Below are 144,179 nucleotides of genomic sequence, written 5' to 3' on the forward strand. Positions count from 1 at the left end.
TGGTCTGGTACTGTTGCCCAAATTTCATTCAGTAGCTCCTTGATGGTCAGGTCTAGGCCTGGAGCTCAGACAGCCTGGGGATGTTTCTTCCTTCTGTCACTTACTTGAGCCCAAAGCCATCTTGGTCTCAGAGTTGTCCTATTCTGGCCCTTCCAAGTATAGGAGCGGTTGTGGTCACCTGAAGTAGATTCCCTTCTCCTATCCCTAAGTTAGAGTTTGTGTGCATTAGGGCAGTTGATGGAGGCCAGGCAGAGGGAGGAAAGTAAGTTAGGGTAGACAAATGTGCATATCAAGCCCAAGACCTGTAATGGGGCCCTTGCCACTCCCTGGGTATCCCAGAATCACATGGCTGGATCTGGTGCTCAGTCCTTGACTTAGGCATTGGGGAAAGCAAAGATTGGGCAGTTAGGTCCTTGCCTGTTTCTGAAAGCAGCACTCTCAGCTCAGTGTGGGCACTTTCATCATAGTTGTTGCAGAAAACAGGACCTGGCCATGAATTTGTTGATGCAGAAAGAGAGTGGACAAGTACATCTTGTGGCCTATTTCTCCTGGGGATTGACCAGCCACTACTGAGGTTTGGACTAGCACATTCGAGCACTGCAGGAAGGTCTCAGGGATGTTTTCTAGGTAGGAAAAGAAACTGAAATGAGGGCCCAGTCTTGCTCTCTGTCCACCTCACTGCCATGCACATCCTCAATTAATTGGCTAAATTAGGGGGCATCTGGGTGGCACAGCTGGTTAAGTGTCTGACTCTTGGTTTCAGCTCAGGTCATAATCTCAGGGTCATGACATGGAGCCCTACATTGGGCTCCACGCTCAACATGGAGTCTGCTTGAGATTCTCTCTCTCTCTCTCTGCCCCTCCCATTCACGTGCACACTCTCTTTCTCTCTAAAATAAATCTTTAAAAATTTTTAAAAGAAGTGGCTAAATTAGGTAAAAATTTAATTGCTTTGCAGAATAGTGTCTATTTTTATTATATTTCCAGATAGTGTATTTTAACTTTCAAAGTTTGGCTATAATTAAGTTGATTTATCAGGAAACAACTATTTGGTTATTAATTTTTCTGGATATGCTTTTTTTTTTTTTTTAATAGGAAGAAGAGGGAGGGCAAACAGTTTTAATATTGTTTTCCTCCCTCCAAACTTAGGTCAGCTCTTGGTACTATTTCTTAATTTTGCACTATTGAGATGAACATTTATATATGCTCTTACCAGATCTGGTGATATACAGAAATCTTTTAAAAATCGAGATAACTGACCTAAACATTGTATTAGTTGCAGGTATACAACACTGTTTCAGTATATATAATATTGAAAAATAATTACTACGGTAAGTCTAGTTGACATCAATCACTACACATAGTTACAATTTTTTTTTCTTGTGATTGAGAACTTTTAAGATTTATTGTCTTAGCAACTTTCAAAAATACAAGACAGTATTATTAATTACAGCCTCCATTCTGCACATTACATCCCCAGGGTTTATTTTATAATGGATGTTTGTACCTTCTGACCACATTTTGCCCCCCCCCTCCCCCCCCAGCTCCTTGCCTCTGGGAACCACCAATCTGTTCTCTGTATTTATGAGTTTGGTTTTGTTTTCACATATAACAAAGATCTTATAGTATTTATCTTTGTCTGTCTGATTTATTTCACTTAGCATAATGCCCTTAAGGTCCATCCCTGTTGTCACAAATAGCAAGATTCCATTCTTTTTTTTAATGGCTGTTTGTTTTTGTTGTCAAGTTGTTTCCACATCTAGGCTACTGTAAATAATGCTGCAATTAACAGGAGGGCGCATAAATCTTTTCGAATTGCTGTTTTTGTTTTCTTTGAAAATATCCAGACGTGAAATTACTGGATCATACGGTGGTTGTATTTTTAATTTTTTGAGGAATCTCCATACTATTTTTCACAGTGGTAGAACCAAATTACATTTCCGCCAACAGTGCGCAAGGTTTCCCTTTTCTCCACATCCTTGTCAATACTTCTTTCTTTCTTTCTTTTTTTAATTTTATTTATTTGACAGAGACACAGCAAGAGAGGGAACACAAGCAGGGCGAGTGGGGGAGGCAGAAGCAGGCTTCCCACTGAGCTGGGAGCCCAGTGCGGGGCTCGATCCCAGGACCCTGGGATCATGGCCTGAGCCGAAGGCAGATGCTTAACGACTGAGCCACCCAGGTGCCCCAATATTTATTTCTTGTCTTTTTTATTTTATTTATTCTGAGGTGTGAGGTGATATCTCATTGTGGTTTTGATATGGATTTCCCTGATGATGATTGATGTCGAGCATCTTTTCATGTACCTGTTGGTCACCTGTATGTCTTTTTGGAAAAAATATTCAGATTTTCTGCCCATTTTAAGTCAGATTGTTCTTTACCATTAAGTTGTATGAGTTCCTTTTTTTTTTTTTTTTAAGATTTTATTTATTTGAGAGAGAGCACACAAGCTGGGGGAGGGAGGAGCAGAGGGAGAGGCAGAAGCAGGCTCCCTGCTGAGCAGGGAGCCCAACTTGGAGCTTGATCCCAGGACCCCAGAATCATGACCTGAGCTGAAGGCAGATGCTTAACTGAATGAGTCACCTGGGCCCCCCGAGTTGTATGAGTTCTTAATGTTTTGGATCTTAGCCCCTTATCAGGGGCTATATATCGCAGATATATAATTTGAGAACATTTCCTCCCATTCAGTACGTTGCCTTTTCATTTAGTTGGTGGTTTCCTTTGCTGTGCAGAAGATTTTTATTTTGATGTAGTCACACTTAGGTGCTTTTGCTTTTGTTATTTTTGCTCTTGGTGTCAAATTCAAAAAATCATTGCCAAGATTAATGACAAGGAGCTTACTGCCTATGTTTTCCTCTAGGAGTTTTATGGTCTCAGGTCTTACATTCAAGTCTTTAGTCCATTTTGAGTTAATTTTTGTATGGTGTAAGGTAGTGGTCCAGTTTCATTCTTTTGCATGTGACTGTCCAGTTTTAGCAACATCATTTATTGAAGAGACTGTCCTTTCCCTATTCTATATTCTTAGCTCCTGTCATAAATTAATTGACTGTATATGTATTGGTTTATTTTTGGGCTCTCTGTTAGATTGTGATCTGTGTGCCTGTTTTTTATGCCAACGCCATACTGTTTTACTTACTGTAGTTTTATAGTTAGAAATTGGGGCTCATGATGACTCTCTGTTCTTTTTTTTCCCAAGAAATCTTGGGGTTTTTGTGGTTCCACATAAACTTTAGAATTCTTTGTTCTATTTCTGTGAAAAATACCATTGAGTTTTTGATATGGATTAACTTGAATCTGTGATTGGTTTGGGTAACTTGGACACTTGAACAATTCTAATTTTTCTAATCCATGAGCATGGAATATCTTTCCATTTATTTGTGCCTTCTTCAATTTTTTTCATCAATGTCTTAATATTTTTCAGTGTATAAGTCTTTCACATCTGGGTAAATTTGTTCCTAGGTATTTTATTCTTTTGTATGCAGTTGTAAATGGGATTGTCTTCTTAATGTCTTAATTGAATTTGTTAATTCTAACAGTTTTTGGGTGGAGTCTTTAGGGTTTTCTGCATATGTAGTAGTATGTCATCTGCAAATAGACAGTTTTATTCCTTTTTCCTGATTTGGATGGCTTTTGTTTCTTTTTGTTGTGTAATTGCTCTAGCTGGGATTTCTAGTACTATGTTGAATAAAAGTGGTGAGAGTGGATATCCCAGTCTTGTTACTTATCCTAGAAGAAAAGCTTTCAGCTTTTCACCATTGAGTATGATGTTAGCTGTGGTATGTCGCATGGATTATTATCATGTAGATGTATGTTTCTTCTATACTCGATTTGTCGAAAGTTATTATCAGAAATGGATGTTAAACTTTGTCAGATGCTTTTTCTACATCTGAGATGATCATATGATTTTTATCTTTTATTTTGTTCTTGCGATGTATCACCTAGATGAGAATGTTGAACTATCATCTTTGCTTCCCTGGAATAAACCCCACTTGATCATGGTGTATGACCTTTCTATAATATTGTTGAATTTGGCTTGCTAATATTTTGTTGAGGATTTTTGCATCTATGTTCATCAGGAATATTAGCCTGTAATTTATTTTCTTGTAGTGAACTTGCCTGGTCTTAGTATCAGGGTAATGGAGGTCTTGTAAAATGAATTTGGAAGAATTTGAGAAGGATTGCTATTAATTCTTCTTTAAATATTTAGTAGAATTCACTAGTGAAGCCATCAGATCCTGAGTTTTGTTAGGATGTTTTTGATTACTGATTTAATCCCCTTACTAGTAATTGATCTGTTCAGATTTTCTATTTCTTCATGATTCAGTCTTAATAGGTTGTATATTTCTAGCCATTTATCCATTTCTTCCAGGTTGTTCAGTTTGCTGGTGTATAATTGTTCATAGCAGTCCCTGACCCTTTAAATTGCTGTGGTGTCAATTGTAACATCTGCTTTCACAGTAATCTTTTTCATTAGTTTCAAGTGCTTAGGTAGAATTTTTTTTTTATCTTAGAAATGAACATGAAAATATTAACAGGATATCAAGGCAAGAACCATCTGAAACTTTCACTTACTCGCCACCACTCTGGAGATCCCTCCTAATTTTGTTCGACAGATGTGACAGAAAAAGCAAGGGCATGAGGGCCAGAAATCTTAGGAGAGGATATGGGCAGCCACTTGAAAGGGGCATATCTGAGCTAGGTAAGATGCATGTAATCCAGAGGTCCCCAAAATTGTCAGCTGGCAGTGGTCACCTTCCATTTTTACCCCCCAAAAACTCAGTTCTCCCCTGTATATGGGAGATACAGTCTTTCACTGGGTTTTCCTCTGCAAATATTTCAGAGACTACCCAGATGAGGGAAACCTGTCTCCCTATCTATCCAGAGGTTGTGCTTGCTTCACCTATGCTTCTTGCTCCAGACAATTCCTGGAAGGATGCTTTAGCTGTCACTTAATAGCTTTTGTGTTTAGTTGCCATCCCTGCCTCAAACAAGGAGATGAGTTCTTTCCCCAATAATAAAAACCCTGGGGATGACAGGAAGGGTCACTTGAGGGCACATATTCTCTCCTGATTCCTACTGGGACCAAATTGCTTTCTTTGATCTTTGTCTTCATCTCATTTTTGCCCACTAATGTTTCTGACACCAATGTCCAACGTGTGGATTTTTCCCCTATACCATCAAGCAATTCTTAGACACTAAATGGGTGTCCTACAATTGAACTCAATTTTGACACTACCTGGAGATGGTGTCAGATACCACAGATTAAGGGCTCGGTCCTACAAGACTGTCCCCCACTTACTTCAGAAGCCAATTGCAAGTCCACATTTGTCACCCATGCTTCTGATCTACCAGCTATAGATCGGAGGTTCCAACGATCCCCTCCTTGGGTTCAATTAATTTGTTAGAGCAGCTCACAGAAGTCAGAGAAACATTTTATTTATTTATTAGATTCTCAGTTTGTTATAAAAGGCTATATAACCCAGGAACAGCCAGATGGAAGAGATGCATGGGGCAATGTATGGAGAAAGGACACACAGCTTCTATGCCCTTTCCAGGTGTGCCATTTCCCCCAAATCTCCATGTTCACTAACCTGCAAGCTCTCTGAACCTATCCTCTTAAGGTTGTTTTTGTTTTTGTTTTTGTTTTTTAAAGAGAAAGAGAGAGTGCACGCATGTGCATGGCCCTCTGCTGTCCTGGAGTTAAGCTCCACTGATTTTAAATGTCAGGCACAGAGTGTGTATGGGGTGCCCAGGGTGGAGCTCGATCTTCTTGCTCCTCTTTGGTTGTGATATCCCTCTTACTTGTTAGTAGCCATGCGTGTGGTTTGGTTCCCCTCCTACCTTTTCTGACATGGCCTTTTCCTTATGACTTTAGCTGTGGAAGCCTTGTTCTGCCTGCCTTCAGGTCGTTTTCAGAGTGAGTTGTAACACATGTAGGTGTTGCCTCAAATTAATGGAAATAAAGATACTCACTGTGCGAGAAGTGGTGCAGTCAGCATCCTCCTACTCTGCCATTTTTCTCTGTCTTCGAGGTCTTATTTTCCTCCTTTCTTACAAAGAAGAGGTACTATGTTTTTTTCACTTGACTCTATATCCTGGAATTCCTTCCGTCTCAGTTCAGGGAGGCCTTCCTCCTTCCTTACGAAGGCTACAGAGTATCTATTTGGTTGCTATACCATAGTACAAACCTCTCCTGTTTGGCCACTTTTTAGAAGTACGTTGCTTTATAAATGATACTGCACTGAATAAACTTACACACTTTTTGGAATCGTTGAGTATATAATTTCAGTGCAAATTCCTACTAGAATTGCTGGGCCAAAGGATAAATGTATATGTAGTTTTATTAGATATCACCAAATTTCTCTCCATAGGGGTTATGCCATTTTCCAGTCCGACTGGAAGTGTTTGAGAGGGCCCATCTCCCCATGCCTCACTGATAAACGTATTAAGGTTTGGAATTGTTAATTAGCATTGTTCTTATCAGTGAAGTCAAATATATTTTCACATATTTAAGGACCATTTTTATATCTTTTTATGATTTTTTATTTATTTTTAAAGATTTTATTTATTCAGAGAGAGAAAGAGAACATGTGTGAGTGGGAGGAGGGGAAGAGGGAGAGGGAGAGAACATCGCAATCAGACTCTGTGCTGAGAATGACGGGGGGCTTGATCTCATGACCCTGAGATCATGACCTAAGCTGAAATCAAGAGTCAGATGCTTAACCGACTGAGCTACCCAGGCACCCCTATCTTTTTATGAATTTTCTATTCATGTCTTTTTTATATTTCCTATAGGATCTTGGTCCTTCTTTCCTCTCTTTAAAGAGCAATTTGTATATTATTCATATTAATCCTTTTGTTGTGATATGTGTTGCAAATATTTCAAAGTCATTTATGTTTTTGCTTTGCTTTTGGTCTAATTTTCCCATGCAATGCTTTTTCTCTTTTCTATGCAATGCTTTTTATACATATGTAGTTAAATGCATCCATCTTTTATGGCATCTGGAATTTGGGTCTTTATTAGAAAGTTTTTTCTATGCCCAGAATGTATAGGAATTCATCCATGTTGTCTTCTACCATTGTATAGTTTTGCTACAAGTAGATCTTATATTTTAAAAATATTTTTGCTGAGGTATAATTTATATACAGCAAACTGCTCAGTTCCTAAGTTATCATTCTATCAGCTTTGATGAATGTATATCAATGCACAGAACACTTCCATCACCTTCTCTCTTCAAAAATGTTAGACTTGCTTTGTGATCTGAAGTCTCTTCCTGCCTCCTTCTGCCCTCTCCCCTTTCCAGGCGTTTTCCCCAGTAAAGCTCTTGTATGTCTAATTTTGTTTCTGTTTTTTGTTTGTTTGTTTGTTTTTTGGAGGACTCAAACTGACACAGGTGGTAACAAGTGGAGGTGGAAACAGAGGTGGCCAGTGACCCATGGTGGGACTTCATACTTCTATCCCCTCACCTCTGGGTTCTGCAGGGCTGGAGGTCCTGTTCCCAGTGGGGCTGTACTCCTGCCAGGGCGGAAAGCCTGTAATCTGTAGCTGTCACCAGGACACTTTGAACTGCTTACATCCAAGAACAGCAGGTGAGAAGAGGAGTCCTCGTCTTGGCAGGAGTATTGACCCTAAGTATCAGAAGGTCTCAGAGCTGCATTCATAAAATAGGGGCAGGGGGGGAATATGTGTGGATACCCTTGGTACACTTTTGCCTCATTGTAACTGAACCAACACGTGCAGCAATCAGAAGGGTCTGATTACCAAGGGCATAGGCCCTCAGAAGTGAAGGTTTAGATCAAACCACCAATAAGTTGACCCAAGCCTATGAGGTGAGAGATGAGGGTGAAGGAAATGTAGAGTGGACTGTAGATGAGGGACAAGGTGAGTACCAGGTCTATCCTGCATCCAACGGTAATTCATCCCACCAAACTTCCTCTTCTGTTTCCCCTCAGGAAGAGAGGCCCACGGGAAACTTGCGAGCCTGTTCCCTGAACAAGTTTAAGAAGTGGTTATGTATTGACTGTGGAGTGCCCCACTCATGTCACATTTTAAGAGAAGCTTCAGGGAGCATGTGTGACTGACAACCTTGTGAATGGTGAGGCTACACTTGCCCATGGCTGCTCCCAGCCAACATGAGCAGAGAATGAGGCCTGCCCTTTCCCGCCTGGCGCAGGACTCCTCTAATAGGCAACTTAGACTTGGGGACTTGGTACCATACCATGGCCAGAAGTTTTCTGGGAACCGCGCTGTGGACCAGTGCTCTTCCTACATAACGCTTCCTTCCCTCTCCCCATTGACAAGTGATGGACCTAAATTGCCATCTGAAAGCACCCATCTACTTCTGGTCACTCGGCCTTTATCCTTCACAGGCACTTTCCCCAGTAATTGCCTTGCATGCTCAATCCCAATTTTAGTGCCTGAAGCTCAGAGGCCCTGAACTGGCATTTTGAGGTTGCTGGAATTGAACACCTGCTTCTCTTCTGTATTTAAAATTGCCCCTCCCATAGGGCCTGGAGGCAATGTCCTCTTTCACTCTGACTTTCTTTCCTAAGCATAATGCCCCTCTCTCCAACTTCCATGAGGATAATTATCCTCCTTCCACAGGCTCTTCAGTGATTCAGACTCCTGACCAATCCTTAACACCGGTCCTCCAGACAAGCCAGGATGGGTCAGCATCCCAGATTAAACACAGGCCCCAAATAAAGAAGCCATGTTGCACCATTCGTGGAAACCTTTGCTCAGAGGGCTCAGTTGCTGAGCAGAAAGCTCCCACTCTTACAGAATTTGCAGAAAAGCTCAGAAAAGCTGCTGTTTCCTAGAAATTAGGGCTCCTACATTAGTCTTTCAGGAATCAGTGCAATTATGCCAAGTTAGGGATCTACCCCAGGCTGGTATACTTTGAATTACAAAGGGCTTATATTCTTGAACAGCTATATAATACCATACACGTATATACTTATACACATACACACACATACTTATATGTATACATAAATATACATGTAACTGTGATGCACATAATTCATGTGTGTATAATTTACATAATTGTATAGAAAGTACCCCATACACAATACAGAATGACATCTTTATAGCTATTTTACAAACACCCCCTCTCTCTCCATATTCTGACAGAACAGTAGCAGAAACTTTTAAAAGGGCAATAATACGGTCTAACTACCCCGTCTGTACCTAGAGTGATAAAATTATCTTCTTTCCACACTCCTCCCAAACACACCCTCAGAAAATACAGAGAAGATATTGGGCTAAAAATGTAGTCACATTTTTGCGTTGCAAATTTGAAAACTTTGACTTTCAAATTTGCAAGACTTAGGGCATTATCTAATCAAAGTATGCCTTTTTTGGAAAGCAGGGAACAAAGAGACAGAACTAGAGCTGCCTTGTGTAGAATAGCTATTGGCTATATTGTGAGAGGGAGGTACCTTGGAAAAGCTTGAGACGGTTGGGAGACACATTCTCTCCCTCCTTTGAGATTTATACTATATTGTCTCAGAACTATCCTTTCTCTGTGCGTTCTGTGCTCGACTGTTAAGGGAAGAGCGTGCAGTGTCTGCAAATTACAACTGCAGGGTCTACTCTGAAGGGTGGGGGGTGAGAGATGGGTATCACCGAATATCCTGCTGAACCACAAACCCCAGCAGTCCTACCTCACACACTCCGAGGTATGGTTCTAGATGCAGACTGTGGAAAATGCACAGCAAGCAGGGGACAGGGGACACTGGAGTAAGATCAATCCCTACAAGTAGAAGGCTTTGGTGTTTTGGATGGAAGGCGGAGGGGGTATGAGGTGAGCAGGAAATCTAAATTAGGAGTTGGGGGGTGGCCTCTGTGAGGAATTTAATTTTCTGGACATAGTTTTAATTACACCCCTTCTACATTGAATTCCCTTGAGTTTCTTCCGAATATTTCAGTATAGTCTGACCTACCTGGACAATGTTGTGGGGTGGTTTCCTGGTGGAAGACAAGGTGAAACTTCCCTTGGTGCCTGAGGAGAAGGCAATGCATCTTCTCATAGAAGTGGGGTCCCAGGTGGTGGCCGGTGGGTCAGGGATGCCGTACCCCCCCGGCACCTGCCCCCTCCTGCTCCAGCACAGTTAAGAGCAGGGCTGAAGAACTATTCATAGGGGGACCGGTCATGAGAGAGACCAGATAGAAGCTCTGACTTTCTGATATTTACCAGGAAACAAGAGAACCCAGTCTGGAGGCCATTACTGATGGTTTCTCACAGGGTGAGAAACCTTCCCCGCCCCCCGCCCCCTCCCCCCCCCCCCTCCGCACACGAGCCTATGTGAGGAAAAGAATGGAGATATTGACTAGAGTCCTCTGCACAATTTTCATACGACAAATGTAGGTCTGCCTGTGCTGTGTTTTGCTGTGGGACAAAAAGACCACAGACTCAGAATGTTACAGTATTCTGAGATGACTTATGAGAACTGCCTTGCGGGAAGTTTGGAGAGGAGTGACCGGGTAGTGGGGCAGCCCCCACAGACCAGTCTCTCACCACATCAGAATGATAGAACTTACTTTCATGATGATTATGACCTCAGATCCCTTCGGAGTGTCACCTTGTACCCACAGAGGAGAAATAGCAAACAGACTTTGTGCTACACCATAAGAAAATGTGGCCCCTGTAATTCTAAGTTAGCAAACGTTAAGGGGCCCTTTGAAAAATCAATTAACATGCATTTGAAAAAGATTCCACTGTTAGTAAGTCACTAAGGATCTGTTATGTTTCTAAAAGTTTATCTCACTTTCTCCAGCCACTCATGACTCTTAACCTGCTCAGACTTCTGTGTTATTTTAGAGGGGTCGATTTTTTCCTCTCAGGGAGCGAACTCTTTCTATAGTTCCTAGACAAGCATAAGTACGAGTGGCAGGGAATCAATGAGGAATTGTCTCTATTAATTTGAGGATATTTATGAAAAATAATAGAATGTACAATATCTAGTATTAAGCAGCAGATCAAAGGCAGAAACATGTTGCCTCCTTTGCACATCTGGAAGCTGTCAAGAACTATCTGTGGTACTGAATTGGGAAACTGATCAAAATTTTAAGTAGAAAGAAACTGGTGGCGTAAGATTTTCTTCTGGCAGTGTTAACAAAGTTTTGTTTTTTATTTGACCAATATGACTTAAATGCACACTGGATGCAAGGGGCTGGGCTGGGGTCTGGCAGGAATATTTTGAAACAGATGGGGGTCAACTGTTCTTTCACACAAGATGTATTAACCGTTGTACTTTTAAACATCCTAGCTCGTCAATTCTAAGATACACATGTGTTCCCAGTTCAAGATCTCTTACCTCAACAGCATCTGTTGATTGCTGTTGGCCCGGGGCAATCCTGCTGTTGTCATCATGTCAATTATGTGCAGGTGAACATGGCCATGGCTCTTAAAATCTTCAATAGAGTTAGGTGCATTGTTGGAATGATACCTGTTGAGTTTCATAAATTTACCATTTTAACCACTTTTTTTTTCTGTTTTAACCACTTTTAAGTGTATAGGTCAGTGCATTAGGTACATTCGCACTGTTTTAGAACCCTCACCACCATCCACCTCCAGAACTTTATCATCCCAAACTGAAACTCTATCCATTTGACACTAACTCCCCGTTCGCCCCTCCCTCCGGCCCTGGTAACCACTGTCTACTTCCTCACCGAATTTTGACCAATCTAGGTAACTCATATAAGTGCATTCATATACTATTTGTCCTTTCATGACTGGCTTCTTTTCACTTAGCGTAGTATCCTCAAGGTTCATCCATGTTGTAACACGTATCAAATCCCCCCCTTTTACAGGCTGAATAAAATGTCATTGTATGTATATACCATGTTTTGTTTATCCATTCATCCATCAGTGATTTAAAATGCTTTTTGAAAAGCAGCTTGACTGAGATCTAATAGACATATAGTAAACAAAACATATTTCAAGTATACTTTCTCCTCTTCTACACACACACACACACACACACACACACACACACACACACACATCCATAAAGCCATCACCACTATATGGCATTACAAAAAAGTACAAGGGCATAGATTACATATTAGAGAAACAAATGTTTATTGTTGGAGGAATACCAAAATCTTACATTTTCTTGCAAGGCACCAACAAAGTATTTTATGAGAGATCAGAAAGAGGGTTAACTCTGAGGCCATAAAAACTTCACTGCTACTTTCCCAGGCCACGCACTGCACCTGAAAGCGGAAAGAATTGCCAGATTCTTCAGAACAGATTTCAAAGCAGTGACCTAGGTGACTTGATGAACTATCATTAAAGAGTTGGTCAATCATCTGTTAGGACCTTTCTACTGAGTTTGAATAGAAGCTGCTTAATTTCCAGAGACAAGTGATTCAGTTGAGCCTGAAACAAAACTACAAATGTAGCCCACTATGAAATACCCACTAAACCCCAGGGTTCTTCAGCCTCAAACTTACACTGTCAGTGTTAACAGTTCCAGAGAGAGCAAGATTCTGAGCACAGGTTGTAGGTTATTTGAGCCTAAATAAGTCTCTTTAAGCATAAAGTAAACATTCTAAATGACCAGAAAGCTCTGTGTCTGGCTTTAGTGGCAGGCTTTGTTCTTCATTGGTGGCTCATCAAATAATGATATATCCTATGATCAACAGCATTTTCGATTCGAAGAAATGTGGTATTAGGAAAAGACATGAAAAGCAGTCTCAAGCTTCTAAGTGAGACATTTCTGGTTCTCTCCTTCTTGAGATGCATTTGTCTCCTTCACTCTGGGTCTCAGGAGACTACAGCCAGAGCCAACACGGGATGATGGGATTGCACCTGGTCGGAAGGTCCACCTGGTCAACCACACCTAGACGGTCCTATTTACATATTACTACTAGTCCAAGCTGATCCATTTAAATACATTTAAAAGATGATTTCAGACTTTACTTAAATTTCCCTTTGTCTTAATCCCTTCCCTTTCACAGGACTTTCTTGCCTGCTTTATCTAGGCAGAGGAAAACCATGATTCACCAGAAATGATCTGGGTGCTTATGGCAGATACTTCTGTGTTTATTTGCACCAGTACATATCAGCATTGTCTGAGAAATGGCTTTGGAATGTTTTGTGGTTTTTCCTTTGACATGAGAGGAGCAAAGTTAAATACACACCCTTTCGTGCCTTTCAACTACTGTGTTAGAGAGCTCAGTCTGTCTCCCACCCTAATAAATATTTATTGCCTCCCAGCTCATTGCTGGATTTTACACAGCTTGAGAAAGAAGGTAGATGTGTAGCTTCATTTAACTCCTCTCCATTCTGCAGCAGCTGTGCTGTAGAGAGTGTTAAGTAGCAAATTGCCTGTAGAAAGTTTGTCTAGATAAGATCGATTCAGTGAAGGAAAATGTAATAATTAATTGAACTGATCAGATCCTAAGTTTTGAAAATAATCATTGCATTTTATCGATTGAGCTTCTATGACCATGAAGATATTGGGCCTTGTTAGTATTCAAAACACTATGAAGTGGTTCTGTTTCACCCTGCCCACCGTCTCCTCCCCGACAACACCACTCTGTAGACTGGAAACTGGTCCTTGGAGGAGTTAAGCAACTTGCTCAGGATCTCAAAGCTGTAAAGTCAGGGTGGCGTGATGGTAGTGGTTTTATTGTGATACAATTGACATATAACATTATATTAGTTTCAGGTGTACAACATGATTGAAATTTGTATATATTATGAATTATCACCACGATAAGCCTCATAAACTTCTGTCCCCTCACATAGTTACAAATTTTTTCCTCCTGTGGTAAGAACTTTTAAGAACTCCTCTCTTGGCAACTTTCAAATACACAATACAATGTTATTAACTACAGTCCCCATGCTCTCCGTTATATCCCCAGGACTTGTAACTGGAAGTTTGTACTTGTTGACCACCTTCACGTTTCTCCCACCCAACACATCTTACCCCTGGCAACCACCAATCTATTCTTTGTATCATGAGTTCAGTTGTTTTGTTTTGTTTTGTTTAAATTCCATATATAAGGGAGATCATACAGTATTTGTCTTTCTCTGGCTGATTTCACTTAACATAAAGTCCTCATGTTCCAACCATATTTTTACAAATGGCAAGATTTTCTTCTTTTTTATGGCCGAATGATCTTACATTGTAGATATATACCACATTTGTTTTCTTTTTAAAATTGAAGTATAGGTGACATCCAATGTTAATTTCAGGTGTATGACATGGTGATTTGACAATTCTACATATTACACTGTGTTCACCATGATAAGTGTAGTTACCACCTGTCCATATACAAAGTTATTATAGTATCATTAATTGTATTCCCCATGCTGTATTTTATATCCCTGTGACTGATTTTATAACTGGAACTTTGTGCCTCTTAATTCCCTTCCCTTATTTTGCCCATCCCCACATCTCTCTCTCTTCTGGAAACTACCAGTTTGTTCTCTGTATTTATGACTGTTTGTGTGTGTGTGTGTGTGTGTGTGTGTATTAGGTTCCACAGATAAGTGAAATCATATGGTATTTGTCTTTTTCTGTCTAATTTCACTTAATGTAATACCCTCTAGTCCATTCATGTTGTCACAAATGGCAAGAGCTCATTCTTTTTATGGCTGAGTAACATTCCATTGTGTGTGTATATACCACATCTTCCTCATTCATTCATCTACTGATGGACATTTAAGTTTGCTTCCATATCTTGGCTATTATAATTAATGCTGCAATAAACATAGGGATACATACATATTTTTCAATTAGTGTTTGTGTTTTCTTTGGGTAAATACCCAGCAGTCAAATTACTGGATCATATGACAGTTCTATTTTGATTTTTTGAGGAATCTCCATACTGTTTTCCAGAGTGGCTACACCGATTTACATTACCATCAACAGTGCATGAAAGTTTCCTTTTCACCACATCCTTGTCAGCACTTGTTATTTCTTAACTCTTTGATATTAGCCATTCTAACCAGGTAGTTGTAAGCTGATACCTCATTGTGGTTTTGATTAGCATTTCCCTGATGATTAGTGATGTTGAGCATCTTTTCATGTGTCTGTTGGCCATCTATAAGTCTTTTATAGAAAAATGTCTATTCAGGGGCACTTGGGTGGATTAGTCTGTTAAGTATCTGACTCTTGGTTTTGGCTTAGGTCATGATCTCATGGGTCATGAGATCAAGCCCTGTGTCAGACTCTGCTCAATGGGGAGTCTGCTTGAAGATTCTCTCCCTCTGCCCCTCCCCCCACTAGCTCTCTCTAGCGCTCTCTTTCTAAAATAAATCTTAAAAAAAATGTCTATTCAGGTCCTCTGTCCATTTTTTAAAAAAGATTTTATTTATTTTAGTGCAAGTAGGGGGAGGGGGAGAGGGAGAGAGAATCTCAAGCAGACTCTGTGCTGAGTATGGAGCCCATTGGCTGGGCTTGATCCCACAACCCTGAGATCATGACCTGAGCTGAAATCAAGAGTTGGACACCCAATTGACTGAACCACCCAGGCGCCCCTGTCCATTTTTAAAATCAGACTGTTTTTTGGTGTAGAGTTGTATGATTTCCTTATATATTTTGGATATGAACCCCTTATCAGATATATTATTGGCAAATATCTTCTCCCATTCAGTAGGTTGCCTTTTCATTTTGTTGATGGTTTCTTTCACTGTGCAAAAGCTTTTTAATTTGGTGTAGTCCCAATTAGTTTCTTTTGCTTTTGTTTCCCTTGCCTGACAAGACATATCTAGAAAGATGTTGCTAGGCTGATGTCCAAGAGATTACCGCCTATGTTTTCTTTCTAAGAGTTACATGATTTCAGGTCTCACATTTAAGTCTTTAATCCATTTTCTGTTTATTTTTGTGTATAGCATGAGAAAATGGTCCAGTTCCATTCTTTTGCATGTTAACTGTCTAGTTTTCCCAGTGTCATTTTTTTGAAGAGACTGTATATTCCTGCCTCCTCACTTAATTGACCATATAAGTGTGAGTTTATTTCTGGGCACTCTCTTCTGTTCCATTGATCTCTGTGTCTATTTTTGTGCTGGTACTCTACTGTTTTGATTACTACTGCTTTGTGGCATAGCTCGAAATCTGGGATTATGATACCTCCAGCTTTGTTCTTCTTTCTCAAGATTACTTTGGCTATATGGGTTCCATCAAACTATCATGGATCCATACAAATTTCAGGATTATTTGTTCTAGTTCTGTTAAAAATGCTATTGGTATTTTGATAGGGATTGCATTAAATATGTAGATTGCCTTGGGTAGTATATACATTTTAGCAATCTCAATTATTTCGATCCATGAGCATAGTGTATTTTCCATTTACTTGTGTTGTTTTCACTTTCTTTCATCAAAGTCTTATAATTTTTAGAGTACAGTTCTTTTACCTCCTTTGTTAAATTTATTCCTTTTTGGTGCAATTATAAATGGGATTAATTTTTTAAATTTCTCTTTCTGCTACTTTGTTATTAATGTGTGGAAGTGCAACAGATTTCTATATATAAATCCTGAAACTTTACTGAATTCATTTATTAGTTTTAATAGTTTTTTTGGTGGAATCTTTAGGATTTTCTGTATATAGTATCATGTCATCTGCAAATAGAGAGTTTTGCTTCCCCACCAATTTGGATGCCTTTTTTGTTTTCTTGCCTAATTGCCCTGGCCAGGACTTTCTATACTATGTTGAATAAAAGTGGCAAGAGTATAAATCCTTGTCTTATTCCTGATCTCAGAGAGGAAAAGCTTTCAGCTTTTCACTATTGAGTAAAATGTTAACTGTGCGTTTGTCATATATGGCCTTTATTATGTTGCAGTATGTTCCCTTTAAATCCACTTTGTTGAGAGTTTTTATCCGAAAAGGTTGTTGAATTTTATCAAATATTTTTTCTGTATCTGTTGAGATGATATGATATTATCCTTCATTTTGTTAATTTGGTGTATCACAGTGATTTGCAGATATTGAACCATTTTTGCCTCTCTGAAATAAATCCCACTTGATCATGGTATACGATCCTCTTAAAGTATTGTTGAATTTGGTTTGCTAATATTTTGTTGAGGGTTTTTGCATTTATGTTCATCAGGGATATTGGCCTGTAATTTTCTATTCTTGTAGTGTCCTTGTCTGGTTGTGATTTCAGGGTAATGCTGGACTCATAAGTGAGTTTGAAAGTGTTCCCTCCTCTTCTAACTTTGGAATAGTGTGAGGAGAGTAAGTATTCTTCTTTAAATGTTTGGTAGAATTCATCAGGGAAGCCCTCTGGTCCTGGACTCTTGTTTGTTGGGAAGCTTTGGATTACTGATTCAATCTCCTTACTAGTAATTGGTCTGTTCAGATTTTCTATTTCTTCATAATTCAGTCTTAGTAGGTTTTATGTTTCTTGGAATTTATTCATTCCTTCTAGGTTGTCTAAATTATACATAATTGTTCAGAGGAGTTATCAGATACTAATTGAATTTGTTTACCAATATAACCAAATAATTTGCCTCACAACTGCATGAGGATATTCAGTAATTTAAAGTATATATTGTTTTCCATTTTGTTCCATTTTATCCATTCTATTCCAGCCACATTATCGGGTTCAAATACAAGTCACAATCATAGATACTAGGTTATGTATTTTCCCCCCAAAGAACTTACTACTTTAAATTTCGGTTTTTAAAACTATACCTTTAAATGTTTAGAAGTAGCAAAATTTATTTTTAAAATGAAAAACCTACTAAAAATGTTTTACGAAGAAGACATGCTGTAGATGATCATAATTTGTTTTCTTACACTAGGAATATTTATTTTTGGAGCCAGTAAACATTTATCTAGCATGACAGAGATGTTGGTTGGTGCCTTATGATATCTGCAGATGAGGGAATTGCCCAAAATGAGCTGCCATCTGTCCTGGGAGCAGTGAATGGTGCTTTACAAGGCAGTATCTTTGAGCAAGGAAGCCTGGGAGTTAAGTGTGAAGGAGCTTGATCGCTGAGTGTGGGTGACTGGATCTTATTCTCTGAGCCCCCATGCCAAGGGAAATTCCTGGGGATTTGGTTTTAGCAAGGAGTTGCGTGGGCAGAGCTACGCTTCAGGGTGATGAGCTGAAGGCAGGAGAAGCTACGCTGGGGGCAGAGGAATAAGAGTCTGTGGCGGCAGAGCCTGAACCAAGGAGAGAGAACAGAGAGGGGTGAGGGTGGAGGATGGAGAGCTAATCAAGGAGGAATCTGAGGGTCTTGGCAACCTGCTGAAAGATGGTTTTGCTTACTGCTCTTTCTCTGCTCAGTGCCTACCAGTAATTGCTCCATACGTGCTTTACTGAGTGAGTGAATTCCTGCAGAAGGGAAGGAACGAAGAAGAGTCTAAGATGTAATTGAAAGGCCTGGGCTTGGTGCTTGAGGGGACAGTGGTGTTGGCAGAAGTTTGGAACTCTACGGCTGGAGCAGGAACGGGAGGGAAGATGACGTGTTCAGACTGGGTCTGCTGACATGGTCGTTGGCACACCTGTCTTCTCCCACTTCTGTCCTTCCCGGGACCCGTACCTTTGCCACTTCTGTCAGCTTCCTCTATAATTGGAGCATCTTTTTGTTTTTTTGGGTTTTTTTGCTTTCTTTTCAGTTAACTTTTCTTGTTTTTAAGAAATCTACAAGGACTTTCATGCTCCCTAGGAAAGTCCCATCGTCTTTGGAAGGCAACTGCTCTAAGGCTTAATAAGACCAAATGCCCAGTAAATGGGGAGGGGCATTCTGTTTAAGTGAATTTTTCTCTTGTCCTTCAGGTTAAGTAGAAAACCTTAAAAAAATACTTGGGTGAAATGTTTGTAAAAAGAGTGTACTTTCAGGGCACCTGGGTGGCTTAGTTGGTTGAGCCTCTGGCTCTTGGTTTCGACTGGGGTCACGATCTCAGGGTTGTGGGATGGAGGCCCACCTGGGCCCCACACCCAGTGGGGAGTCTGCTTGGGGATTCTCTCCCTCTGCCCCTCCCCCGGCTCACAGGTGCTCTCTTTCTCTCTCTACAAAAACTAATCTAAAAAACTCCAGCAAAACAAAACCCTACTTTCCTTTGAAGGCAGATGGCTGATGGTTACTGTTAATAAAAATTATTTAAAATTTATAAATAAGAAAAAAAGATGGGCAGCATATTCTCACAATGATGATGCTGTCCTCTGGGGCATTCTTTAACAAGCCCTTCCAGGGGTAATTATCTAGGGCACGGTTTCTCACCCTTGACACTGTTGACATTGGGGGCAGGATAATTCCTTGTTGTGGGGTCTGTCCTTTGCACTGTAGGGTGTTTACCAGCACCCCGGCCCCACTCACGAGATGCCAATCCCTCCCTCACTCCTGGCTACCGGAGTGCTGAGTTGTGACCAAACATGTCTCCACATAATACCAAGTGTCCCCTGGAAGGCAAACTCTCTCCTGGTTGAGAAGCACTAATTTGGAAGAACAAGCACTGGTTTGGCTCTTCTATTTCCTATTAGTTAAGGTCTCAGACTCCATGAACTTACCTGGTAATTTGCAGGTTTTGTTCTGTAGAGATGCAAATCATTTCCGCTCAGTAGAAGAGAGATCGCCAATGTTATGATTCTGCATCATCTCGGAGGGTACTGACCAGTTTTGTGTCTAAGTTGGGAATTTTGTTCTAACATTTCTTTATAAATGTCTACAAATAGCCAGTTTCTCAGGATGCTCTTTGAGCCACACGGACCTCCTTCCTTCTCTCTCTTTAATGAGTGAATTGAATAAGCTTTTGGTGCATGTTCATTGTATATGTGTGGAGAGTCATAGTTTTAACTTTTGTGAAAATTATACTTTAGCATGACTGACTTTTCCTTTCCAGGCTGGGGTGGGTGACCTGGGGTCACCACAGTGAACTTTGGATCAGAAGGCTCCAAGCTTTCAGATTTGGTTTTCAAATCTCCTCAGATCTATCACTGGGGTGCTTTTTAATTCTTCCTGTCTCTCTCTATTTGCTCTTCTTTTTTTTTTTTTTTAAGATTTTATGTATGTATTTGAGAGAGAGAATGAGAGAGAGAGAGCACGAGAGGGAGGAGGGTCAGAGGGAGAAGCAGACTCCCCGCCGAGCAGGGAGCCCGATGTGGGACTCGATCCCGGGACTCCAGGATCATGACCTGAGCCGAAGGCACTCGCCCAACCAACTGAGCCACCCAGGCGCCCTCTCTATTTGCTCTTCTTAACCCCATTATCCCTGACCTGGCTGGGCCCTTCTCATTTCCGCAAGGACTTCCATTTCCAGAACCTCCCCAGCTGGCCCCTCACTTCTACTTTTCCCTCCCTCCCGCCCTTGGTGAGCTCCGCTGCCAAATAAGGATTCTTGAACCATGGCTGAGACATGCTGCTCCCAGGACAAAGATGCCAGGCAGCAGGATCAGAGATTTTCTGAATTGAAAGAACTGGTCTCTCAGATTCAGGGTTTAGGGGTTTAGGGCTAAGGCTTAGGGTTACAGTTTCAACACAGGGAGGAAACTGAGACCTGGGGAAGACAAGTAGCTCATTAAAGTCACATGGTGAGGGAGAGGAATATCTTTAGGTTGGCGATCAGTTTGTGCCCTGGACAGTCCCTGGAAATTGACTTTGTGCGTAAATCCTGGTTATCATCCTGTTCCCCATTCGCTTCCATTGCAAAGAACAGAGCAGAAAATATTTCCGTTTGTGGGTATGGAGAATGCGGTGCCAGTTAATCGGAGCTTTTCGGGCCTCACTCAACACCTTCCAGAGGGTTGTTGTGTTTGTACATATGTCTTTCCTTTGGCATTAGGATTCCACCTGCTTTAACCCCACAAAGGCCTGGCTTCCTTATTCTGCTACTCATCTGACTGTGTAGCAGGTTTTTCCTGATTCTCCCACAATTAATTCTATTTGCTTGTCGCTGTGTGTTTCTGCTTTCTGCCTGCCCTCGAGCCTCCCAGTGGCACTTCTGTTTCCCTTCACGGGTACCGCCTTCTAACCTCTCCTGGCTTTTGGCTCTTTCACAGAACCAACAAGTGAATTAGTCCCTTAATTAAAAAAAATTTTCCCACAAGTATAATTGGATCAGCTTGGTGTTAGATGCCCTTTATCTTTGCAAGATTGCACAGACAACTGTCTGTATGACGTTGTGAACGGAAAGTCGACTAGAGCCCACGAGAGTACAGGTTTCCCCCCACTATGCGAAAGTAGTGTGTGCCCAGGAAAACTTTCATAAGCCGCATGGTGTAAAGGGAAGAGTATACCCGCTTTCTGAACGTTTCTGTTAAGCCACTTTGCTTTTTTGAAAGGCCTACTTTAGTACAGTAACAGTCTTTTTTGTAAAAGTGAAAATCCTCTTTGGATTTAACACACACTAACATAGGTCTTTTTAAAAGATTTTATTTATTTGACAGAGAGAGATAGCCAGAGAGGGAATACAAGCAGGGGGTGTGGGAGAGGGAGAAGCAGGCTTCCCTCTGAGCAGAGAGCCCGATGTGGGGCTCGATCCCAGGACCCTGGGATCATGACCTGAGCCAAAGGCAGACGCTTAACGACTGAGCCACCCAGGTGCCCCTAACATAGGTCTTTTGTAAAGTGACGTCAGTGTGGTATGAGGAAAGCAGGGGATATGCATATCTCAATTTTTTTTTTTTAAGATTTTATTTGAGAGAGTGTGTGTGTGTGTGTGTGTGTATGGGCACACAAGTTGGGGCAGAGGCAGAGGGAGAAGCAGACTCCCCGCTGAGCAGGGAGCCCAACACAGGGCTTGATCCTATGATCCATGAGATCATGACTGAGCCAAAATCAAGAGTCAGACACTTAACTGATTGAGCCACCCAGGAACCCGCTGAACTGTGTTTTTCATAGGAAACAAGATGATGGTGGTGGTAGAGAGAATGGGAATTAGAGCTCCTGTTCTGTACTCTGCAGGCTTGAGACCATCTTTTTCTTACTTCCCTGAAACATGAACCTTTTTCATACCTATGATTATAAATGTCCCTGAATTAAGAAACAGCTTCTGTATGAGTTAGGAATTTGTGGATGACTGCTCATATCAGAGACCTGAAAAAGTAGTGGCTACATAAGTTATCTCTCCTTTCTATAAATGACACCTAGAAGTAGGTAGTCCAAAACTGGTGAAATGGCTCCATGGCATTACTTTCAACTCACGGCTTCCACTTTCAATGTTGCCTCAAGGTCCTACATAGTTGCTGAAGCTCCAGCCATTACATCTGCATTCATGAGTTCCTAAAGAAGGAAAAGAAGGGCTTAATCTCTTTTTTTTTAATTTATTTAAATTCAATTAGCCAACATATAGTACATCGTTAGTTTTTGATGTAGTGTTCAATGATTCATTAGTTGTATATGACTCCCAGTGCTCATCACATCACATGCCCTCCTTAATACCCATCACCTGGTTACCCCCATCCCTCCACTCACCTCCCCTTCTGCAATCCTCAGTTTGTTTCCCAGAGTCAAGAGTCTGTCATTGTTTGTCTTTCTCTCTGATTTCATCCCATTTAGTTTTCCTTTCCTTTCCCTATGATCCTCTGTGCTATTTCTTATGTTCCACAAATGAGTGAAACCATATGATAATTATCTTTCTCTGATTGACTTATTTCACTTAGCATAATACCCTCCAGTCCTATCCATGTCGATGCAAATGGTAGGTATTCATCCTTTCTGATGTTTGCCTCTCCTTTTTGAAGAACTTTCCTAGAAGTCCCATTTCTTACTTCTGGTGATATTTTTGTTTATGATTTCCATATAGTCAAATCTGTCTTTTGTTTATAATTTTCTGGTCTTGGTGTAATACTGAAAAGCACTTCCTAACTCAGGTATCATAAAAATACTCTATATACTATCTGGAAATTTTAGAACTGCTTTTTCTTTTTTTAAATTTTTTAGAAAGATTTATTTGAGAGAGAGAGAGAGAGAATAAGAAAGAGCACAAGCTGGGGCAGGGGAGGGGAGAGGTAGAGGGAGAAGCAGACTCCTTGCTGAGCCGGGAGCCCAATGTGGGGCCCCAACCCAGGACTGTGGGATCATGACCTGAGCCGAAGGCAGACGTTTACCTGACTGAGCCACCCAGGCGCCCTGTTTTTTCTTTTTAAATCTGAAATTTATGTTTATAGTGTGGGGTAGGGATCTAACGTTCTTTTCCCAAATGACTGCTCAAAGGGAACATTTTCTTTAACCCATATATTTGTTCAATCTATAGCCAGTAGCCAAGACCCTTCCCTAGACAATGCAGGAGGCAACCAAACACATTCTTTTTTTTTTTTTTTCTTAGATTTCATTAAGACCCATACTCAGGGGTGCCCGGGTGGCTCAGTCAGTTAAGCATCTGCCTTTGGCTCATGTCATGATCCCAGCGTCCTGGGATCGAGCCCCGTATTGGGCTTCCTGCTCAGCAAGGAGTCTGCTTCTCTCTCTGCCCCTCCCCCCCAACTCTCGTGCTCTCACTATCTCAAATAAATAAATAAAATCTTTAAAAAAAAAACCCCATGCTCATTTGTTTGTGCTTGTATTTCTAATCATTCCCTTTTTAGTTTTAACCTCTGGGCATCTAGTGTATCCAGTATCTATCTCTGTTTGCATTCACACATGGCATTATGATCTACTTTCACATATTTCTCCAACATAAGACTATGAGCACCTTGAAAGTAGAGACTGTCTTTTTTGTTTTTTAAAGATTTTATTTATTTATTTGAGAGAGAGAGACAGCAAGAGAGCACAAGTGGGGAGGAGAGGGAGAAGCAAGCTCCTCACCGAGCAGGGAGCCCGATGTGGGACTCGATCCCAGGACCCCGAGATCATGACCTGAGCTGAAGGCAGATGCTTAGCCGACTGAGCCACCCAGGCGCCCCCAAAGTAGAGACTGTCTTAATCAACTCTGTATCTCCAGCATTAGAACTTAGCAACTTCCTCAATCAACAATTGTTAAGTGGGGTGAATGCAGGAAACACTGCCATGTCATTTACCATTCATTATTGGTTCCATTTAGGTTCCTTCTTAATGACACAATGGGAGGCACCTTAATCTCATTAACATGGTTCCAAATCTCTTTTGGCAGGCTATTTTTAAGAAAGTTTCCTAAGCAAAATTAATCCCTTGAATGCTGTTCACTTCAGCATGCTGGATTACATTTTTGTGCATAGCTTACTTCCAGGAGTCTCTACGCATTAATTCCAGTAACTACAGGTGACCCTCAAACAACCCGGAGGTTAGAGGGGCTGCCCCTTCCCCTACCACACAATCAAAACTCCGTGTCTAACTTCTGCCTCCCCAAAAATTTAACTAATAGCCTACTGTTGACCAGAAGCCTTACTGATAAGCTAAAATATGTGATTAACACATATTTTGTATGTCATATGCATTATATGCTGTATTCTTTTTTAAATTTTTTTAATTAACATATAATGTATTATTTGTTTCAGGGGTACAGGTCTGTGATTCATCAGTCTTACACAATTCACAGCGCTCACCATAGCACATACCCTCCCCAGTGTCCATCTTCCAGCCACCCCATCCCTCCCACCCCCCTCCACTCCAGCAACCCTCAGTTTGTTTCCTGAGATTAAGAGTCTCTTATGGTTTGTCTCCCTCTCTGGTTTCGTCTTGCTCCATTTTTCCTTCCCTTCCCCTATGATCCTCTGCCTTGTTTCTCAAATTCCACATATCAGTGAGATCGTATGATAATTGCCTTTCTCTGATTGACTTATTTCGCTTAGCATAATACCCTCTAGTTCCATCCACGTCGTTGCAAATGGCAAGATTTCATTTTTTTAAAAGATTTTATGTATGTATTCGACAGAGAGAGAGAGAGAGCACAAGTAGGCAGAGCAGCACGCAGAGGGAGAGGGAGAAGCAGGCTCTCCACTGAACAGGGAGCCCAACGTGGGGCTCAATCCCATGACCCTGGGATCATGATCTGAGCTGAAGGTGCCCCATGGCAAGATTTCATTTTTTCGATGGCTGCATAATATTCCATTGTGTATATATACCATGCCGTCTTTATCCATTCATCTGTTGGTGCACATCTTGGCACTTTCCATAGTTTGGCTATTGTGGACATTGCTGCTGTAAACATTGGGGTGCAGGTGCCCCTTCGGATCACTACATTTGTATCTTTGGGGTAAATACCCACTAGTGCAATTGCTGGGTCATAGGGTAGCTCTATTTTCAACTTTTTGAGGAACCTCCATACTGTTTTCCAGAGTGGCTGCACCAGCGTGCATTCCCACCAACAGTGTTAGGAGGGTTCCCCTTTCTCCGCATCCTTGCCAACATCTGTCGTTCCCTGACTTGTTAATTTTAGCCATTCTGACTGGTGTGAGGTGGTATCTCATTGAGGTTTTGATTTGGATTTCCCTGATGATCGGTGATGTTGATGTATGCTCTATTCTTACACTAAAGTAAGCTAGAGAAAAGAAAATGTTATGAAGAAAATCATAAGGAAGAGAAAACACATATATGGTACCGAACTGTAAGAAATTCATACATAAGTGGACCCACAGAGTTCAAAACTCTCTTGGTCAAGGGTCAGCCGCACCTGTAAGCCGAGTTTCCAAGACTCTAGTACTTAGAGGACCCTCCCAGGGACACTGAGGCAGCTGTCCATTCAGGAAACATTTTGGGGGAATCTACCATCTGCAGGATGTCATGCTAGCCTGGGTGGGGAGGCAGAACGGAGTCAGAAGCTCAGGGCGCCATAGTGAGGGTCCAGTGCATTTTGACAGGTTTACGAGGTGAGCGATAGAAAACATGGCTTGTGGCTGCCCTCTGGGTCTGTGGTGCTGAGGAGTGGGCAGCCTGGCTTTGCTAGAAAAGGGGCACCACCCAAACAGAGAGGGAGCACAGAAGTCCTCCTTCACAATTTAGCAGATGATCTGCCCTGGGGCTGTGCGTAGGAAGGAGCAAGTGGGATTGTGTCCACCTGAGGAAATGACTTTCTTTCCTACTTTGGGAAGTCTCCTCTGCATTTAGCGAATAGGTACAGACTGAATTCCGCGGCGGGGCGGGGGGCGGGGGGGAAGCGTTCCTTTTTCTTTCTTGAATCTCTTTTCCCTTTTACTCCAGGTTGTGGGGTGTGTCCAGGGCACACTGCCAGCCCTGAATCGAGATAAAGCTGATCCTATTGGGTCTTTTAACCGCTTCTGTGTGGCCAGATATCATAGCCCCATTTTCCCGAGGATCCCACGGACCTAGAACCTATAAGAGAAGCTCAAAGCACCTGAACCCCATCTTCCTCAGAACCTTGGCTCCTTTCAAACCCCAGCTCCAGCCCATCTAGTAACACAATAACCTGACTTAGTGCCTGCTTATCTGTTCTTCCTTTCTGCCTCCCTGAGTCATGTTCTCCTGTCAGTCAGTGGGGTGGCCCTTGCTGTCTGCTGGGACATTTCTCTTCTGGGAAGGCTTAGAGTCCCATGCTGGGTGCTGAGCGAGCAAGGACATGATTTCCAGGAGCTACAGCATAATGAGAAGACAAAGCTGATACTTCGCAGAGGTAAACACCACCATTTAAAATAAGTGAAAGGGGGCATCTGCCAATTTGTTAATTCAGTTTAAAATGGTTGGATTCTGGCTACCCGGGCCCTCCTCTGACCCTACTGTTAGGACTGTAGGGGGTCCCCGAACCTCCATCCAAGTTAATGCTAAACTCCCCTGGATTCTTCCAGATTCTCCCTGATAAGCCTGGCTTAGTTTCTCTGTTCCCTATTGATAGAACTCCTAGCCCTTCCCACAAACATCTAAGGATTTTTAATTCAAAACTCAGGGGATGCAAGCAAAGCTATTTGCCCAGCAGGGAGGCTCAACTCCTGAGTCTTACTGTTTCTGAAGTAGCAAAGATAGCTGTGGTCATCATGGGAACTCAGGCCTGTGTTGGACGTTCTTATGATCTGGTTTCATGTTGCTTTTATTTTTGATGGTCGAGAAAGGTGAGTGCCCTCATCATTTTCAGAAAGTGCTTGGGACTTCTAACTGTCCTCCCGTCATCCTGAACTCTCAGATATATTTGCCTCCAGGATCCTCTGGCTCTGCCTTTTCGTCTCAGCAGGGGTAAAAGAAACCTTATAATGAAGGGGTTCTGGGCTCCGGGTCTGGGTTCCTGCCTTGAAAAGAGCCTGGTTCCCCGGCACTCTGGGGCTGGGCCCTCCCACTTGCCGGTGCTCTCTACTTTCTCTTCAAGGCCAACGTGGACTTAAAGGGTGGAAGGTGTGACCATACCAAATGTCCCTCCGAGTGGCTGCTGCAGGTTGCCTGGCTCATGATTTCCCTGTACCTCCAGCCATCCCGTCCCCTGGCCTCCACCTCCTGGTCTCAGCTGCAGCTCATCCCTCAGCCCTGCAGTGCTCCCGCTGACCACCTACAACGCAGTCTCTTCCAGGGCACAGAGAAGGGGACAATTTCAGGTCTTTTCTCTGGTCTACCCATCTGGCAACATTACCAGCATCAGTACTTTTGCTTGGTCCAGAGTTCAAGAATGTTACTTGTACCGTCCTTGAGCTATTCTGTGAGTAAAAGAGGCCTTTGTGGGCTGGCGGGAGCCTCTGTAACCCTCATCAAGGGCCTACATATGCCAGGTATTAAGCCAAGTCTTTCATACGTGTTACCATGTTTAATCCTCACAGCCATCCTATAAAATAGGTATCGGTATTAGTCCCAGTTACACAAAGGAAGTCAGTGCAGCATAGACAGATTACAGAATTTGCCCATGATCACGCAGCTAGAAAGTGACAGAGCCAGGATTCAGACCTCGCTCTGTCTTGCCAAAACCCGGGTAAGCCTGTAACTACTACTCCCTTGGTATTACTAATATGAAGGTTATCTCAGCCTATATCTACATCTTGTTAATGTATCTAGCCATGTATCAGCCATATATCTACAATTTGTTAATGTTTTTAAAATTTAAATTCAATTAACATAGAGTATATTATTAGTTTCAGGGGAAGACTTTAGTGATTCATCAGTTGCATATAACACCCAGTGCTCATTACTTCACGTGCCCTCCTTAGTGCCCGTCACCCAATTACCCCATCCCCCCCACCTACCTCCCCTCCAGCAGCCCTCAGTTTGTTTCCTAGAGTTAAGAGTCTCTTATGGTTTGTCTCCCTTTCTGATTTTGTCTTATTTTACAAGGTGTTAATGTTATATTAGCAAATATTTAGCAAATAAGCATGGATACCTATTTTGGTTACCTTAACAATCAAATATTCAAAATATTTTCTTTTTATTGAGAGATTCTGTGATATGATTTTTACGGGAAAGAAGGTGGGACTTTGAGGGGCCCGTCAAAGAAAAGTCATATATAAAGAAATTGGATAGATTTTTGTAGATTGAGATACCCAAACAAGCGTTTGCCCTTTAATCCTGTTTGCCTCAGAAATGTCACAGCTCAAAACCGAGAGCCACACAGACTCTGAATGATGGTAGCTGACAGAAGACAGAGCCAGTGGAGTAGGGCCAATAAAAGCGGGAGCACAGATGACCCGATATGGCTCCCTTGCTGTTGGCCCGTCTCCATCTATAGTCAGAAACAGACAGACGAGGTCCAAAAAAAGAAAAGACCTAAGTTCCCTAGGCTGTACTGGGGGCCGCATAAACAATTCTTGTAGTTAGAAGGTAACTGTGACCGATCTCCGTTATTATGCTATTGTCTTCAGATGAAGCCCGCATTTTGGAATCAGTTAAGATTTCTGCTTTGCCGGCTCTGCCCCCCCGGCCCCCCCCGCCCCCCCCTGCCCCCCCCCCGATAAGGCTCGGCCTACAGGGGGCGCTGGAGGGAGCCGGTGGGGCTGGACGCGGGATTTCCTGCTTGCTTGCTGTCCGTCACTTCCTGCTTCTGTGAGCATCACCATGTCAACGCCTGTTTATCTCCCAGGGGAAGTTTCTTTATGTAACTGCACTGAATCCAGGTACAGTAATGGTGGGCAGAGACGTCAGCCGCCTCGGGAGAGGTTGGGATCTCAGCCTGGGGCTCCTCCTCCAATGTCAGAGACCCCAGCACCAGTTGAGTAGCTGGTGGTGTACCCATCTGAGAGGTCTTGAGTTTCAGCTTGTTGGCAGCCTTCTTCCCAAATTTTAAATTAAAAAATTCCCCAATCTTGTCTTCCTTCCTCCAGCCTGAATCCTGGCTCTGTCACTTTCTAGCTGCGTGATCATGGGCAGCCTAGGAGTGGTAGCTACTTCCAGCAATTTCTACTTCCCTAATTTAGGGTGTTCTAACACCCCCTCCCTCTGCCCTACAGTTATCTATTAAACTTTATATCTAGTTAAGTTCTTTATATTAAATTTGCTCCCTCAAATATTTGGCCAGGAATGCTTTGTTAGAGCGGGGGTTGGGTTCAGGAGAGAAACAGTGGCAAACAGAGTGAGCAGCTTCGAAGAAGGCATTTTCCACCCTGTGTTTTCCAAACCACCCCATGGGGTTCTTACTGAAGTCCGGAGGTCCGTAGCACTAGTCCATTCCTTCCACTGCCAAGACCTTAGACTCACAGACATCAGTGAGAACTGGAACCCTGTGGGTATTTCTACAACTCACAGATTATTAACAATAATGAATGACAGGTAAATGGATTTTTTTTTAAGCAATTGTCATTTGGAGAACAAACTCTGGTTTTTAAGTAAAAACTTTTTCTAAGTAAAAAAAGGGTTTTTTTAAGCAATGTTTTTTCTAAGTAAAAAAGGGTTTTTTTTTTTGTAAAAACTTTTTTTTAAGTATAAAAAAGTTTTTGTTTTTATTGCTTCACTCTTGTAATGTTCAGGGAACAAAAGAGGAGTGATACTTGGATTCCAGGGGCGTGCCTGTGTTTCTATGGTTCTTTGCTAAGGGGTGTGGGGTGGGAAAGCTTTCAAGTTCTTGTGTGAGCTTTGACAGGTTTTGGGGTTTTTTTTTAGATTTTATTTATTTATTTGACAGAGAGAGACATAGTGAGAGAGGGAACACAAGCAGGGGGAGAGGGAGAGGGTGAAGCAGGCTTCCCGCGGAGCAGGGAGCCCGATGTGGGGCTCGATCCCAGGACCCTGGGATCATGACCTGAGCCGAAGGCAGCCGCTTAACGACTGAGCCACCCAGGTGCCCCGAGCATTGACAGGTTTTTATGAATGGTTTTGTGGCAGGAGAGCATGGTTACAAACTGGGCTGTTCTGGTTGAAATACCTGTTTGCTGGGCACCTGGATGGCTCAGTCGGTTAAGCGTCCGAATCTTGGTTTTGGCTCAGGTCACGATCTCAGGGTCCTGGGATCGAGCCCCATGTGGGGCTCCCTGCTCAGCGGGGTGCCTGCTTCTCCCTCTCCTTCTGCCATGCCCTCTGCTTGTTCTTGCTCTCTCTGTGTCAAATAAATAAATGAAATCTTAAATAAAAAAAAAAAAAACACGAAAGAAATACCTGCTTGAAGATACTGCCGGCATTTTCTTACTGCCTTATTCACCCCCCTGAATGATTAGTTCTTGAGAATATGTTCCTGAGTACTTGTGAGCTTGTGCTCTTATCTGAGAGCAGGAAGTTGGAAGGTGAGTGATAGAGCCACCTGCGGCTCTCTCCTTTGCAGAGACTGAGGAGGAGCCTGAGACTGTCTGTGGACCTCCTGTGAATATCAGAAACCATATTTTGGAGGGGTTAGAAGAAGGGGATATGGTGTTCACATTTGCTTCTATTGGATTCCAATCAATCTTCCCTTGGAGACACATACACCCTGGCAAGTGATCTTTCCTAAGCAAGAACAAAACTATTAAAAAGGTGAGAATTTTCTTAATCTTTCATTTTTTTTCTTCTTCTTAGAGTCCCATAAAAAGTTACGAACAAGAAGGACACCATATTATGCTTAGAAAGAGGACACAACAAAGGAAAACAGTCTTTGTCGGGAGGATTTGTCACATTTTGTTTCTCTCCTGTAAGGGATTTTTTTCTTTTTTTTTTTTTCTTTTTAAAAGATTTATTTATTTATTTTGAGAGAGTGAGAATGAGAGAGAGAGAGAGAGAGTACATGAGAGCAGGGAGGGTCAGAGGGAGAAGCAGGCCCCTCGCCGAGCAGGGAGCCCAATGCGGGACTCGATCCCGGGACTCCAGGATCATGACCTGAGCCGAAGGCAGTTGCTTAACCAACTGAGCCACCCAGGCGCCTGGGATTTTTTTCTTTATATCATCTGGTTTTCTTTAATGGTATCCAGAACCCTGTATTGTATTATTTAAAAGGTGGCTATGGTTTGAAGGAAGAAGTATTGGCCTTGCAGACAAAAAAAACTGGGGATGAGTCCCGTATTTGCTTCTTAAAACATACATGATACTTGGCAAGTTATTTAGCATTTGTTTTCCTATCTGTGAAAGAGGCCTAGTAATATTCCACTTCAGGTACGTTGTGAAGATTAAATTGGACAATGTAAAGAAATATTTCTGGCCCATAGAAAGCACTCATTAATTATTGTATATGCATAGCTCTGTGTGTCTCTGAGTGTAGATATATTTTAAAATTTGGATTGACTGAGTTATCTCTATGAATGATTCCAATGCATTTGTTGGATCATATCCAATTTTTTGTACTTCTTTAAGAACATTTTTTTAAAAGGGTGGCTAGATACCACATCTAACCAATGAATTTTTTAAAATTTTTTATTGTTATGTTAATCACCATACATTACATCATTAGTTTGTGATGTAGTGTTCCATGATTCATTGTTTGTGCATAACACCCAGTGCTCCACGCAGAGCGTGCCCTCTTTAATACCCATCACCAGGCTAACCCATCCCCCCACCCCCCTCCCCTCTAGAACCCTCAGTTTGTTTCTCAGAGTCCATCGTCTCTCATGGTTCGTCTCCCCCTCCGACTTACTCCCCTTCATTCTTCCCCTCCTGCTATCTTCTTCTTCTTCTTAACATATATTGCATTATTTGTTTCAGAGGTACAGATCTGTGATTCAACAGTCTTGCACAATTCACAGCACTCACCATAGCACATACCCTCCCCAATGTCTATCACCCAGCCACCCCATCCCTCCCACCCCCCACCACTCCAGCAACCCTCAGTTTGTTTCCTGAGATTAAGAATTCCTCATATCAGTGAGGTCATATGATACATGTCTTTCTCTGATTGACTTATTTCACTCAGCATAACACCCTCCAGTTCCATCCACATCGTTGCAAATTAACCAATGAATTCTATGTGGTGAAAGCAGCCTAATACACAAATTGCCAAACACAAGCAAGAAATGTACTTTTTATTTTATTTATTTTTAAAAGTTTAATTATTTTTAAATCATCTCCACACTCAACGTGGAGCTCAAACTCATGACCCTGAGATCAAGAGTTGCATGCTGTCCCAACTGAGCCAGCCAGATGCCCCTATACTTTTTCTTTTAAAAGGATTTAAATCTTTGGATTTCTAGAACAGATGGCTGAGAGTCTGAATTTCATGGAGTGTCTCTCTAAACTGATTAGGAGTTCTAGGCCCCAGATAAGAGCTATGTTAGAAACAGGGTGGTAAAGGTTTGGGTGGGGGAGGTGATGGAATGAAAGGCGGGCAGGGACTTCCTCTTACTCCTTACACCTCAACGTCAGCAGGTGCTCAGTTCTGCTTCCCTTTCCTTTTCTCTTGGGGCAGAGGTGGGGCCAGATCCTGATCCCAGCATGAATGGCTTGTTTGTAGGGTCAGATTATAGACCTCTGTCAACAAGCCAGGGATAAGAGGTTCCTAGGCAGGTCTTGACTGAGGGTGTTTGTCTAGAGAAGAAATATCCCTTTGGAGTTGAGCTTGATGTTCCTGTGAATACATTCAGGGTTAGTTTGTAATTGAAGGCATTTTGTTCTGTCCAAGGATTCCATCCATCTCCTCCTTCCCTGTGCCCCAACTCTGCTGGTTTCTCATTCCGTGAAGATGGTTTGGTGGAAGAAGAAGCCCTTTCAGCAGCATCACCTGTGGGCCCTGGGCTGCTATATGCTGCTGGCCGTGGTTGCTCTGAGGTTTTCTCTCAGGTTGAAATGTGACTTTGAGTCCCTGGATCTGGAGTCCAGGGACTTTCGGAGCCAGCACTGTAGGGACATCTTGTACAAGTCCCTGAAGCTGCCAGCAAAGAGATCCATCAACTGTTCTGGAATCATCCGAGGGGACCAGCAGGCAGTGACAGAGGCTCTCCTGGACAACCTGGAGGTCAAGAAGAAGCGGGAGCCCTTCACAGACACCGACTACCTTAACATGACCAGAGACTGTGAGCACTTTAAGGCCGAAAGGAAGTTCATACGGTTCCCTCTGAGCAAAGAAGAATTAGACTTCCCTATTGCATACTCTATGGTGGTCCACGAGAAGATTGAGAACTTTGAAAGACTGCTGCGAGCTTTGTATGCCCCTCAGAACATATACTGTGTCCACGTGGATGAGAAATCCCCAGAAACTTTCAAAGAGGCAGTCAAGGCGATTGTGTCGTGCTTCTCAAATGTCTTCATAGCCAGTAAGTTGGTTCGGGTGGTTTATGCCTCCTGGTCCAGGGTGCAGGCTGACCTAAACTGTATGGAGGACTTGCTCCAGAGCTCAGTGCCATGGAGATACTTACTGAATACATGTGGGACGGACTTTCCTATAAAGACCAATGCCGAGATGGTCCTGGCCCTCAAGATGTTGAATGGGAAGAACAGTATGGAGTCAGAAATACCTACTGAGTACAAAAGGTCTCGCTGGACATATCACTATGAGGTGACAGACACATTGTACATAACCAGCAAGATGAAGGATCCTCCCCCGGATAATATACCTATGTTCACAGGGAATGCCTATATTGTGGCTTCTCGAGAATTTGTCCAGCACGTCTTGGAGAACCCCAAGTCCCAACGACTGATCGAGTGGGTGAAAGACACCTATAGCCCTGATGAACATCTGTGGGCCACCCTTCAGCGTGCACCATGGATGCCGGGTTCTGTTCCCTACCACCCCAAGTTTCACATCTCCGACATGACAGCCATTGCCAGGCTGGTCAAGTGGCAAGGCCATGAGGGAGACATCAGTATGGGGGCACCTTATGCACCTTGCTCTGGAACCCACCAGCGGTCTGTCTGTGTTTATGGGACGGGGGACCTGCATTGGATTCTTCAAAACCATCACCTGTTGGCTAACAAGTTTGACCCAAAGGTGGATGACAATGTTCTTCAGTGCTTAGAAGAGTACTTACGTTATAAGGCCATCTATGGGACTAAACTCTGAGATACCCTATCAGAGAAGTGCTACCTGTGGGGCAGGAACATGTGCAAACATGCCCAGGGGGTGCTGGGACAGTGAGGTGGGGGACCGGGGCTCTGGAATTCTTGGCATCCCCAAGTCAGGGGGTTGCTATGGGAGTGTGGGTAAGTAGATCTCCTGCCTTACAACTTGCTGTCCCGGGTGAACACTGGGTGTGCACTCACCCCACTCCTAATAGCTTCCCCACTGACATTCTCACAGAGTCAGAGTAAGAGCCAGCTATTTGGGAGAGGAAGGGAGGGCAGTGTGGCAGGGGACCCGGATTTCAGTTGAATGCTTGGTGTCTGCTTTTCTACTCTGTGGAGACGCTGGTTCTAATAATTCTAGGCTTGGTAGTGGGGGTGGGGTGGGACTTTAATGGAAAGAGAGGGCCTTTTGTATTATTAACTTAAAAATAAATAGCTCTTGATTCAAAGCCCTTACCTCTGCTTTTTGTCTAGTAAGCCAGAAATAAGATAAAAGTGGAACACTTTTTCTCGTAACTAATCTCCATTATTCCAAAGCGCTCATGGCAGGGTGTCTAAATAGCAGATTCAAAAGAATATAGAGGAACAGAACTGATTCTTTCATTATTAAAAGCCCTCCTCATTTCGTTTACATTGACAGATTTATGACTTCTCTGTAAGGGAAAAAGCAGGGCAGTTTAACCAATGTGACCACCCATATCCTTATGAGACAGTTAACAGCACTAATTTGCCAGCTTCACAGCCAAAGCTTAATGTTCTATAACAAAGATAATAGCAATTTAGGTAAGGCCACCATATAATTTATTGTCCAAACGGGAACACATTTCAGTGGGGGCAGGGTGCTGCACTAGTAATAGTTATGTTGGGAAACAAGAATGAACTAGGACCATCTTGCTAAAGCAGGAAGTCTGGGCATCCCAAGTTAGGCCTTGTCAGTCAAACGTCTGTCTGAAGTATAGGAATGGGAGTGTCACTATTTGTAGTTCTGGGATTTATACATTTCCTTGTGGGGAGACCCGTTGTGTGTGCACCACCGTCCAACCTCTCCCCCACCCCCAACAAATGTTACCCAGTGAAAGGTTTCTTTCTGAAGCTCCAGAGACAAGTATCAGACAATTGGAAGGCAACTGGCTCTTTGTCTGTGAGGGGCGGGGGATGTTCTATAAAAAGACAGGCATATCTTATACAGAGCGCAGCTGATCTTCTGCTTGCACTGTGCTCTGGAAAAGGGATGGATGCACAAGTTGAATGATCCTGTGAGGTCATGATGTCACTAACGTGTTCATCTCTGATTGTGATTCACTTAATCAAGTTTTCTCTCAGTCGACTTTCCCTGCCATCCACGTATTCTGACACAGTTATCACTGTGTCTGACACAGTGACTCTTTTGTTTGTCAGTTGTTACTTGTAAGGTCGTACCCCCCGGTGATGGGCACCGCCACCCCACCTTACCTACGCCGCAGTACTTTTCCTCCTCGCCGGCTCCCAGCCCCGCCAGAGACGACCAGTGAATAGTCACGTGCTCAGCAGATGAGCCCTGTGAGGTCCATCCCCAGCTGTGGGGATCATGGGCCTCTCCAGCTACTAGCCTTTGTGACTGTCCTTGTTCCTCCTGGGGGGTGGGGGGGGGGTTGGAAGGTGGTGCCCTGCTGCTGTGGGAAGTGGGCACATGTTCCCCTGCGTGCGGGTGTTCTGAGAAAAGAACTCAGGTCTTTGGTCTCATGGTCAACTTCCTCTATAAGTTTTAGTGTGAAATAAATTGTAATTTTGAAATATAAATTAAAAAGATAAAAATGTGATCTTGTCATTTTGGGGGGGGGAATAAGTTGTTGGAATTTTCCACGCACTGAAAGTTTCTCTAGAAATATATTCGGGTGAATAGGAGGTGCTCTTTATTTAATAACATGAGGTCTTCATATCAGAAGGGTCAAATTTCTCCCTCATTTGTTTAGTGAAATCATACGATTAAAATCATACGATTTTACTATCGAAATCATACGATTTTTCGAAATCATACGATTAAACTATCATATCTATTGATTTTTCCTTTCTGAGTCATACGATTAAACTATCGTAATCATACGATTTTCAAAATCATACGATTAAACTATCATATCTATTGATTTTTCGAAATCATACGATTAAACTATCATATCTATTGATTTTTCCTTTCTGAGTCATACGATTAAACTATCGTAATCATATGATTTTCGAAATCATACGATTAAATTATCATATCTATTGATTTTTTGAAATCATACGATTAAACTATCATATCTATTGATTTTTCCTTTCTGAGTCATACCTGTTCCTTTAAACTTTGATCAAGAGCAATCATAAGTGAGTTGAGCAATGATGTTTGTATTACCTCTCAAAGTTTGAATATTTCCTCTCTTTGATTTGGTAAGCATTGCTTTAATAACTATATTTTGTTGCACACTCTGCCTATTGTAATCTTTGCTCTTGATTGAGTGAAAATTTAAGGAAGGAAGAAAAGGTAGTTGATAACAATCCCAACAGTTGTTTGGAAACAAATGGCCTGATTTATATGGGGAGATCAAGTATTTGCATTAAAAATGGAAAGAACGGGGCACCTGGGTGGCTCAGCTGATTAAGCCTCTGCCTTTGACTCAGGTCATGATCTCAGGGTCCTGGCATTGAGCCCCACATCGGGCTCCCTGTTCAGCGGGGAGTCTGCTTCTCCCTCTCCCTCTGCCTGCCACTCCCGCCGCTTGTGCTCTCTCTCTCGCTCGCTCTCTTAAATAAATAAAATCTTTAGAGAAAATTTAAAAATAAAAATGGAAAGAACAATTAAATACACTGCCTACCTTAAGTACCTTAATTGGACTGAAGGCCTGTTCTTCTTTCTTCCATTCAGTCAGTCATTTATTACAAAGATGCTTAAGATATAGTTCCCATCTCTGTGAAGCCTCTGACAAGGATTGACATAACTCCTGTGTTCATTCCACAAATATTAACTAAGCTCTTACTATTTACTGGGCATTGTTCATGACACTGGGGGATAGAGCAGTCAACAAAACAGAAATCCTCAAGCTCCTGTTGTTCACATACTGTCAGGAAACTGGCTGCCAACAGATAAGTCATACATACTTACGTTAGAAGGAGGCGGTGCTAGAGAGAAATTGAAGGAAGTGATGGAGACCTTAGGAGAGTGGGGTGGAAAAGGGAGAGTGCTTAAGATTGTAAAAGCTGTGGGCAGGGAGGCCCTCGATGAAAAAGTGGCTTTTGAGTCAAGATCTGAAGAGGATGAAGGTATGATCCATGATGATAAATGGGGGAAGAGCCTCTAGGCCAAGAGGAGACTTGCAAGGCCCTGAAGTAGGAGCTGGTCTGCCTCATTTGAGGAATGGCAAGGAGGCCATGGAGTAGGGTAACAGTACGGGGAGAAGGGGCTACTTCCCTATTACATGGAATTTGTCTTTGAGCAAAATGGGCCACCCGAAGGTTTTGAGCAGAGGACTGACATGATCTGGTTAACATTTTAATGCACCGAGAACAGACTGGCGGGGGGTTTGGTTGTGTGTGTGTGGGGGGGAAGGGAGGCCAGCTAGGAGGTTATGGCAATAATCCTGGCACCTAGTGATGTTGGCTTAGACCAGGGTTACAGAAGTGGAGATGGTGAGAGTGCTCAGATTCTGGAAATGCTCTGAAGGTGGTTTGTTTATGAGAGAAATGGCAAAGTTAAGAATGTCTCCAAGGGTTTTGTCCTGATGATCAGTTGGAAGGATAGTTTCCATTAACCAAGATGGGAAATCGGTCAGTGGGTTCTTAGGGGAAGACAGGAGTTTGATGTTGCACATACAAAATTGGAGATGCCTGTTAGACATCTGGGTAGAGATGCTGAGGAGACGAATGTGTGAGGAACCGGAGTGGCGGAAAGATCCAGACTGGAGACACTTTACTGGCATTCCTCCACTTACACAGGGTGCATATGACACTGGATAAGAAAACAGAGAAGAAGCCCCCAGATGAGTTCGGAGGGTCTCCAAAACGAGAGGTCAGGGGATAAGGTGGAACCCATAAAAGAAAGTTGGAACGAAGCAGCTAGTGTGGTAGAAGGCATATTGGGTATGCAGTGTTCTGGAAGCCTAGAGGAGAAAGTGATTTGAGAAAGAGGGAGTTTGATGGTTATGCCTCAAGCGGCTGAAAATCATGGAAGATGATGATGAAGTGACCGTTGGACTTAACAGTGGATGAGAAGATCAGCCTTTGTGGAGCATGGAGGGGAGAACATGATTGGAGTGGTTCAAAGAAGAGTATTAGAACTAATCTGGAATCAGCAAGTATAGATGATTGTTTTGAGTTTTGCTTTAGCCTAAGAGAAGGGGAAAAACTACAGTAACTGAGGGATGAGAAGGTGGTCTTAAAAATTAGAAAAGTGAGAGCGTGTTTGTAGGTTGATGGGAAAGATCTAGTCGAGAGAAAAGGTGTAGGAACGAGAAGGGAGACCAGAGTGGCATCCTTGTGAAGAGAGGGGGTAATTCTGTGGGGGCACAGGAGGAAAGGCTTGTCTTTGACAGAAGCATGAACAACAGTTCGCCCCAGTAACAGGCGTGAAGGCAGGGAGGATGGGCTCGGATGCCCATAGATGGGTCCCTGTGGTGGTGTCAGTTTGTGGAGTGTCATTCTCTCCTTTCATTAACATTTTATCTGAGGTATAATACACATACAGGAAAGTACAAAAATCCCAAATCAGTAGCTCGATAATTTTTACGAAATGAACACACCTGTGTAACTAGAACCCAGGTCGGGAGATGGAACGTTATCGGCAATCCAGAGTGCTCCTGTATCCCTTTCCAGCGACTCTGCATGCTGCTGCAAAAGTACCTGCAGTCCTGACACCATAGATGATCTGGCCTGCCTTTGAACTTCTTGTAAGTACTATATATTCTCTTTTGCTTACGGCTCCTTCACCTCGACATGAGTCCTAACCTGTGTTGCTGTGGGTAGTGGTAGTTCATTTATCCTCCCTGCTGTGCGATACTCCATTATACGAATATACCATAGTTTATTCATTCTAGTGTTCATGAACATTTGGGTTGTTTCTAGCTTTTGTCTGAGTTAGGCTCCTGCGAACCTTCTGGAACCTGTTTTATAGACAACATGTATACATTTCAGTTGGGTACACATCTAGGGGAGAAACTCATGGGCCCTATGTATACACATGCTCGACGTTAGTGAATAGTGTCATGCAGTTTTACAACATGACCGACCCATTCAGCTCCCACCAGAAAGGTGTTGAAAGTCCCATTTGCTTCCTCATTACTACAGGCATCCTTTGCTTTTTTGTGTTTCCCTGAGTTGTGCTTCTTTTTCACACAAATTGAAGGTTTGTGGCAATTCTACGTCAAGGGAGTCTTGTGCTGTTTTTCCAACAGCGTTTGCTGTTTGCTTTATGTCTGCGTCACATGTTGGTAATTCTTGGCACTACTTCAAACTTTTTCATTATTATTATATTTGTTATGGTGATCAGCGGTTTCTTGAGGTGGAGTCTACTGATGAGGATGCTGTTAAGATTGTTGGAATGACAACAAAGGGTTTAGAATATTATTACACTCATTTAGTTGATAAATCAGCGGCCAGAGGACTGACTCCAATTTTGAAGGAAGTACTGTGAGTAAAATGCCGTCAAACTGCTTTGCATGCTGCAGAGAAATTCTTTGTGAAAGGAGGAGTCAAAATAGATGGGGCAAACTTCGTCATTGTCTTATTTTAAGAAGCTGCCAGAGCCACCCCAACTTCAGCAACCCCCATCCTGATCAGTCAGCAGCCATCTTCGAGGCAAAGACCTTCCACCAGCAAAAATTTGCTGAAAGCTCAGAGGATGGTTAGCATTTTATTTTTTAGCAATAAAGTATTTTCATATTAAGGTGTGTACTTTTTTTTGACATAATTCTGTTGCACACCCAACAGACCACAATATAGCATAATTGTTACTTCTATTTGCACTGGGGAGCCAAAAAATTAACTTGACTTACTTTATTGCACTATCTGCTATATTGCAGTGGTCTGGCACCCAACTCGCAATATCTCTGAGGAATGCCTATATTACTATCTGGCTTTGTCATTTTAGCCATTCTGGTGAGTGGTGGTGGTATCAGATTGTGGCTTTAATTTGCATTTGATGACTAATGATGTTAAGTAGCTTTTCCTATGTTTATTAGCCATTTGGATGTCTTGGAAGTTCTCTTTTGATTATTACCTTTATTTTGTTCAGTGAAATAGCAAGATGATGTTTTTTCTTTAAAGTTTTTTTATTGTTATGTTAATCACCATACATTACATCATTAGTTTTTGATGTAGTGTGCCATGATTCATTGTTTGTGCATAACACCCAATGCTCCAGGCAGAACGTGCCCTCTTTAATACCCATCACCAGGCTAACCCATCCCCCCACCCCCTCCCCTCTAGAACCCTCAGTTTGTTTTTCAGAGTCCATCGTCTCTCATGGTTCGTCTCCCCCTCCAATTTACTCCCCTTCATTCTTCCCCTCCTGCTATCTTCTTCTTTTTTTTTCCTTAACATATATTGCATTATTTGTTTCAGAGGTACAGATCTGTGATTCAATAGTCTTGCACAATTCAGAGCGCTCACCGTAGCACATACCCTCCCCAATGTCTATCACCCAGCCACCCCATCCCTTCCACACCCCCACCACTCCAGCAACCCTCAGTTTGTTTCCTGAGATTAAGAATTCCTCATATCAGGGGCGCCTGGGTGGCTCAGTCGTTAAGCGTCTGCCTATGGCTCAGGTCATGATCCCAGGGTCCTGGGATCGAGCCCCGCATCGGGCTCCCTGCTCCGCGGGAAGCCTGCTTCTCCCTCTCCCACTCCCCCTGCTTGTGTTCCCTCTCTTGCTGTGTCTCTCTCTGTCAAATAAATAAATAAAATCTTTTTTTCTTTAAGATTTTATTAATTTGTGAGAGAGAATGAGAGAGAGCATGAAAGGGAGGAGGGTCAGAGGGAGAAGCAGACTCCCCGCTGAGCAGGGAGCCCGATGTGGGACTCGATCCCAGAACTCCAGGATCATGACCTGAGCCGAAGGCAGTCGCTTAACCAACTGAGCCACCCAGGCGCCCAATAAATAAAATCTTTAAAAAAAAAAAAAGAATTCCTCCTATCAGTGAGGTCATATGATACATGTCTTTCTCTGATTGACTTATTGCACTCAGCATAACACCCTCCAGTTCCATCCACGTCGTTGCACATGGCAAGATCTCATTCCTTTTGATGGCTGCATAATATTCCATTGTGTATATATACCACATCTTCTTTATCCATTCATCTGTCGATGGACATCTTGGAAGGGCAAGATGATTTTATCAGATGAGGATGGAGGAGATATTGGAAGTGTTTGGGAAGAGGAGAAGGTATGATTGAATCAAATTGGAAACTGGACAAGAAGCCAGACCAAGTGGGGGAAAATGATGCCAGGCAGCATTAAGGATCCAATGACATTAAGGAGAGTGAGTCTAAAAAGAAATCAGCCATTCATCCACATTCAGCAGCAAGAGTACAGGCACATAGAGCAGGATTTACCCAGGCTCATGATTTATCCAAGCAAGTATGAGAGAGAGGCAAAGGAGTTGATGTTATGTGCAAGGGAGTGATCATAATGATGGGCTGTGAAATTTAATTGGAGTAAGGTGGGAGGACAGAGGATGATGCTGGAATGATATCAGGGGTATAGTGGAGAGTCGTGTTCTTCATGTGTTGGGACTGCTTTGAAGTGAGGGATTAGTTCTATTTTAAGAAGTCTCTTAAAGGTTTACAGAAACAGTGACATTTGAACCCTCAAGTCTTTATAGATTTCTCCTTGTGCTTTTTTTTTTTTTTTTGTATTTTTGGCAACTTGTTGAACAAACGCTAGGTCTTTTCCCTCTATAGTTTCCTATATTTAGGATTCTGCTGATAGGATCCCATCAGTTATTATCACTGAACATATTCCTGTCCCAAATATTTCTTGTAAACTGGTACTTAGATCTAGGCTTCAGCAGACTCAGTTTTGAAATTTTGTCAAGAGAATGTCATAGATGGTATTTTGTATTTCTTGTTGCATCCCATCAGGAGGCACATGTCTTTTTTTTTTTTTTTTTAAATGATGGAATTGATTGAACTGTGGGGTTTGGATGTTGTCAGCCTGATTATGAATTCCCCATAACCTTCTCTCACCTAATTGTTTCAGCAGCCATTGATGATCATTGCTGTTATTTCATAATGGATTGCAAAATGGAGACATCTTAATTCTACAAATCTTTCTTTAAATTTTTCTATAAAGCAAAACTTTTCTAACTGTATTATTCCACTGAAGTAATTTCCCATTGTCAGCTTTTAGAACACTGAATAGTTTACCTACTGACAAATTGGTGTATGTAGGGCATTGGTATCATTTTAAAAAAATATTTACTTATTTTAGAGAAAGTGCAGTGGGGGAAGGGGCAGAGGGAGAGGGAGAGGGAGAATTCCAAGCTGAACATGGAGCCTGATGTGGAGCTCACTCTCACGGCCCTGAGATCATGACCTGAGCTGAAATCAAGAGTTGGACGCTTAACCGACTGAGCCACCCAGGCGCCCCAGTGAGTATTGGTATCATTTTGAACTTGTGGTTTAAAAATGTAATTTATATGCTGTGATTCACTGCAGTTATTTTGATGCTCAAAATGCTCCATCTTAGGCTAGTGTATTATTTTACTGTGGCTACTGTACCAAATTATCACAAATTTGGTGGCTTAAAACAACAAAATTTTATTGTTTCACAGTCCTGGAGGCCAGAAACCCAAAATCCGTTTCACTGGGCTAAAATCAAGGCGTCAGCAAGGCTATGCTCCCTCTGAAGGCTGTCGGGGAGAACCTGTTCCTTGCCTCTTCTAGCTCCTGGTAGCTGCTGGTAGTCCTTGGCTTGTAGCCACATCACACCAATCAACTTCCATGGTCACATGGCTTTCTCTTCTGTGTGGCAAATCTTCTTCTGCATCCCTCTCATCAAGATCTATAGGATTGCATTTAGGACAATACCCTGAGGTCCTATATTCTCCCCATCTCAAAGTCCTTAATCACATTTGTGAAATCTTTGCTGTATAAGGAAACACATTTTCCAAGGATTAGGACCTGATATAATTGGGGGCCATTATACAGCCTACTAAAGCTAGTGAGAGCCCTTTAAAGTTGGGCTTTAAAATCCCCAAAACTCTGTGTCTTTTTGACAGGACTCCAGTGATTTTTGATAACTGCCTTACTTCCTGATGCAAGAAGCCTTTCCAGGTTCTTTAAATATTTCTCATCCCTTACCTTTAATCAGCCATTCTTCAAGGAGGTGGTGGTGTTTTGTTTTTGTTTTTGTTTTTTTTAAGTATGAATGGCATTTATAAGCCACAATTTGGGCATTAGGAATGCTCTTTGCTGGTGAGTTGTCCACTGAATCAAAGGGTCCAGGAATCAGGGGATGGGGGACAGTGAGAATGACTCTTTTCAATATTACATCTAATAACCTGCTCACAGAATTTTGACTTCTGTACATACAACTTTGGAATCTGCTGGTTGGGTTCCCAAGGGAGGAAATATGTCCACTAGGAAATGAACAGTGCTCTCAATGAACTGGAAGTTGAGATTCCCATTTGGGCATTTAGGGTTCTTGTGCCACTGAACCAAAGGGAAAAGGGGCTCATTGTATTGACTGGGCTGCTTGATCTCAATTATCAAGGGAAATATGGCTGTTGCTGAACAATGGAGGGCACTCTCTGGAGTGCCTCCATAGTGCTTCTGTGTTCAGTTGTTAAAAGTTAGTGGAAGGCTATAGCAACTCACCAAAGGCAGAATCAATAAGGACTTAGATACTTCAGGAATGAGGTGTAGGGCCTCCCCACCAGGTAAAGAACTCCAGCCAGCTAAGATTCTGACTGAGGGCAATAGGAAAATGATATGGGCTGTGAATAAAAAGATCAGAGGTAACCATTTGATTTATAAAAATGAGGACTATACCAGCTGTTTGTTTCTTACCTATTTTTACGTGTTAATTACCTTCCCCCATCTCCTCTATTAAATGTAAAAGTTTTGGTGGTGACTGATCTACAATTGAGTCTTAAGAGTTCAACATATCGGGGGCGGGGGACGGTGGTTTGACTTAACTAGAATTGTCATCACCCAGATATTCATAGTGACTGGTGGGACTTTTTATCTTTCTTTTGGGGGACAGATTAAGTGTATTTTGTACAAGAAAGTTTTTGTGTGTGTAAATCTCAAAAGAGGCAAAAGGATGGGTGTGTATGCTGAGTAGTTAAAGGAGGGGGCTGGATACTGTCTGTTCCTTCAGCTCCATATCAGCTCTTCTGTATCTTCCTCTTCACTGTTGTGGCAGGAGATCCACAAGCCACAAGGCCCCAGACTCCCTGCCGCTGGATTTCTGTTTTGTCTGACCGTTGAGAGGAAGTACTGGGATGTTGGTGAGAAGAAACCATTTTTCTTCTGCCTTCTCGCAGTGTCACAAGCAGTGGTGTTGACAGCTAGGGGAGCCTGAGTGCAGCCCCAGCACGGTGGCCGCGGTGGCTGACGAGGGTAGGCCTACTGGCGGCTGGTCAGGCAGCTTCGTTCCCTACCAGGAGCCTCAGTGGTAGTGATTGTGGTCTGTTGGCCTTTTTGCTCCTTCCAGCAGTAGGAATGGTATGCTGCTTCCTTCGTATTCTTTAGATACGCTTACCTTTCCTCTTTTGCTCCTCCGGCTCTTTGAAGAACTTTGTTAACAAATTCCCTGTATTATGTTCCCTCTGTTTGAAATACTTAATGTGGTTTCTATTTCACCAGTTGGACACCGACTGATACACTTCTTCTAAGACTCTCAGGGCCCCCAAACAAGCTGAAGACAGTCCTTTTCTTCAGGGGTCCTACAGATTGCCAAGACAAGTAGATAATTCAATACTAAATAGGGTGGTACAGGAATCTAGGGAAAGTTGAGAAACATGGTAAATAGAAAGGTGAGGGAAAGCTGCTTAGAAGTGGTGGGGCTCAGAGCTGGGCGAGGCAGAGAGAAGACACATAGGTTTTCCCCTAAGCATTACTTTTTTAAAGGTTAAAAAAATTGTGCCAAAATATACATAACAAAATTTTTTAAAGACTTATTTGAGAGAGAGAGCACGAGAGAGCACAAATACAAGCAGGGAGTAGGGGCAGAAGGAGAGGGAGAAGCAGGCTCCCCGCTGAGCCTGACGCAGGGCTCGGTCCCAGGACCCCGGGATCATGACCTGAGCCGAAGGCAGACGCTTAACGACTGAGCCACCCAGGCGCCCCCTGTTTTTAACATTCTTGTCTGCTGGCTCTATCATCCCTGCTGTTTCTGGGTCTTTTCCTACAGACTACTTTTTCTTCTAGTTATCAGTCACATTTTTCTGCTTCTTGACATGTCCAATAATTCTTTAATTAGATGCAGGACATTATGGCTGTTACATTATTGAGGATCTGGATTTTGTTTACTTAAGTGTCAGGCTTTGTTTTAGCACTTATTTGTGGATCAGTTTGGTGCCTTTGAATCTTATATTTAAAGCATCTTTGCTAGAATGGGTCTAAGCTAAAGTAGCCTTCACTCCAGGGATATTTTATGGCCACTACGAAGGCATGACCCCTCTGGGGTCTCTATTTAATACCCTGGTGATTACTGAGGGTATTAAATAGGTAATAAAATAAATCTGCACTCTGGCTCCTGGTTCTATGTGAGCTCTGGGAATTGCTATTTACAACTACGGCCCCCCCCCCAACTCCCCCCGCACCAGTCACTTATTGTTTGATCTTGTAGAGTGTCATTCCACTTATGTAGAGTGCTCAGTGAAGACTCTAGGGGACCACTGTATTGATTCCTTTCTGGAACTCTGTTAATGTCCAATTACCTGAGTGTCCCTAAACCCCAATCTCTACTATCCATCACCACACAGTTACACATTTATATTCCTGTGATGAGAACTTTTATGATTTTTCTTTTAGCAACTCTCAAATATGCAATAAGTATTTTAACTATGGTCACCATCTTGTACATTACATCCCTAGGACTTACGTATGACTGGATGTTTGTACCTTTTGCCCATCTTTGAACATTTTGCCCACCCACCTCTACTTCCTGCCTCCGGCAACCACTGATCTAGTCTCTGTATCTATGAATTTGTGTGTTTTTTGGATTCCACATACAAGAGAAATCATGCATAATGTCTTTTTTTTTTTCACTTAGCATAACTCTCAAGATCCATCTATCTATCTTGCCACAAATGGCAGGATTTCCTTTTTTATGCCTTAATATCCCATTGCGTATATATTTATATACATATATCACATTTTCTTTATTCATCTGTTGACAGACACTTAGGTTATTTCCATGTCTCGAATACTTGAATAATGCTGCAATGAACATGGGGTAAACACCCAGATGTGGGGTAACTGGGTCATATTGGAGTTCTATTTTTAATGTTTTGAGGAATTTCCATGTGGTTTTCCATAATGGCTGTACCAATTTACATTATCACCAATGGTACACAAAGAGTTCTTCACAACCTAACACTTTTTTTTATAAAAGCCATTCTAACAGGTATGGGGTATGATACCTCATGGGATTTTGATTTGCATTTCCCTGGTATTAGTGATACTGAGCACCTTTTCTATGTACCTGTTAACCATTTGTATGTCTTCTTTCATGTCATTCTAAATCCCCGATTTTTAAATTGGACTGCTATTAAGTTGTATGAGTTCTTACATATTTTGAGTATTAACACCTTATCAGATACATGATTTGCAAATATTTTCCCCCATTCGGTAGGTTGCCTTGTCATTTAGTTGATGGTTTCCTTTACAGTTTTTTGGTTTGTACAAGGCTACCTGTTTGTTTTTGCTTTTTGTTGCCTTTGCTTTTGTTTTTTAATTTTTTTAAAAGATTTTATTTATTTACTTGAGAGAGCATGAGAGGGGGGAGGGTCAGAGGGAGAAGCAGACTCCCCGCTGAGCAGGGAGTCCGATGTGGGACTCGATCCCGGGACTCCAGGATCATGACCTGAGCCGAAGGCAGTCGCTTAACCAACTGAGCCACCCAGGTGCCCTGTTTTTTAATTTTTTAAAAAGATTTTATTTATGTATTTATTAGAGAAAAGGAGCAGGGGAGGAATAGAGGGAGAGACAGAATCTTAAGCAGACTCTGTGCTAAGCACAGAGTCTGACCTAGGGCTTGATCGCATGACTTTGAGATCATGACCTGAGCCAAAACCAAGAGATGGATGCTTAACCGAATGAGCCACCCAGGTGCTCCTGTTGCCTTTGCTTTTGGAGTTAGATCCAAGATAATCACTGCCAAGACTGATGTCAAGGAGTTTACCACCTGTTTTCTTCTATGAGTTTCATGGTTTCAATCTTACATTCAAGTCTTTAATTCATTTTGAGGTTTTTTTTTTTTTTAAGTTTTTTAAGTAATCCCTACACCCAATATGCTCACAGTTCTGAGATTGAGTTGCACACTCTACTGACTGAGCCAGCCAGGCACCCTTGAGCTCATTTTTGTGTATGGTAGAAGATAGTGGTGTGGTTGAGTTTCATTCTTTTGCTGTTCAGTTTTATCAACACCATGTATTAAAGAGACTCTCCTTTCTCCATGCATATATTCTTGGCTCTTTGGTCATAAATTAAACTATTTGTGTGGGTTTATTTCTGGGCTCTCTATTCTACTGATCCATGTGTGTGTGTTTTTATTTCAATCCCATACTGTTTTGATTACTATAGCTTTGGCAATATAGCTTGAAATTAGGGAACATAGTGCCTCTAGCTTTGTTCTGAAGATTGCTTTGTCTATTTGGGGTGTTTTGTGGTACTTCATCTTGGAAAACAGAATGAATAAAATCACAGGGAAGAAAGCATAGAGCGTGTGTGTCCAATCCCTTAACTTAGGCAAAGGTTTGGTACTTGCCCATGTATTTCCAGAAGTGGAAAAATAATCTCCAACCTCTGCCCAGTGGCAAAAGAATCAATTTTGAAGCCAATTTCTCCTGGAATAGAACTTTAAGAGGTTCACAGAATCAGCAAATAACAGTTGGGACACTCAATACTGTTGAGCCTTTCTGCATAGTGCTCTTGAGCTAATTGCATTAAATTCTTTGCTGCATGTTGCCACATTCCTGTACCTATTATGAAGTGAAATGCCTTGTCCCAAACCCCATGCAAATCCTATCTATCTATGTACTAGGAAATTAAGATCCTATTACTATCACAGCATGTAAAAATAATAATAAAAAAATAGCTGGGTGAATTTTCACCACATTAGAGGGCATTTTTAGAATGGATTGACAAAACAAAGGCTTTAAAATTTACTGGAGGGTCCTGGAAGGCTCCATATGCCATGATAGTAACAAAAAGTGGACACAGAAAATAAGGGTAAAAAACAAGCCCTAAATATAATATCTTAGGCCAAATGCTACACATTACAAGCATTGACTTTAGGGGAAAAAATCCTTTAAGAAATTTTCTAACATATATTCAAATAGATGAGTATAATGAATCCCATTTGTTTATTACTAAATTTTAACAACTATCATTTAACCACTATGCATGGTTAATTTTATTAACATCCCCCCCAGCCATCACTTCCCTCATTTGTTTTTGAAGTGCCAGGCATCATATAATTTGATTCTAAAAATATTTAGTAGCAAGCACAGATTTTGAGTTCTCACTTGGATAATTCCATGTAATATGCTCCTACGTGAGTAGCAGCAAGGACTTTTTAAAAACTTAAAATTTTTTAAATTTAAATTCAATTAACATAGTGTATTATTAGTTTCAGAGGCAGAGTTCAGTGACTCATCAGTCTTATACCCACCCAGGGCTCATTACATCCCATGCCCTCCTTAATGTCCAGCACCCAGTTATGTCATCCCCCCTCCAGCAACCCTCAGTTTGTTTCCTATGATTAAGAATCTCTTATGGTTTACCTCCCTCTCTGATTTCACTTTTTTTTTAGTATTTTATTTTTTAAAATTTATTTGAGAGAGAATGAGCACAAGAGGGGATAGGGTCAGAGGGAGAAGCAGACTCCCTGCTGAGCAGGGAGCCCAATGTGGGACTTGATTCCAGGACTCCAGGATCATGACCTGAGCCGAAGGCAGATGTTTAACTGACTGAGCCACCCAGGACCCCTGATTTCATCTTTTTATTTTTCCTTCCCTTCTCCTATGATCCTGTTTTGTTTCTGAAATTCCACAAGAGTGAGATTGTACGATAATTGTCTTTCTCTGACTTATTTCGCTTCACATAATACTCTCTAGTTCCATCCGTGTTGTTGGCAAATGGCAAGACTTGGGGTTTTTTTTTATGGCTGCATAGTATTCCATTGTATATACATCCCACATCTTCTTTATCCATCAGCATGGACTTATGTAAAGATGTTTAAATAATAAGCGATGCTGTGAAGGACAGCTTGTATTTTCATGCACTATAGTTTTACAGCTTTTGGGGTTTTACACTCAGCTCTCCTGACTGGCTTTTTGGGCTTGGAGAAATGGACCCCCTCTAGACCTTAACTTTCTAGTGCACTGAATGAGGCTGGATTCATTGGTTCATCTTTGAGGTTCCATCAGCTTTGAAGTCTCTGATCTATGAACCTCATCATATCGTGGCCAGCAGGTCCGGACAGATGTCTATGTATTTGTTAACACCCTGAACTCCTAGCTCCATTGACTTTTTTTTTTAGTGAAAGTTCCCTGTTCTGGAGGTCTTGAATTCCCACAATTATTTCTCTAGGCCAAATTTTAACTCCTGCATGGATACTCTCCTATCTTTCCTGCATTATTTCAGCTTTGTTTCATGTGTCTCCCCTCCCCAAAGACCAATAAAGGCTCTAAGAATTTCCCTGCCCAGCTTTCAAGACCTCTGGTAATCTCTCATTCTCATGTTAACTCTATCTTCCACTTTCCCTTACTCTGTGCTCTATTTTATTGAGTACGAATTTCATAACAAGGCTCCAAATAATGGCTTCTCCAATTGAGAAATATACATTAACACATGTATATAAACTTTCAAAATTTTACTATTAGTAGGAATCTAATTATGACCCACTCAAAACTGAAGGCAACCTACCTTCACATTGTAATTGATGTCTACCAAGAGAGAAACTATTCACTTTTCTTTGTCAAAATTAGCTGAAGATAGATCAAAATAAGCCAAACAATGACCAATCCAATAAACTCAGAAGGTACTCTTTGCCTACTACTTGGGTGTTAAAGTAGCATTAGTAATGCCTCTACAGTGGATTTTTTCTTCTTCCGCATTAACAGGCAAGTAAACTTACTATCATTGGAGCCTGTGGCCGGTTGGGAAAGCACGAAGTGGAGTGAGTTCTTGCCGAGATGCTTTTGTAATTCCAGTAAAGTGTGAGTACCACTATGGGACCATTAGAACACCTACTGCAATTAAGGGTCAGCTATGCGAGTAATGAGACTGACAGGAGGAAAGGTGAGCTAGGATTACTGCACTCCCTGCCCAGGCGAAAGAAGGTGTCTGTGGTGACTGACCTAAGTACAAGAACAGACTTCAGCTGATGGAATGAAGTTCTAATGAAGTTACCTGGATTGAGCACCTGAGTGAGTAGTGAAACGGACCACGTTCTTCCAATCTCTTGTTGTGTCTTTCATGTATTTAAAGGACTCCTTTGTAAGAGGAGATCAGTATTAGTTACACGCAGAGACAAAACTGGGTTTAAGTTTTGAAGGCTGGGTAGAATGTTGATTTTTAAAAGGAAAGCCATGAGATATGGAGGAAACAACATAACCAAATTTGACTGGAGCAGATTATGTGCTGGGTGGTAGGGAAGGCTAGGAAGAGAACCCTGGAGTCAATTACTAGAATGGGCTGCAAAGATAATTAACGTGAGAGGCAAGGATTATACTAACATGCTGAGGAAATACTACAGAAGCACCCAGAGCATGACATAAGTCAGTATTACTCCAGTTAGTAGGTCAGGCCAGCCAAACATGTCTTACAACAAACCCCTCACCCAGGGAGAAGAAATGCTTCTGCATTTCTTGGAAACACAATCTATTGATAGGCTTTACAGGATTTTAAATTCCCAGACAAGTATACAACTCCAGCCCTATTCTTCCTTCTGTAAGAGCTCAGTGACTACTACAAGCAAAAAAAAAAAAAAAAAAAAAAGTTTAAATCATGACTTACTCTTTAAGAACCAGAAATTTCTACAACTACTGTTCACTAACAACATACTTGTCCCCTAACCATTCTGTTGAACCTCCAAAGTAAAAAGGTTTCGGTTTTGATTAATGACAATTAAGAAAAGTCCTAGTTATGTACACTTTGGTAATACAGAGAGGTTGAGTTTGTTTCTTAATTTGTAAAAAGGGAACAAAGGTCTCCTGAGGTTGTTAAGATCATCCAGGAGAATCTATGTAACACATATAGCACTTGGTCTCACTCATAATAGTTAGTTATGCTTGCTATTACTTTACAAAGTCTGTGCTGCTAAATCGATCAGACTTGAGCACTGGTTGCTTAAAAATGACACTTGTTATATAATGTGCTTCTACACATGCAAAAACGGGGACTATGTGTAATACAAAGACCTATTTAACATTTTAATAGGTTTATAAAAAGCTGTTTTGCTAAAGATTACTGACAACTCAATTATCTCTCAGCAGCATTATCTTTCAGATCGAGAAAAAGGTAATTTTTCATCCCATTGTAGCTTTGGCACACTAACTGCAGGTGACCACAGGATGGGACTGTCAAGAACCTACCCTCACTAAATGATAAACAGTGTCAGATCCTTATTAAAAATAGTTGGTCTTGACTCCTCTATAGTCAGCTGCTGAATTTCGGTGACTTAACTACCCGGTGCCCGATATTTTAGAAAAGCCATGTTCTTCATTAGATATTACCCAGACTGACAAACAAGGAAAACTTTTTTCCTTCAAGTACACAAAGATATGGCATATATTCAGTAGGACTTTTTATTGGCAGTCTACTGTTAAGATGTAGATAGTTTTAAAATGTATGAAATATGACCAATAGGGCCAGCTTAAGAAATTATTTACATGTCATGTGGAGACTATTTTATGTTGCTAGGTTTTTTAGTTTTGTGTTGGTTATGGAAGCTGTGTAAAGATTGTCTAACTTTTCCTAATGGAGTTGTACTTAGGTCTTTCACACCAATGATTGGTTTTATATTTTTAAAAAAGACATATCCCAATCCAGAATTTGGTTTGGCCCTGATGAAACTAATTTCCCTTTACTGAAAAGAATTCATTTCCTAATTTCCTTTGTAAGGAAGATGGTGCGCTTTCAACATGCTTATCTAATCTCTTCATATTGCTAGCTTAATAGCTCTACCACTTATTACTCACACTGAGTTTTAAAATGAGTTTATTCAAGAATGTTCTTAGGAAGGCAACAATGTTTGTTATTAAAAAAAACTTCTGTTTCTTCATGCTGAAAAGGTAATGTAAGAGGCTAGAGTTATAGGCTTTCTATTGGAATTCTGATAGTATATATAACACAGTGTAGTCATTTCTGCGATGCCAGAATAAATAAAAAAAAAGTCTCTTCTATGCTTCTCTTCAAAAAAGCGATGAATAATAACAGAAGATGGCGTTAAAAAAGCCATTTTTTTTTTTCAATTCATTCTGTAGTATTGGAGCCAGTATCTAGGAAACAGAGGAGAGAAAGAGTAAATTCAAGGAGCAACTTAAAATTTAAATATTTTGAGAATATTTTTAAAAACTAAAACAGGAACTAATGGTGGTGTTGGTGTGAAGGATGGGGAAGAAGAGAAGGCTGATCAAGGAACTGCCCTGAGAACTTAAATACCTTTCCTTTTAAGGCACAGGTGAGAAGATAATTCTTAGCTCTCCATATTTATGCTATTGAAAAACCAAATTGTATTACTTGGTTCATTATGTAAGTTATACTGGTTTGGTTCCTAGAGGTACTACATGACCATTTTTTCCCTTAGGTCCTCTACTGTCCCCAAATTTTAAACCACAAAGGACCATTACATATATAATCTGAAGAAAATTGTTATTTTAATTCCTGGTGAGATACAGACCAAAATTCTAGCCACTATCACTCTTCCTATTTCAGAAAGCTGACTTTTAGAGAAAATGGGCTTATTTCATAGTAGCACTCCATTTATCTGGTCACTAAGGAATGGAAGTTTCTCAGTTACTTAAACTTCTACTTTCAAATGCCAAACTTTTTATATTTTAATTTTGAAAAGAAAACATTCTAAGATTGTATTCTTTTCTGCTGACAGAATACATGGAATACAATCGAAGCTTCTCTTGAATACTCAACAGTTTTTTCTTCGAGATCAGTTAATACTATGTGCGGGAAGCAGGGCAAACTTCTCAGAAGCTATGGCAATAGGTAAGGCTGATTTGCTACTTTTCATCTCCTGAATTTTGAAAAAAAACAATCTTGCATCTTCAGGCAAGAGTATCTGCTGTCCAACATGGTAGCCACTGGCTAGCTACGTGCGGTTATTTAGCTAACTGATAAAATTAAATAAAAAATAAAACATTAAATTTCTTAGTTGCCCTAACACATTTCAAATGCTTAAGAGCCATATGTGGCTACTGGAAAATACAGACAGAGAACATTTTTTACTGAATAGTACTGGTCTACATCATTAACTTGCTTTGATAGATACAGAAGTTATGAATTAATGCCCAAATTCCACAGTCTAGTAAAAAATCTCAGGGTTATGAGGATGCTATTAGCCTAAATTATAAGAAAAATATGAAACAAGTATACATTATCTGACATGCAGAAATGTTATCATCTTGTAATCCAGAACTATAAAATTACATATATCTTTTCTGTCATTATAGCAAGGAAACAAAGTTAAAAAGTCATCTTTGCTTTAAGTTCTTAGAATGATTACTCCTAGCTAACCTTCTGAAAAGTATAAGTCATTGAAGTGTTGCTAATTTTGGAGACTTTCTGATCTCCGGAAGAGACTAGTTCTTAAAAAAAAAAGGCCAAAAGTATAATTTTATACAGCCATGAAAAATGATGTATTTGCAAATGTGTACACATGTATATCACTGTAAAAACAGATAAGACTAGAAAGTTATATAATAAAATATTAAGTGATGTTATCTCCAGATGGTGTTACAAATTATGCTTTTCTTCTGTGTGCTTTTCTGTCCTCTTTAAATTTTTTCATTGATTAGCTATTTCTTTTGCAACCCAAAATACATAAAACCAAATAATCTGAGAAATTTAGGGTATTTCTACATTTTCTTTTGCTTTTCAAAACTCCCCTTCTTAGTAATAGTCTTCTCTATTTAATTTTAGGACAGCTGTTTAGACACAAATGGTTCAAATCAAAGTAAAAATATATTTAAAATATAATTAGCAAAAAGGAAATAACTAATCATGGAAGAGAAAGATGTATAGTTTTTGAAACATTTGACTTAAACAAATATCTGCACAGATGTAATAGATCAGGAATGGATATTTACCATTATACCTGATAAGGTTCTTATGGTTATTTTAAAATCTTTTAAGTGATTACTTTAAAAATATAAAATGTATAGGCATCCAGCAACACAGAAACTAGGATAAATTTCAAATTTGCAACTGACATAGGAGAAAAAATCCCTTAACTTGCTTATTTGTAACTCACACAAATTCAATCTGTGGAAGCAGTCTATGTGTCCTGTGAAATGTTCACACCTAAAGTCATTAAGAGGACTGTTTGAGAATTGAGATTTGGAATTCCGAATCCAGCTGAGATGGAAGCCATTTCCCCCCCATAATTTCAGACAAAGATTTTCTAAAGACTCCCAAAAACAAGATTTCAAGTAGCTTTGCTTTCACAGTAATTAAGTAAACACTTACTTTTACCATCACAGGCTACAATTTTCACTTTATCCACTTTAATAAGTTCTGTCACCTCTCTGAATTCAACATCATTCAAAACAAAAGTCCACACGTTATCGCAGAATCTGTATGTATTTAGAGAGCCCTTTAAAACAAAACATTTAGACATACCATGAAGTCATTTTTTTCCCCAAAGCAATTTGAGAACTCAGCTACCAACTACCTAATTCTTTTTCATTCTATCACTTAAAAAAAAACACCCTAGATAAATTTACTAAGAGTTAAATACTGCAGTTAGCAGACTACTTTCAGCACTGTTAAGAGTCTGCAAATTACTTACCTGAAAGGCGAAGAAAAGTTGAAAGGAAATTTGAATTTGTACTTCTACTGCCCTCTTGTGGGAACACGATAAAAGTTCACCTCTCTAAGAAAATCCACACACAACTTTTGATTCCACCCAAATTTAACGATTAATAGGCTATTGTGTGTAATGTTACACCAATAACAGTCAATTAACACATTTTGTAACATTCTATGCATTATATTCTGTATTTTTACAATAAAGCTACAGAAAAAAGTTAAGAAAATCATGAGAAAATACCTTTTACAGGACTGTATTTATTGAGAAAATCTGTAAGTGGGTCCCTGAAGTTCAAACCCATGTTGTTCAAGGATCAACTGCATTTTATTGTATGTGTTAACTCTCCGAACTTGTACAGAAGCAGGGACTACCCAGAAACATTTAATTTTAACGCTGTGCTTCCCTCAGATGAATTACTGTATTAGCCACAGAAACTACAATATTACTGTCCTGTGCAACTGATAAAAAGTTATTCTGTTTTTTTTTTAGGAGCAGGGATAATTGCTTAAACATTAAAAGGAAATTTTTGAAGAATGGGGTGAAAGTGCAGGGATAGACACCAACTGAATACAATCAAAACTTGAGACATACATACACACGGAATCTTCACAAATGAAATTTAGTGTTTGCTAAGAGATCTGTATGCCCTAAACCTTCAATTCAGAAAAACATTCTCTGCAGTGTTACCCATAATAGTAAAAACTACAGTCTATCTAAATGTTCTATCAAGTGAGAATGATCAGGGAAACTATGATGCTATGAATGACTTAACACAATTTTAAAAATATGAGTACTATTTGTTGGACTATGCTAGGCTCTGAGGATACTAAATATGATTCCTGTCATCAACAAGCTTAAAGGAGAGCATTAAAACAATAGCAGTATTATGAAAGAGTAATAAGCTAGGGGCACCCAAGGGTATGGGGCACAGAAGGCTTCTCTCACAAACTGAAGTTTGAGTTTTGAAAAATGAGTAAAAGTCAACTGTGTCAGGAGGTCCCAAGGGGAAGGAGATTCTGGAGAACCTTAGAAAGCTTTTGCTGTATCCTAAAAGTCTTAGGTCAATGAAGGATTTTGAGCAGAGTAGTAACAGATTTGCACTTCTCATGATAACATGAAGAACTGATGGGTGGGGGGGGGCGCTGAATGTGAGGTGAGAGTGGCTTTACTATAGCAGCGAAGAGGTCTATAGAAGTGCAGAGAGGGGCACAGCTGGTTAAGCATCTGACTCTTGATTTCTGCTCAGGTCATGATCTCAGGGTCGTGGGATTCAGCCCTGTGTCTGGCTCCAGGCTGGGTGTGGAGTCTGCTTGTCCCTCTCCCTCTGCTCCTCTCCCACTCTCTCTAAAATAAGTAAAATCTTAAAAAAAAAAAAAAAAAAAAATTCCTGATAGGACTTGACAACCAACTGGCTATGGTGGGGAGACAAAATTTGTTCTCTCTCAAGATTCTGGCTCCAATAACAGTGCAATCATAGGAAAAGCCAGTCTGATAAATTTGAAACTTATTGAGTTTGAGATCTAAATCACCATGTGAAAAAAGCAGCTGGTGTGTGGAAGAAAGCCCAGGAGCATAGGCCTATTGACTTTAGAGCCACAGGGCTGGATTCATTCATTCAAGGAGAATATGTGGATCCCTAGCTAAACCTAAGGAATACCAACAATTAAACTACAAAGGGTCTGAGAAAGAGAGGGGTCAGAGAAAGGAAGCTAGGATAGTATGGTTTCAAGGGAAGTATGGGTTTCAACAGAGACTAATCAATAATATCACAAATTATGCATTAGGTTTAGCAATAATATGGCAAGAAAGTTTCAGTGGAGTGGTAAGATTAATGCATGGAAAACCACGTAAGACATGTTGGGTTAACAAAGAATTATTACAAAAAAAAAAAACAGATCTCATTAGCTACAGTCTGAGCCTTTGGAAGGCTACACAGCCAAATGCCAATTTTTTTTTTTTTAAGATTTTTATTTATTTATTTATTTGAGAGAGAGAGAATGAGAGATAGCACGAGAGGGTCAGAGGGAGAAGCAGACTCCCTGCTGAGCAGGGAACCCGATACGGGACTCGATCCCGGGACTCCAGGATCATGACCTGAGCTGAAGGCAGTCGCTTAACCAACTGAGCCACCCAGGCGCCCGCCAAATGCCAATTTTAATGTTCATTTCTAGCATCCCTAAACTTGTGTGTAATGTTATTGTCATATCCAATTAGTGACAGCTATGCCAATAATCATTGGGATTTATGCTTAGTGTGGGAACATTCACTTCCAAATATGTTGAAATTCTGTTAGTTATATAAGTATGTTTCACTTATTTTATTGCTATATTAAATGCTTTCTAATATTTAGATTAAAATAGACAACATAATTAAGAGAGCTCATTGGCTAGGTAACTCTTGAGCCAACAAAAGCTTAATAAAATGTGAACACAAGAAGAAATCAGATGATGATAGAATCTTTTAAGAATTTTTTTCTTTTTTAATTTGAACGAGCACGGTGGGGGCGGGGGGAGAGGAAGAGAAAGAGGGACGAGCAGGCTCCGAGGCAGGGCTCATCCCAGGACCACGACCTGAGCTGAAGGCAGAGGCTTAACTGACTGAGTCACCTCTCTCTTTAGAATTGTTTCGTGAGCTAGAATCCCTAATAAATATAAAATATTACAACATGTTTAGTTATTTAAATATCTTCTTCGCTGTCTTCATGAGAAAGTCATAATCTAGTATCTCAAGAATCAAAAATTTTATTTAAAAAAGTATTGGAGGGAACGTTTTAAATATTAAAACATGACATTTGGCTTTGGTCAAGTAACTGATTATCTTAAATGCACCTTTAATAAATACTTTTTTTTTAACATTAATCTATAACTGGGCAACATTCTTGCAGTTAGAATATTTTAATGCATGTTAATTATAGAAATGGAATAGGGAATTCAGAAGGGTGATTTTTCTTGGCCACTAAATCTTTTAATGCTTCCTTAATTACTATCTGAAGTTTAGTACTTTAATATTAAGTAACTGTTACTCTTACCTGCCAGCATACATTCTATCAAAAGCATACGCTGACTCTTTAAGTGACTAGTTCAATATGAATGTTTTCCCTAAAAATTAGTTCAAGGTCCTCGGTAAACATGTATTTTGACTTTTTTTGCTAATAAATTTTAACATAGAAATTATTAAAATCTTAATTCTCATACTCAAGGAGATTTTTTTCCCCTTTAAGATTCTACTAAATGATCTCAGTTATATGAAATTCATATGAGGATTTAAAGCAAAATTTACCATGTTACCTAAGATTGTTTCAATGGGCCGTCAGGCCAGTAAAAATTACTACAAACAATACAGATTTAAATATGATCTAGCAAAATGCCTTTGAAAATTAGAAATTATTAATGTGTGATCTCTTCTGCCTTTGTAATATGTCCCACCAAACAAAACAGGTTATTTGCAAACATTCTGGACTTAAAATTGATCAAGTCTGCTGTAATGGGAGAGGCAGGTAATGAAAGCCTGGGCTTAAAACAGTAGGAAAAGAAAAAAAACAAGAATGGTAAAGTCAGATCTGCTCAAAAACTAATTATTTCTAGCTTTTGGAAAACAGACAAACTTACAAAACACTACACAAGAGAAATGCAAATGTCCAATTATGTTTAACTTTAGCTAAATAGATCCAAACTGGAAACCGACAATAATATAATTAGAAAACTATTAGGTATCAATATGGATCAATTTCAAATTAAAGCGTCTTGGCAGATTTGCACACATAGTTATACAAAACAGCAAACTACTTTTGCCAGAATAGTTACTGTTAAAAATTCAAGAATCTATTGGTAAAATTTTACAAAGATACATTTTACTCCAGATAACTTTTAAGCATATGAAATTAGTAAGAGACTTATTATATAACATACATGCAGACTTTATCCCTTCACTAAATTCGTTCTCTGCCAACCCAATATTCACAGCAATGCCTGGTTTGTAACAGGCCTCGAAATGTTTGTTGAATAAATTTTAAATAAATTTAAAATTTTTTTAAGAAACCCCCAAACACTATGCTCTTAAAAACAAATTAACCTCTATGTTCTTTTCATATACTGTAACCTTTTGATTTCTACTTTATGGTATCCCTTAAAACAACATAAGCATAAATATTATATAACAGTGTACAGGGATATTTGATTATATATATCTGACTCCATCAATATCAATGTGGTAAAATTACTTCTATTCACCATGATACTTTCAATGGGCCTTTAATTTGAATTTACCATCTTTTGTTCAGTTTGGGATTACTGTTCAAATGAGATCAAGCTATCAGAACAGATCATTACCTACCACCAGTTCAGGTCTTCATAAGAGTAGGTGGGAGGCAATATCTGTGTTTGAAAAACATAAGTGAGCTTTAGGGACTACTCTGTCACTTACCTTCAATCCTGCAGGTAATGGTTTGGGCGTTTGCAATCTCAGTTAACTCTTCAGGGAAGGCAGCGAAACATACATAGGCTGATTTGTGAAACAATGGAATAAAAATCTAAAAACAATTCTCTCTCACATTAAGTGGATAAACTTAGTATAGAAGTCATTTAAAAGTAAAGTATAATTATAAAACAAACTCCAATATTTGATTAAACCATCGCTTCCTATTAGAATTCATAAATATATAGGGGTCCTAAAAAGCACTGTTGTTAACAACCACTGGTGCAAGCTTCTAGATTTAGGAAAATATCCTTACCCTGAAATTGACTCTGTTCCTGACCCTCTGCGCCAATGCTGAATTTATAGCTTTATCAAACTGAAGTAGAACTTGAAGGGCAAGTTGGGGGGTGATCTGTTGAGACTGAGAAAAAGTAAAGGTCATAAATCTTCTTAGGAAAGGACATTAAAGACAAAATATGTATGAATTATCATCTAACATTTAACTGAGGTTAACAGAGAGCCTCTTAAACTAGACTCCCTTCTTCTTTGCCATACTGACAATTAAGGAGTAAAGCCTGACAATATTTTCTTGCATTGTCTTGACACAAACAGAATTTTGAAAAGAAAACATGCAGTGATGTTACACTGCCAGGACAAAACTCTATTACTCCTTTACAGTGTCTGGAAAGAGGCATTTGATAGACTGAAAGAATGCAGGGTCTTTAAAAAAAAAAAAAAATGCAGGCCTAGTAATCTATTTTTTTAAAAACCTAAACTCATCAAAGCTCATCAACTGTATGAAAATAAATGGAAATACTTAATATGTTCTTAGATGAGCTTTATTTTAAAAGGTTATTTCTCCTAAAGCTGAACTATAAATTCAAATTTAAATCTCAAAAGACTTTATCAAATTGTCCAAAGTTACCTTAAAGCTACACAGACTATGCCTTATAAATAAGAGAAAACCAATCATCTCAATTTTTATGTTTAGGCATGTTAAACTATGTCATTTGATCTTCATTATATTTTATGCCCTGTAGTCAGGATGGATAAATACTGACTTGCTGGGTCAAAGATTCTAAGATACTTTACCTCTTAGCTCTCTGCCTGAGAGAAGGGATCTAACAAAACTTATTATAGACTCCTCTAAATAAAAGCTGGTTTTAGTCTCCCACCTGTATGAGCTCATCAAGGCTCTCCTGGAGACTGTTTCCCAAAGTGGTGTTTCTGTATAACTGATATGCCATGGCTTAGAAGGAAGAAATTGTTTTTCTTATTCAGGCTTGCATTGATGTCCTAAAAATTTAATATGAAAATATTAAGCATGATAAACCACTAATGTAATATAGTCTACTTCATACATTCTAATATATGCTGTCACAAACTCTTAATTGCAAACTGCTATATAATTTCTATTTTTTGTTATTCTGACATAGGCATTTATACTCCTTTATACAAAGCACAGATCTATTAAAAGGTACATCTTTACCATCTCTTTTAAAAGTCTGCCTTTTGACCTAATCTAGAATCAATTTACTGTGTACTACCATTCCTTTCTCCTGTCAGTCCAGTGATCCAGACAATCTTTTGGCTCACACTTGCATGCCCTCTGCTTCATTTTTTCCCCCTTAACATTTGGTATTTATGGAGTGCTTACCAAGAAGACAGCACTGCGATAGGCAGGAGAGAGGGGAAGATGAATAAGGATATGCTCCTGGACTCTAAAAAACTTATATTCTACAGAGGGTAACAGATATACAAAACAGTATTTAACTCAATAAAGAATAAGCACCGTGACAGATGTACACAGTGTATGATGGAGGCTACCTGTGGACTGAGTGAACTCGTTAACAAAAGCTTCCTGATTCTTTAAGCCAGACTTCAGCCAAACAAAGGCAGAAGATCATCTTAGGCTGAAAGAACAGAACGAGTAAAGCCACAGGAGTATGAAATGATACAGTCTGTAGAGAGAACTATAAATTGTTCCACAGGATTAAGGTGTAATTATGAATAGGAAGTGGTAGGAGATGGAGCTGAAAAAGATGGCATGGTGTATTTGTAACAACAGGAGGGATGCCAGGGAGAATGTACTGGAAGATGAGAAGGAGATGAGGGCTTGAGTAGGGTGGCAGTAGTATGGATTCAACAAATACTGAGCTACAAGTCATACACAAGATCCCTGACCTCATGGCACTTTCAGCTTAGAGATGGACAGGAGACAGATTCAGGGAGTTATCAGCAAAAATAATGGCTAGTTATCAGTCTTCACATTATATACCTGCAAACACTTGAAATCTTTTCTTTGGCTTTTTGGAGCCCCACACTCCGTTCTCTCCTCCCCACTCACTGGATACTACTGTATTTGTTTTCTTTGGCTGGTCCCTCCGCAGGTACCTGACTTCTACCTGAGTGCCTTTCAGGCTTCTTAGGTCTTCTCTAGATGCTTTACTCCCTTAGTATTAGGCTATCTGCTGATGACTCCCAAATGTATATCCCCAGTCCTTCTCCCCTTGTTGCCCTATATAAAATTGCCTCCTTGCCACTGAATGGAAATATCAAGTAGGTAGCTCAAATGAAATGTGTCAAAAACCAAATTCCTGATACCATGTCCTCCAAACCTTTTCTGCCCTCACCTTGCCCACTTTAGTAAACAGTAAATCTGGTCTAGGGTAAGACACCCCCCAAATTTCACATTCGGCATTAGTTTCTCTCTCACTCTGCATCTAATCTGTCAGTAAATCTTTTCAGCTCTTCTAAGTATAGCCGAAGCTGACTTTTACCATCTCTAGTACTACCACCAAATCCCCATCATCTACCAGCAAGATCACTGTGATAGCCCCGTAAGAGGTCTCCCCGTTTCTACAAATGCCTGTTAACACCCCTGCCCCTAGAGCAGCCACACTGAGCCTTTTAAAACATAAATCAAACCACATCACTCATTTATTCAAAACCTCCAATAGCAGCATCCTGTTTCAGAATTTAAAAAGTCCTTCTAATGATTTGTAAGGTCAGTATGATCGGGGTTCTCCACTACCTCGATGAACTTACCTTCTGCCCCTTACTCCTTCATTCCCTCTGCTGCAGTCATACTGGTCCCTTGCTGGTTTTCAATATGGCAAGATAGTCTTGCTTTAGGGTCTTCGCACTGTCTGTCCTTTTTGCTTCAAATGTTCTTCCCAGATCCCTTCATGGTTCACTCCCTGATTTAATTCAGATCTCTGCTCAAATATCACTTCAGAAAGAACTTCTGTGACCAACCTATAAAAAGGAACTACCTCTCTTCCCCCTTATACTACTTTATTTTAATTCTTACCATTAATTGAAGCTGACATATACATGCTTATTGTTTCCATCCACTAAAATAGATGTTCCGCAGGGAGGGGGGCTTTTGTTCACAGTTATATATTTACAATCTAGAACAATGCCTAGTATATAGTATGTACTCAGTAAGTATTTATTAGTGAATAAGTAACTTGAATAAGTAATAAATGCTATTATCAGTTATTGTTAATTTGTCTAAGTGTGATACAAAGTTTTCAACTTTACTGAGGAAAATGAAGCAATGAAAACGTCTAGACTCTCAAAACGGTATCAAACCACCTACCAATACCTATAACCACATACACTCTGCCTGTCACAATAGCCAAACTATCCATGCTGTTATCCAAATACAATCTTTCTACCTCTACATCAAGCCTATTCTCTCTAGTACACTCAAGAATATTGTTCCAACAGCTGAATTAGTCCTTCTCTCCCTCACCATCACATTTCTCATCTCTGTGGATTATTGCCATCAGCAAACAGGTGGCTACTTCTCCCATCTTCAAAAAAAGTCTCGACTCCCTTTCCTTACTAGCTACACTGCGTTCCTTTGTTCCTCTGTGCAGCAATGCTCCTAAGAGTTGTCTGTACTCACTGTCTTCTCATTCCTTTTCTCCCATTTTCTCTTATATTCACTCTTCACTCTTATATACTCCTCACTCACTCCTCATAGGCTTTTGCCTCCAACACTCAAAAGAAACAGATGGTGAAGGTCACCAATGGCATTGGTAAAGCTAATCCAAAATTTTCAGTCCTCACCAGACTTAATCATTTGACACAGCTAATTACTCCCTCCTCTCTGATAAAGGATCTTGGCTTAGCTTCTGGGACACCACACTTTTTGGGTTGTTCTCTTAAACTCACTGGTTCATCCTTTTCCTATACCTTGCCCTTGGAACTCACTCCTGGATCCAACTGCTTACTCAACATCTTTATTTTTTGTCTTTCCCATTTCAGTTGATATAACTCCATACTTCTGTGGGCTTACGCATAAACCTTTGAAATTATCCGCCACTCCCCTCATCTCACCTTCGCATCCAATCCCTAGCAAATCCTGTAAACTCTATCTTCAAAATGCATTCAGAATCCATCCATTTCTCACCATTTCTATTGTTATCACCCTGGTCTGTGCTATGATCATCTGCCACTGGATTACTGAAATAGCTTTCTAATTGGTTTCCCTGCTTCCACACTGTCCCTACACTTTACTCCCAACCCAGCAGCCCATATCTCTTTTTTGCTCCAAACCTCCCATGGCTTCCATTTCACTCAATCCTTACAAGAATCTGGCTACCTATAATCTCTCCAACCATATCTACCATCTCTCCCTTGCTCTCACCCTACTACAGACACACTGCCTTCCATGTTATTCTTAGAACATGACAGACATGTACCTCCCTATGTAAGCCTTTGTAAAGGCTGATCTTTCTACCTAGACTACTCTTCCTCCAGATATGCACTTGGTTCTTTTAATTCCTTCAAGTAGAATATGTACTTAATGAGGCTTAAACTGATGGCCATACTTAAAATACCAATTTCCACCTCCACTCTGGAACTTCCTAATCCCCCTTTTCCTGCTCTGTATTTTTGATGGTACCATCACCTTCTAACACATTATTTAATTATGTTTATTTCCTGCATCCTCCAAAAGGGACTTTTGTCTGTTTTGTTCACTGAAGTAAAGCAAGTGTCTAGAACAAACAGTAACTGACTCATAATGGAAGCCAAATAAAATATCTGTTGAGTAAATTAATGAGGGCAAAAATTAAGTATGTGGGTGGGTGGGGGAGGGTTAAAAAGGGCAAGAGGAGGTCCCAATGGAGATACACACTTGTGTCATACTCATTTGACAACAGTCTAAGAGTTATCTAGACAAGAGTTATAATTTAACAGTGAACTATCAGAGAAATTAAGAAAACCATCCCATCTACAATTGCATCAAAAAGAATAAAATACCTAAAAATAAATTTAACCAAGGTGAAAGCCCTATACACTGACCACTGTAAGATACTAAAGAAAGAAACTGAAGACAACAAAAATGAATGGAAAGATATTCCATGCTCATGGATTGGAAGAATATTGTTAAAATCCCCATACTACCCAAAGCAATCTACATGTTCAATGCAATCCATATCAAAATTCCAATCCCCTTCATAGAACTACAACAAACAATCCTAAAATTTGTACGGAACAACAAAAACCCACATAGCCAAAGCAATCCTGACAAAGACAAAGCTGGAGGCAACATGCTTCCTGATTTCAAACTACATTACAAAGTTAAAGTAATTAAGACATTATGGTATTGGCAAAAAACAGACAAATCAATGGAATAGAATAGAGAGCCCAGAAATAAACCCACATTTATATGGTCAATTAACTTATCACAAAGGAGGCAAGAATATACAATGGGGAAAAGAGTATCTTCAAATAAATGGTGCTGGACCACTTTCTTACACCATACACAAAAATAAACAGAAAATGGATTAAAGACCTAAATGTGAGACCTGAAATCATAAAACTCCTGGAAGAAAACATAGGCAGTCCGACCTCTTGGACAATACCCCTACCAACTTATTTATGCATAGGTCTCCTCAGGCATAGGGAACAAAAGCAAAAATTAAACTACTGGGACTACACCAAAACAAAGAGCTTTTACACAGCAAAGGAAACCATTAATAAAACCAAAGGCAACCTTGTGAGTGGGAGAGGATATCTGCAAAGGATATATCTGATAAGGGGTTTATATCCAAAATATATGAAGAACTTCTATTAACACCAACAAATCAAATAATCTGGTTAAAAAATAGGCAGAAGACCTGCATAGACCTCTTTCTAAAGAAGACATACAAGAGGCCAACAGACAAATGAAAAGATACTCAACATCACTAATCGTCCAGGAAATGCAAATCAAAACCACAAGATCTCATTTCACATCTATCAGAATGACTAGTATCAAAAACACAAGAAATGTCAAGTGTTGATGAGGAAGTGGAGAAAAGGGAATCCTCTTGTACTGTTGGCAGGAACATAAATTGGGACAGCCACTGTGGAAAACAGTATGGAGGTGCCTCAAAAAACATAAAAATAGAAATGCCATATAATCCAGTAATTCCACTAGTATATATTCACCCCCCAAAATAGAAAACACTAATTTGAAAAAATATATGCACCCCTATGTTTACTGCAGCATTATTTACAACAGCCAAGATATGGAAGCAACCCATGTGTCTGTCCATAGACAAATGGATAAAGAAAATGTGGTATATATACACAATGGACTATTACTCAGCCATAAAAAAGGATGGCATCATGCCATTGGAGACAACATGGATGGAGCTAGATTGTATTATGCTAAATGAATTAAGTCAGACTGAGAAAGATAAATACCATATGATTCTACTCATAAGTGGAACCAAAAAATTAAAAAAAAAAACACACACATGCAACCAAACAAATGGATAAACAAAAAGCAAAATCAGATCAGTAAGTACAGAGACTGATGGTTGCCAGGGGGAAGAGGGGTGAGGAGTTGGATAAAATGGGTGAAGGGGAGAGGGAGATACAGGCTTCCAGTTATGGAATGAGTAAGTTGCGGGAATAAAAGGCACAACATAAGGAACATAGTCAATGATACTGTAAAAGCAATGTAACAGGATAGATGGCCGCTACACTTGTGAACATAGCATAATGTGTATCAACTTGTCAAATCACTAAGTTGTACACCTGAAACTAATGTAACATTGTTGTCAACTATACTCAAAACCCCCCACAAAACTGTGGTGTATATATACAAAGAAATATTAATCAGCCATAAAAAAGAGTATCTTGCCATTTGTGACAACACTGATGAACCCAGAGGGTATTACAGGAAGTGAAATAAGTCAGACAAAGAAAAATACCATATGATTTCACCTACAGGTGGATTCTAAACAAAACAAAACAGACTCTTAAATATAGAGAACTAGTGGTTGCCAGAAGGGAGGCAGGTGGCAGGAATGGGCAAAATAAAGGGGATTAAGTGGTTCAAACTTCCGGTTATAAAATAAGTCACAGAGATGAAAAGTACAGCAAAGAGAATATAGTCAACAATATTGTAATAACATCGTATGGTGACAGTAACTATACTTATCAGGGTGACTGAGTAATGTATAAAATTGTCAAATTGATATGCTAACACTGTATGTTACTTATACTTAAAAATAATAAGACTATTATAGACATAAATTGTTATATGTAAGCCTACGGTAATCACAGAGCAAAAACCTATAGTAAAAACACAAAAGATAAAGGATACCACTAAAGAAAGTCATCAAACCACAAAGAGAGCAAGAAAAGAAAAGAAGAGAAGTACAAAAACAGCCAATAAACAATTAACAAAATGGCAGTAAGTACATACCTATTAATAATTACTTTAACTGTAAATGCACTACATTCTCCAGTCAAAAGACACAGAGTGGCTGAATGCATAAAAAAACAACGAAAAAAACCAAGGCCCATCTATATGCTGCCCATAAGAAATTCACTTTAGATTTAAGAACACATGCAGATCGAAAGTGAAGAGATGGAAAAAGATATTCCATGCAAATGGAAACCAAAAGAAAGCGAATGTAGCTATACTTGTATCAGAAAAAAATAGACTTAAACATAAAAACTGTAATAAGAGACAAGATGGGTGACACATAATGATAAAGGAGTCCATCCAACACAAAACAGAACATTTGGAAATACTTGTGCACTCAGCATAGGAACACCTAAACATACAGAGAAAATATTAACAGACCTAAAGGGATAAATAGACAGCAATACAATAATAGGAGGAGATTTCAATATTCCATTTACATCAATGCATAGATCATCCAGACAGAAAATTAGTGAGGGAACATCGGTATTAGAACAACATGTTAGACCAGATGAACTTAACATATATATACAGAACCTTCCATCCAAAAGCAACAGAATATACATTCTTCTCAAGTGCATATGCAACATTCTCCAGGATAGATCATAGGTTGGGCCACAAAACAAGCCAATGAATTTAGGTGGACTGAAATCATAAACATCTTAGACAACCATAATGGTATGAAACTAAAAATTAATTACACAAAGAAACCTAGAAATTTCGCAATGTGTGAAGATTATACAACATGTTACTGAATAACCAATAGGTCAAAGGAGAAATCAAAGAGGAAAAAAATGCCTTGAGACAAATGAAAATGGACATATATCAAAGTTTGTTGGATACATTAAAAGCAGTTTTAAGAGGGAAGTTCATATTGATAAATGTCTACCTTGAGAAATAAGAAAAGTCTCACAACCTAACTTTACACCTCAAGGAACTAAACACATGCACACACACACATACACACACAAAATAAATGAAGCCCCAAATTAGCAGAAGGAAGAAAATAAAGATAAGATAGAGATGAAATAGAGATTTAAAAGAATTAACAATTATCAATGAAACAAAGAGCTGGCTCTTTGGAAAGATAAAACTGACAAGTCTTTAGTAAAACTCACCTGGAAAAAAATTCAAATAAATAAACCAGAAATGAAAAAGATGTTACAACTGACATCACAGAAATAGAAAGGATCTTAAGAGACTGCTGTGAACAATTACATGCCAACAAACTAGACAAGCTAGAAGAAATTAATTCCTTAAAACACAGAACTGAATAATGATGAAATAGAAAATCTGAATACACCGATTACTCATAAGGAGATTTAATCAGTAAACAAAAACTTCTCAACAAACAGAAGTCCAGGATCAGATGGCTTCACTGATAAATTCTACCTAACATTCAAAGAAGAATTAGTACCAGTTCCCAAACTCTTTCAAAAAATAGAAGAGGAGGGTCATGGGATTGAGCCCTGCACTGGGCTCCTCACTCAGCGGGGAGCCTGCTTGACGATTCTCTCCCTCTGCCCCTCCCCCAACTTGGGCACTTAGTCTCGTGCTCTCTCTCAAATAAATAAATAAATCTTTAAAATAAAAATAGAAGAGTAATAAACTTTTCCAAACTCATTTTAAGAGTCCAGTATTACCCTGAAACCAAAACCAGACAAGAATGCCACAAGAAAAAAAAATTGCAGGCCAACTTCCCTGATGAATATACATGCAAAAATCCTCAATAAATATTAGGAAACTGATTTTAACAATACATTAAAAGGATCATACACCATGATCAAGGGGGATTTATTCGAAGGATAGAAGAATGGTTCAACAGCCTCAATCTGCCAATATGATACACCATATTAACAAAATGAAGGATAAAAATCATATGATCATCTCAATACATGCAGAAAAAGCATCTGACAAAATTCAACATTCATTTATGATAACTCTAAACAAAGTGGATTTAGAGGGAACATACCTCAACATAATAAAGGCCACAGAGGACAAGCCCATAGCTAACATCACAGTCAATAGCGATAAGCTGAAAGCCTTTCCTCTGAGATCACAAACAAGACAGGACTCTTGCCCTATTATATTCGACAAAGTACTGGAAGTACTTCCAGAACAATTAGGCAAGAAATAGAAATAAAAGCCATCCAAACTGGAAAGAAAAAAGTAAAATAACAAATTATCACAGAAATAAAATAATCACATTTGCAACTGCATCAAAAGGAACAAAATACCTAGAAAGAAATTTAAGCAAGGAGGTGAGAGACCGGTATGTTGAAAACTACAAAACATTAATGAGAAACTGAAGACGACAAAATAAATGGAAAGACATTCCATGTTCATGGATTAGAAGAATTAATATTATTAACATGTCCTTACTACCCAAAGCAATTTACAGATTCAATGCAATCCCTATCAAAATTCCAACGGCATTTTTCAAAGACACAGAACAATCCTAAAATTTGTATGGAACCACCAAACCTCCAATAGCCAAAGCGATCTTGAGAAAGAACAAAGCTGGAGGAATCATGCTCCCTGATCCCACAATAGTACAAAGCTAGAGTAATCAAAACAGTATAATACTGGCATAAAACAGACACACACATCAACAGAACATAATAGCCCATAATGAACCCATGCAGATGCTCAATGAATTTACAACAAAGAAGTCAAGACCATCTGATGGGGAAAAGGACAGTATCTCCAATAAATGATGTTGAGAAAACTGCACAAACACATGCAGAAGAATTAAACTGGACAAACTTACACACTATGCACAATAATCAACTCAAAACAGGTCAAAGACTTGAATGTAAAACCTGAAACTATAAAACTCCAAAAGAAAACACAGCTACAGTAAGTTCCCTGACACGGGTGCTATGATTTTTTTAATTTGACACCAGAAGCAAAATCAAAAAAAGCAAAAATACAAAAGTGGGACTATCTCATACTAAAAAGCTTCTGCACAGCAAAGAAAACCAACAAAACAAAAAGGCAACCTACTGAATGGAAGAAAATATTTGCAAATCATATAAGAAATTAATATCCAAAATATATAATTCACACAACTCAACAGCAAAAGAATAACTCAATTTAAAAATTGGCAGATCTGAATAGACATTTTTCCAAAGAAGACATACAGATGGCCAACAGACACATGAAAAGATGCTCAACATCACTAATCATCAGGGAAATGCAAATCAAAACCACAATGAGGTATCACCTCACATCTGTTAGGATGGCTATTATCAAAAAGACAGGAAATAACAAGCGTTGGTGAGGATGTGGAGAAAAGGGAACCGTTATGCACTACTGGTGGGAATGTAAATTGGTAAAGCCACTATGGAAAACAGTGTGGAGGTTCTTCAAAAAATTAAAAACATAACTACCATATGATACAGCAATTCCACTACTGAGTAGCCCCCCCAAAATGAAAACACTAACTCAAAAGATATGCAACCTAAGTGTCCATCAATGGATAAAGAAAATGGATAAACTGTGGTACAATTACAACTGTAATCGTAATCCAATTACAATATGGAATTGTAATATGTAATTCCATATTACAATGGAATATTATTCAGCCATAAAAAGAATGAAATCTTGCCATTTATAACAGGAACAGACACCATGGGCATTATCATTAAATGAAGTTAAGTGAGAAAGAGAAAGGCATATACCGTATGATATTGGATACATGTGGAATTGAAAACCAAAAAGGAAAAAAAACAAAAACAAAACAAGCGTGTAGATTCAAAGAACAGATAGGTAGTTGCAGGGGTTGGGGGAACGATATGGTAGAGGGAGTCGATGTAAAACAGACACAGAAGTCTGAATCATTCAAAATATTGACTTTGAGATATATGCTAAATACACAATACGAGTTAAATATTAAAGTGAGAGGTCAGGTGAAACTGGAATGTTGAACACAAGGCATATAGCCAAATAAAGAGGTTCAAAGTGATAATAAACATAGTTGTTCATAAAAAACAAAAACAAAGGAACCCTGAATGGGAGAAACTATTTGCAAATAATGTATCTAATAAGAAGCTAATACCCAAAATACATAAAGAATTCATACAACTCAACAGTAAACAAGCCGATTAAAAAATGGGCAGAAGATCCAAATGGACATTTTTCCAAAGAACACATACAGATCAACAACAGACAGATGAAAAGATGTTTAACACCACGAATCATCAGGGAAATGCAAATTAAAACCACAATGAGATATCACTTCACACCTGTTGTAATGGCTATTATTATCAAGAGGACAGGAGATAAGTGCTGGCGAGAAGGTAGAGAAAATGGGACCCTTGTGCACTGTTGGCGGGAATGCAAACTGCTGAAGACACTGTGGAAAACAGTATGGAGGTTCCTCAAAAAATTAAAAATAGAACTACCAAATGATCCAGCAATTCCGCTTCTATTTATCTGAAGAAAACGAAAACACTAACCTGAAACTAATGTTGTGTCAATTATACCTCGGTAAATAAATACTAATTTAAAAAATAGCTCTAAGTTATTTAAAAATTTGTTCAAGTTACTTGCTTTAATGACTTTAGACCTTGGATTCTTAAAAATTCCTTATGAAATGTTCAAATCTGTTAGATCTGGTATCCGCCGCGTCAATTTCGTGCTCGTTCATTCTACGGTTTAGAAAATTACAAGGGTTCCACATTCGGAATTAACTCAGTAGTCCTAGTCCTGTTTAAATTCATTACCCTGTGGGAGCTGGCTTGAAGTTTAAGGCAGACTTCAAATAAGCGAAGAGGCATAGGAATGAGACACGGAATGCGCTCCCCTGATATTCGGCCAAAACACAACACAACACAACACAACACAACCCTGGATGCGTAAAGACATTCACCTGGCTAAAAATACCGCGCTGGGCTGAGGACCTCCCCCAGGACCGTTCGGCTGGCGCCCCGTGGACCACAAACCTCCCGCCAGAGGACGCAACCGCCTCCCGCCGCCTCCCGCACTTTTCATTCGCGGGTACCGGCCACGGGGCCATCCCCGCAGCGAAGTCGGTAACGGGCCCACCTTGAGCCCCTGCCCTCTGCGCAGCCCTCGAAGACCCAACTGACCGCAGCCCCACCTCTGGGACACAGGGAGCGCGGGCCCGGCTCACCAAGTACCTGTGGGGAAGGCGCTTCCCGCCGCGGAGCGGACAGAAGCGGAGGAGCGAGCAGCCCAGCAGGAAGCACCTACTTCCCGACCACCTCTTCGGCCGCCGCAGGAGCTGCAGAGCTGCGCCCACGACCCGGAAGTGCTCGCCGAACCTGGAAATGACAGTACGCGGGTGGGCCAGGAGGCCCCGCCCAGCCCCTGCTCCCACACGCCACTCAAGACTTGCCAGGGCAGGGCGGGGTGCGGAGGGAGGAGGGGCGTGGGGCCAGCAGCTTTCAAGCCCTAGACTCGCCGACTGGCTTCCTTTCCGAGTAATTCACCAGGTTTACTAAATCATTCATAAGGGAATTGTAATTTTGAGAGATTAATTTCATCCACTGTTACACAATTAGGAATGTTAGGGCAGTCACATTTTATGCCTAAAGTGTGTTCTGGGTAATGCTGTTGAAGACCCTGCAATACTAAATTGAAGACAAATTCTGAAGATTAGAGCAGGATTTCTTTACCATTCAAAGTAGGGCTGCAATTCACTTAGCCCAGCAAGCTCTTGTGATTCCTGAAGAATTTTAATGTGGGAAAATTTGTATTTAAAATTTGTAGCTAATGGAAGACAAACACTTCAATATATATTGAGTTTATATAAATCCAAATGGTATCCTAAATGTGGATTAAAGGCAGCAATATGTGTACAGCTGTTTGCCATTAAGTAGCTGAACAGTGATTAAGGAGTAAATACGTGTTACTAAGTGGAATCTCTGCCACTTATTTTGTTGGATTCCCCACTACTAAAATGATTCTAAACTATGAAATACAAAGTGTAATAATTAAGGGAATGTTTAAAATTAAAGCAGGATGGACACTTCACTCCCCTGAAGAATAGGAAGTAGCACCCGACTACAGAAAGAGAAACAAAAGGTCTAAAACTATTTGAAAGGCTTATGAGATAATTCAGTGTAAAAACTTAGTGGCATAACGGAAGACAAAAAATGTGATAAAAATGAGTCAAAAACAAACTTTCCAATTAATTTATTTAAATTCATTAACGTTGCAAAAATATGATGTGCAACAAATCAGGACGCAAGTTGCCGTATTCCTAACAAGTCAAAGGAAAATAAAATATTACATCTCCTCAGTAAATCAAGACCAACCCTATTATTTCTTACAGGGATCACATCAACATCTTGCGCACACAGTCATCAGAACTGAATTTCTCACACTGTAAAATGACAGCACCAGGCTAGGCAACATCAACTGAATAGTGGTGAAATGATCACAGCACACTGTGTCTAAATGGCAGCATGTGAACTTACATTAAGAAAAATATTTGAATTTTTGAAATCTGTATCAAAGTGTGTAGGTGTCTAACTCACTCTGAGTTGTGTTCTATGTAAATAGTGTCCTATGGACTGTGCAAGTCAGTGGCCCTGAACACACCTCCAACATTTGCTAGCTAGGTTTATGTAAATAAATGGTTTAAGGGGCACAACTTTAGAAAGTTCGTATATAAAAAGTGCAGTGGAATAGCTAATTAGTATTATTTTCCAAGTTCCTCCTTAGCCACACTGATTGTGAAAACACAAAGATTCCAAAATGTAAATGTTTCAACCCCTTGTAGAATGTCTTACAAGATAGAATCAGATAGCTATATGAAGCAAACAGCTCAATGTAATTCGTTATCGATCTGAAAGCTTAATTAAACCCTTGATTTTCATCAGGTGTTTAAGTTGCTTTATGTGAACCTTTCAATAGTATTCTTAAAAGTAATTCTCAAAACATAAGAAATTAAGTAGATCTACCATATGTATTTGCAACAAAGCAATAGCTATGTTAAAATTTTAGTGTCACTCCTCATGTTCAACACAATACTTATTTTCAAGTGCCATTAGAACTTTAAAAGAAACTTACTTTACTGGGACTCACCACTGCTCTGATTCTAATTCATTCAGAATCTTGGGACCACGGAAGAGGTGAGTGAAAGGATCCCTAGGTAATTCTTCTGTACTATTAGAACACTGAGTAGAAAATCTCCCACTTCCCTTACCAGCTGACCTTCCCAGGCGAGTCTAAATTCTTCATGCTTTCTCCCAGTGACTCAAATCACACAATTCCTGTTTCCTGTGACAAGGATAAACTCTAACAGAATAGCTGGTCTAACTAATAAACACATTAACTCCTCTATCCCTTCCTTTTGAGGTTTGTGATCCATTTCTCAAATGTCTAAATATTTGAAAAAATAAGCAAGAAAACATGATGGAATGGATTAGCAAATTTCTATTTTCAGCCTATCTTCTCCCTTCTGATTGAACAATGTTAGCAATTTTCCACATATAACACAGGAAAAAGGACGAAGCTATTGTCACCTTATATACACACTTTTACCGATCTCAACAAGAAACTGGCCTGTTCTAACCAATAATATCCTAATGCTAATTTACCTCTCAATTGAAGAAATCTAAAAAAGCCACTTCTGCAGTAAATCAAACACTTCCAAATTCCCTGAGCACTCACATAAAAACAGCCAAATAGTAACACTATAGTCATCTACAAGAAGTCTCTATCAAAAAGCAGACCTTTTACCTGTTTAAATTCTGAAACTGTAGTTGAAGAAATTCTAGCTACTGATATATACTTTATCAATCAGCAAATTTCAGTATTCAGTGCAGTTACTAGATAGTGCTGTCCATTCTGGAAGACTACATTAACGTTTACCACGTTTCATAAAATATGAAAAATAACCTGGTCCTAAACTTTAATTTGAGCACTGTAATTGTTGACCCTCTCTGTTCAAACTTGCTTCTGTATGAAAAGAAAAGGCAGAGGAAAATATAAATTCTCATTATGGGTATTATTAACCTTTGCCCTCTTCACTCCAGTCTTAATTCACATATTGTGTGAAGGCTGCAGGTTTTCCTGTTGGATACAAGAAAGCCTGTTATATGGTGCAAAGAGCTGCCATACACAGTATATCCCTTAACAGGGAAACATTCAGTGACATCTGAGATAACAGCTACTCTTTACCCCTTTAGAGTTCTTTCTCTTACTTCCTTGTTTTGTTATCTTCCTTTCAAACTACCCCACTAGGCCCTCTTTAGGACCCTATCCTCCCCACACCCCCACCCGAGTTAAAGGCTATTAAGCTTCAAGTGGGAGGCCAATATAGCATTTTCCTTGATGATACTTAGGAATATGACCAAGCAGAACACAACCAAATTACTTTATATGAGAAACTTTTGATTAAAGAGACTCAGAGCCCAAGTATAACAAAATATAGTGACAAAAATCAACTCACACCAGTTAAGTTAGATCCCTGATCCCAGCAGAAAGATAAAATAATACAATTTTACGTACTTTTAATCAGCAATGAAAAATTAAAATTGAATGATATGGGGGAAATGTCACATAGTGACAAATTACAAATAACAAACTTCCTAAGTGCTTTTCCTCTAACCTACTAATTATAATCTAAGCCTGATAGTTATGAAACATTTATTACAGGGCATGTCCCTATACCAGATTCCATTAAGGTGTACGTTAGAGCAGGTGTCGTTTAATCCAACGATTCACAGCACATCACTCTTGTTATATCCCAAGTGTTAACACTGTTCCTTCTGAATTTTAATGTTCTAATAGATTAAAGTTTACCTGTACTTTAAAAAAATATTTAGGAAAATGCATCACTTTTGCAACAAGTTGTATCTATAGTTAGGAACAATGCAAGCTGTATCTATAGTTAGGAACAATGCTTGCAAAAGCAAAAGTGAATAAACACAATAAACTGTTGAACCTGAAGAACCGTGTACTTTATGTGGAGGAAAACCACCTATTTAAAAAGTTCAGCAAATTCTGAACAGGATAAAGACTTACAGATGAAAGACTACTTAAAGAGCTCTATAAATATAGACTCTAATCACAATTAAATTCAATGATCCTTTATTCATAATTCTCATATGGTAAATTCAGAAGGAATGCCTAAGTTGTTATTATTAGTTTGCTTTTTCAACACAAACTGTTTCTAAGGTTTGAGCAAGCAAAAATGGTTTTGGTTTTATTTGCTATAATGACAGTTTAGGATCTGCCCACAGCTGCTGGATCCAAGTTAAGTCAGAAGGCTGCTGAGGAACATCTCATCCTGGGAATCCTCCAGCATCTCCCATAATTGGACTTAGGTTAGCATGCCAAGTTTATAACTGAGGAGGACAAAAAGTAAAGGAAAATTCTCTAACAAAAACTTTATACGAAAAATGGCAATGTTTGTAAAAGCCACATGTGTGTTCAGTCTGGGACAGAATAAATCCTAAAAGCTTAGCTCTCATTAGCTTCAATTTTGCTATTCTAGGACATTCTTTTGTAAATTACCTTATAGGAAGGGCTGGGGTGTGGTAGTATCCTCAAATTTGGAGGATACTAATTTTTCCACATGTGTATGAGTCACACAAGCATATGACAAAGTATCAGACCAGTCTGTTGTTTTAGCATGATTTTGTGGGTAATTGAGTTCTGTTTGGGCACCTCAGTACAATGTATTTCAGTGTAGAGTGAAGGTACTTACCAAATTAAACAAAAAGTTTATATGCTTATATCAAATGTCATCCCAAACAGCATAATGTAATGATGCTCTAAGACTTACAAAATAACTTAATTTACAGTACTGTCAACATGATTCAACAGAAAATGTGAATATACACAAATCTGATTAGGTCAAACACCTACCTCCTATCAAGTTTAAGTAACTGATATAGAAGTATTTTGGTAAAGTGCCCACATTGAGAGCAGTTAAAAAAGCAGCCCCTATTTTCTACAGAAAAATAGGGACAGTGAGTAACTCATCACATTCTCTGAATACTACACTGCACTCACAAATTCTGGAGAGTGATACCCTGGACACACAGCTTATTTCACATTAGTGAACAGACCTAAAATTTTTATAAAGTTCTGACTTCTGGCCAGAAGATAAAATGTCCCATATATACATATATACAAACCCCATTTCTTAGCCTCTTAAATTCTCTAGTTCTAAAAATGGCTTTTTGACTTGTCTTTAAAGTTTAAAGAGGAGAAAGTGTGCAATACATTTGTATTTGCGCTTCTGAATTAAGAAACAGTATTAAATGAGAAAAAAAAGCTTAGGATAGTATTAATCTACTTAGATTATGTACATGACCTTTGGGTATTCATGAGAACCAGTTTAACTGTCCCTCACCTTATGAGCAACTCTGTTTTCTAAGTTACCCAGGAAATGTATCTAACCATTTACAAAAACAAAAATTCGAACATGCACTTTACAAATCATGGTCTTAATTTACCTGCATATTCTTCCACAAGACAGGTATACATTAAAAAATATTGCTCAGAAACATAAAAATATATATTATCTCTTTCCTTTACCATTTAGGCATATAAATAGTTTACTGAAGATGATGCATCATTCAACAAACAAATGCAAAAACTGCTTTATATAAAGTGTGGTTCTCTGCTATTTAGCAATATAAAATATAAAATGATTACAATATAATTAGCTAATAAAGAGCTAAATTCAAGAGATTTGCAAACCAATACAGCAGTGAACAGTCCCTTATACAAAAGTCCATTAAGGAAGAGTCAAGTCAATTTTGTAACAGGTTACATAAAAATCAGGGCCAATAAATGCATTATAAATGCAAAAAAGAGCACTGCTTCATCAGCACATTCTTCAGTCTTGTTTGGACTAGACGCCAAACTTACTGTTCACTTTTCGGTTCATCTTGTTTTCCATTAAGCTCTTGATCAACTCTGTTTAATGAAAAACAATATAGATAATAAGACACTAGCAACTAAACAATTTTCTTTCTAAAAATTGTGACTACTTTTAGCATAGAATATTATTCTGTTAAAAACAAAGCTTTGCAAAGAAGCAGACATAGTAAAAAGGTTACCAAACATTTCCCCAACCAGGAAAGATAATTTTTAAAGAGGACACTGACAAGAAATGTGACTGTTGTTTCTTTAAAGATTACAAAATACTTTACATACAAATGCCCATAAGCTTTATTAGAAGTTCAAATTAGGGTGCCTGGGTGCCTCGGTCAGTTGGGTGACTGCCTTCGGCTCAGGTCATGATCCTCGAGTTCCGGGATCAAGTCCCACATCGGGCTCCCTGCTCAGTGGGGAGTCTGCTTCTTCCTCTGACTGTACCCCCTCTTGTGCTCTCTCTCTCTCTCTCTCAAATAAATAAAATAAAATCTTAAAAAAAAAGTTCAAATTATAACAGGTATATTAAAATCTTAAACTGTAGCCTGGCTGGAATCTAAGTGATGAGAGAGTGGCAGGAAAAATAACTCCCTAAAAAATGATTTTGTTAACTGAAATACTAAAATGCCACTAATGCCACCAATTGATCAATGTTTTTAAATTCAGTGATAAAAATGCATATTTATAGAAACTATTCTCCAAAATTTATTGGTATACATAGAATATAAATGCCTTTCACTTATTTTGATAGTAAGAAGCCATCAAATTTAATAATTGGAAATATCTAGATGTGGTTAAAAATCGAATTGGATTAGTAGTGGGCTGCACAGAGATCATATCAAAATTTAGGGAACTGGGGATTAGAAGAATTATGTAGTTACAACACAATTATAAACGACACCTTAAAGATAATGTACAACAGTCTATTACTATTATATTTGTACTAGTTTGAATTACTGATGGAGGGGAGTTTAAAACAATTTGGTATAATATATGAAGATACTTTTCACACTTGTTTCCATTACTATGATCATCACCACCCATTACTAGGATCACCTGAACAGTAGTGAATGAGACCTAAAAGTCTTGGTGTGTGGTAAAGCCAGATTAATAACATTTAAAAACATTTTTTATGCTGGTATCAAAAATATGAGAGGTATATAGTCTCGAGAAGGCATGCAATATCCATCCAGTCTTTTCAACATCTGAGATATGTTGAATTATGAACTAATGAATTATGAACTAATTTCACAATTACTTTAGTTTTAAACTACAAACATTTTAACAACTGCGATCCTCTCCGGCCACACTTGCACTGAGTTGCTTGAACATCTACAACATTTAAAACTACTATGCTTGCACACTCAGTTTTGAATCCTCCTTCTTCTCGGTATTCATCATAAGAGATTTCACCTTAAGTAACCTCCTTCACATAGAACCTCTGTTACATTTTTAAAAAAATGCTCCTTTATTTTTAAAACTTGAATGTTACCATTTTCAAGCTGACAAGGATTTATTATTTTTTAAGACTAACAAACTTTGCGCAAAAACTAAGAAGTACCTGAAAGATATATGTAATGATTCTATTATGGTTAAACAAAAGTAAAAAAAGAAGAAAAAAAATCTCAAGATAAAATAGTACTGGCAGGTATCAAACAATATATTTAAATAAAAAGTATAGTTCCACTATTTTTCTGATCCCTAAATTCCAGGTAATTAAATACTGAGAACTTTGTAAAAAGGCAAAATTCAGCAGATTTTATCAACAAAGGCAATTCATTTTGAAATCCATGAAGCAGCTGGCTTCATTATACAATTACAGATTATATTTTTAATTTCAGTTATCTGTCTGCCAAGTGTACACCAGTGCCTAGAAAGGAAAAAAAAATTAGCAATACCTAAAATTACAGTCCACATCTCTATGTTAAAATGTCTGTCAAACTGTTAAGTGTCACATGAAAATGTAAAGCTATGATTCCATCACATCATCAACTGAATTCTTGCTCATCAACAGACCCAAAATGTGTCAAGAATGTTTCAGTTCCTTGTGATTGCTTCCTTAGAACGGTCAAAGTGATAATAACTACATACAAATCTCTCACCTTAAGAGAGACTGTATGAAAGCTGTTTTGCTAATTTGTCATTATTAAAAAAACAAAAACCATTAACAAGTCAGCTCCAAATCCTACACTGTTCTAAACTGCTATATAAAATGGTAACTATTTTATACTTTGCCTTTCATCTTCTATGCCGAGATATTAATAGCTAATAGTTTGTTATGCTCAAAGCAGAAGTATTCAAAATTAAAGATGGAAAGCAGAGTGTTTAACTATTTAATGGTATATTGAATTTTAGGTATTTTATAATATGTAGAATTTGACTGGTTAGCAGGCCATTTAAGCGTACAGGGAAATCAATGTTGGTTAGCCAAAGAATATGTGCATTGCAAATATACTCATAAACCCCAGGGAAATAAACTGTTACCTTAAAAAAGTACATATATATATTTATCAAGAGCACTAGTTGGACATTTAAACAATATGGTCAAACAGATAAAGGCTTAGAGGTAATTGGTTTTCCAAATAGTATTCTTAGCAATTTCTTTGGTTTTGCTATCAGTATGTATAACATGAAGGGGTGAGGAGGGCCTATGGCCTTTAATTCCTAATTGGCATTATGCATGGTGTTAGAACAGGGTGAATCCAAGCCATATTCAGCATCAGGAACTTCGGATTCACTCTATATTTGGATTCTGGGGTATGTTTATATTTACAAATGCTATTATCTTTGTCTACAAGCTAACCAACTAATAAGGAAGAGTTAGTCTGTGCAATGCAAATGGACTAGTCTAGATGCAACCCAGTCAAGGTGTGCATATACCTTTTTTGTTTCTTTTTTAACTTTTCTTCTTCATACCTTGGTAGGGAAGAGTTATTTCAGTAAATATACATGTTATGAAAATGAACAAAACTTGAAAAAAGGCACTGATAATAAACTCATATAAATCTATAGGCAAAACCAAAAATATTTAACACACTGACCTAAGAAATCTGGCTTTGACACATTAACAGACTAAACCTCAGATTAGTAGACCAAAAAACTTTTTCTACATTATAGCAGTGTGATACTCAAGGATTTATGTTAACAGCCTCTACCAAATCCTTTTAAAAATTAGATGGAGGTGAATATGGTAAAGAGAACATATTCCAGGCACTGGAATGAACCAAGGTTAGGCTGATATAAATAATATTGTATTTCTCCAGTAATAGGATTATTCAATGCCAGGATGAATTTACTCAAATTTGGTGAGCAGTATGTTCAAGTTTGGAGAATGTTCTTTAGTACTGACTGATCAGGAAATCACCTGTTAAGATTGTAAACAGTCTTTAAAAATAAACAGTCTTTAGGGCGCCTGGGTGGCTCAGTTGGTTGAGCGACTGCCTTCGGCTCAGATCATGATCCTGGAGTCCCGGGATCGAGTCCCGCATCGGGCTCCCTGCTCAGCAGGGAGTCTGCTTCTCCCTCTGACCCTGCCCCCTCTCATGTGCTCTCTCTCTCTCTCTCTCTCAAATAAATAAACAAATCTTTAAAAAAAAATAAACAATCTTTAAAAATAAAAATTAATCACAACCAGAAATAATCCTTCCTGCTTCTTCAGCTGATAACCTGAAGAAAATGGTGACTTACGGGGAAGGTGCTGGAAAATGGCTTCTTTCCCTTTTCCTTAGTTATAAAAACAAGAGCAGTTACAAAATATTTATCATATAGGAAGTGTAACAGAATGAGTATTGAAAAATATTTACCTCTTGCACATTAATATATAAAGATCCAATATAATTAAAGAAATAAAACAAAACATACTGTTTTATGCATTCTGGTATGCCAACATATTCCATGGGGACAAGTTCCGCTAGTTCTGCCAAATTAAAGACGTATCTAATTTTTTGGCTGAATTTTGAGCTATGGAAGAAAATAAAGATAATTACCTCAATATTCCGACCAACAGAACTGACAAGAAATTCACATAAGGAGTTTGTGTTTTTGTTTCTTTCTTTTTTTTTTTTTAAGTCAATGACTCTCAGAAAATTACCTAATAAAGGGTCTTGTGACAGCTAGAAGTGTTCTGATAAACCATGAGGGATGTACAATGATTAATGATTTTAGGTTTTTCCGTAACCTGGAATAAAAAAAAAAAAAGAAAAAAAGAAAAATTTTTGAGCTCCATAAATTCTAATGCTAGAAGGTAAGGCATCAATAAGTATGTGAAACTTTACACACACACAAAAATCTGTCATCCAAAAGTTCATTTAGATGTGATACTCCTAAAGACAAGAAAATACATTCTTGAATTCTGTTTCTCCTCCTGCTATGAGATGAACTTTACTTCATTTGGCTAAATTTATGTCCACAGTATAGCTTGTTGTTAAACGTCTCCTAAATACATTCACTTGTCTTTAGAATTCTGTCAACCGGGGTAGAGGTCAATACTGAATACGAAATTTCATTTTTCAGGATGAGAGGGGAACTGGTACTCATTTCTTCAACACCATGAAAGGCACTGTGCCGGCAGAAAGATGGGAGTCAAGTTCACCACAGGAACAGGAAATGTAAATCAGATCTAACACATTCTTATGGAGTCCAAAATTCTGAGTAAAAATTAACGGTATTACCCTGGCCGACTTAAAATGACCAAATAAAAACTGCTGTTTTATCATGCATATTCCACACTTAAGTGATCATTAAGGATTTTTTTTTTAAATCATAAAACTAGCCAATGCCATGTTTAGGTATTTAGAGAAACCTATTAATGCATCTGAGTTCATTAAACTAGTTCGATGTAGCTATAGTCTAATCAAACCAATTGGAGATTCAAAGTTCCTTCCATTAGCATGGATGACTAACTCCCAGGAGAATACACTCCCTAGTGCTCATTCCAAAATAAGATTATAGCTAAGCATCTTAAAAACCATAAAATATGTAAGCACTATGAGATAGCAAAATTCAGAATGTATTAAAATAGGAAATGTACTAAATTCTCCATCCTTTCCCAAAACGTAAATTATAGGAAACTGTTCAATGTGGTATAAATAAGGAGACATAAAAAACTATTTTATAGGTTTTAAGGAATTATTCTTTATAAAACAGATCAAAACTAATTTCCTTCATGATATTCTAAAATACTGAACTGAGAAAATAGAAACATGTTATGAAATTAATAATTTATGGTGTCCTTAAGTGACAACAGGAAATAAAATTGAACAAAGCTATTATAAAAATTATTCAGACTAGCTTTCAATGTGTATTTACAATACCTTCTATCAATTTGCTGGTAGCATTTCCTGAGCCATCCCAGACTGGGCATTTTTCTTCGAGTTGTAGCACCATTTAAATAAACTATCATGTAGTTTTCTGCTACTAACAGCTCCAAAGTGCCAATAACATACCTGTAAAAACAAATTAAGTTTAAGCCTTAAATATTGCTTTGCAGAACCAAACAAAATTATCCAAATGATATAATGCCCTTCCCTTCCCTTCAATGACAGCAAAACCAATTAAAATTTCAAAACGGCATTAGTTGGTATTATGATTGTGTATCAGAAAGAGTTATCTTCTAGAAATATACATTTAAAACTCTGCAGATGAACTGACATGATTTCTGGGACTTGCTTCAAAGTTATACAATGGGAAGAGCATACATTTTGGGAATGAAGTATAAACTAATTGTGGAAGCGGGGGATTCATACACAAAGATGCAATACACTTCCCTCTACCTTTATATAAGTTTGAAATTTTCCATGATAAGTTTAAAACACCACTAACTTAAGAAATAGAATGACTCTGTGGAAATAGAACTGAGTCAGTTCAGTTATATTTGGCTTTTTGGGAGTAAACGCAGTTTAGCCATATGATTTTGAGATAAAAGTAATTTCTTTACATTTAATGTAAAATAAAGAAGTTGGAACAGATAATCTGAAATAGCCCTTCCAGTTTTAAACTGACAATTTTCCTGTCGAGTTGGAAAATGAAGAGTTTCAAAATGCCAAAGAATAAGGACTTAAAGGACTGGAATGGAGATAATTATAATCTTCTCCCAGGTAAAGTTCACGTCCTTAAATTGGAGATCTAATTAACTCAGAATTCTGTTCAAATTTTTTTATGAACGTATACTTACTTAAAGAGATTGTCCATCAGGTATCTATAGTTAGGTTGACCACTTTCAGGCATAAAACAGACAGCAAACACAACAATGGCATTTAATCCATCCCCATAATATCCTGAAAAAGAAATCAAAGATAAAATCACCAGCATTTTACTTTTTCAGAGGAAATCTGTATGTACAGTTGATAGATTATATAGTGGTTCATGTTCCACAATTTTTTTGATAAAAAAACATGGTTTCTTTTTTAACCTTATATAGCCTTATAAAGATCTTAAAATCCCCTCTTCTCAAAATGAGAATAAAATCTGAAGAGGAAACAGTGGGCATAAAAACCAGAAACCCATTTAAACTGGCATAATCAGAAAGCCAGTCTTACTTTAGTAAACAAATGAAGTGATATAATCCAAGCAGGCATAAAAACTATGAAAACATCTACAATAAAACAATCTTATGCAAGTTATGGTTAAAGTGGGTCCTTTTTAAAAAATACTTTTACACTCAGCAATGCCTAGCATTTTGTAGATTTAGAGTATTAAAAACTGTATCTCTGACAATTTTAACTGAAGAAAAAGTGTTAAAATGTGTATGTTTATTATAATCTCTAGATATTAAGCTGTATCCAGTAACACTGGTTTAACCTTCATTTCTGTTGTTTACAAACATGCACTGAAAAGGTTTAAACAGTTCAAGTACATTAGCATCTTCAATACCTTTCTCAATATCTTAGTCACAAAACACACTGTGATAATTCAATAGGATGAAATGGTCCTAATTATTTCCCCCTAATCCAAATAAAGCACTCTTTCTGAAAGATACTTTAAGATAGTTTAAACCATGAGGCAGGTCTCACAACTTGTTTCCTATGAACTGGCTGAATTAATGCAAGTCTGTGGACTTCCTGATCCAGATTATCCTGTTTTCTTCATCTGAATAGGATTAAATTAGGCAGAATAATGTAACTGCAAATATTCAAGTGATTTGGTTTCAGATGAATGAAGACTATAGAAATACAGAGGGAAATGCATTTGGCAGAAAGTAAATTAAGTAGAAAGGACTCTACATAAAAAAACCCAATCTGTTTAACCTATGTGGTCCCCTTTCCTGAATTAGGATTTCAGGTAACAAGAAATGTTCTAGAGAGTGGCTTGCATTTTGACTACCATTAACATTCTGATACTATTTATGGTGTCTAGGTAAACTCCTATACATGGCACAGTCAGATGGATAGAAGTTATAATTATACTCACATAGCTTTTCCTATTTGACTTGCGATTTCTTAAGAAATGAAGCCTTATATTTTTGGATATTCCACAAATATGTAAAGTTGGTGCTCCATAAAAATGTGGAATGAACTAGTTCTGTACTTTACGGTAAAACTAAATTATTTTTTCAGGGTTTTAAGGTAAATTAAGAGTCACAGTTTAAAACGCCAAGTTTTACTTATATCCACAAAGACTAGTATAAGAATGTTCATAGCAGTTTTAATCATAATGGTCCAAACTGGAAACTCACATGTTCATCAAAAGAAAAATGAATAAGCCAATTGTAGTTTATCCATGCAATAAAATACTACTTAGCAATGAAAAGGAATAAACAACAGACACGTGCAACAACATGGATGAATGTCAAAAACATGCTGAGCAAAAGAAGTCAACAAAAGAAGGTATACTATATGATTCTAGTTACATGAAATTCTAGAACAGGCAAAAGTAATCATGGGAGTAGACATTGGAATAGTGGTTACTGGAGAGGGGGGTATTCATTGGGAAGGAGTTTGAGAGAATTTTTTGGGGCAATGAAAATGTTCTGTATGTCTAGGTGTAGGTGATATGGGTATATATGGTAATACGGGCATTTGTCAAAACTCACTGACTACTACATTTCAGATTAGAGCACTTCCAAGTGAAAAAGTGAGAAGAAAAACAAATATTGTATGATATCACTTATATGTGGAATCTAAAAATGCCAAACTTCGAAACACAGATTAAAATGGTGTTTGCCAGGGGCTAGGGGGAAAGAGGAGATGTTGGTCAAAGGGTACAAACTTCCAGTTATACGATGAGTAAGTTCTAGGGATCTAATGAACAGCATGGTGACTACAGTTAATAGCACTGTATTATGTACTCAAAAGTTGCCAAGAGAGTAGATCTTAAATGTTCACACCACAAAAAAGAAATGGTAATCATTATGTAATATGTACTGTACTGGATCAACACGTTTTACACCTTAAACTTACACAATATGTCAATTATATCTCAAGCTGGGGAAAAAATTGCAAGTACTACAAAAAAGGATAGCATTTCACTATATATAAATTATAAATGGAAAAAAAGGGGAGAAAGTCTCAGTTTTGGGGGGAGGTGTCTGGAGTCAGGGTGGAAAACAGTTTCCACTGTATACTCTTGTACCTTTTGAATATACTGTGTGCATGTACTAACGATTTTTAAATTTGGTTTTATCCTTTTACTTCAAAACTTGTTTCTAAAATGACATAAATGTTTATTATATATATATTTTTACTCAAGATAGAGTAAAAAAAGATACGAACAATCTTTGATTGCTCTTACCTCCATGGCTAATAACTTTTTTATAGGGTTCAATTGCCTTCATATCGACCCTGTGGTCCTGTTCTCCAATTCTGAACATACGCCAGCGTCGTCCATCTTCTTTTTCCTCTGCTGCTGTGTATTCAGTAATTGAGCCTTTCCTAATAATTTCAGTAGTTTTGGGTTTTGGAAGATCATCTGTCAAAATAAAAGGTTTTTGAATCACAAATTGTTACTTATACAATAAAAATCAAGTTACATGTTAACCACTTTACTATCTAATTAGATTGTTCAGAGAATTTTTCATTATATCTTCTGTGGAATTTTAAGTATTTCTTCTGTAACAGAGGAAAAGGCTTGTTATTGATATGCGGCCATTTTATGTTTTTGGAAAGCATGGTTAACTTTTTTTGTATGGGCTAATTCACAAAGCACCTATCACAGTGCAATGTATGTTCACGAGTTCAAAAAAGATAATTCATACAGCCATCAAAATCTTAGTCCAGTGGCCTTACAATGCTGTTCAGATTTTATTTACAGCACTGTTCTTGGTAGTTAGCCCTATAGGTTATTTAAAGTAACTGAGAACAAATTGTTTTTTGTTACTGAGCACACAGATTATTCCCCAAACACTGTAATACCAGATAGAAAGTGGTTAACCAGTCAATGATTATTTCTCATTTGATCAGTTTTATTGAGCAGAAATTTACTAACATTCTGACGTGTACATGCAAAAGTCTATTTTAAATTGACATTAGCCAAAGCAGAAGCACCAATGATTAGGTGTAATTTATATTTCAAGATTGCATTTTAGAGGATTTTAAATGAAGTAATGATTTTCAAAATTTTAGTATCAGAGTCCTTACCAAAAGATGGGGGGGAAGGGGGACCTACGGCATGTTAGTTGTTTGTTTCCAAGATAAAGCTGTTAACGGAAAATATCCTTCCAGGAAATGACTACAGCAGCATTAAAGAAAGAAGAGACAAAACACATAGGCAGAAAACTATTTCAGTATCTTTTTAAAATATTGCTTATTACTGGACTGCTTATTGAACCAGTAAAACAGGGAAGAAAAAAGGAACAAAGATATAGCATATCAAAGATCTTACTCTTTACTGCTGATAAGACACATAGTGCTAAACACTGCTTTGAAGTAAAAATCATTTTAAAGATGGAATATATAAACAACTATATAAAGACACTGTACATAGAAATTATCTAATTAAAGAAAACATGCAAAGCAAAACACATGCCAATTCCTTTGAATTCTAAATAACTTAATAATAAGGAATATGAAGGCTGGGGACTAAGAGTATACATTAATTCAAGTTGGTTGTTTACATAGTGCAGCACTACCAGGCAAACCAAATTAAAAAATCACCCTCAAAAAACTCCCTTCAAAGCTCCCTCTCTGTAAACCCTTAAATGCTTTTAGCATATTCCCTATGTGTCCCTATATGTCTCGTCAAAGCTTTTTTCCTTAGCTGACTGACTAAAGAACATGCCATACTTATCAAGCAATATTTTGGAAGCAAAATGAAAAAACATAATTTCACAATCCTGAGCAACTAAGAAAGAAAAAAAAGCCACCTGTGTAATCTACTAAAAACCGTTTTTGAAAGCCATGAGAATATTGTGTTGGCAGAATTTCCTCTTTGTAACAAAATACAGTAGGAACTTTAGAAAGAATAACTTCATATTCAACAAAATCCCTTAATCATTGATTTTAAGTTCAAGATCAAGTTTTAAGTTTTTCAATTATCCTAATATGAGACTCCTATTCAAAAAACACATATGTATATAGAGACAAACATTAATAAAAGTCAGATAAAAACAATGAAGCATTTACCTTCCCACTCAAATTCATTACTGTTTTCTGATGGCGTGTCTAACCCATCTAAGTCAATCTCCCCACTTTCATCCAAATCATCTGACAGCACAGAGCCATCGCTAGGATCCAAGGTCAGGCTAATGTCTGGAGCCATGAGTTTCTTTCTTACTTTATTTCCATTAACTTCTAGAGAGCATGGAATGGGTTAAAAAAAAAAAGTGAAAAATAGATTAGAAGGAATGTTTGTTTACATGCTCAAGTTGAAAAAGAAAAAAAATTTTTTTAATATTTGTTTTTTTAGGGCGCCTGGATGGCTTGGTCGGTTAAGCATTTGTCTTTGACTCAGGTCATGATCTCAGGGTCCTGGGATTGAGCCCTGCATCAGGCTCCCTGCTCAGTGGGGCGTCTGCTTTTCCCTCTCCCTCTGCCCCTGCCCCCTGTTCATTTGCTCTCTCTCCCTCTTTCACGATCTTGGCCTCTCTCTCAAGTAAATAAATAAAATCTTTAAAAAATATATTTATTTTTTTAGAGAGTGAGAGCATGAGCACGATCTTGGCCTCTCTCTCAAGTAAATAAATAAAATCTTTAAAAAATATATTTATTTTTTTAGAGAGTGAGAGGGAGAATCTTAGGCAGACTCCACACCCCCCCAACACGGGGCTCGAGCTCATGACCTTGAGATCACGACCTGGGTCGAAATCAAGAGTAGGATGCTTAACTGACTGAGCCACCAAGGCGCCCCAAAAAGAGAAAAATTCTAACCACTCCATTCTTGAGAAAAATAACAATCAAACACAATCCCAGAGCATTAATTTACAAACCTTAGATTTTGATCATTATTGCTTCTACATCATGGCAAGACGACACATGCCAGCAAGGATAAGTCTTTTTAAGTAACAGAGGCAAACATTATAGTCAGTTCTTACTATTAAACATGAGCTCCTCTCAACCTTTTATTGTAGAAATTTCCAAAACCCAAGGGTATGTTTTTACAAAGTTAAATTTCCAAAGCACTCAAAAAATGCTTTCTTAAACATTCACCTTATCCTTTGGCTCTGTATAATAGAACAAAAAATGAGAATACTTTTTTCCCTTGACAAAGAAATGTGTTAAAAAATAGCACAAAGTCTACTGTTTCATTGAAACCAAAGTGCCAAGTTCTTACCAGGCTGGCTCTCTGGTCCAGTTACAGCCAGTATATCTGCTTCCATACTATCATCCTCTGGTAAAGGTCTAGAAGATACAGACACAATTTTTAATCCACAAATTAAAAAAAATTTTTTTGAAGTTCAAACAGCTATTTAAAATATCTTATAGAATCAATTACGTGGAAAACTGAATAAAGCAGTTTCTTAAGCTTCAATAATTTACAAACAACTTTTAAAGACAAAATTTTCAGACTGTCAGAGATGATTTATGTATCTATATAAATAACACATAAAAGTAGATATAAATTCCTTATGTAACTACTCTTAAATACAACTACAAAACAAACCTAAAAATTATAAACAACCTAAAAAACATATAACTCAAATGCACGAGCTCAACATGAAATACAATACAATGTGTGGTGAAGGTAAACTGTCCCTCGCAGGCGAGTATGGTCATGATGGCTACAATTCTTTTGAGCTCAGCATTTCTATATGATTACTATTATCACCATGTGCTATGCAGTGACTTAGTACTCCCACAAGCTGTCCATATTCCCACTGTTAAGGGACCTTCCTATGCACTGGGATGGTTTTCTGACCAAGATGGTATGGAAGCACCATTTAAATATAAGATCTGCCTTTGCCCTTTTTCTCTTAACCCAGCTGGTGCCAATACAACTGTAAATACAAATGCAAACGTGTCAAAGTAGCTGGCCAGATGATCTAAAAACCCCTTATTTAATAAGTTTTTTTCTTAAAACAGAAGCACAAAATTTAACAATTCTTACAGACATCTAAAGACTCCCTTCTCCCAGGAACCCCTCAGATTCCAGTTTAAGAAATACCATATTTAAGCATTTTTTGCTTAAATTTCAACATTTTGAAATTTAAATGTTGAAAACAAAAATAAAAGGTTATAGAAGATCACATATATATTTACTGGAAAATAAGATATAAGAGAATTCCTCTAACTGTTGGAAAGGAACTTTCATTTTCTAGTATCAAATGAACACCTTTGACATTGGGTTTCTATAAGAAGCTCAATATTCATTTAATAAGTGACATCTCAATAAAGACATTTTGAAGTTTTGTTTTAAATTTGTTTTCATTTGAAAGTATTGCTCACATTGGAAAATCTTCATCTTGCCATTCTTCTTTAAGTTCCACACCTTCCATCCTCAGCTTAGATTCAATATCAGCCACAAACTCCTGATAATCCAGAGAGCCAATGTCCTGTGAAAAGAGAAAAATTTATAACAACATATTTTCCATGTTACTTTTTATCTGCTAAAAAGGTGCAATAATCTTATACCTTAGTTCACACTTCCACCCTGGTCATGAAATCAATTTATTGAGCTGCAACTACCATTTAAAAAAAAAAAATTAGAATGAAAATCAGAGTCTATAATATTCTAGTAATGTGAGTACTATTTGTAGTAAGGGTATTGGGCAGTGAAAATATTTGTTTTCAGTTACGTGTGTCCCAGGTTGTGATTTAAGTTTTATTAAGTTTTGTGAATTATGTAAAAACAATCTGGGGGGGGAGGCACAAGGAATACAAGTGAATATATTCTCTACTCTAGATCCATAATTAATTTTCTGTCCTCCGGAGAGAGGCTGATCCTAGAAATTGAACACTAGTAAATTGCATTTACATTCATGATTCAGTAAAGTGTGCTGTATCTTTTTAGAACTGATGTATAATTAACATTTAAAAAAAATATTTTATTTATTTGACACAGAGAGAGAGAGAGAGAGAGCGTGCGCACGAGCACAAACAGGAGAAAGGCTGAGGGAGAGGGAGAAGCAGGTTCCCCAGTGAGCAGACAGTCCGATGCGGGGCTCGATCCCAGGACCCTGGGATCAGGACCTGAGCTGAAAGCAGACGCTTAACCAACTGAGCCACCCAGGCACCCCTATAATTAACATTTTTAAATTGAAGTATAATTAATATGTGTGCTGTTTTCTATACTTCCATCTCTGTAGTTTCAATGCCATCACTCCAGAGCCATTTAAAGAAGGCTACTTAGTAACTATCCAGTAAATGAATGCTACATTTTGATTTGCTTCATATCTACACTAAACTTTTCTCATGCAGTTCAGCATAAGTTTTCAGACACTCAACTTAGTGACTATTTCTTTTTTATTTATTTTTTTAAAGATTTTATTTATTTATTTGAGAGATAGCACAAGCAGGGGGAGCAGCAGACAGAGAGAGAAGCAGGCTCCCGCTCCCCGCTGAGCAGGGAGCCGGATGTGGGGCTCGATCCCAGGACCCTGGGACCATGACCCGAGCTGAAGGCAGCCACTTAACTGACTGAGGCACCCAGGCACCCCATGAATATTTCTATTCATGCAACAACATATGCTAACCTAGGCCACTGAATTTTAGTTTTAGTCTGTCCAAGGAAGGGTGTGGGTGCCTACATCCTCACTTTACAAGGTGAAGAACACAGAGATTGGTTTGGTTGATGGAATAAGAACTGGAGGTTTAAGTATATTAAGAAGTCATAAAGATCAACTGGTTAATGAGTACAACAAAAACTGACAACTTTAGGGTGAAAGAGGTATAGATGAGCTAATATTTAGTTCAATTGCATTAGAGCAAGTCAGTAGATGACTAAAGTTATTTTTTTAAAAAAGCAGCAAAACATGTATTTCTTAAGAGATAGAAAGTATCATTACAAGTATTAAAAACAAAGCAAAAAGTGGTTGGCCCCAGTGGAAAAAGAGGCTGAGATGGGGAGAATGACTGATGCTTTTCACAGTAAATCCTAAACTATGTGACTTTTAAAACCATGTATATATAACTTTAAAAGTTACTTATCAAAACAAATGGTGCCAGCCATTCACTTCAATTAGTCTTATAAAACAAAGACATGACGCCTCCACACACTGGAGTATTACTCAGCCATAAAAAAGAATGAAATCTTGCCTTTTGCAACGACATGGACGGATCTCGAGGATATAATGCTAAGTGAAAAAAGTTAGTCAGAGAAAGACAAATACCATATGATTTCACGCATATGTGGGATTTAAGAAACAAAACAAATGAACAAAATAAAAAGAGATAAACAAAAAACAGACTCAAATATATAGAACAAATGGGGGGCGTGGGTGGGAAATGAGTGGAAGAGGTGAAGAGGATTAAGAGAACACTTATGAGCACTGAGTAACATACAGAATTGCTGAATCATTATACTGTACACCTGAAACTAATATAACATGGTTAATTACACTGGAATAAAAAATAAAAATTAAAAAATTAAAAAATAAATAAAACAAAGGTGTGGTCATGGTTTATGGTTGCTTTATCTGCTGTCATTACACTATAAAGATGTACAAAGCTGTACAGAAAAAGCATTATGTTCCAGAACAACAATATTACACTGGCAATTTTCTGAACTGTTAGATTTCACATGGTAAACTAAATTTCTATCTCTGCCAAGACTGGGAGGCTCTCTTCTCAGTTTGAATTCTTACTTATGCTCAAGGAAAGGGTTCACACATTCTCAAAAGGTTTAAATATTCGAGGACCCACTTTCAAGCATAGGAAAAATGGCAAATGCTCTTTTCCTCACCAACATATTTGCTTGGAAAACTCAGTATTTATATATGTGTCATTTTTAATTCTCTGGGAAAACACTGAGCCAGGCAATGTTGAGAAATTAATGGAAAACACACTTCAACTACAGTAATCTTGACTTATTTACCACATTTTCTGTTTCTAATACATAGTCTACACCTAAACACAGGTCTTCACTGATCACGTCATAGATTGTTCTCTGATGGCAACTCTTCCTCTCTGTAGAGAAGAAAATAAAAAAGGGATACCTATCTTGACAATCTCTCCCATTTAGAACACAGGACTAGTATAAAAGACCCCCAAATTATGGCCAACAAGCCCAAATACTTAATGCTTATTACCTTAGAAATTAATGCCCAAGTGAGACTGAAACACTCTATTACTAAAGGTTTAAAACTGTCTCTTCCAAATTTTTAATTCACTGTACTTCTCAATTTTTTTCTGAAGTCTTTTATAATCACTCTAAAGTGAACTAATATACTTCCTAAATTCAATAATCAGAAAAAGTTTGTTATTTTGTCTTACCTTTTTGTAGGTGTTGGAAAAATACCAGGATCTTCTTGTCTTTTTCAAATATCCCACATACTCAGAAAAATATTTAATGTCTCAAAAATAAAAGCAGAGACTGAAAGTTGCTATCACTATATTCTCAACACCTCACACAGTGCCTGGCACATAAGCCTGTGAATGTCAGTTATATGAATATTGTAAGGTAGGACACTGGATAGCAAGCCTTTATTTTGCTCTACCCCTTAGCCTTATTTTTCTTATTCGACTACATTATTTAACAGGCTTCCTGTTGTTTTACCCTCAAAAAGTGTAATGAAAATATTTCGGGCAACCCACATACATGCAATTAACAATTTCTGTTGGTAAAATCATTCCTTATTTGTAAGTGAAAATATGTAACTTGAGAAATTCTGTAAGACAAACCATGTCCTTTAGTTCCCCTACCACTTGAACAAGGCTATCACTTGAAAATAACGCCTCTAAACAGAGAGAGCCCAAGTCCTTCAGGTCTCTCAGCGGATTCACTCAATTTTTACTTCAAAATCATATTGAAGCATGTGATTTTAAAACACACAGCATATGGACATGGATATTTAGTTTGGGGATAATTATTTAAGCTAGTTAAACAGAACCTAGAGATACAGATAGATTCACTCTTGACCATTTCATCACAGACTGTAGGGAGAAAAGTACACTAGGTAGACAAAAAGTTCAAACAACTGAGAGAGTATTGTTCTTGGAAGCACTTAATCATCAGCAGCTGTAAGAACAGGAAACAAACAAGAAAGGAGCAATATAAGCACAACCACTTTGAAGGAAATCAGGACACTGCTGACTCAAGTTAATTGTGGCTGTTTCCCATTTTTTGTTCATAAATTTGGTAAATTAGAATGGGGAATAACACTTTAAGATGCCATTTGTTAAAATAACCTAATGCAACAGCAATAACTTGATTTCCCAACATACTTGTGGTACTGGGGGCACATGATTACTTATGCCAATTAAGCACTAGAAGTATTTAGATAAATTCAGAACACCTGCTGACCTAAGTGAGGTTAAAAATCAAGAAGAATGGATTACCTCCTGACACAACTTCTGAAGGGAGATGTGGTGGTAAATTCAACCAAGATGAAGAAGCGGATTTCCCTATGCAACTCAGCAATAGAAGCAAAAATTAAATATTAAAATCTTATTTACAACTGTCTGATTTATAAATTATAATCTCACATGCAACTTTACTATTACGTAGTTTAATAGTGCTGCTGGAATAGGTGCTAGTAACTACCATCTATGCTGAAATCACTTATTATTGGCAGAAGGAAATGTCCAGGCAAGTCTTTCACTTCTTCATTTAAAAAAAGGGCTTCATTCTAAATATTTATGTTCACTTTTCCCTATGAGGCTTGCAACACTGGTAGCGTTATAGGAAAATACTTTAGGCCAGCCTATATATATGTTTACAATGGTCACCAAAATGCCTCCAGAAAAATCATCTACACTTGTCACTGCTTCCTTGAGAGCAGGGTCATGCAGGTTTGTAAGAATGAAATGACACCATGAGAGGTCACCTTACACCTGTTAGAATGGCCACTCTTTTTTTAAGATTTTATTTATTTGACACAGCAAGAGAGGGAACACAAGCAGGGGGAGTGGGAGAGGGAGAAGCAGGCTCCCCACTGAGCAGGGAGCCTGATGCGGGGCTCGATCCCAGGACTCTGGGACCATGACCTGAGCCGAAGGCAGATGCTTAATGACTGAGCCACCCAGGCGCCCTGAGAATGGCCATTCTTGAATAGACAAGAAAGAGCACATGTTGTCAAGGGTGTGGAGAAAAAGGAGCCCCTGTACACTGTTGACAGGAATGTAAATTGGTGCAGTCACTGTGGAAAACAGTATGGACGTTCCTCAAAAAATTAAAAATACAAATACCATTTGATCCAGCAATCCCACTTCTGGGTATTTATCTGAAGGAAACAAAATCACTATCTCAAAAAGATATATATATGCAGTCCCATATTCACTGCAGCATTATTTACAATAGCCAAGATATGGAAGCAACCTGTTTCCATTGATAAATGAATGGATAAAGAAATTGTGGTATATATGCACAATGGAATATTATTCAGCCATAAAAAGAATGAAATCTTGCCAGTTGGGACAACATGGATAGACCTTGAGGGCATTATGCTATGTAAAGTAAGTGAGACAGAGAAAGATAAATACTGTATGGTCTCACTTATATATGGAATCTTAAAACACACACACGCACACCAAGGTCAAAGATGCAGAGAACAGACTGGTGGTTGCCAGAGGGTGGGAGGTTGGAGGAATGGGCAAAGGGGGTCTCAAAAGGTACAAACCTCCAGTTATAAAATAAATCCTAAGGATGTAATGTACAGCAGGGTGATTGTAGTTAATACTGTATTACATATCTGAAAGGTGCTAAGAAAATTATTCTTAAAAGTTTTCATCACAAAAATATTTTAACAATGTGTAGCAATGAATGTTAAATACACTCATTGTAGTGATCATTTCCGAGTATATAAAAATATCGAATCATTATTGTATGTACACCTGAAACCAATATGTTATATGCCAATTGTACCTCAATTTAAAAAAAGAACAAAATGAGATCCTCTATCTGAAACATTAACACAAAATTCAAGAAAAATTACAATGGTGTTGACTTCTCAAAATTCTGAAAATAAAGCAAAGGATAATTATGCCACCTACAAACAGTACTTTTATGATCAGTATGCAGAACATACTGGAGACGCTCTAAGACCTTTATAAAGATTAAAGTCTAATATTGATCTCTGACACTTTATTGTAGTTATACATATTTGTTGTAATATAAAATTATAATTGTGAAATATTATCATATTATACTGGTATTCTGCTTTATACCGTCAAAGCTTAACAAGACAACTTTCGATCCACTGTCAGCCAAGGTTAATTTTTCGGAACTGGTTATATATACTTCCTTTTTCAGATGCTGTCCTCCATCACTGCTCCTACCCGCACTGCTCTAGAGGCAATGAAGAGAACCACTTTCCTTTTCACATTTACTAACCACTTGTACATTCATCATCCCCATATGCTCCAATCAACAACTTTTGTGAGGTATAAAACATTGGTGTTATTATCCCCATTTTATCTTATATATGAGGCAAATGACACTACATCTTGGTTCCCAGGTTAAATGTAGACTGTTTCTAATACAGCACACTGTCTCCAATTCGTGGCAACTTTATACAGAGTAAGCCTGTAATGCCAGATTTGGTTCCATTTCTCTTCAAAGGTCCTCTAATACTTAAAGATTACAACAGCACTAACTTATGATGATCTAGTTCAAGATCCATGTTTGCAGAAGAGGATCTGTCACACTTCCTGTATAAGCCCAACGTTAGGCTGCAATAGAGGAGATTATGAAGAACAAGAACAGTTTAGAAGAAATGTAAAATGACAAGAACTAAGTAAAAGATGTGCGAATTCATCAAGAAGATAGTATACAAGGTAACTAAATTGGGTAACTTCAGTTACCAACGTTAGACATTTACAAGCTGCAGAAATTCTTATAAAATTTTAGAAAAAGAATATGTTTCGGGGCGCCTGGGTGGCTCAGTCGTAAAAGCGTCTGCCTTCGGCTCAGGTCCTGATCCCAGAGTCCTGGGATCCGTTGGGCTCCCTGCTCAGAGGGAAGCCTGCTTCTCCCTCTCCCCCTGCTTGTGTTCCCTCTCTCGCTGTGTCTCTCTTTGTCAAAATAAATAATTAAAAATCTTAAAAAAATAGGTTTCATTGAAAAAGTTAAGAAACTAGGCATTAAGAAAAATAGAGATCTCTAATCAAAAAAGGTGAGGATAAAAAAACAACTCTAAAATGCAATCACACACTTCATTCAACTAACTATAAGGAAGGCACTATGACTACCAGGATGAACAGGACAAAAGCTGTGCTCTCAAAGGGCTCCCGCGACAGGCAGACAGGGGAAGTTTCAAAGCAACGTAATAGACGCGAATAAATTTAACAATTGATCTAGCAGAACCACAGCTGCATCAGACATACCGAAGAAACCCAAACCATTAAGTAAAAGGTAATGTCTGAATCCACGCAGGAACTCGATTTTTATAGTAGGAAGGTCTACTAAAGCCCTCATTTACAAATGTCGCTTCCGTGTCTATTCCCCGAGGGTACAGGGCACATCAGACGTCCAAGTTTCTTTGTTCAGCACCAGCACTGACGCTGATCTTAAATACGCGACCAAAGTGGCCCGGGACCAGGGTGTGTGCAGCGGGGCCGAGAGGGGGGCAAGTTCCATAACGAGCACAACAGCACAAACGGGAAAAAGGGTGGCCGGGGGCAAACAGGAGCCGAGCCAAGGGCGGGGGCCTAAGCTGGGCGGGGATCCGGGAAGCGCCTCCCGGGCAGGTTCCCTGGCGCCCCCTACATCGAATAACCCTCTGGGCTTCCTCTCTCGGGCTGTCTGGGGGGCACGCACCCCTCGGACGTCCGCCCCAGGCCTGCTCTCAGCCCAGACCCGCCGTGCCCAGCTTTCCCCGGCCGCACTCACCCCGGAGGAAGCCTTGGCTCCCTCGTCTTCTTCGCCCCTCCAGGCCGGCGACGTGGGGCTGACGGCCAGGGCGCAGGAGGTAGCGCCGAGAGGAGCCCGCTCCCCTCGGACCGCAGTGGAGACCGGGGCCCAGTCCCCAAGCTATTGCTGCAGCGGCAGCAGCTGACCCGGATGCAGAGAGCGACCCCGGCGGAAGTGACAGTATCCCGGCCTTCTTCAGGCGCGGCAGCCGCTAGAGACGGAGGCGTGGCGTCTTCTCGGAGTCGCCTACTCCCTGCCCCGCCCCCTCGGCTGTCGCGGACTCACGTGCGTGTATGCGCCTGGCGGCCGCCCTGCGTTCCAACCGGGCAGGTGACACTCTCCTTACACAGGTACTCGGCCCTTGAGTCTCAAAGAGATATTTTTACATTCTTTTTTTTTTTTTAAGATTTTATTTATTTATTTGACAGAGAGAGACAGTGAGAGCAGGAACACAAGCAGGGGAAGTGGGAGAGGGAGAAGCAGGCTTCCCGCCGAGCAGGGAGCCCGACGCGGGGCTGGATCCCAGGACCCTGGGATCATGACGTGAGCGGAAGGCAGACGCTTAACGACTGAGCCACCCAGGCGCCCCGAGATATTTTTACATTCTTTATGTTGGCTTTAGTGATCATTACAACAATTTTATAGCATAAGATGGGTGAAAATAGGGGAGGAAAAATACCCGAGCCCTCATTTTGGGAAACTAACCCTCAGAAGAAGCCTTAGAGTTGGGTAAAATTCTCGAGGGTGAATACAACGGTGCTGCCCAGACTCTATGTAGGGAGCGATCAGATTAGTTTTTTGAATTAACAGTTAGTTGTGGACCATGCTCTGGTAAGATAAGATAAAATATTAGACACGTTTTATCATTAGAGTCAACAGCCGTAAAATACCTGTAAAATTACCGTAAAGTTTTCCAAACGCTTACTCTCAGTTTCTGTTCCTGCCTGGCCTTTGGCTGGTAACAGAAGGGCCCGACTCCGTGGGTCATACTTGGAGTAGCAACGCTGCTCCACAGCTTCAAGGAACTAAGATTAGTTTGGAGCATATAATAATCCCTCTCGGAATTCTTATCCACTAATCCCGACAAAGGCAGCAGTGAATTTTTGGGGCAATGCATTTTGAGAATGGGGGGAGGGTGCTTGAGGGGAACTGAAAAGCTCAATTTAAATCATTCACCCGAAATGCAGCTCCCAGTTAACACTGTTTTGGCAACACTGACTGCTGTTGGCAGGGGGTTCAACTCTTTGTTGTCTCATCTATAAAAACAGGGAAAAATAATATCTACTTCTTTGGGTTTTTGTGAGATAAAGTGCTATTAGAACCGTGCTTGACATATTGTAATCTGTTTGATACTATTTTCCTCCTATTCTGGCAGTTTTGTTAAACAGCTGGCAGAGAAAACAAAACAGATCAACTGATAAACAGAGCTTTAGCTAAACAACTTCTTGGATCATGCTTATGTAAGCGATTTCATCTTCAGTTACCGATTAATTTCATAGTTCCTTATTTTGCTGGTTTCGGTCCTGCAATCAGGAGCATTCCTCACAAGGTGGCAGCAAATCATTTGAAATCATATACAGTTATGTCTTTTTTTTTTCTTGCGATCTTTAGTTTCTGTTTCATTTTTCAGTAACTTTATTGTTTAATAAGTTTGGTCAGTGTTTGCTTTGGTTTTGAATAATCTATTTTATGATTTATCTTTTTATCTCCTCATGAATTATCCATACTTAATGTTGAAACATTTGAAACTATAGATGAGGCAAAAAAGATAGTTACTACTAATATATTTATGTATATCCTTTCAGATTTTTGTATACATATAATAATATAAATAGCGCATATATTTTTTTAGGATTTTATTTATTTATTTGACAAAGAGAGAGATAGCAAGAGAGGGAACACAAGCAGGGGGAGTGGGAGAGGGAGAAGCAGGTTTCCCGCCCAGCAGGGAGCCCCCAGGACCCTGGGATCATGACCTGAGCTGAAGGCAGACGCTTAACGACTGAGCCACCCAGGCACCCCAATAGCACATATGTTTTTATAAAAATGAAATAATGTACCTAATAGTTTATAATCTATTTTTTTTTCATTTAAAAATATATCCTGGGGGTGCCTGGGTGGCTAAGTTAAACCTCCACTCTTAATCTCAACTCAGGTCTTGATCTCAGGGTAATGAATTCAAGTCCTGCCTTGGGCTCCACGCTGAGTGTGGAGCCTACTTAAAATAAAAAATATATATATCCTGAACTCCTTTTCAGGATAGTAAAAATATATCCTGAACTCCTTTTCAGGTCAGTAAAAATATATTTTTTTAAATATTCCTCAACGCCATCATTTTTTTAAAATTTTATTTATTTATTTGACAGAGACAGAGAGAGGGAACACAAGCAGGGGGAGAGGGAGAGGGAGAAGCAGGCTTCCCGCTGAGCAGGGAGCCCCATGCAGGGCTCGATCCCAGGACTCTGGGATCATGACCTGAGCTGAAGGCAGACGCTTAACCGCTGAGCCACCCAGGCACCCCTACACCATCATTTTTATTATGGATAATTTATGTATTAACAATTTGTTATTGAACATTTAGGTTGCTCCATTTTTTAATAGTTAAAAACCACACTTCATAGCATGTCCCAAAAGTCAGAAACCTAAGACTGGTTTTTCTTTTTCTTTCTTTTTTTTTTTTAATAATTTTTATTGTTATGTTAATCACCATACATTACATCATTAATTTGTGATGTAGTGTTCCATGATTCATTGTTTGTGCATAACACCCAGTGCTCCACGCAGAATGTGCCCTCTTTAATACCCATCACCAGGCTAACACATCCCCCCACCCCCGCCCCTCTAGAACCCTCAGTTTGTTTTTCAGAGTCCATCATCTCTAATGGTTCGTCTCCCCCTCCGACTTACTCCCCTTCATTCTTCCCCTCCTGCTATCTTCTTCTTCTTTTTTTTTTTCTTAACATATATTGCATTATTTGTTTCAGAAGTACAGATCCGTGATTCATTAGTCTTGTACAATTCGCAGTGCTCACCATAGCACATACCCTCCCCAATGTCTATCACCCAGCCACCCCATCCCTCCCACCCCCCACCACTCCAGCAACCCTCAGTTTGTTTCCTGAGATTAAGAATTCCTCATATCAGGGAGGTCATATGATACATGTCTTTCTCTGATTGACTTATTTCACTCAGCATAACACCCTCCATTTCCATCCACGTCGTTGCAAATGGCAAGATCTCATTCCTTTGGATGGCTGCATAATATTCCATTGTGTATATATACCACATCTTCTTTATCCATTCATCTGTCGATGGGCATCTTGGCTCTTTCCACAGTTTGGCTATTGTGGACATTGCTGCTATAAACATTGGGGTGCACGTACCCCTTCGGATCCCTACATTTGTATCTTTGTGGTAAATACAAGACTGGTTTTTCCAAACAACACACTAGTTATATTTTCAAATAATATGCTCAATATATTTTCTTTCAGCTTTTAGGTGAAATACCTCTAAACAATGGATCCATTTGTTAGCCTCAAAAAAGTATAATAAAAAAATAAAAATAAAAAAAGTATAATAAAAAAGAGTTTTCCCTGTGTTTACAGATTTTTTTGGACAATCTTTAGTATATTTTTACAATCACCTGTTTTCTTCTATGTCTCCTTGAATAGGCATATATTTAGAATCTTAAAAACTGGAAAATAATTCAGAAGGAAAAAGTGTGCGTTTAGAACATATCATCCATAAAGTGATACATTTGCTCAGAACCACCATCAACCTTTTCCTTGTGGTTTTGGGCTTTGGTGTTATGTTTAAATAGGCCCTCCTCACCCTAAAATTAGACAAGTAGTTATAGTTGCTTATAGTTTCATCTTTTTTAAAAATAAGAGCATTAAATCCAATTGGAATTTTGTATATCTGCTTATGATATGAGGTAGGGAATCTGATTTTGCCAAACTGACAAACTAGTTTGCTTAACATCATTCATTGAATAATCCAGTGATTCCTTAACTTGACTAGGACTCAATCAAATGAAAGTTTACCTTCAAAGATATCTTAGGTGGCCCATTCAAGTATCCATTCACGAACGTTTCAACAAACATTTGTATTCCTTCTCAAACTCATTGAACAAACTTGCATGGAACATATTGTGAGTTAACACTATCGGGCCCTGAGGGTACAGATAATAAAGACGCAGTGTCTGCCTTCAAGGAACTCGCAGACTAGTCCAGGAGAAGGGCAAAGGAACATGGTAAAACAATTTGGTGGATTGAGGTGACACTGGTACTTCCAACGTGCAGCTAAATAGAAGGGAGCTAAACAGCTGGGAGGGAAATGGTGGGAGGTGGGGCTAGTCAAGGAAGACTTTCTGAAGGCGGTGATCGTGGGCTTAGTAATACAAGGAGGATCTTCCAACCAAGAGGGAATGGCATATGCAAATGCACAGAGGCTTCTAGGAACTGCCCCTTGTTCTTCATGACTGGAGCGCCAGCAATGGGAGGATATATGGGTGTGAATGGCCAGTATCAAAAATAAGTCGTTAAAGGCCACACGAAAGGGGAAGTTTTTTTTAATGCTAAGGATTTATTCAGAGCCAATATAAGGAGCAACATGGAAAAGCAATCAATTATTACTTTATAACTGTGCTTCAAAAGAAGAGATAGAAACATGTCCCTCATAATAACCACATTATTAGGATAAGTTCTGAGAGAACCACTTAGAAAGAGGCAACACTCATTTGAATATACACTTTGGTATGTGTGTTAAAATCATTCACGTTACTTTGCCATACTTTATACATTAAAACAAAAGCACTTAGCCAAAATAGACTTGAAGATCTGTATCTGCTTCTCACCTGCACTGCAACCTTGGATCAGAGAGATAGGGTGAGAGATGATGAAGAAGACATTTCAGACAACACTAAGACAATGCTTGTGTAAATTCAAATTTTAGAAGGCGAAATGTACATGAAAGAAAACTCTTGAATACTGCTGCACTCCCCACTGTATAATTTTATAGACAGATTGTTATTCTTGCTTATGAGCATATGAATTCAGTGATGTTTGGCAGCTTGCTCGTAATTTTTGAAAAAAATGTGAAGTATCTTTTTACATGGGCTGAAGATGTCTTTGCTGGTTGAGCTTGAGGGTAAAACTGGATACAATTATATATTCATTTAATTATTCATAACTTGAGTCTGAAATGCATGTATATATATTTTTCACTTATTCACTTTATAAAATTCGAAACTAAACCCAGCAGCAGTTTTATCTTTGGCATGGTGACAAGTTTCTTTTCAACAATGAACCAGTAAAAGAAATTATTCCAGAGAGAGTTTGTGCTTCCCTATTTCAGAAAATCAAATTGGGCTGTACACATATATTACACATCACTGTTGCAAGATGCTCCCACATTTCACAGAGCACGCACATTTTTAAGAAATATTTCCATATGCAGAATTAGATTATGGCCATTCAAGAGGAAAACTAGGCTAATTTGCCAGAGAATTTTAGTCCACGGGACTTTAAGTATTCATCTCATCCAGGGAAATAGGTTATGGGTTGAAGTCATGTGAGAGCAAGAGCTCAGATCTGGAGTGAGCCATGTTTGTTGAAGATGAGAGAGGATGTGCATTTCATTCAACATAAGTTAGAAAAGTCTAGAGCTACCTTAGATTACTCATTAAAACTAATAGTGTGAACAAATCTTAGAGTCCATATTCAAGTCCTCTGTGAAGTTGTTTCTGCAATGTCATGAAAGAACAAATGAGTTTAAAAGTATCTGAGGGTATATATTTTATCATATAAAGGAACAAAATTTGGCCATATCATAGCAACAATAAATTAGAGACCATGGTTGACATTTGGAAAGAAGATGGACAGAGATCCATCTACCCTGAATAGGGATCATTACAAAAAAACACTCCCCTTCTTAATTAATGCTCTTGCAAAAGTACTGAGACGTAGTATCCCCTGCTTGGTTTATTACTAAAACAGAGATTAATTTTGAAGAGGGAAGTAGACTTCACTCTTCTTTCTCTCAGTATGACATCTATATTTAGAAACATACAAATAAGTGATAACCTCCGGTTAGAAAAAAGCAGTTTGACTGATTGACTGATGATGATGATGGTGATGATTTTTACCAGTGAAAATGCTTTTTAAATTCTTCCTGAGCTGGGTAAATAAAAGTGAGAATTACTAAGGTGAGCTGTTCTGTAGTCATTTATAGCCTGCATCCAGATTAATGCAAAATTAGACATAACACTGTCATTCGCCAAAGCAGTTATCAATTATTCTGCATCTTTAGAGTCAAAGTACAATCTCATTTATTTCAAGAAAACAGGTGTTTTTCAGGGACACTTGGGTGGCTCAGTCAGTTAAGTGGTTAAGTATCTGCCTTTGGCTCAGGTCATGATCCCAGGGTCCTGGGATCAAGTTCTGCATCGGGCTCCTTGCTCAGTGGGGAGTCTGCTTCTCCCTTTGCCTGCAGCTCCCCCTGTTTGTGCTCTCTCTCTCTCTCTCTCTGGCAAATAAATAAATAAACCTTAAAAAAAAAGAAAGAAAACCGGTGTATTTAAAAATACACAAACAATTGTTGGGTTACTTGGGAATTACATTCTGTTTAACAAAGCCAAGTGCTAACATGGCTCTATGTATGCACTTTTATTTAATTTAATACAAATATAAAAATTAAAAGGTGATGTCATCAAATTCACTATTGCAATAGGCTAAATGTTCTACAGATGTATTTCCAAAAATACTTTACTTCCTAAAAGTAACCACCTCAAGTGAGAGAATCTAGATCATTATATTTTAAAATAGCACAGGTAAAAGTGCGGGTAAAATGTACTAACTTGGTTCTTTTTAATGAATGTCAGTACAACTGAGGAGAAAATATTAATATTGTAACATTATTTTTCATTTACATGGTTCCCTTACAGTACTTAAAGACAAACACTTTTTTTCCTTATATAATTGCTAAAGCACCAAATTATACCTTCTAAGTAAAGAAGAATACTTTCTAGTTTCAGGTATTTATAGAATGGGGAGACATGAAATGACAGAAGTTTACCACAAATTATCATCTTTAGAAGATCTTTAATCTCTAAAATTCTAGATTTTTTTTTTGAATGGAGTACTAACTCTTCAGCAGGTCACCCATTAATATGAGGGACTTTCCATATATATAAATGTGAGATGCTATTCCATCTGACAAGCACTATTTACAAAATTTGTATCTATATGCTTTGTGTGTAGCTTGGAATATGAGAGAGTGTGGGGCAAATTTGAATCAGTAAGATGACTAATGCCTGAAATTACATTATTAGTCTTTCCTTAATTAGCTTATGACACTGATTCATGTTAAAATGCAATTATTTTTCATAGAGGGTTTAACATATAAACTTTACGCTGCAATGGAAGGCCAGGGACTGGGCCGGGATTGGGAGAGGCATTCTAGTCCTTAGCCGGCTACAATCTCTGTGACCTTGGGCAAGTTCCCTATCTTCTTCAGATCTTTAGTTTCCTTGTCAGTAATTCAGACAGTACCAAAGACTCATATGACCCTGGTTTGAGCATTTTGCCCAAAGCTGGGCTTATCATTTCCTCACATTTTAGAAATTCAGTTCACTCAAATGTCATGTGGATGTTTAAGTACAAACACCTGAAAATGACACACCTTTCATATTATTGTCTTGCCTTAAAAAAATGGCATAAAAACCCCCCAATCCAAATGCATACATCAAATCCATGCCAGGTGATAGGAAAGATACTTTAAAGAATTGGAATATTTACCAGGGGTATGGGTATTTACAGTTTGTAGGTTTGCACAATATAGTAGATAGCGCCCTGAACTCAGAGTCAGCAACTTTCCTTTACAATTCCAACCTGACCGTTGAAGATCCCTCCCACACACCCTGTATGCACTATGTTTTCTCTAAGACTGGGAAAAGGCAAGGGCAAATGAAGAAAGAGTTGGTAGTCTCGGGAAATCTCAGGCATTGCCTTGAAGTGATAATTTTTGTTTAGGGGCCATTCTGAAAATGGGGAGTTCTTTCAGTTTATGAGACTGTCTCTTCATAATACTTTTTGCTTCAGTTATTAGCTGACGTGGAGGGAGAGAGGACACCTGCTGAAGTGAAACCATTTGAAACTTTTTCCTCTTTTTCATTGTAATAATTCTTTTTGTGTTTTGACTATTAAAAAAGATGTTCTCTAGCAAGCCAGATTCTTGGCACAGCTATATATTTTAAAAAGTATTAGTAGAAACGGATATATTTTTAGGTTCTTATAGCTAGAGTATGTTTTCTAAAGGTGTCCCAGGGGCCTTAGAAATAAGGGATTTTTTTGTTAAATTAATAAATCTATCAAAAAAAATCTTCTCATTTCAATTTATTTCAGCACAAAGAGTCACAGGTTGTGGTCTTCACTGCTCATCGTCCCCCACATCCTCATAAATTGCTTTGGTGTTTAATTTTTGATCTAGGAAAGAATAATTCATTTTTATCTTCATTTAATTTTAATAGTCAAGGAGTAGTCTGTAGAGATTGAATAATTTTAATCCTTCTGCAATTAGTGTCAAATTAATTCATTCTGGATGTGGATAACTAAAGAAATACAGACCCTCCCACACACTGACAGAAACCTTTATCAGATTTAATGTTTCATGTAAATGATCGTACTTGAAAGGAAGCTTGTCTTGTTTCTCTCTCCTCCCTTTCTGTCCTTGTTAATTGTTTGTTTGTAAACCTAAACTTTCTCTTGACTTCTCTGAGGGCTGTAGCCTTCGCTGAATCAACTAACTGCATGATCCTACAAAGATAACATTCTGCCACTGACTTGGCTCCTTTGGGTGGAGAAATTAAATTTTTCCCTCAATACATTTTACGACAACATAACTTCTGTGGGATGCTCCAGAGAGGATGATATGGTCAGATCTCATGAGAATGATCTGGGTATGTATGTTTGGTGTGCAGCAAGTGGATGGGATTAAGTAACTACTGGTTTCGCACAACATGATCCATCTGGATCATCCCAGACTTGTCACCCAGAGATGCCTTTTCTGAGCAGGAATATTGTCCCTTCTATGGGGGAAGCCCAGATTCAAGAAGCTATCAAGCAGGTCAGCATCCAAAACATCTAAAATGCCCTTCCTTCTTTCTTGCCTTTAAAATCAACATTTGAGGTTATTTGATTGACATCTGTATAGGTTTTATAATTAATCATCTTAACACATGAAGAATAGGACAATCTGACATACTTCTCTTAATTTCTAGTACACCTATAAAAGCATACAGGCTATTACTAAACATGACTCATCAAGATTTTTTTAAAAAGATAATTTAGTTATCTCTTATCAAGTCACTATTTAATGTTACTTTCTGTATTTGCTGTGATAAGCATTAAAATCTGTATATTGGTTGATAAATCATTGTTTAGGAGTGTCTAAAGGGTTCAGTAAATTGTATGAAATTGCCATAGTGTAATAAATGGTTATTTGATAATGAATGAAATTGTTTGAAAATACTGTTAAAATGTCAAGTTTAAACATATAGATCATCACTCAAAAGGAAGGCAAACATGGAACCACAGTGACATCATAAATATACTGCAATAAACACATTTATTTATATCGGGCAAGTTGTAGGTACTTTGTATAAATGTGTACAAATTGATATATGAAGTTAATTTCAATCTGTAAAAGTAATTGCATTGGTTTAACTTATTTAACTCTCCTTACAATAATATTTATTGCAGAAAAAGAAGGTAAAGAAGTAAATGATGATAAATAGCTAAAATACATAGGAAATGGGAATTGTTTTACAATTTAATTACACTGTCACATAAAATTATCACACAAATACACCAACCCGACAGCAGAAATACATTAAAACTCTATTATCCAATGTAGAGAACAGTTTTTTGTTGATCTTCATTTCATTTGCACATTTAAAATAATTTTTATTTCTTTCTACTAGCACAAAACGTGAAACAATGTCAAAGCAAAAAGAGTAAGTCAGGAACAAACATTTTCTAAAAGAAATGTTCTGTTTTGTACTATATTGTGAAGATTGACATAAAAATCTAAGAAAAGGGCAGTAAAAGCATTCCCAGTCCCCCATATTGAAGAAACAAACTCAGGAGCTCAATAGAAAATGAAATTAATTGATTTGTTTTTAAAGATTTTATTTTTTAATTTTTTGAAGTAATCTCTATCCCCACCGTGGGGCTCGAACTCACGACCCCAAGATCAAGAGTCACATGCCCTACCAACTGAGGCAATGAGATGCCCCTGAAGTCAGTTGATTGGTGAGACTTGTGCAGAAGTCTTAATATGTGCACGTAACTCAGTAACTGTACATCTTTAATGACCCAATATTTCATTCTGGGCTAATATACGTGGCAAAGATTCATTGGTTTTAAAAAACCAACTTAAACATTTATTCCCTAATATTTAGTAGGCATATGCTAGATGCTGGGGGTGTTACTTTGGCTCTGTCCCAGAAAGGCTGGTCATCTCATAGAGGAGATGAGACATGTTCATAAGAAATAAGGCATTTATGTCAGGTTTCTTACTTATTTATTGATCTGTATGTCGGGTTATTTTGCTCTAAGTTTCTCAACCATGAATTGGGACTGGAATATAGTGTCACAAAATTTACGGTAAAATTCTTAAAACTTGGTATCAATTCCTGTCTTTGATATCTAATCCTAAAAATTCTGAAACACATTTAATATCTACTCTTGTAACATATTTAGGTTATTAGGACAAGAATAATTTTATTTATTCTATGGAAATGCAAAATTTATAATGAAGAGTACACAATTTAGTTTGGGAAAAGTGAACATGATAATTAAACTAGTCAAAGGGAAAAAAGTCATTGAAGGGATAGGTGGGAACTGAAAAGGATTATGAGAGTAAAAGCTTGAACGTTTAACGCAATTAATAATAGAAAGTGACTCAAAAGCATATCATGCAATTTCTTTATGAGGGTCAAATATTTAACCATGGGTAATAAACTAACTTTTTAGATGATATTTAGTTTTTTATGAAACAAAGCCATATTTCTCTTTCTCTTTCATTTTTCTCAATATCCATTTAAATAGAAGACAAATGTGTGGGTCTTTCAATCTGGGGGTTAAATAAGACACTGTAAACACAATCCTTGGATCATAACAAATTGGATTTATTCTTCTAATTTGTTACAAAATGGCAAATGGGGCAGCATAAATGATGAATGAAAAACCAGAAGAAACTTTTCATGGACTAATTGACCAGACAAGGCTTTTCTGAAATTAATTATGCTGTTTTTTAAATTAAAAAAAAAATCTCTGATAAATTTCTAATCACTGGTATTTGAAGCATCTCTAGTACTATAGGTCTTTACAGAGTCATTTTACAGCTTTGTCTGCTGATATGCATATGTATATATTTTAATTTTATATATATTTATGTATAGGTTCTGTTACATGCACATTTCCAATGGGCATATTTTTTTCTCAAGTAAAACAAGCAGAGGGAATGATGGACATACCATTGCACCAGCATTCAAATTGTTTAGAAATTTTAAATTGATAAAATAAGAATAGCTCATTTTTAGTATGTTACTTCCATTTTTATTGCTATTAAAAGATTATTTTTAATAAGTCAAACTTAATGATGAGAAAAATGTAAACATAATTCTCATCAATGAGAGGCTGTGTCTGATTTTCCTAACGGCATGATGTATGGTTATTAAAAGGTATTCTAAATCTTAAGGGTTTCTAGGCTCATTTTGACTTCAACTGGTGAATTCATTTATAGAAGAAAAGAAGTAGACATTGAAATAGGTAAAATACAATAATAAAAGTAATTCAAACATGACAATGGAAAATGGAGATGTTTAAAAAGAAAATTTAAAGTATCAGATATTGATGAGAGTAGAATCATAAAATGTTATTCCTAGAATGGTTTTCATCTTCCTATAAATTAAATAAATTGACTCACTTCTGAATGTTAGAGTCTTCAAAATGATATGTATATACTGAAAATGTGATCTTTTTTATTGGCCATTGCTACAGAAAGGGTCATAAGTAATGCCAGCCATTAGTAGAATTTAGAAGACATCATTTATTACACTTCAGAACAGCCTGTTATATAAAATCGTTATCTAAGAAAATATTGAACATGGGATGTAGTTAATTTTTAACATATTGGAAATATTGTTAATTTTAAATTCAAATTCCTTATTCTCAAAGGGAACAGTGTATAATCATTTTAAAAAATTTATACCTCTGTCTTAAGTTTAAAGACAAAACTCAAGACAACCAACATAGCAGAACAGAAATGCCTGAACATAGAAGGTGCCATCATGCTAAAATAGAACTCTTTTGCTTTTTTTTTAAAAAAGGTTTTATTTTTAAGTAGTCTCTACACCCCACATAGGGGCTCAAACTCACAACCCCAAGATCAAGAGTCACATGCTCTACTGAGAGGCAGCCAGACACCCCTGCTTTCATTTCTAATATCCTGTTAGCTTTAAGTGCTTTTGCTAATACTAGTACTATTGTTCCTTCCTGCCCCGCCATGACACCAATTTCTCATTTGACATGCTTTCCTACACTGTGTCACTTGGGTACCTGGAGAAGTTTTGTGTGCTTGCATATGAAATGTTAAGAAGAGAATAGGGTAAATCCTTTTTTCCCCTAAGATTCGAGATGAACTTTAGAATAGTCTACTCTCTGTTTATACAGAAATTACATTCAAGTCAGGGCAAACAAAAATAGGAAATTACCACTTGTGTCTGCATTTACATCTGTAGAAGTATGAACATGGGAATGCTACACGGCCTTCCTAAGACTTGACCTGTCATAGATACCTGTGTATGCCTATAGGTAGCGACCTCTCTAAGATATGGAAAGTAGGGGTAATGTTCCCCAGGATCCTGTATTTGGAGTGGTTCTAAGCTCCTTTTGGGTTTAAGCAGTTGTTGCTACATGGCACCAGGGAGAGTTGAGGAGGGAGGAGTGCTTCCAGTTGGTGCTAAAACCAGATTGGAAGTCCTGGTATACATTTGCATAAATATGCTCACTGGGTTTGGCAGGCCCTCCTTGCTTTCAGACCTCTTTCTCTTCTTGAACATGGGCTGTTGAAGTATTTTCCTCTCTTATTTTCCTCTGTAGTACAACCATCGTTGTTGTTTTGGTCAGATTTTTGTGTACAAATCAATTATTTTACTTAATACATATATATTTCTTGCTGAATTTGAGGGTAAGAGTTCAGAGAAAGAGGATCTTACATACTGCTCTTTGCCTCCAACCTTAAAAAGCTCTAAAGATCTGGACAGGGGCCTATTTCAGGAGACAAATAATAAAGCTATTATAGAGTGCTTGTTGGTGTATTGTAATTTTCTCTTGCTTTTTTTTTCTTAAGTTAGACTTATCAAGGTATAATTTACATATATTAAAATTTACCCCATTTAGATGTATAGATCTATAAGTTTTGAAAAATGTATATGGACTTGAAAATACCACCACAGGGGCACCTGGGTGGTACAGTTGGTTGAGTGTCCGACTCGGTTTCTGGTCATGATCTCAGGGTTGTGAGACTGAGCCCCACGTTGGGCTCCACACTCAGTGGGAAGTCTGGGATTCTCCCTCTCTCTACCTCTGCCCCTCCGCCCCTAAAATAAATAAATAAATCTTAAAAAAATATACCACCACAAACAAGACACAGAATATTTGTATTTTCTTGAAAAGTTCCCTTTTACCTGCCCTTACCCTAGCCCCTGGCAATCACTGACCTATTCTTTGTCCCTATAGTTTTGCCATTTGAGAATGTCATATAATTGGAATCAAACAGCATGTTGTCTTTTGAGTTTGGCTTCTTTCTTTTAGCATAATGCTTTTTGAGATTTACCCATGTTGTTGCATGTATCAGTAGTTGGTTCTGTTTTATTGCTGAGTAGTATTCCATTGTATGGATATACCATAATTTATCCATTAATAGATGGGTACTTGAGTTGTTTCCATTTTTTGATGATTTTGAATAAAGCTGCTATAAACATTTAAATACAGGGCTTTGCGTGTATATATGTCTTTATTTTGGGGGAGGGGGTAAATACCAGAAGTGGTTTCTGGGTTGTATGGTAAGTCTGTTTTTAACTTTATGAGAAACTGCCAAACTGTTTTCCAAAGTAGCTACACCATCTTTCATTCTCCCTGTGATGCATGTCAGTTACAGTTGCTCTTCATCCTTCTTGGTATTGTCAGTCTGTTCTGATTTGAGCCAGTCTAACAGGTATGTAGTGAAGTACCTTGTAATTTAATTAAATCCTTTCATATTTATAACATTTGATCCTATGGGTCAACTTAGTGAAGTTTAAATGATTCTGTCCACACGGAGCTTGTCTTCTAGTTGAAAACCTAATACAAACACACACAAAAATCAAATGGAATAGTTCAATAGTAATCCAGTATAGTTGCAAGAAAGATATCAGAAGGAAGTTCATGATTGATTTCTGATGAATTGTTGAGTTAATCATTGCTATAGCAGTTTACCATCCCTGAAAGTTTTTGTGGATATCAGGTCTAATGGACTCTTCCTTCACAATCTGTTACTAGTTTTTTCTTCCTGATTTTGACTGTTAACACTTCAGTTCAGGCCTTATCGTCTCATCCTAGATTACTATAGCAATTTCTAACTGGTTTTGCATCCTCTGGATTCTTTCTACTACAATTAGACCTAATTATAGCCATTAAACTAATCTACCTAAAACAGTATTGTGTTACTACATAACAAATTACCACAAACTTAGTGGCTTAAAACAATACTCTCTTACTAGTCCACAGCTCTGTAGGTCAGCAGTCTAGACACAGTGTGATTGGGTTCTCTGCTTAGGGTCTCACAAAGTGAAAACCAAGGTGTTGACTGAGCTGCTTTTCCATCTGGGGCCCTCTTCCAAGCTTATGTGGCAGAGGTCAATTCCTTGTGGTTGTAGGACTTAGGTTCCCATTTCTTACTGGCTATCAGCTGGGAGATGTTCACTGTTCCTTGGGGCCACTCTCATTCCTTGACAGGTGGCCTTTATATCTTCAAATGCAACAATGGAAAGCCTCCCTGTCATCAAATCCTTCTCATGCCTCAAATCTTTCTTTCTAAGTAGAGTCCAATCCCATTTAAGGGTTTACCAGATTGGGTCATGTCCACCCAGTATAATCTACTTTTCTTAGAGTGAACTCTTCCATAAAACATAACCTAGGGCCCCACCCCAGAAGCACTGGACACAGGCTTGTGATAGTCCATCAACTCTCAAGTGTAGGAAATAGGTAAGTGTATACACCAGGGAAGGGGAATATTAACAAATTACAATATTGGATTAGATCTAGGTCAAGAAATTATGTCTGTGTCCTTTCTCCTCCCTAGAGTCTCATTTTCCCATAAATTATATCCCTGGGCCAAAGTATCCTTGAGCTTGAGTGGAGGAGCTCCACCCCAGACATGGCTTCAAACAGTGAGAAAGGCTCTAGTCCCCCTTGGGTATTTTATTCCTTGGTATTCCATAGAAGCTAAACTACTGACCTCTTCTAGATGCTTCCAGACCCAGAGTGCACTCCATAGTTTCAGCTCTAGTCATTGCAAGGTTTTGAGCGGAGGATTGACATGATTTGATGTACATTCTAGAGAATTATTCTGGCTACTGCCTTGAGAAGAGGCTTTGGTGATCAGTGGTGCAGCTGGGGGAACCAGAGTGGAGGCAAGGAGACCAGTGAGGAGGCTGCTGTACTGATCACAATCAGAGATGATGGTGGCTTAGACCAACAGAAGGAAAAGCAAAGAATCAAGGATGATTGCTAGAGTTTGGCTATGAACAGCTGGGTGGATGGGGTGTTCTTCACCAAAACGGGGGCAAAGCTATATCTTTTTTCCCAATGAGTGAGGTGGTTGTCCAAACCCAGGTGATTAGGGTTTGTTGAAGGCCCCCAACTGCAAATGTGAAGCAAGCATTTAGTTGTAATTTGGCCTCCAACATTGAGGTTAGAGGTCTACTAGACCAAAGGATTAGAGCTCTCAAAAAAGGATGGGCCCCTCTAACATTGGAATGGATCACCCTGGGTTAGGAGTGATAAAGTGACTCCTTGGTATGGATAGTTGAGGATTGATTTACTCTAGACCCAGCCTAAGCTTCTGTTTCTGAACATTCAGGGCCATATGCTTGCCTGCATCAGCCTGTGTCCAGTGCTTCTGGGGTAGGGCCCTTTTCTATGTGACATCCCTGGTTTGATCCCGTTACCTTGGCAGTTAGCCTTGGCATCCACACTGCCCACGAGAAATCAAAGGATAATTCAGATTCATAACCAAAGTGTCATTTAGGGCATGTCTCTGTGCGTAGAAAGTGAAATCAAATGTTGAGGCAATTAAGAGAATTATTCAGGCAAAGACATTTCTTCCTCCCTTATATGGATATTTCATGAAAAATTTCTAGGCCTGTCATTAACTAGCTCATTACTTTAATTAACCACTTCATTATGTAAGTGTAGACACAGCCTTAAAATTATCTGTACTGTTTCTTCCTGTGTGTAAATAACTGCGAAGTAAAAATATTAATTTATGAATGTAATTGTGTAGGTGATCACTCCACATTTACTCAGCACTAGCAATTAGTGCATGCAAATCAGCTAAGACAAAAGTCTCTCTGATCCTGTTCGGAATACAGGAAGAGTTAATTTGCAAGAATGCCTGCTTCTCGCCCATCTGATTCTCAAAAGTCACGTTCTTTCCTCTGAAAATCAGAAACTGACCATATTTGTTGTGCGCTTTCTGATCACTGTTAATGCCCTTGCAAACACAGGAAATAAAACGCTAACAAATCATCATCCATTACCTAATTATATTTACCTAGACAGATAAAGTTGGGGGAAAAGACTGGATCATTTTTTTTTTTTAAAGAAAAGGCGTTTCTCATTTGGCAAACAAAGATGAAATTTATAGCTTAATTATTCCTCATGGTGCCATACAGAGCGTTTTCTGTTAATCATACCCAAGTCCTGAGATTTTTCCTCCCAAAGAGGTGTAAAATGTGTGTTGATTCCCAATTAAATCAGCTCCCCCTCCAGTGGGGATACTGCTAATGGGATTTAAACGTTCCTGAGGCTTCACCAGGGTCCACATTAGGCAAAATTCTGACGTAGATGGAGTATCACTCCTTCAGCAACACAAATATCAATTCACAGAGAATAGTACAACTAAACTCACATTGTGGAAGCTGTTAGAATTAGTCATCTTGATTAAAAATCATGCTTGTGGCCGAATAGCAGCAGTTGAGTTGCCTCGATCATTGGACAATATTTGGACATTTATTCCTAGGTTATCTTTAAAATATACTATGCTGAAGTTTTATAAGATACATTCGCAGGTCTGTGTAAACTGAGCTACATCCCCTGGCTATTGTGACCATATATATTATTCACTCTTTGTGTGCCATGGGAAGCACTCAGGCGCCAGTCTCCCCACGTTGAGAGCTACCTTGAAAAGGCATGGACTAGAGAGGTTCAGGGAGATGAAAGTAGGTATACAATCCACTTCTTATTTAATCAGGAGTTTGAGGTTTAAATTTTTCTTCTCCCATTTATTGTAATTCCTGGCATTTCCACCAGAGGGAGCAACGTTAATGTTTGGAGAAAAAAAGCAAGTAGCCTTACATCACTACTACTCACAGAGGTGGTGGGTAGATTATCTATCAGAGGCTGATATCCAAGTGCCAGCCACATTCTAGGTATTTTACAACATTATTTCGTTATTTTTAGTCCCTTCAGTTTAAATTGTATTCTTTATTTTTGAATAAAAATATATTCATAAATTTCAAAATTTTTAAAGTACAAAAGAGTATACAGTTAAAACCTCTCCCGGCCACATTTGTCCCCCAACCTCTCAGCTACCTTCTCACATGCAACTAATGTTACCAGCCTTTTGTGACATTTCATTTCATAGGTATTTACTGTTATCAGTTTCTTTAGAGCTAATTTATGCATATAAATGTAAATGAATATATTCTTTCCTTTTTATTTTTTTAATTTTATTTATTCATTTATTTGTTTATCTCGTTTATTTTAGAGAGAGAGAGGGAGAGTAGGGAGGAGGGGGTGAGGGAGAGAGAGAATCTTAAACAGACTCAACACCTGGTGCAGAGCCTGACGCCGGGCTCGATCTCATGACCCCAAGCTCATGACCTGAGCCGAAATCAAGAGTTGGATGCTTAACTAACTGAGCCACCCAGGTGCCCCTCTTTCCTACCCTTTTAAAGATAAATGCTAGTATACCATACACACAGTTCTGCATTTAATGATACATCTTAGAGATTGTTCCCTATCAATACAAAGAGATCTTCTCCAATCCTTTTTATTATGTCATTGTACACATGTACTGTAATTTATCCTATCAGTTCCTTATTGATGGACATTTATGTTATTTAAGAACTTTTGTGATTACAAACAAGGCTACAATGAATAAACCTATAAAGACATTATTCTTAAGAATGGAAGTTTACCTGTAGGATAAATTCTGAGAACTGGAGTACCTGAGTCAAAGAGTATATGTACCTCTAGGTTATTTCTGACCATAGCACCATTTCACACACAAGGGCTCAGAGGAGTGGAGTGACTCACTCAGGACACAGTTATTAAACACTGAAGTCAGGATTTAAACATAACTAGTGCTTTTTAAAAAAATCTCCACATTGCTCTTTTACTAGCCAGTAAAATTTTTCCTCAATAAAAAATAATAACTAAGTACCTAATATGTATAATGTGTATGGTGAGTGCTTTGTAGGATTCAAAGGAGTGAGGACATGGCCACTGTCCTCAGGAAGTTTACAATTGACCCGTTTTAGTAAAACATTGAAAGGAAGTGGATGTAGCTATGGACTACGTCTATCTATCTAACTATCTATCATGTCCCCAACCTCATACTATATATATGTATGTATTATATATGTATATACATTTATATACACATACAATATATATAATTTAAAGACAAACAATGGATATGAATTTTTAAACAAAAGAAATTGAGTTACCTATTTAATGAAAAATATGCACATTAAACTAGCTTTTAATAATTTAAAAACAATACAGTGGTATTACAGGGATAAGCATCGAAAAGAAAATGAACATTCCTAATTCTATTACCCAGAGATAACTACTATTAATTCTGGGGTATATATGCTTCCATTGTTCTTATTTACAAAATAGGATCCTCTTTTAAATATTGTTTTATAATCTATTTTTTCTTTTAATTCTATTTAATAACTATCTTCTCAGATCATTAAATATTTTTCCTTAACATCATTTTCATAGTTTCAGGGGTTTCTGTTATATAAATTGAACTATAATTTATTTAACTAAATTTCTTTTGTCAGAAAATGTTCTTATGCCTCTCCCCGCGTTAAGTATGATACACAATACTGTGATGAACATTTTGGACAGGATTTTGTTTTTCAATCCATTACAAAGCACTCCACCTTCCCCCTTCAGTATCTGTCTGGATCTCCCTTTTGGGCAAATTCAACATTGTAGCTAGTCTTAGTGAGGGGTCAGTTCCCGGGGTTCCCTCCCCCTTCCCTTTCTCAGCATGAACAGAAATTAAAGGGACCCGGTTCTTCCTCAACTCACTTTCTGATAGTGCCATGGTAGGCTCAGCCAATCAGACATTTGCTCCCAGGACTTTGGATCCTGACCGAGTGGAGGCATAGGCAAAGGGAACTTTGGAGGCCAAGATCCTTCTTACAGGTGTGGTGGTGAAGGGCCACTGCACCCGTGGGGTGGCCTTGGTTTATCTGGCTCTCTTGTAGCCTAGCTTTCAAGCATGATTCCCTAGCCTTCTGTTGATTTGGTGGGCCCCCAAGATCCTTTCAGTATAGTCTCTCTTTGCTTAAGATAGCCAGCACTGGTCTTGATTGCTTACGACTGAAAACCCTCATGAATGCAATGGTTAATTGTAAGCCCGATCCACGATTATTTTTCTTAGGTAAAGAAATCATTTACGAAAGAAGGGAAAAGAGGATTTCTTTACATAATAAAATTCTCTCATGCATTTTAGAAAATCATGGATAAAGTAAGGTACACTTGAATAATTTAAAAATTGTATATCCACTAACTTGTCAATAATCTTTTTGCATCTTATTGACATAGAAAACTGTATATTTGTCAAGAAAGCCCTTTGATACTTCCAAAGTGATAATTATCTAAAAATTAGTTGTACCTAGCTTTAAGCAAACTCAGTATAGACAAATTCAGATCTATTATTCATATAAATAGGGAGGGAAGAGGGGCTCATTAGAAGAGTGAAATATAGAACCTAGAGTTTGTGCCCATCACCTCTTAGCACTGTCACCTTGGGCAAGTCACCTGACCTCATGGAATTGCTTCTTGATCTGTAAAATTGGGGTAGTAACAATGCCCACCTCACAAGGTTGCTGCTTAGAGTCTAAACTTCAGGACATGTGAGATACATGTGAACATCTGTTATAATCTGTAAAATGTTAAATAGCATTTATTTTATAATTGCAGGAAACCAGAATTTCTGGTCTTTTTAGAGCTTGTTCATTATTTTACACCTGACATGTTTCCATCAAACACCCTTAGAATATTCAAGTTGATTCCATTTATAAAATTCAGCTTAATTACTAAATTACTTTAATTACTAAAAACTATTTCCTTTCCTTCCTCCCATTTTTCCATTCATATATGGTTAGTATCTAGGGCATAAAAGTGAAAACAAAGGTGATAGTCATTTATAGTTCAATTAAAACAACTTGATTCAATACTTCTTCCAAAAACCTATGCTGTGGATTGAAAACTGAAAAATCTAACCTGTTGCTTAGCTTCCACGGTGCCCTGCCATTGCGTTTTATAATTGGTTATCCTGATACAACATGAGTTCTTAAAGTCAGTGACCTGGGGCTATACTCTCTAGGTTGCCTTACAGACAAATAATTGGGAAATGATAAAGAAGTGCCCTCAACGGGGATCAGCCCCACAGAAGCAGATTGCCTGCTGGAGAGAAGGGAGCATCTACTGCCATCCCTTCATTTCATCTTCATATCATCCCTTCATATCATCTGCCATGCGGAAGACAGGGAAGTTCTGGGGAGGCCATTCTAAGGATGGTGAAAATGGACAGCAGAGGGGGTGAGGATGTGGGTCTTTAGGTCATCAAAACTGTAACTTTCTCATATTTGTTTTTCTTGTTATCCTTGTAGTGTTACAGTTTTTCCACTGAATTGATTTCTTTCCATTTCTACTGGCATGTGCTATGTCTGATTCTTGTCACGTCTTCCTCTCTTCTTACTTTGGTCTCCTAACTGGCCTTCCTGCTCCCACCTCTCCTCCTTTTCAGTTTAGTTGTTACATAGCTGCCATACACAAGAGATAGAATGTCACTATTTATCAAGTACAGCATAATACATCATTACTAATTAATTTGTTTATTGGCTATCTCCCATCCTCCTTTGAATATCAGTAGGGACTTGGTATTGCACATTCCTGTATCTCTAACCCCTAGAACAGTGCTTGGCACATGGCAGGGGCTCAGTAAACATTTGTTGAATGAATGAATGAGTGAACACCTTTGTGTGAAATGACCTTTCCTTTTTTCACCATCTACTGAAATCTTATTTGTTCTTCAAGGCATAGCTGACTTCCCTAACTGTTCCTCTCTCACAGGATTTTATTCATATCACAACATGCATCAAATTCTGCTTTGTATTAAATTACATCTGTACCCCACTACTTTGTAACTAACTCAAATGCAGACTCTGTTCCACTCACCTCTGGTTCCCCTACAATGTCTAGCACCTTAAAGATGGAAGTAACCAATTAGCATTAGGCTAGTGAGTACTTTTAACTTCCTCCTCAGGTGATTCTACGATCATCCTACGTCAATTCCAGTGACCTAATTTAAACTGGCAGACATTTCAATCGGCATGCATATTGAACATTTACATCATACAATTAAAATCTATGGGGGAGAACAGAAGGAATATAAGGCATGCTGTTGGTTCCTAAGGAGTTTACTGCTTAATTAGGAATATAAGATGATTCCATTAACCACAGCATTAGAACCACTTTAGGATTCTTGTCAAAAATGTCTGTGCCTGACACAAGACCTCCCGAATCAGAATTTCTAAGGAGGTGGCTGAAAATCTGTATAATTATGAAGTTCCCCAGATAACTTCTATTTTCAGCAAACTTTGAATTAATGAAAGCCCCAATTGGCTTCATTCCTCCTTTCATTCCCAAATGGTGCACTTGATCTCTAATTATAGATGCAGTCACACACACACACCCCCATTCCTAGGAATACTACTAGGTTCTAGATCCACATGTAATGACTTAATATCAAATCACCTCTGCTACAAGTCTGGTATCTCATTCATTCATTCATCAAAATTCATTCATTCATCTCAAAAATTACTGCTGCCTTTAGTAAAGGCAGGACATTATCAGCACAGAGGTACTGGAATACAGTTATCTGTGGTTAGCCCATTGAAAACACAGGAGAACATGGACAAACATCTTCCCCATGGCTGCAAAGTTAAACAGAAACATGGTCTCAAACTTACCACATTCAGAGACATATGAATAGCAATGGACAGACTTACTTAAAGCTTACTTGAAGCTATACAAAAAGTCCAAATATTTTTTAAAAAGTAAAGAAAACATGTTTTTCACCAGAAACATGTTTTTTGCCCCAAAACACATAGTATAGTAGACACTATTGGTTGTCTACTCAACAACCATTCTATTTTCTCATATTTTTTTCCTGCTGGCAAAGCAGACTCTCATTTCAGAGGCTGCAATGTCAGAAAGGTACTTTCCCAGCTTCCTTGTAACTAGGGCATTAGCATGTGATCCAAGAATTCTTGGCCAATGGACCTGAGGGGACGTCAGCTGGTGAAGTTCTGTGAAGTGGTTCTCCCTGAGGAAAAGAAAAACATTGCCCTTTCTGCCTTCAGACATAGCTGCTGACTTGATGTCTGGGGTAGCCACCTTGCTACAATGTGGGGACAAGTCTGAGGATGACAGACAATACACTGAAGATCACTGAGCCTTAAGCTAGAAAGAGCCTGGGTCACTGATGTCTCTGTTGAGGTACTGAGTTAGCCTTGCCTGCAGCCTCCTTGAAGCTGCTACCTTTATTTATTTATTTATTTAAGATTTTATTTATTTATTTGTCAGAGAGAGCGAGAGAGAGAGAGCACAAGCAGGGGAATGGCAGGCAGAGGGAGAGAGAGAAGCAGGCTCTCAGCAGAACAGGGGACCCCGAGATCATGACCTGAGCTGAAGGCAGTCGCTTAATCGACTGAACCGCCCAGGTGCCCCCTAAATTTAAACATACTCTTTAAATTAACTACCTTAATTTGTTACTGCCCTGGATATTTGTAAGAGACCGATTTTTTTCACCTTGAGTCTTTCTCCAGTTAAGACTTTGGCCTGAGGAGCAGCTCTAGTGTAGTAGAAGAGTTGTTGGGGTATGAGCTTGTATATGTTGGATGATTTAATTTTTATAAGCCAAGTTCAAATCGTTCTGCCACTGCACAAGGTAATATTGATTCTGTCTCATAGATCTGGTAAGTAAGGTAGTATGTGGTGTAGAGACCTATCCAGGGAGAGGTGTTAAAGTTAATATTAGAATTCTGTGTTTCTGACTCGGTTTTGCTGTTAAAATTTCTGGATTCATGATATAACATTCTGACTTGAATGGTTAAAAATGCCTGCCCAAATACCGTTACATGATTAAAAATACCCTTTTCACTGGAAGCATGCTGGGAATTTCTGTTTCAGTTAATTGGAGATATATGTGTGCATCCAGGTATGAAGAAATCACAAAGGCCCACTATTCATTTTCTTTTTAGCTAACCTGACCCAGGAGATATTTTTCAAAGTTTTCATGCAAAAAAATGCACTTAGTGTATATTTCCAATGTTGTGTTCTATACATTAAGTGAACAATGTCCGTAAGTACAAATTTACTCTTTGGAATCTGATGAAGAATCTCATTTTGTAGATATGATTTGAAATTCACTTTCAAGGTTCTTGTTCTGAGAGTCATGGCCATTTCAATGAATACAATTTAACAAGAATCACAGGTTCTTTTAGTATGAGTTTGCTAAACAAAAGAGGTTCTGTGTACTCTGGTAACATTACTAGTTAATCAGTCTTGTTAGTATTTAGATTATTCTTTAAAATGAAGTATATAATCATAATATGATCCTGAGTGAATTAAGAAGAGCAATAAAAAGATGTTGAAACTCACAATAGCAAAAGACAGTTATTTTAGTACTTTTTATATCCAGATGAATAGTAATTAGAAGATCTAATCTATTTTAAAGTTTCTATCATAAAAATATGAAAGGCAGTGATTCAACTATAATAAGATTATTTTTCAGGACTATGATCAATGAACAACAGGTAATATAATAAAGAGAAAAGATAAATAATGTTTCCCAAATATGACTATTTTCCACATTCTAGAAATGGAAGGTAATCTTGCAGTGTCTTGGAAGTACATTATATATTGTTGAGGCTAATTGAATTATAGATGAAGCAATTATGCCTTGAATATAATCTTACCCGTTTAAGGCTGGAAACTACCAAAGTGCATGAATACACATTGAAAAGCAAAAATAAGATTTTGCACGGTAATGAGCATACATATTAATTCTTTGACAATTAGAAAATATAGATGAACAAAAACATAAATGAAAACAAAAATGTAAGCAAACATAGTCCCATTACTCAAGGGATAACCATATTTTGATGTATATTCTTTGACCTCTTCCTATGTATCACGTACATTATGGTGTACATCTTCTACAAAATGGAAACATAGTTGTACATTGTTTTCTATCCAATTTTTTTACTTTGAAATGCTTTATTTTATTTTATTTTTTTAAAAGATTTTATTTATTTATTTGGGAGAGAGAGAGCACAAGCAGGGGGAGTGGCAGGCAGAGGGAGAGGGAGAAGCAGGCTTCCTGCCGAGCAGGGAGCCCGATGTGGGGCTCGACCCCAGGACCCTGGGGTCATGACCCGAGCCGAAGGCGGACACTTAAGGACTGAGCTGCCCAGGCACCCCTGAAATGCTTTAAAACTTACAGAAATTTTGGAAGTACAGAACAAAGAACTCCCTAAACTCATCACCAAAGATCCTACTTAATTTAACTACCAATGAATGTTCTTTATACAAAAGGATCCAATCCAGAAATAGATGTTGCTCTGGTCACGTCTTTTTAGTCTTCATTCTGGGACAATTCCCCATTCCTCACTTGATTTTTATGACCTTGATGCATTTGAAGATTATGGTTGTTAATCTTATTAGTTATGATTATGATTATTAGTTGTTTTGTCAACTGTCCCTCGATTTGGTTTTGTCTGATGTTTCCTCATGATTTAGATTCAGTGTATGCATCTTTGGCAGGCAGATCTCAGAGGGCTGTTGGGCTCTTTACTGCATCTTATAAGATGGCACATGATTGGCTGGCCAGTGGTGGTGTTGACTCTTGTTACTTGAGTGAGATGGTGTCTGCCAGGTTTTCCCACTATAAAATTCTTATTTTTCAGGTGCCTGCGTGGCTCAGTCGTTAAGCATCTGCCTTTGGCTCAGGTCATGATCCCAGGGTCCTGGGATCGAGCCCCACATCGGGCTCCCTGCTCTGCGGGAAGACTGCTTCTCCCTCTCCCACTCCCCCTGCTTGTGTTCCTGCTCTCGCTATGTATCTCTCTGTCAAATAAATAAATAAAATCTTAAAAAAAAATTCTTATTTTTCCTTTGTAATTCAGAAATATTTTGGGTACAGATACTCTGAGACTGTGTACATATCCCATTCTTCAACCAACTCTCTTCCACTAGTTCTAGCATTCCTTGATGTTTCTTAAATTTATTATTACTATGAGAGTTACCAAATGGTGATTTTCTAAATCTATTATTTTTTCTACATTTGTTAGTTGACATTCTACCATAAGGAAGAGCTTTTTCTTCTTTCATGTGTTCATTCATTTATTTATACCAGAGTGGATCCGTGGATTTCTACTGTTTTCAATGGGGTAAAATCTATTACTATTATTCTGACAAATTGTCTTAAATTTGGCCAGCGGGAGCCCCTACAAGCTAGCTTACATGTCCTTCTGACATGTTCCCATTGTTCTCTGAGTACTGTCTTCCTTCCTGGAACAAGATATTCCAGGCTTACTGTTTATTTTCCCTGCCCTATCCCTAGAATCAGCCATTTCTCCAAGGAGCCCTAGTTCTTTTTAATGGAGACTGTATAGACACCAAGACCTCAGCAGTGGTGTGCTTATTGCTACTCGAGTGCTGATGCTCTTTTACTGGAATGTTGATGTGCCCAGGCACTGAAGAGTGGACAAAAATCAGGAAATATAAATATATTCATTTATAATACATATATATTTGGTTTTATGTTTATGTATTCCGAATACTATAAGCTCACACCAGTATCTCCAGTTTCCATACAACACTGCAGGGCTAATTCTAATCTTTCCTCTTCTTATATTTGTAACTCTTTTTTGACAGCAAGAACCTGGTTCTCTTAATCTACTGCTTAAGCTGCCTCTATGTAACCAATCTCCCAATACCTGCCAGGCCACTTTTAAGTTGATTTAAAAAAAAAATCTAAGTAATACATAATTATTATATTTCCAAGTCACTAAATAATTATCTACAAGACTATTTTTAAAGGCCAAATAGTATTCCACCAAACAAATATGTGGTCATTTAGGTTGCTTTGAAGTGATGGATATTCTTTTATCAGAATGTTTACACAATCCATTATTATTTACTATTCCTAGAAGGGAAATTACTGGGTGAAAGGCAAACCTATTTTTAAGACTCTTAATTTGTAGTGTCATATTTTAAAGTCAAGTAAAACAAGATGAGTTTGGATCCCACTTGTATAGGATTTATAATCACTCTTTCATGGATTGGACTAAAACGGAATTTTGTACTGGCTAAAGTGCAAAAAAATGAAAGTAGAGAAGATATGTTTACTTGAGAGAGCAAATGGTTTTTCCAAGTCCTTACAAGAACATTCGTGTACTCAGCAGCTAGTTCCTTGGTGTCACCCTGGTTCAAGACAATTTGCTGAGCAATACAGGTGACGTGAGTTTGCATTAGATGCTAGTTCCTTCCTTAAGGAAGCCATTAAATTAGTGAATTAAAAATCCTTAATTTATTCATCAAAGGCAGGCCCTCTAGGACTTCTGTTTGGTAGGACCTCATTAAGGATTAATTTTCATTATTTAAAAAATATTTTTAAAGGGCATTTAAAAAAAAGCCTACAGTTGCAACTAGTTCAGAATGGCCTTTCCTTTATATCCTGTAGTATATTTTCTTACTGGAACACCATATAGCACACTTTTATTATAAAAAAAGAACTTGGGCCTACAGAATAACTGTGAATCAAAATATTAAAAAGTGTTTTTTTTTTCAAATTCTAGAACAGTCCAATCACTTGTTTTTTTAGGGAACATGAACTTTGGATAAGTACATACTTTGGCCTACATGCAGAAATTGGCCTTTTTAAGGTAGACTATGCTTAAAAATCCAGACAGCATCCTAATTTAGGGCTTCTTTGTGAAAGGGAGGCAGTAAAGGATGAATTCACAGGTTTTATTAAATTGCGTGTCCACCATCCTTGAGACCCTGAGCTACATGAACAAAACTCTACCCTCAAGAAAGCAGAGAGCAAGAAGGTGAACAAGTTAGTAAGACAAAGACCTACTCTCACTAAATTAATAAAGTGAGAATTTAGTTTATTTTTTTCATTTCCAAGCAAGCTATAGGCCATAACATCCGAGGAACGCAGTCTGATAAACAAACCAATAGGCCAGGGAGATGAGGTGAGTCCCATGTCTACAGCAGTTCCTACAAGGGCTGAAGTCACTGCGAGTGGGTTGGTTTCTTTATCTGCCACAACATAAGCATGAATTAAGTCTGAGGTTCACATTCTAATACTTCTTTCCCTTCTCTGCCTTCAAACTTTCTAAGAGTTCCTAATGAAGATTGGCTCTGAAGGGCTCTTGAAGGCACTCTGACTCAGAACCGTGAATCTCACTGACTCTTGGCCTGGGGTAAGAGGATCCAATCCTTTGAAAAAAGTCTTCTCATTTCTCCGATGAAGAAACAGAGTCCTGTTTCTGCCGGGCCTCATTTATCATTCCCAAGAAAAATCTTTTGCAGACGGACAGATCGTCTTTGAAGGACCCTATCATCTTCTGTTCTTCACAGGCTCTCATACGGGAGCTGCCCTCTAACTGCCCTCCAGGAAGCTCTTAGAAGACTCACTATATTTCTTCCAATGTTTGAAGGCAGATTTCCAGATTTTAAAGACTTAGTGAGACGGTAGCCAACTTGTTTTAAGTGCCGGAAACACTGGATTGAGGTTCTGAGCTTCATCTGGGCTCAGTGGTAAAAGGGTACTGGGGCTGATTGCTACTGTTCGATAGGCTTGGAAGGAGGTGGCTACCCTTGTGCCCCATAATGCTGCTTCCAATCCTTTTTTGGACTAAGGATAGGGCATAAAGAATTCACTGTAACAGCCAGTGTTTCTTTAATTCTGTATCTGATGCCTCTGTCACTCTGACCACAGCAGGGTGGTGCAACAGTATGTTCAGTTTCCTGGAGAACTCCTTCAAACAAACTTGGATCTTTAAAGTTCAACATTAGTAAATTTCCCAGATTGTACCCGATGTCCCTTTTCTGCATGTGGACCTCACACAGTGGGGGCTGAGGAGCAGGGAGCAGAGGATATCTACTTTCATATGATCGGCACCATGCATTAACAGAGGAAAAATGTCCCATCACTGTCAATGGAATGAATATTTTATCAAAACGGCTCTCTCATTCTCCAGTATTGAGATTAACTTTACCTGCTAAACATGGTAAAATTTATTTCGGTGGCCTATGACCACCATCTATCAGCATCCGACCCCTATCTATATAAAACAATAAGCATGATCTTAAGGCGCTCTTAGGGGCTGTCTAAGAGATGTATATTTGCTGACATACAACCTGACTGAAGCCAAACACCATTACCCCTGTGACTGATTGGAGGGCGGCCGTAACTGAACAGTTTTATTTCCCTCCAGCAGCTGAGCTCTCTGACCATGTGAGCTGAGCTGACACGGCATTTCAAGTCCTGTTACCAGCTCAATGGTTCTCTTGTAAAAAAAAAAAAAAAAAAAAAGCACCTCTTCATTTAGCCTCTCCATCTTGATCATTGCTGATGGGCTATCAATAATTTCAAGTTGGTTGAGCAGTTGGCTGAAGGTTAAATAAATTCTGCTGGCTGTTTGCATGATTGTAATCCCCGAGCGGAAGGATTCCAATTTGAAGCAGTTTTCTTGCAAGTGCTCCTTGGAAATGTTTCTATAGTCAAGAAAGTTAAGAAATTCAGTGTTGAAGGCTCAGGTGCACTTGAAATGGAACCACAGTCAGGAGCCACAAGAACCCTGACATGAACAAAAATGGGATATTTTTCTAACTTCAGATTTTCCTTAGAGTCATTTAGAATCCAAAGAGCACACGGAATCAATTATCAGCAGGGGAAATTCTCAATATGCTATGGCACTATTTTGGATATTGGTATTTGTTTTTTAAAAATGAATCAAATTATATTTCAGAAATTCCACCATTAGCAATAAGTGTAGGGAGGTGTTATATAGGTAGTTATATAGGGTTTCCCTGGCCATCTGAAAGAAGAACATGCCTATGAAACCTTTTGTAAGCCAAAATGGCATAAAGAAGCAATTACCATAGATTTATATGGAAATCATTTTTAGCATTTCCAGACCAAAAAATAACCTCTTTTAGATTTTTCTGATACCTTAGGACATGTCTTGCTAACAGATGCACAAAAGAAGTCGAGATAAAGCCCCTGGTTTTGACACAGTTGGAAGATCTGGTGGCTTCATGCTGAGGGGCTGAGTGTAGTTCCTGGGGAAGGAGCCCCGTGGCGCCACTCTCCCTGCTTGGGGTGATCCTGCCTCTGTAAAGGCTGGCTGCAAAACACACGCAGAACGCCGTTTTCACTTTTCTCCTTGTTTTGAAAAAAGTGAAATCTTCTTTGGATTTCTTTTGACTAGTGGACACAGGTATTAATGCAGGTCTTTCAAAAACGTGTGGTGTGATATGGACTTTCGAAGAGCAGGGGTTACCTGTATCATATAAAGTTTTCAATTGCTAGACAGTAAACTTTTAGAGTACTTTATTCAGGATGCCTGGGTGGTTCAGTCAGTTGAGCATGGGACTCTTAACTTCCGCTCACGTCATGATCTCAGGGTCATGAGAGGAAGCCCTGCGGTGGGCTCCGCACTGAGCATGGAGTCTGCTAAAGATTCTCTCTGTCCCACAGTATGGAGGTTTCTCAAAATCTTGAAAATAGAACTACCCTACGATCCAGCAATTGTACTACTAGGTATTTACCTAAAGGATACAAGAATACAGATTCAGGATACATGCAGCCCGATGTTACAGCCACATTATCAACAATAGCCAAACTATGGAGAGAACGCAAATGTCCATTGACTGATGAATGGATAAAGAAAATGTGGTATATATACACAATGGAATATTACTCAGCCATCAAAAAAATGAAATCTTGCCATTTGCAACAACGTGGATGGAGCTAGAGTGTATTATGCTAAGTGAAATCAGAGAAAGACAAATACCATATGATCTCACACATATGTGGAATTTAAGAAAGAAAATAGATGAACATATGGGAAGGGGGAAAAGAAAAAAAGAAGAGAGGGAAACAAGTCATAAGAGATTCTAACGAGAGAGAACAAACTGAAGGTTGAGCTTGATAGAGGGAGGCGGGTGGGGGATGGGCTAGATGGGTGATGGGTATTGAGGAGGGCACTTGTTGTGATGGGCCCTGGGTGTTGTATGTAAGTGATGAATCACTGAATTCTACTCCAGAAACCAATAATGCACTCTATGTTAACTACATAAAATTAAAAAAAAAAAGATTCTCTCTCTCTGCCCTTCTCCCCTCTTTTGTGCCTAAAAAATAAAAATTAAAAAAAATTCACATTCAGATGATTTTCTTTTTTAAAGTAAATTTTGGTTTTTTCCCATTTTACAAAAATAATATGCACTGATTATGGATATGAACAAAGTACAGGTAAACAAAAAGAAAATAAAAATCACCCATCAGTTAATTATTTTCAGCATTTTATGGTACATCTTTTTAGTCTTTTTCCATGTACATATATTTATAATGTTTTCTTTTGCTAAGATGTGATTTTCACTGAACATAAATGTTGCATCTGTAAAAAAAAATAAGCACACAGATACTCTTACAGTTAGCTTGAGCTTCTGGAAATTATTTAAATTTCATTTGGTGTGAGTTGATGCTGTCAGAAGCTTACGAAAGCTCCCCACGAAGCTCTCAATTTCTCAGGTCTTTTTCATGATCCCCTGGTTTTTGAACTGTAATTTTCTTTTCTTTTCCTATTTTTAGAGAGGGCTAGAGAGAGAGAAAGGAGGGGTAAAGGGAGAGAGAGAGAATCCCAAGCAGGCTCCCTGCCCAGCGTGGAGCCCAACGCAGTGCTTGATCTTACAACCCTGAGATCATGATCTGAGCCGAAACCAATGGTCAGATGCTTTACCGGCTGAGCCAACCAGGCGCCCCTGAACTGTCCTTTTCTAATCTCTGATTTTGACAATAAGAATGTATCTGGTTTGCCTGGGTCATAACTAATATATTTTCGATACGCTTGTGCAAATTTCCAAAGACTTTTTAAAGTTACAATATTTTTGGCATTGCTTCACAAATAATAAACCCCTTATCTTCCTTTTGGGTAGGTCAGAAAGGCTGATTAGATATGTCTAATGATTCTCACACCTGTATAGTCCCCAGGATGATGGTGTCCCTGCTTCAGCCTTCAGTGGGCTCTGTAGTGTCCCTTCTGCTTTTCACATAGGAGGCAGTTCTAAATAAATGTGAGCTATACCATTTCCAATTCTCTGGTAATTCTGGCCTGGTAGAAAACAACAACTGTGATAAAACTCGGTCCTTACACACTTACCCCAGTTCTTTTAGGCACTTACCCTTTCCATATATTTGCCACCACAAAAGATGAAAGTTAAGTTGTCCAGAGAAAGTGAAGACTACACAAGATATTATCTTGGTTCCTATGGCTTTCTCTGACTTATTAAATTACCATGTTTTTCTGAGTGACAAGGGAAGATAATGACAAAGTGGACATGGAGATGAATTTCAGTGATTTAGAGCATTGTTACTCAAAGTGTGCTCTGAAGGCCAACAGCATCAGCATCGTTTGAGAGCTTGTAAAAAATGCAAAAATCTCAGAAACCACTCAGATCTACTAAACCAGAATCTGCATTTCGATAAGAGTTTCGGGTAACTGGCACGTACATTAAAGTTTGAGAAGCTTTTGTATAGAAGAATAAATTTTGTTAAAATGTTGAAACTCAGTCATTTAAATGTTGAAGCTCATTTATAATTGTGCATTTAAATGATGTAATCTGACACAAAGACCTTGATGTTATTTTGATTTGTTTTAAAACAATCAGCTCACGGTATGATACTAATTTTTAAAACTTTTTTTAACATTATTATTTTTTTAAAGATTTTATTTATTTATTTGAGAGAGAGAATGAGAGAGAGAGAGAGAGAGCACATGAGAGGGGGGAGGGTCAGAGGGAGAAGCAGACTCCCCGCCGAGCAGGGAGCCCGACGTAGGACCCGATCCTGGGACACCAGGATCATGACCTGAGCCAAAGGCAGTCGCCCAACCAACTGAGCCCCCCAGGTGCCCTGATACTAATTTTTAAACTGCAAAAAATGGCTGTGGTCTATTCTCTTAGCTTGGTCACAGATGTTGATCTCTCATGAGGTGGTTTAGACTGCATCCTGAATGGATTTAGAAAGGTGAATTGGACAACTTATCAAAGTCTCTTCAAGCTTAATGATACTAATAGAAAAGCAATAACAAAAACTTCTAGATGACTTAGTCCTTGCCATGACTTTGCCTGCCAGGCCAGGCTTAAAACACTTCTAAGTGTTTTAAGGTAACTTAATACTCATAACAATCCACTAGGATAGGTACTAATACAGTTCCCATTTACAGCTGAGAAAACTGAGATTTGGAAGGGCTGAATAATTTGTCCAAGGTATGCAGAGAGTAAGTAGCAGAGCGGGAGTTCAGTCCAGGCTAATTAGCTCCATAGTGCATTCTCTCCATCACTCTGCATATGACTATATAAGAACACAACATGTCCACATTTTATGTGAATTCGAAATATGCTAATTTGAAATCACATAATATGAAAATATAAGTTGACTCTCTCCTTATGCAGAAAGTTTTAAGTCATGCAATATTCCTCAAAAATAATAATAAAAATAATAAAATAAAATAAATTTTAAAAAGGGTCAAATATCTCTTAATTTTGAAGCCTCCTGGTTGAGTGACTTGTAAAACTGTGTTTATGCTATTGCCACACGGTGGCGCCACTCCAGTGAGGAAACAACAGCTATCCTTTGTCAGCTCTAGAGAAAATCAGTCTTGAATTGTGCTAGGCCTTTGAGAAAATCAGTCTTGAATTGTGCTAGGCCTTTGAGAAAATCAGTCTTGAATTGTGCTAGGCCTTTGGGAATAACCCTCAAATACAGTGTAACCTCTGTGAATTTGACTAACTTACTGTAGGTCTGGTTTACATTGTCTGGGTTAATTTCAAATGAAAAATCTCAGCTCTGTATATTATTCTCATTGTCATCTAAGCTGTGACATTAATTTCAAAGTTCACCTTTGAAAAAGGCAGTACATTGGGGAAGAAAGGGTTGGAACATATTGTAATTCAGCAGCAACTCAGTACTTTTTGCTTCTACTACCACTTCGCAACCAGACTTTGTCTGTGAAATACACAAATACAAAACCTGGCATAGCTGGTGTCCTCTTTTGCGCGAATAATGCAGATTGTTTCAAATTAGACAGTAGATATCCAGCTCCTTTTTGTTGTTGTTGTTGTTGTGAGATTCACATTGTTTATTTTACTGATAGTCTATCTCACTTTAAAATGTTCTTTATGCATTTTATTAAAAGTTAAAGAAAATTCCAATTAATTTTGCATATATATATGTATATATATAAACATATCCTATCAGATATCAGAACATACTGTATTGTTAAACCAGGTTTGGATATTACTAATACAGGAAACTAGCAGACCCTCAGTGAATGTTTTTCTGCTTGAAAAGTTTATGACTCTGAAGCTAGCAGTTCTATTTGCTAGAGCATGAGATTAACCAGAGACTCATCTAAAGTAGAATTTCATCAAGAAATGAAAACCAGAGAGTCTTTCTATTGCTAAGGTGATCATCAGAACACTGGAGTCATAATTTACTGAACTAATAATCATTTTACTATAAGTTCAAGGCAAAAGTGAATTCTCCATAAGAAAACAAGTTATCTCATATCATTTTAAAACTGTCAGTTTATTCACGGGTAAGTCATTAATATATGTGCCAATATACTAGAAATATAGATCTAATAAAACAGGAGGTTATAGTAAGTCATTAATTAAGACTGGTGGCTTTGGCAAACTGTCTGAATCAATTTTACAGACTCATGTCAAAAGTGTTAATAGTAGTTGGAAGGGTTTTTTCAAAGGATAGCTTGCAAAATTAAAAAAAAAATCCATGACCAAAACCTATATAAATAAATATAAAAATGGGTATATTTAAATTTCTTCACTAAGCCCCTGGATCTGCCTTATTGAGACCATTTCACAGAGTATAAATGGTAGGTGAATACCCACAAAAGAGAATAAATGAAAAGTCGGTGCTCCTTGTTCTCCTCCATGACCTCCAGCAGGTGCTTCAAGGTAGAGAGATGACGGTATGATACTAAAAAGGCAGTCCACTATTGAGAGAGGGGAGAGCAGCGGGAGGTTCAGTGCCAACATCCGCTGACAACTTACCATGAGCTGCACACTTGGCCCAGTGCCCAAGACAGGTAACTTAGTGGCCTGGTTTTGAGCACAAACACTGAGGCCAGCCTTCTTGTTGGCCTTTTATTTTGCCTCCACCACTTATTTGCTGTGTGACCTCAGACAGGTTACTTAACTTCTCCACGCCTCAGTTCCCTTCTCCATAAAACAAGGAGAATATTAGTATCTACCTCAGAGGGTTGTTGCGAGGATTAAATGAGTTGAGGTGTGGAAAAACACTTCACATAGTATTTAGTACAATTTATTTATTGAAAAAAAAAACCAAGAAAAATAGGTTTGCCTTAGTCTTCTCCAATTCCCTCAAAGCCTGCATGCAGTGAAGTCCACCTCCTGATGCTACAGGTGTGAAGTTATCTTTTAAAACTACAAGTGAGTTTCAGTCAACCTCACTGCCTCCTGGATTGCATCTGAACTCCTTGGCCAAGTACAGAGACCTCTACTACTCCAGTTCCTGAATCGTATCTCCATTCAGCCCTACATTCCAGATACACAACATTATTTGCTCTTCCCCCCAATCTGGCAAGTTCCGTGCCTCCAAATGTCGCCCATGCTGGTCCTTCTACAGGAAATACTCTTTTCTCTTTGTCTAGTCGGTGAAGGCTGTCAAAGCCTAGTTCAAATGTTTCCTCCTTTAAAAAGCCCTCCGTGACCATTCCTCTTTGCCTGTCCTTCCCCCTCAATGAGTTATTCTCTATCACCTCCATCCTCTCATTGACATTGTTACATGTCATTACAATAGATGTCATGCTAGAGCATAAATTTCTAGAGATCATCTGGTTCCCCAAACATCCAGTAACGATTATATGGCAGATCGCCATATAGTATTGCCTTTCATTGCAGCCCCACCTGTCATCTTGAACTATTCCCATCCTGGGTTTTGATTTCCTGCAGAAACCTAGGTTTTCTAGTGACGTCTTTCTCTGGGATCACATGAATTGGCGCAAGCTCCCACAGCCGGAGTCAGCTCTCACAACTCCTTCTCGGTAATGAGGAGCTGGTGCTGGATTCCAGCCATTGTCTCCCCCACCCCTTGTGAGGTGTACAGACCACAGGACGTCATGCTCCTGCAAGCACTTCTCATTTGAAGAGGGCTAGCTGCCTATTACGGACTTTATTTCTCTGAAAATGAACAGAAATAAGCACAAATGACTGTATTTTGGTTGGATTTGAATATTATATTTAAGCAGTGTAGCTAAATACAAACCATGAGAGCCATCCCTGATGCCTATATGAATCATGACCTCTAATTCCTTCTCTTTGTCTTAGGGAAAGGGAAGCTCAGAGACTAAGCGCTGTAGAAGTTCCTCCTTCCCCACAGCTCCATGTGAGTTTCATGATTAAACAAGCACCAGTATGATTCTGGGGGTCACTTGTTTCATCACTAAGCACCAGAATCATGGTGGGCTTCTCTTTCAGATGGCTAACCAGCCACCACTGTGTTACGTTGTGTGCCATATGTGTTTTGGTATCAACAACTCATTTTTCTCATGTTTTAAAGGTTTTTCTGGGGGAAAACTGCTAATCATGAATAGAATAGAAAATTGCTACTGTGAATAGAATCCAGTTTTTCTTTTATAAGATTTTATTTACTTACTTGAGAGAGAGAGAGAGAGAGAGAGAGAGAGAGACACTCCTAGAATCCATTTCTTAAGGGTGATTTCTTTTCAGTTCCATATTTTTATTTCTCTGGCCTTCATGAAACACGATTTTGGCCCCCAAAGGGTCACAAGAATGTAAAGTACCACTAAGGCTTTTCTTTTTTTTCTTGAGTCTCTGAATCTAATCAGCTATCTTCAATCTGCAGAGACCCTGAGTAGCCAAATTAAAAAAAAACATACTAGAAGACATGTTCCTTGGGGCGCCTGGGTAGTTCAGTCGGTTAAGCGTCTGCCTTCGGCTCAGGTCATGATCCCAGGGTCCTGGGATCAAGCCCTGCATCGGGGCTCCCTGCTCAGTGGGGAGTCTGCTTCTCTCTCTCTGCCCCTCCCCCACACTGCTGCTTCTCTCTCTCAAATAAATAAAATAAAATAAAAAAGACATGTTTCTTGGACATGGAGATGGAAATTAATGAAGTACTGTGGGTGGTTCAAGAGTTTTGAACTCACAAGTAAGAACTACTTTGGAAGGTAAATAAATGAGGGGTTAATATATTCTGATCATGTGTAAAATGTCCCTCCCACTTTCTATTGCTAGGAATGAGGTGCAGGACAACAGATGTCATTGTGAACATCAAGGAAAGAAAAGAAGAAGCTAAGGGGTCTCAATGATTGTTAGCATGAATCCATGACAATGCCCATTACATATTTTTTGCAGAGGGGGTGTGTGAGTCAACCCATGTGAAAGTACTGGAGTTAGTGTTCAGTGCCTCTAGTTCTGAGTGACTCTTATCTTAGGGTATATTCAACATGAACCTTATTAGATATATTGTGTTTGTTTTAAATTAAAGGTAGGGTGCCTGCTCAAAGCATTCTGTAGTCCCTGCCACCTTGGAGCAGTGAAGTGGAAACTGAAGGCCTCCAACCAGGTCATTTTGCCTCTCTTTAACCTATTTCATAGCTTGCCCTACAAATTCTGCTTTTAGCTATAAAATAGTTTTCTTTTTTTTTAGAGCAGTGGGGGAGGGGCAGAGAATCTCAAGCAGACTTGATGCCCAACGTGGAGTCTGACATGGGGCTTGATCTCAAGACACTGAGATCATGACTGGAACTAAAACCAAGAGTTAGATGCTTAGCCAACTGTGCCACTCAGGTGCCCCTCTATAAAATAGTTTTGTTGTGGATAAATGTTCATGTTAGAATTAGCTTACTAAAAAAATCTTACTTTAACATAATTTTCCCCCAATTGTGCTATAAAAAGAAAGAAGGTAGGAAACAACCACTTAACCGGTGTGCACTATTTTGTTGAGATGCACATTCTCACACAAATCTTCAAGGGAAGCATTGTTCTTCCCTTTTTCCATACAAGGAAAGCAAGTCTTGCACGGTTATACAGTCCTAGGCAGGGGAGTGAGGGTTTAAACCCGTCTACTTCACCAGCCCTTCCAGAAGGAGGGGGCACACTAGGACTCGCGGCCTGCCTCCTGTCTCTGTCAAGTTTTCTTCTTTTCCTTTTTTTTTTTTTTTAAGATTTATTTATTTGGGAGAGAGAAAGAGAGTGAGGGCACACATGAGCATGAGTGGGGTGGAGGGGGAGAAGGAGAGGGAAAGAGAATTTCAAGCCCACTCCACGCTGAGGACCCTGAGATCATGACCTGGGCCCAAACCAAGAGCCGGACCCTTAAGTGACTCTGCCACCCAGGCACCCTTGTTTCTGTGAAGTTTTATTGGGACACGGACATGCATTCATTTACCCATTGTCTATGGATGCTTTTGTGTAGTGTGACAAAATTGTTACAAAAATCTATGCATGGCCCACAGGACTAAAATATTTATTACCTGGCTCTTGATTACCCATATTTCTAAGGAGCTGTCATTTGTACATTTTCTGAATAACACATGGTAAGAAATTAGTGAGGTTTTCTTTTTCCAAATTTGCTTCCCCCCATTTCAATATTAAAAAAAAATTTCAGAACACAAGAAGATAATAAGGAAGAAGGTAATGATGACTTATAATCCTGCTGTCCAGAGATAACTATGGCCATCCTTCAAAATTTTTCCTATGGGTACATGAATGCATGTGATTTTTTTCCCACAATGAAATAATATTATATACATGCTTTGTTATTTGCCTTTTTTACTTGATATATTTTGGACATTTTCTCATGCCAAAAACATGCATTCATATCATTTTAATGGCTGCATAATATTTGATTTTTATGGTTTTACCGTATTCATTTAGTTTTTTTTCTTTTGACAGAGAGGAGGAGAAACTCAACAAATTACTTAATTCTAGAGTAAGTTATGACTAAAAAAACCACTATCCAAAATTATAAAGATTTTTTAATTACACTAAAATTATAGGTCTATTTGCAACTTAATCTAGCCTTGGACTCATCTGAATGTGGACAAGTCTTGAGGAATGTACAGTATTTTACCCTGTAGTTTAGAATCTGTGCGGGCTATCTGACTACTTCCCAGTGACCCATGTTAAAGTAGCATTTTATATCTGAGACCAACACTGTTGATATATTGCCGGTTCCACGCCTGGATGTTTTACTTCCCTTGTTATGTTAAAAGAGAGGCAAGCATGCTGTTTGATAACATGGCATAATTAGATTGTTATACCAAATAATAGCCACATCTACACTAGCATTTTGGCTTGGAATATAAAACAGTACATACTGTGGAATAGGGGAATGCGAGAAACTGTTACACACAAACTCTTCATTTTTTCAATTAGGAAATAGGGCTCAGAGAGCTGACTTCTAGAACAGCGCCCTTTTAACTATTAAGTGTCTTTGTTCTTTTCACAATTAAGTTTTAAAAAGAGCCAATTCTCCTTTTTGAATGAGTTTTTACTGGGAGAACCAATATATAACATGGGTAGAAGGAGAGCTGCTCCGGCTGAAGCAGGGTGGCGGGGAGCAAGTACCTAGTAGGCCTTCTCTTTGTCCCCAGATGTGGCCCCCTGGATTCAAGACTATATATCCTGGTACTTGCTGGGAGCTTGAACCCGAAATTGGGCTCATTTCACGTCTCTCCTTTGTGCTGTCCTTCCCTATGTTAAGAAGAGATTTCAGGGGTGCCTGGGTGGCTCAGTCGGTTAAGTGTCTGCCTTCAGCTCAGGTCATGATCCCGGGGTCCTGGGATCGAGTCCTGCATCAGGCTCCCTGCTCAGCCGGGAGCCTGCTTCTCCCTCTTCTTCTGCCTCTCCCCCTGCTCGTGCTCTCTCTCTCTCTCTTTCTCTCGCTTGCTCTATTTCATAAAAGTAAATAAATAAAATCTTAAAAAAAAAAAGAAGAGTTTTCTATCTGAGAGGCATTTGGGACTTATTTTATCCCTTGTCTGTCAATCAGGTCTAACTAGGAGGGGAAGAATAATATTTAGGGCTCAATGCATAAAAGCATTGGTTTCATGCAGACTTAAAGGTCAGAAAGAAAGATATTTTCCCTTGATACTGTTTCAACTTTGGGACAGTGTTCTGGCAATGAATATTATGTTATTAATGGTCAAGCATATTGGATGAAACATTCATATTTGCTACACAGTGGCACTTGGCCATGGAACTGATCACAGTAAGCAGATCACAGAAAATTTACTGTAATTTTAGGGACATTTTTATTCCAACCTTTTATGAAAGGTGAACCATTCTATTACCTAATCCAGTGGCATAAATAAGAATTATTAAAACCCATCTAGATTATTACTTTATTGATGTTTCTCACCTGCACATCCTATAATATACAATGTTTATCTTGGAAAGATAACACCTTGCAGCACAAAAAGAAAATTGAAAGCCAGATCTTCTCTAAGAGAAAAAGCAAGATCATTATGTAAACACCAGCCGGGTCTCATCCAGAATATGTCACATAAATATCACACCATGAAACAAGAAATGTAAATTATTGTACATACGCTGTAATGGAAAATTGTATTATACATTAGTGGAGTCACCCATTTATCTAATCACAATCAGTTCCCATAAAATCTCATTTAGGAAAGTTGAATGCAATTCAGGGGAGGTGGCTATGGGAATTTCAATCACAGGAACCTAAGGTTGGATCGAGATCTTACCAAGGTCTGCGAGTCAGCTTTTATTGCCTTCAAATACCTTTCACATCTCTGGAGTTATCTATATCTGAACTGACCAGCCCAGCCTCTCACCTAGGGGGAAGACCTGAGACCAGCCAGCATACATGGTCTTTATTTCTAAATCCCATGTTCAACCCACAGCATCATCTCAATGTTGTCTGGGCTTTCTCACTGCTCTCTAACCAGAATGTGGTCACTTACACTCATTCATTTGTTCCTAGATTCTCTTATTCAAGAAATACATACTTAGTGGTCATGACCCTAGAGTCCCAGGATCGAGTCCCATATTGGACTCCCTGCTCTGTGGGGAGTCTGCTTCTCCCTCTGACCCTACCCCCTCTCATGCACTCTCTCTCACTCTCTCTCTCAAATAAATAAATAAAATCTTAAAAAAAAAAAGAAATACATACTTAGCTCCTTCTACGCCTAGGCTTTGTGCTGTGAGGTGTAGATGCAAAGAGATTGAAACACTGTGCCAGACTTTAAGGTGCTGCCAGGGTAGTGGGGATAATAGAAGCCATCAAACAATCCCCCCCAACATATATGTAATTTCAATGATGGATGCAAAAAAGGAAAGACGGGGTACTGTGGGAATGTAGAACAGAGCTGGTTTGTGGATGGTATTACCAGGAGTGGGCACAGATGGGGAAGGAACAAATATCAAGCAGAGGGAACACTCCATGTGTAGGTTTGGAGGGGAGAAGGAGCTTGGAGGGTGAGAAATACTGGAACGAGGTTGGTGTCGCTGGAGCCCAGTGTCCTGGGGGGAGAGGCGTGCCAGACGAGGCTGGGACACTGAGGAGGTGGGGAGCCCACAGCCAACAAAGCACTAAGGATTTTGGATTGTATTGTACAGGCAATCAGAAACCACTGAAACAATTTTTAGGTTTTGGCGGGGGGTGGGGAGAAGAGAGCAGAGAAATACACCATATGATAGGCATTTTAAAAGGTCCCTCAGGTCACAGATGAAGAGCAGAGCGCTGCAGGGGAAATGATGACCTGCTACTGAAGGGATTGCGGAAAAGTGAATGGATTTGAGAGATTTAAAAGTTCAAGTCAACAGGGTTAGGGATGGATTGGGTCGTGGGGTGTGGTAAGGGAGAGGAAGGTATCAGGGACACCTTCTAGGTTTGTGGCTTGAGGATCTGGATGTGTGACTTTGCCAAGCCCTGAGACAGGGGACGGGAAGGAGGACCAGCAGCCTCACTGCCCCGAGTCTTCTTTGCTGGACTCACTACCATAAACAAACGAGAAGCCGTGCACCATAGCTCTTCCCTATAATGATGACAAATGAAGGGGTGGAAGCTGCTTCCCAGCAGTCTCGGAGAGAGCACCGTGAGTTCCCTTTCTGAATTTATCAATATAAGATACGTTAATGGATATTAATATTAGGTCGTGGTAAATATGTATTCAGTTGTATTTGAATCTATCACCAACTGCCGGAAGAACCTCCCTGCCATTCTCTCAGATTTAATGGATAAAACACAAAGGCTTTAAAAAATTTCCTGTATGCCATGTCTTGATTATGCATTCTGATGAGACAGAGTATATTCTTGAACCATTGTGAGCAATAATAATCATAATACATTATAATTTATGGGCAATCCATGGCTGAAGGCCTCTCGGCGTTTTAACAGAAAACAACTAAGAAAGTCACTTGATAATCAAACAAGGCAATGTGCCCAAATAAATAAATCCCAGATTTGGTTCATAAATAAACTCCTATACCCAGGACCCAACATTAAAGAAAGGCTATATGTGAAATTGGCAAAGATTGGTCAAAATGATTCTTCTCACCTGGAATACACTGCAGTCATGCAGGCTAAGTAATAGGATAGAGCCTGGACCCTCAGCTCTTTTGTGGACATTACTGTCCTATGTAGCCGACAACTATTAGATCCAAGACTGCCTATCATCTTTTGCTAGCTTCACCAAGACTAGCATGAATATGCCAATTCCCAGCTTACCTGGCAACCAGGATACAGGCCTGAGAACTAGGCTCCACCAACAGATGCACCTGTAGGACTGACTCATCTGAGCCAACCAAGGAAAATCCTGCATGTAGCATTTCGATATTTGCTGGTGTGGTGCGTGGCCCAGGTGCTCGGCTTTTGTTGCAGCAAAGGCGACGGGATTTACCCAAGTGGTTTTCAGGGCAAATTCCTGGTGCAGGAGTCGGGGCAGATGGAAGCTCTGTCCTCTGGTGGTTGGGGAGGCACCATCAGCAATGGTGAGTTCTCACCTGGCCAGCCACGTCAGGTGAGTTAGGTCTTGCTCCGGGAAGCTCAGCCTCGTGCTCTTGGCCTCCTTCTCACTACCGGTACCCTCCACCCCTCTCTGTATTATCTCTACCTAGCTTCAACAACCAGTCTCCTTTTACGGTATTTGCTTTATCCCTTTCTCTGCCACGGATGTATATTTTTTGGTTCTTATTTTTGAACTTGAACTTGAATGCTGTCCACCTGAAGGCTGTCCGCCTCCTGACACTTTACTCCTAAATACTTTCAGAGCACATCTCCTAAGCATAAATATCATCTCCTGCAGAACCACAACACTGTTATCAAACCCAAGAAAATTAATATTAATTTCATAATACTATCTGGAATACAGTCTATATTTAAATTCCTCCAGCGAGAGAGTATCTCTTATAACTATTTTTTCCCAAAACAAGATCCAATCTAGTTTCAGTATTTTAATTGGTGGTTATGTCTCTTTATCTCTTTTAGTCTAGAGTACTTCTCACTTTTTAAAGTTTATCCCTGAGGTTGACTTTTTTTTTAGAGAGCAGGGGGAGGGGCAGGAGGACAGGGAGAGGGAGAGGGAGAATCCTAAGCAGGCTCCATGCCCAGCACAGAGCCCAGCAAGGGGCTTTATCTCAACACCCTGAGATCATGACCTGAGCCAAAATGAAGAGTCCGACGCTTAACCAACTGAACCACCCAAGCACCCCTGATGTTGATGTTCACATTTTTTGGCAAGTATATTTCATCGGTAGGGCTTTGTGTATCACTGATAGAGTTCCACTATCTGTGATACTAAATTTGATCACTTAGTTAGGATGATCACTGCCAGATCACTCCATTGTAAATGTATGTCTTTTCCTTTTGCAAATAATCTTGTAGTAAGAAATCTACTTTACCTCTTGTGAATACCTTCTTGAAAAACTTTCACCTTACTGATTTAGTATCTATTGATAATCCTTACCTGGGAATATCTTTCTTAAAAACTTTTAAAAAAAGATTTATTTAGGGGCGCCTGGATGGCTCAGTCCTTAAGCGTCTGCCTTCAGCTCAGGTCATGATCCCAGAGTCCTGGGATCGAGCCCTGCATGGGGCTCCCTGCTCCACGGGAAGCCTGCTTCTCCCTCTCCCACTCCCACTGCTTGTGTTCCCTCTCTCGCTGTGTCTGTCTCTGTGAAATAAAAAATAAAATAAAATAAGATTTATTCATTTGAGAGAGAGAGAAAGCTTGACGGTGTGTGCGCACGGAGGGGGGTTGGATGTGGAGCGGAGGGAGAGGGAGATAAGCAGACTCCCTGATGAGCAAGGAGCTGGATGTGTGCTCTATGTGAAGATCCTGAGATCACAACCTGAGTCAAAATCAAGAGTCTGTCTCTCAACTCACTGAGCCACCCAGGCGCCCAGGCTTCCCTCTTAAAAACTGTTCTTTTCCTTTATCAGGTAAAATTAGTCTCTGTCACTTACAGCTAAGAGCTCTGACTTAGTAAGCCACTTCCTATTGGTAAGAAACAGCATGGCACGGGAAGACCAGAGAGCCAGCATTGGCTCATTAAGGGGCGACGTCACTTTGGGCAAGGGCTTGGCCCTGTGCGTGGCTCTGATAAACCCAGTCCCGGAGTACGGTTCTGAATCTAGCCAGTTTTTAACTGCTCCCCACCATGTTCCATGACTCTTCTCATTTATGTCCTTTTCCTCTGCCCCATTTTCATTTTCAGGGGGGAGTGGGGCAATGGGAAAAGGCCAGGGGACTGAGATGGGGTAAAGGCTGAGGAATTGCACTGCACCCCACACAAGGCAGGCCCAGGCAAGCCTCAGCAATCTGACCGCTCGGGCTCCCAGGGGCCAGCCGCCTCACGGGAGTCAGAGAACAATGCAGAGCCAGGCTTCTCTTGGGGGCACTCATGGCGTAGTGGGCTATCATGTGGTCGCTTTTGTTGGATGCCTCCATGTGGGTTTCTCACTTCCAACTCAACCTGTCATCTCCTCTTCACTGGGAATCTCCTTGAGAGAAATGAAGCATTGATGCATCATGGACACATTTAACGTGATGGTGTAGATGATGAATAAAGAGCAACATATACAAATATAATCACCCATAAATATACACCTCTCTTGACTACACACACACACACACACACGCACACACACACACACACACACTCAGAAGACAATGTTTTGATGGGGTGATACCCTACAGGCTGCAGAAGAAATTGAGACAGACACCTAGCGGCCAACTCAGTTGCCTCGATTTCTAGTCAGTCAATGGCAGAGGTAGAAGCAAGTCTCCAGTTAACTGGATCATTTCTCTTCATCGTAACTAAGTTCTGTGAAAAAGCATCATCCAGAACTGGCTTGAGGAAGCACACATCAGGCACAGCTCATTCAGACCTTAGAACCTCCATTCAGACCACTGCCCACATGAAGCATATCTTACACTGTAGCCACTTGGCCACCTCCAAGCCAGGGCACCCCATAGCTGGA

The 144,179-nt window shown here is 38.9% G+C and overlaps 3 protein-coding genes and 1 long non-coding RNA gene across 7 annotated transcripts; 2 read left to right on the forward strand and 2 right to left on the reverse strand.

Annotated features, from left to right (window-relative positions):
* The first annotated feature begins 32,815 nt into the window (after positions 1-32,815).
* GCNT3 (glucosaminyl (N-acetyl) transferase 3, mucin type) lies at positions 32,816-34,132 on the forward strand. Its single transcript, XM_028099908.1, has one exon. It carries the CDS (start codon positions 32,816-32,818, stop codon positions 34,130-34,132), a length of 1,317 nt encoding a protein of 438 aa, XP_027955709.1.
* Positions 34,133-37,303: 3,171 nt separating this feature from the next.
* Positions 37,304-50,528, forward strand: LOC114206402 (uncharacterized). Its single transcript, XR_003608613.2, has 3 exons — positions 37,304-37,407; positions 38,895-39,029; positions 50,439-50,528. It is a non-coding gene; the product is annotated as an uncharacterized LOC114206402 (long non-coding RNA).
* A 1,991-nt stretch (positions 50,529-52,519) lies between these two features.
* GTF2A2 (general transcription factor IIA subunit 2) lies at positions 52,520-72,769 on the reverse strand. Of its 2 annotated transcripts, XM_028100127.2 has the most exons (6): positions 72,638-72,769; positions 62,822-62,973; positions 60,949-61,069; positions 60,090-60,194; positions 55,018-55,144; positions 52,520-52,817 (listed from the first exon to the last, which is right to left on the reverse strand). In XM_028100127.2, the coding sequence occupies exons 3-6, from the start codon at positions 61,018-61,020 to the stop codon at positions 52,792-52,794; spliced, it is 330 nt and encodes a 109-aa protein (XP_027955928.1). In that variant the 5' UTR covers positions 61,021-61,069; positions 62,822-62,973; positions 72,638-72,769; the 3' UTR covers positions 52,520-52,791. The 2 variants fall into 2 exon arrangements, with proteins under 2 accessions (XP_027955928.1, XP_027955927.1); XM_028100126.2 differs by lacking the exon at positions 62,822-62,973.
* An 871-nt stretch (positions 72,770-73,640) lies between these two features.
* Positions 73,641-98,886, reverse strand: BNIP2 (BCL2 interacting protein 2). Of its 3 annotated transcripts, none has more exons than XM_028100123.2 (11): positions 98,712-98,886; positions 91,172-91,278; positions 90,060-90,127; positions 88,913-89,077; positions 87,084-87,260; positions 84,529-84,631; positions 83,669-83,800; positions 82,447-82,533; positions 82,218-82,316; positions 81,237-81,272; positions 73,641-78,398 (listed from the first exon to the last, which is right to left on the reverse strand). In XM_028100123.2, exons 2-11 carry the CDS (start codon positions 91,219-91,221, stop codon positions 78,347-78,349), a joined length of 969 nt encoding a protein of 322 aa, XP_027955924.1. In that variant the 5' UTR covers positions 91,222-91,278; positions 98,712-98,886; the 3' UTR covers positions 73,641-78,346. The 3 variants fall into 3 exon arrangements, with proteins under 3 accessions (XP_027955924.1, XP_027955922.1, XP_027955925.1); XM_028100121.2 differs by having other exon boundaries at positions 88,913-89,080; XM_028100124.2 differs by lacking the exon at positions 81,237-81,272 and having other exon boundaries at positions 88,913-89,080.
* Positions 98,887-144,179: the final 45,293 nt, after the last annotated feature.

Source organism: Eumetopias jubatus, unplaced genomic scaffold, assembly GCF_037043125.1.
Source record: "Eumetopias jubatus isolate StellerSeaLion01/CBP00866 unplaced genomic scaffold, mEumJub1_p1.0 scaffold_7, whole genome shotgun sequence".
Classification (NCBI taxonomy): Eukaryota; Metazoa; Chordata; class Mammalia; order Carnivora; family Otariidae; genus Eumetopias; species Eumetopias jubatus.

What these genes read in the sequence shown, in the direction of transcription:
- GCNT3 (XM_028099908.1), top strand. Translation starts at nt 32,816, where the DNA reads ATGGTTTGGTGGAAGAAGAAGCCCTTTCAGCAGCATCACCTGTGGGCC.
- GTF2A2 (XM_028100126.2), bottom strand. Translation starts at nt 61,020, where the DNA reads ATGGCATATCAGTTATACAGAAACACCACTTTGGGAAACAGTCTCCAG. An exon ending in GCCTTGATGAGCTCATACAG is followed by an intron (nt 60,195 to 60,948) that starts GTGGGAGACTAA and finishes ACTTTTTCTCAG; the next exon opens with TCTCAACAGATCACCCCCCA. An exon ending in GGAACAGAGTCAATTTCAGG is followed by an intron (nt 55,145 to 60,089) that starts GTAAGGATATTT and finishes TTTGTTTTAAAG; the next exon opens with GGCTCTCTAAATACATACAG.
- BNIP2 (XM_028100121.2), bottom strand. Translation starts at nt 91,221, where the DNA reads ATGGAAGGTGTGGAACTTAAAGAAGAATGGCAAGATGAAGATTTTCCA. An exon ending in CAAGATGAAGATTTTCCAAT is followed by an intron (nt 90,128 to 91,171) that starts GTGAGCAATACT and finishes TGTATCTTCTAG; the next exon opens with ACCTTTACCAGAGGATGATA. An exon ending in ATACCAGAATGCATAAAACA is followed by an intron (nt 81,273 to 82,217) that starts GTATGTTTTGTT and finishes TTCCCTACCAAG; the next exon opens with GTATGAAGAAGAAAAGTTAA.